We start from the raw sequence: 121,896 nt of genomic DNA on the forward strand, positions 1-121,896 counted from the left end.
GTATATTAAAATTGATTAGGGATTATAGATTCAACAAATATATAAACCTAAGGTTTAATAATTAAAAGAAACGATTTGAAATTTTAAACTCATTATTTAGTAATATTATTATAGAAGTAATTATTATAATAAATAAGAAGGTTTATAAAGAATATAAAAAGTTGAAAATGTAAAGATACCTCGATTTTGGAATGTTGTGTCGATCTGAGCAACTATAAATTTTTCTAGTGATGGAATTTGAAAGGCTCTTAGTATTAGTTCTTTCATTCCTCTTTATAATAGAATTTACATCAAATAAATCGAATACAATTTATTCTTATAGAATATATGTCTCTTGTTATAAGGAATACAACAAATCTCGGAGTAATGATGTAATAATACTTTCTATTCCAAACTAATTATAAATAAATCTTTTTATCCTTGTATCATTTTATTTTTATTATTCTTTGACAATTTTAGTCAATGATATTAAATATATTCCAAATTGTTTTTTAAGACTTGAAAATCAATTTATAAGTCTTTGACAATCTCAACTCTTAATAAATCTATATGACTTCAAAAAATCAAGAAAAAAGTAAATCTCATATCCCTATATCTCATAATTATCAAAGATACAATTAATAATAGAATCTTTATTATTAATTAATTTAAAATATTAATCAGAAGGAATACAAATTTAAAGAAGTAAATAAAATAGTGTTTATATAACTTGTTAATAACTTCATTATATTTTATTTTAAGGGAATTCTAAAAAAAAGATAGCTTATAATCTATTTCAACAATACTATTTTTTTGATCGTATTTTTCTGTATCAAAACTAAAGGTATTGTATTTATATTAATCAGATCCAACAGCCTTATTTCTATAATTCATAGGAAACTGATAAGATAGTATTCATCATAAATATATTTAAATCAGTCATATTTTATGATCCCTTTTTTTCAAAATCAATAGTTTTATTGAGATTATAGAAATCCAATAGTTATATATTTAATGGAGCTTTATCACAAGGCTTTATGATCAATAGTAATCTTTTTAATTATAATCAGAATACATTAGATTTTAGGATTTTAATTAAATGTAATTCTAAGAAATTTCTGAGTTATTGAATTTTCTTTCTTTTTTAATAATAAATAATATATAATATTAAAGGTATCATGTTATTATTCATTATTATTATTACTCTCATAGATTAGACTATTACTCTTATTTAGATCAGACTATTACTCTTATTTAGATTATTATCTATAATTTATTATTATCTTAAAAATTATGAAGATATGACAACAAATCCTTAAAACTCATTCCCTCGAATTATTTATGACTTAATAAAATTATACAACTGTTAAGATTCTGGTAGATTATTCAAACCCTAATAATAAGTATGTTTCAATCGATAGGACTTTGATTTATAAAGAAGGTAAAATATAAATTGATATTACATTAATTGATATAAATCCTCGAAATAAAAGCCTAATATGGACATTAATAAGATTATATTTTTCCTCAAATTTGTTAATCCCCCTTAGCTTTTCAATATTGAGAATAAAATCAAGATTATCAATAGAAAGATAACAATAATTCATTGACCTTCTAATCATCGGAATTATTATAATCTATTACAATTTATTAGATACTTATAATATAAAGATCAAAATCCTTGAATAAATCAGTATGAAAATCTATTTAGTATTGATTATATTAATAATCCTTATTATATTGATTACTATAATTCTTTTTCTATAAATCAAAATCATTACTTTATTATCTTTAAATATAAGAATAGTAAATATATTAAATCTATTTGTAAGGAACTTGATATCATTTATGAATATGGAATAGTCATATATAAGCTTACTTATCAAATAGTTGTTATTAAAAAGATTACTTGAATTTTACTATATGTAATTAAAAATAACCTAATTCTTTCATTAATTGAGTATTAATATAGTAAAGTTATAATTTAATATAAATAAATGAATAAAACAGTAATTAAATCAATTTCTGATATAAGATTTCTTTTAATATGAAATGAATCAGATGTAGCTATATTTAACTTTTTTATTCATAGTATTCTTAATTTAAATATAAGAAAATGTTTAACATTATTCTTCTTACATATTTTTTTTTTAAACAGGTGAAATAAATCTTTTGAATGTTTTGAATAATGTTCTAATAAATAATAAAAATATGAACAGGCTTATTATCAGTCTCATATCCTTTGCCTTGAAATAATAAAATATTATAAAAGGCATTATAGTTAGTATTATAGTAGATGAGCCCATTAGCAGGTACAAAAACTCACAGGGCAACATAATAGAAATGTACGATTTCACACTCAAATTTATTAATTTCAAAATTCAATTAAAATTTGATATATGATTTGATATCATTTAAGCCAATAAATTATATTTTTTCAATATTGAGGAATAATACATATACAAGTTATTTCAAAGATTTAAGATTTAAGTTTAAAAAATGAATAATATGTTTTTTATTATAATTTTTAATAAAAAATTCTATATTCTTTTTAAAAACATTAATATTGATTATTTCAATTCGATTTAAAAATCTTATAGTATTTATATATTTAAAATTTATATGATTGATTGTCAATAAGATTTATCGAAATTTTGAGTTTCAATTGAATTATTAATGTAGCCCTTTTTGATATGTAAAATTTTACTTTTTCTCTTAAGTATCCCGTGAGTCTATGTATTTATTAGTGACCTAATAATGTAATCTCTAAATTATTTGAATTAATATAGGTAAGGATATCTTTATTTTTATAGTATTATTTGAATCAATGTATTTGAAACAATGTGTTTGTATTGGTGTATTTGAATTTAATGAATGTTGTTTATATTTAGGATTTTGAAATAAAAACTAATAATAAAACCTACAATTACTTGAAACTCGACTATTATATACTAATCAACTTTTAGGGTTTTCTTAATATTAAGCATAGGAAGGCTGCTTATTTCTATACCGTTGTTTATATTTATAAGGATATTAGACTTTATATTTATTAACACAGATCTATTATCAATTGATATCAATAATATTATTATTTTATATATATATAAATAATTCGTCATTAATAAAGATTTAAATCATATAATATACTTTATATTCATGTATCGATGTCTAATGAAAGGCGATTCCGATATATGATATAATATGTTTGAGTTTAATATTTATATTACTTATTATAATGAAGAATGAATAGAATGATTATTAATTAATAATATAGATTATATTGGTATAATGGAAGAATCTATTTGTTTAATAGATTAAATTTTAAACTTAACCTTTTTTAATATTCTATTTATTCAAACCTCGATTGAAACGAATTTATATATTAGTTCGAATTATGAATTATAGGTATGATTATTCTAAATAAAGGTTTTGTTGTTTCTCAATAATAATACTATTAAATCCTGAAAAAAATATCAATAAGGTTTTTGAATCTTATTAAAGTTCAGATCGCTAACCATATTATTAATGTATAAAATATTTTTGATATAATAATAATCGAAATCTTTACATAGGAATGTATTACAGTCCTGAAATTAGTTCTTTGAATGATTAAGAAGTTAAAGAAGAAAAATAAATATTCTATATTTTAATGATAAACACTAATATAATAAATCTCAAGTTAATAGTATCTTAATACTTTCTATTTCAAATCAATTGTAAATCACTTTTTATATCTTTATATGATTTTACTTTTATCATTTTATAATAAGAATAATTAATAATATTAAGTATAACGTGGTTTATTAGTGAGTAGATCATATTAGTGAATAAGTCACTTTCACTTTAATTTACATTTTCAAAACTATATTATTCAATAATAATCGAATTAATTGATTGAAATTATAAAGGTTCTAATAATTTAGAATCTATTATATTATTTTAATAGGTTCTTGTATTATAATCTATCTTTTTGTATTTATTATAATATTGAATAGAAGATACTTTTTTATTGAATTTACTCTCTTTTTAATACTTATTATATTGAATCTAAATATTAATTTTTTATTAAGATAATATATCAAGAGTTTTTTATCCAATAAATATTTTTTCTTAATATAATTAGGTTTTTTTTATATATTGATATTTACTTAATATTTTATTTATTATTTAAAATGTATGATTCTTTATATTTAAAAACATGTTTTTATAAGTTAGTCTTTTTATATTTTTAACTAGAATTAATATAATCTTAAATATAAATATAAAGGAATTTACTTGATAACAAGTTATTCGAGATTTAATTAATATCGATTGAAAAAGAACTTTAATTAAGTTATAAGGGATTTAAGAGATTTATTAATTTAGATTAAAAGAGGAAGGGGTAGGTGTACAAATCCGAATATCTAATTTTGAGAACATAATTTTAGGATTAAATAGAATTAAATTTGTTCTTTAGAATTTTAATTTTATATTCTGAAAAGTAATTGATTTCTTATATATAGTTTTAAAAACTATAAAGAATTCAATTTTCAAGATATAATTAATATATATTTTAATAAATTCATTAATTTGATTATCATATAAATATTTCAGATTACTAAAACAATTAATATCAAATAATTAAATTAAATAATTTGAATATAATAATAAATATAAATATATAATAATATTCTTTTTATAATATATTTGAAAAGCTATTGATTTATAATTTTTGTATTTATTCAATATTAATATTCAATATTTCCCTTTTTTTCAATTCTTAATATATTTATTAAAATATTTCAATTATTCTAAATCTATCTCATTATTCATTTATCTATTAGATATAGATTTAATAGCTTATTCTATAAAAAGATTTGTTTTAATATATCAATTAAAAAGATAAATTTATCTTTAAATTATTAAAAATAAAGAAATAATTTTATTTTCTTTATTTCTATATATTATTATTATAATTCATTCTCGATTACCTAATTATACTATCTTACTTTTACTATTTCGTTTAGCATTAATTATTATTATTATTGTATATATAATCCTTATTATAAAGCCTATTTTATCAAGATTATCAAAATCTTTATTTAAAATGCTATATTTTGCTTATATATTTGTAATTAATTGAAATTACTTTTCAAAAAATTTAAAATCCTTATAAAAAACTTTTTGAAAATTATAAATATAATTAAAGTATATCTTTAATTCAATTTAATATTTTACAAATTAATATACTCAAAGCTTTCTAATACATTTTGTACCCTTCAATTTAAAAATATGATTTACTACATCTTTCATATTCTTGAATTTAAATAAAAACCCTTTCAAATCCATATCAATTATATATTCAGAAATAATATTCTCTTCTAATTCTAAAAGATTATAAGATTTAGATTGATATTTAAAATAAAAAGTAAAACCTTTAATTTTATATTTAAGATATTATATATCTTCATAGCTTTTCAAATACTTATTTTTTTATTTTTCTAAATAGCTTCAATAATAAGGAATATACAAGCTTCTTGATTATTCAAATTTATCATAAATTATTAATAAAATATATATTGAAAAAGAAAAGTATAAATTGAAATAAAAGTGGCTCATTCATTAATATAACCTACTCACTAATAAACTACGTTACTTCAAATTGTTCTTTTAAATCTAGAAGTCCGTTTATAAAACTTTAGAACCCTTAATTACTAATAAACCTATATAATTTTGAAAAGTAAAAAAATAAATAAAATAAATAATCTTACTTTTTCATATCTCATTTTTAATAAAGATATGTCTAATAAAGAATTCTTTATTATTGATTACTTCAAAGTATTAATAAATAAAAACAAATACAAAGTTAAAGAAATATATAATATAATATTAATATTAATATAATTTATTCATAAGTTTGTTATATTTTATTCTAAAGAATTCTCAGAGTATAAGATAATTTATAATCTATTTCAAAAGGTATTATCATTTTTTAAAATATTATTTTATATTAAAACTGAAAGCATTATATTTGTATTAATTAGATTCTATAATTTTATCTTTATAGTTATATCAAAAATTAGCAAATTAATATCCTTTATAAATATTCTTAAATCAATTAATCCTTATAACTTATTCTATTTAAAATTAACAAAATCATTAAAGTTGAAGAAATCTAATAGTTATATATTAAATATAATTTTATTACAAAGCTTTACGACAAATAGCAATTTCTTCGATTGTAACCAAAATTCATTTAATCACAAAATTCTAATTAAATATAATCGTTAATCTTTTCTAAATCACTTAGCATTTTTCCTTTTATGATAATAAATAGTATATAATATTAATCATATCATTTTATCCTTAATTATTATTCTTACTTTCATTTTTATTGATTGAATTATAAATTTTATTAATATTATAATATACAATCTATTATTTTCCCAAAAAAATTCAACTATATATAAAAAATCCTTAGAACTTGTTCCCTTAAATTATTTAAAGTCTAACTTAATTATATTATTATTAATATTTCGATAAATCATATGAATCTAAATAACAAATATATTTTAATTAATAAGGCTTTAATTTATAAAGAAACCTATATATAAACTAATATTAAATCTATTAGCTATAAACTCTTAAGATATAGGATCAATATAGAAACTAACAAAATCACCTGGATTATTTCGTTCCTCAAACCTATCCGCTTCTTTTAGCTTTTTAATATTGAAAATAAAGCTAAAATCATTAACAAAAAGATGTACTTTTTCTTCATAAATTTAAAAGAATTATTATGATTGAAAAATGTAATATAATGAATCATTCCAATAGATAAAAAAATTCAAATAATTCTGTTATTAAGCTTGTTAAAATTATAACTAAAGAATTCAACATAAACTAAGTGATTTGATTTATATCAACACGTTATTAAAAAGAAAAGCTTTATTTAATTCTTTTTTCTTTTTCTTTTTTTTTTAAAAAAAAGAAAACTTTAAAATTATATAATTATCTTTAATCCCGAGTTTCATTAGGAATATAGCTCCTAATATTTGTAGAATCTTTTATTAATTATATTTATTAAAGAATAAATTGTTAATATCATTATTGATAGAAATAAAAGTTTAATTTATGATAAAAAACACGATATTTAGGATAGTGATTAGGAAGTAATTTTTGATGATTTTTATGAGTTTTTATTAGAGAATAAAGAAAGGGGGTTCATTAAATAAAATAATCAGATTTTATTTAATAAATAATCTTTGATTTTAATATCAAATATAGATTCAATTGAAACTTCTATTTTATTTAAAATTATAAAAGAGTTTTTAGAAGAATATTATTCTCAATTTGATATAAATTACAATTCTTTTAGAATTATTTATAACATTAAACTTTACTATCTTTATAAATGTTTTAGGATTAAATTTAAATATAATACAAAAAAGGTTTGAATACAAGTACTAAATGAAGTAAATAAGATGATGATATTTACAAAGATCATTACAAATATAAAGTTAATTATAGAGCTTATAAGTTCCTTTATAACATTTATATTAAAAATATCTATATAGAATATTATAAAGGAATTCAATAAAATTATAAGTCTTATAATAATTATATATTTGTTTTTGATATTATATTCAAAAATATTCAAAAGAACTAAAAGTATTTAATATATTCGAAATCATGTTTTGTTGACTTTGATTCATAATAATTAAATTTAAAAGATAAAAATATATAGATTTTTATTTTATTTCTATATCTTTCAATTATATGTAATGTATTAATATTAGTTAAATATTGTAAATCTTTTAGATATATAAATCTAAAGTTCTGTAATTGAAAGAAACAATTCGGAATTTTAAACTTGTTATTTAATAATATCGTTATTAAAGTAATCCTCAAATTGAATAAAAAGATTTTAAAAATATAGAGTTATTTTTATATATGTAAAATCCGAAGATATCCTTGTTTTGAAATGTTGTATCAATCTGTATATAAGTAAACTATTGAAAAAAGAACAGTTTAGAATATACTCAGTATTACTAGTTAATGTTATCATAAAAATAATAAAAATAAAGTAATATACAAACATAAAGATCAATCTATAATTGATCAGAATAAAAAATATTAAAATACTATCAATTTGAAATTTGTTATGTTGTGTTTTCATAAGAGTTTAAATATATAATTAGAATATTAATAAGTATCAGTTTAAAATATATTAGATCATATATAAATAATCTACTATAAATTTAATATATTTAGGAAAGTATATTAAAGCCATCTCAATAAATGTTTCATTTTTTTGGAATATTTTCCAAACATATAATATCTATATCAAATATTTATTAGAATATTCAAATATTAAGAACAATAAGATTACTAATGTATTTATTGATGTTAATATATTAAAAAGCGCTCTTTAATTATGAATTATATTTACAATTTATTAATACTATCAGAAATCTATTCAAAATATTTTAAAATAATATTAAACAAATTTGATACCTCCAATAAAGCCTCAAATTCTTGATTGATTATTATATATAGAATATCAAATATAAACTTGAATTGATCCTTAAACTCGATTTCTTATAATATTAGTTATATAGATTAATAACTATGAAATCCGTTTATTAAAACTTTATCTTAATTCACAAGAAATTCAATTATGTAAATACTAATCTCAAACACTTTTAAAATTATGATAAGATTATATAATATATCATCTATTAGATTAAATCCTTTAAATCTCTTAGTAAATGAATATTTCAATCATTCATTCTTTTAATTATAATAATAAAAGAAACCGAACATGTTTTTTATTATTTTAAATAAATCTTTTGAATTTATAAAATTACTTATTCTTATTATATTATATTTTGATATCTATTCTCTATAAGCTCTATATTATTCTAATATACTAACTATTCAGATCAACACAACATTCTAAAATCGAGGTATCTTTGTATTTTTGACTTTGTTATACAGAATTAACTCTCTATATCCTTCATAAATTCTTTTATTCATTATAACAATTACTTCTATATTAATATGTCTAATATAGTTTTTACAAAAGAACTTATAAACTTGATGATTAATTTTATAATTATTATTATCTTTATAAATACTATAATTCCTTTTATATTTTTTAATATCTATATTTAACTTTTAATCTATATTATATTGATTATTAGCTTTAAGATTTCTATGAAAACAATTAAGTCCAGTAATATAAACAATATTAAAAATATTATGTCCTTTAAGCTTAGAAATATATAATTCAAGAAAACCTTTTATAGCTTTATATTAAAAAGAAATTCTATTTTGAATTATATTTAGTATTAGAATTATAGATTATTTGTTAAATATAAATCCTTTATTTTACTTAATCAACCCTTTATCTTTACTTTTTAATAACAACTTATAAAAATTATTAAAGATCTCTTTTTAATTAATATCCTAATAATCTAATTTATGATTATAAACTAGATTATTATTTTAATAAGTAATAATATTTATAATTTGTTTTATAATAAGTATAATTAATAAAAGATTTTATAAACATTAAATACTACATTTTTAATCATTCTTAAGATTTAGTATAATTATGTAATTACAAAAGTCCCTATCTTCTTTATAAACCTAAATAATAATGTAATTATAGTAAACAAGGTTTTTGTTTTTAATAAAGTCTTTATATAAACAAAGAAATATTTAGTTATAATTAAATCCTTTAATTATAAAATTAGTAAACATTCTAGCAGAATTATCTAAATCATTTTATTCATTAAAATAATCCGCCTTTTTACTTTTTTCAATATTAATAATTCTTCTAAGCTTATTGAAAAGAAGTACATTATGATTCAATATAATCCAGGCTATTAAGGATATTACTCCCCCTTTAGATACTATCAATTCCCCTTTTGCATTTATTACAATCATTAAATAGATATATATAAGGGATTAGTAGGGGCTAATTATATGACACCTCCTAAGTATACCAATTGTTATGGACCTTTTGAAATAGAATATAATAAATGTCCTATTACTTTTCAATATAGAAAGTGTGTTATAATACTCCTTATTAAAAACAAGCTTAAGGTTATTCAAAAGATAAACAAGGTTTAATACAAAGTGGTTAATATAGTTGTCAAAGGCTCTAAAACAGAAATACTAAATGCCTCTATAGACATAATACCCTTTAATAAATATAAATATAGAAAGGTTATCATTTAATACAAATAAGTAGAATCCTCTTTCATTATTAATTAGATCCTAGTTCAACATTAAATATAAGCTCTTATAATTATAATCTAGACATTTATCCTTCCCTAAAACAAAGACCCTAAATTATACTCAAAATTAAAAAGAGGAAGTAATAAGAATACTCTTTATAATATATATAATTTTAATAAATTAAGTATATTTAATTTTAAAAAAACGATTTATTAATATTAGTATAATATTACAAATCTTGTAGTGGAATTTATATTCGATTGATTTGATAATATAATCTTCAGGTATATTAGACTAATATTAATAGAAGTATTTTTATATATATGATAATCCTTATAGTTTTCAATATTTAATAAATTGATATTATTTATATTTAGGAATCTTAAACTATTATTAATATATACATATAAAATCATCTGAATTACAATTATTATACTCCTATGGATCCTTAGGACCTTACAAATTTCAAAAAGTTAGATTGCTCTTAAGTTATAATATATATATACAAAAATATTAGCCTTTATATATAATAATGTCGCCCTATTTATAACAAAGATCTTTTTAAATTAATATAAATAAGAATATTATACTTAATCTATATCAATAATTAGATAATAATAAGATAATAGATTATATATTCTATTTAATTTTATCATCTTGATATTTGATAGAGGGCAACTTTAATACTTAATATTATATATTTAAATTAGGGATATAATTCAAATATAAGGGCTTAGATTTAGTATATTGGTCTAGTAATAATAATATGAACTTTATTAATATCCTTAATAATTTTATATATAGGACTAATCATATTATTAACTTTACCTTCTCAAATATTCTCTTTATTAATATTATTATTAAAATAGATATATATAATAACTTAGATTATAAGGTATAGATTATTATTATTTTAAAACAAAATATAATCCTATTAGAATAATATTATTATAAAATCCTGAAAACAAAACTAAATAAACTCTTTAATCTAATATATATTAATATGATTCATTTCCCTAATACTTTCTTCCTTATGAATAAGACAATAATTAAGATATATATAGCTAATTTCACTTTAATAATAAACTTTGTTATTTATATAATTAATAAGCCTAATAGAGGAAATAATAAAGCAGTATTATTATAAATCTTTAAATATAAAGAGGTATATTAGGCTCATCTCCATAAATATAATATTTTAAAAAAAAAATCTTAAATAATATAAACCTTTTATCAAATAATTCGATATATAAAATGTAATTATTAAAAGAATATTATAAATAAAATCAAAAATGATAAGGAGCTCTATAGGATTATTAATTAATATAAATTAAGGCCTAGCCTGAAATCTCCTTCATTATGTATTGATAAAATCTTTATAAAAGATACTATAAAGAAGATTAAAGCTCTGTATAAAAAGGTCCTTGATCGCTTTAATACCTTAAATAATCTTAAATATAACCCCCTTGAAAATTAAATTGAATTAGATATTTTAAAATAATTCTAATTTATTTTAATAAAAAAAGTTGAATAAAACACCATCAAAGTTTCTAATACTTTATTAAATATAAATCGTATTATAATATGAATATTTAAGATCTATTAGCTAATAGTAGATTATTCTTTATATAGGCTCTATAGCTAATACTTAGTACTCAATTTCTTTTTATAAGCCTAAAAACTTATTAAAATGATTATATTATTTAAAATTAATAAAAAGAATTAATTCTTAATTTATTCCTAAGAATTTATTATATTTATTTTCTATATTTTAAAAGATTTAAAAAGAATTATAATCTACTATTTAGTATAAATCATATTAATTAATAATATTCTTAATTTATAATATAAAAAAACTTTTTTTAAAAGAATTATTATAAACCTAATAGTCTGTTTTACTTATAATATAGAAGCAATCTTTACTTATAAACTAAAGATTATTATAATTATTATAAATATTTAAAAAGTCTTTAATATACTCTTAAAACAAAAATTATTAAAAAGAATAACTAAATAAAACTAGCCTTTAGTTTTTCTAAGATTAATTGAATCCATCTTTATTAATTAGTTTGTTTAAGTACAATTAGAGAACTCAATTACGCCTAATTATAGAATTAACTACAGGACGCCTTAGAGCTCTTCCTTCTCCTTAGTATTATATATATTATATCTAGACAAACTTATATCATAAGATATAATATTATGCTTCAAATATACCAATAACCTTTATCTATATCAAACCTTTTAGTCCTTAAACTTTAATATTCTTACCCTAATAGATAATATAGAGAAGATTTTTGAATAAGATAATAATAATAAGACTATTTTTATTCCTAAAAAACTTAAAATAAATTATTTAATTAAAAAGAGAGAGATTTATATTTCTTTTTATATTATTAATAAAAAACTTATTATTATACTAATTATTATAATCGAAAATAAAGTTTAATTTATTCTAAAATAACTAGGAATTTAATTTAATAGAAGGCTAATTTTTAAAAAGTATATGGTTATAAGAGTTATTAAAGCCTGGATAGTAGTATATTATATTTATAATTTTACGAAAATAATTAATAATTCTTTAATTTTAACTTTATAAAAAACTATAATTATCTATAGTAATAGTAGTAGTAAATTCATAATCAATTTGATCTATATAGCTATACTAAGACTATGTGATATATTTGTATTTATATCTAATTAAATAAAGTAGATAGAAAAAAGATATAAAAATCTATTTCTTTTTAATGTTTTATTGAATTGTCTATATTATATATTTGTTCTGTTTAATATTTATAATTTGTAATATTTATACTTTCGAAAACAATATTATTGCAATTACTTTGTTTTTATTTTATAAGTTAGTAATATATAGCCTATTTCTATTCGGTATAATAATGTAGATCCTCTTTCCCCTTTTTTATAATACAACGATTTTTATTATTGTTAATATTATTGTCATTATAATAATATAACCCTATAATTACCCGCCTTTATTTTATAGCAATAATATTTCTTTGTTTACTTTTTATCTTTCTTACTCTTTTCCTTTTTGTTTATTTTACTTAATCTTTTGTTTATCATTTGTCTTATTTTTTATAATAAAATATAAATCCCCCTATCTTTCCCTAAATATTCTATAATACTTTATTTTGTATTTACCTTATCATCCCCTTATCCTTATTAACTCGAATTTTAATCTATTACTTTCGAAATAATATACTTTCAAAATATATTTTAAAAAAAGAATAGATATTTAAAAACTCCCTCCCCACTCTCATCCTATTATACATCTACTTTGTAGCTATTATATCAAATGCCTATATCAATTTACTTATAATTCTATTATGATCTATATTCGTGCTTATAGGAAATGCTTTTATTATTATATTAGGAAAAGTGTGTGCTATAATATGAATATCTCGTTTTTAGATCTTAGCTTTAAAAGTTACCAATTGATAAAACACTTATTAATATAGATTTTTCTAAATTATATAAATGTTATAATAATTACTCTATATATTGCTACTATTTATAAGGAGGATATGTAGAGGGTTATAAGTGATCCTAGTATTTATAATAACAATTAGGACCTTGATATCTTTATAATTATTTATAACCTTTATACCTATAAAAAGTTGCTTATCATTATTAATACTACTAATATCAATTAGCCCGCTAAGGTTCCTTCTAAATATCACAATCTCTTTAATACATTTGAGATTACTATATATATTATGATTAAGGGATTGCGTTATATTTTCGCGACTATTGAAACTATTACATGAATATAATAGATTAAGATTATAGAATTTATTACATCCTCTTTTATCTAGTTCGTTAATATATATTATATTATTATAAATTGTTTCTTATATCCTTTTCATTATTATTACTGATTAATATAATATAGTTTTTAAAAGGAGGATCTCGATAATAATAATAAGGCTAATGTAGAAATTATATCTTAATTCTTTAAGAATAAAGTTTAAGATCTAATAGAATCTTATTAATATTACTATATTCTTATGATTATCTCTATAATTTCAATCTATATTTTTAATATTTATATATTAATATTCCTAATGAAAATATATATTAGGAAAGTAGTTCTGTTTTAATAAATTATATAACTATTCCTTTAAATAATCTCAAGTTTTATATAAAGTTGTATATCTATTATATCTGAATTCAAAGCCTCTATTATTATAATATTATATTTATATAATAGAATATAATGTAATTAGTAGTCCAATTCCTTCATTTATATTATATATATTCTAATATGTATTCTGAAATCCTTCGTTTTATAAGGAAGCCTTTCAAATCTATCTTTTTCATTCTGATGTTTAATATTATTGAACTAATTTCTTTTTTAAAATTATTATAGATCTTAAACTGATCTCTACTAATTCAATAATCTAGAGTTATAAGTATTCTAGATCTATAATGATTCTAAAAAACGTTTCTTCATATAATTATTTAATTTATTATATTTTAAATTCGAAAATGAATTATTATATTTGTTTAATATAAAATCCGTTTATTATTCTCTTTTATTTTATATTTTTATTCATAATTCCCAATAACCTTATTATACTTTAATTTGAACAAGGCCCACTCAAACTTTATCTTTTTAAAAATGATACAAGTTTTTCCTAATCTTTCTACAAAACTATATCTCTTATACACTTTATTACATTATTCCTAAATCAGTTTTAATATACCTATCCCTTTCAATCTGAATCTTATTATAGCTTATAGCTTATCTAAATAAATATTCAAAAGTTTTGTAAGAGCTTTTATATATAATATATGAATAAGTATTACTTTATAAGTATTAAAGATTATTTAAAAATAACTATTCTGTATTCTTTAAAAATTAGGAATAATAAATTTAACTATTATTTTGGTGGTTATTAGGGTATACTATATAGATAATATATATATTATTATAAATAATACTACTACTTTATACATTTATTGAGATAAATATAAATTGATTTTTTAAATCAATACTATAGTTTTACATAAAGTAAACATTTAATTAATTAACTTTTCTTTTATTTGCTAGATATACTCTTTAAGATAGCTTGAAATCTAGATAAAGGTTTAGTATTTTGATATTTGACTTTAATACTATTATAATAAAGTTGAGCTAAAGAAAAGTTTTTATATCACAAAGTTTAGGATATTAAATAAAATAGAATAATTAGTATTTTACTAAAACGAATTATATATTATATCGTTTTGTTTATTATATACATTTCTTATAAACTTTATATAAAATACATATATTTTCTGCTGTAGTATTGCTTTATATAAGAATATTGATATTATCTATAAAACCTATTATATAAGTATATTGTTCAATCCTTATACAAATATTAATAAATTTATTATTATAAAATAAGAAAAGAATCAGACTTAATAGGAAACCCTAAAGAATATTATTTAAAATTCCCATTTGAAAATTAATATAGTTATTTATTTGAACATTATTAATTCTATTCTAAAGAAAGTTCATTATAAAATTAACTATTCAAATAGACATCCCCTTATTTATTAAAATATAAATTAGCTTAGCGTATAAAGTGTTATTAAAGATTTTAAATATATTTAGATTAAATATACTTACAATTTTCTTTTGTTTAATATTCTATATTATATAAGTTTGCTTTATAAATATCTTTAAAATAATAACAATATTTCATTTTAATTATATCCTCATTTAAAATTTAAATAGAAGGTTATAGATTTCTATAATATAAAATAATTTTTTGAATATAATTTTTTCTAGAAGTTTTTTTAAAATATTTAAAAAAGTAATTAGATAGTATAACTTGATTTATTATTTGTTCTTCTTCAATTTATAAAGAAGGATTATGTATACTTTTTTGAATATCTTTAAATGATATTTATAAGCTATATAGACCTAAAACAAATGATAATAATAAACATTTATTAGTTCAAATTTCAATATAAGTTTGATAATAAAATTTGTAATTCCTAATAGTCCTAGTGTTTTATAGGATTTCAATTTTATTACTATTCTAATAAAATATGCTTCAATTAGTTGAAACTCTATATTCATTATAAAAGGGTATTTAAAAGGATTTTCTATATATTAATCTATATTAAATAAATCTATCATTAATAATAATACAAAAAAATGATTTCTAAATACTATCACTTTATCTTCTCTCGATATCACCACCTTATTTCCCTAATAAAGATCAAAGAACTGGAATATTGTTTTAAATAAATAGTTCTTATTCTTAACCTACCTTTCCAAAATCTATATACTATTCTTTTGTTTTATCATTATTTCAATCTTTTTTTAAAAGTATTTTATTATTTTATTTTGAATTATCTTTTTCTTTAGTTTTTATATCTTATTAAGAGTTTTGTGGAGATTAGGAGAAGAATTAATAGTGTATTTCCAATAAAATGATTGGGTTCGTTTGATTAATACTATATAATATTTTATTCAATATAACTTGAAATATGGAAATATAACCATTATGGGTATATTATTATTTATAACTATTTATAAGCAGTAATATATTTTATTAATGTAATTATCAATCTTATTTGTTATTTTTAATAATATAATATTCAGTATATTGTTTATAATACTATTCCTGAACTTATCTATATTTATAACTTTTTATAAAGGTTTTGACGGTGGTTTAAAGGTATATGGCTGTATTGTAATTTTAATAAGAAATGGAATATAATTTGAATCCAAATCTAGGTATTTATAGGCAACAATAAAGTAAACTTGATTTAGAATTCTATTTAAGATTTAAACAAGATTTATTATAGATTTTTGAATTCCTTTATTTTATATTATAGTTTCTTTTAAGATAATAAATGTAAAAAGGAATTAGTTGTAGAGATTAATAAGTTTCTTGTTATATACTTTCATAAATATCACCTTTGTTTTTTTTTTAAATAAATAATAAAGATTAAAATCGTTTAGAATTATATATTCTCAATCTAGATTCTTTAGTTAATGGAAGATTGTTGGTAAAACTAATGATTTAGTAGCTCTATGTTTAGTCAATAGAATAGGGTTATAGATATTAATAAATTGCTACATAGGATAGATTCTTATTTTGTTTTTGTAATATCAAAGCTCTAACCCTGATTTAAAGATGATATTCTGGTTATTTGTGTTGTATTACTTTTTATTATTGAAATAATATTGATTGATATAAGCTAATAAATATGAATTAATTATTTAGGGTGGTACTAAATCCTCAACTTCTTTACACTAAAATATCGAATTAATTATATTTATTCTTTATTATAAAGCAATTCGAAATAAAAGATATTATTCATTTTATATATTCGAATTTCTTTACTAGTTTGTAGTAACTATATCTATTCTATACTTTATAATTTTCCTCATAATTAATGTATTTTTACTTTCATTTATTTTCAATTTTTTAATTTTTTTATTAATTTAAATAATAGATTCCTATATAATTATTATATATTATTAATTTAATATATATAGATGATTTATAATTTCCAAATTTTTGGTAGTTATAATATCAATTCGATAAATATATTATATTGTAAAAACTAATCTTTAGTTATATTTCATTATAGAATAGATTATTGAATAAAATCTAATTTATTGTTTTCGGAAAGAGTACAATAATAATGATAGATGATATTTCCTTCTTCCCAATAATTTTCTTATATAGCTAGAATAAATAATCTATATTTAGATTAATTTTGGGGTTATTTATTATAAAAACAATTTTGAATTCTCTTTATATTAAACTCTTTTTTAAACTGATTTGTTTTACCTTTATATTATATATAATAATTTGATTTATAAATCATTTTGTTTTTACATTTAAAAAAATAATATTAATTTAAATGAAATTCTTTACAAACTTGTTATACTCCTCTTAGGTTTTAATTATAATAATGAATTTGATATTTAATATCCTATTGATTCTTGTTGTATTAACTCCTTCTACTTTTTTATTAATATTCTTTAATATATCTTTATTAAATATACTCTTATATCTCTCCACATTTATAATATTAAGACTAATCCGTACATTCTGAAGAATGTATACAATAATAGGTTTCCTGATTAGATCGCTCATATCGATGTGTTGTACAAGTGCCAATCCAATTCTTAATATATTTATATATAATTGTATTTATTATCCTTTTAGTATTTCTTATATTCCTTTCTCTATATCCTCTTTTAAAACTTTTAACATTTTTTAAAACTATTCTAATGCTTTTTTATTAATATTACAATAAATAGCTTAAGCATTATAGAGTTTTCCTGTTTTTGTTTTTAATATTTTTATTAAGTTATATTAATATGTTATTAGTTTAATGATTGTTTTCAAAAGTTTAGATATTATTATATTAATTGCCTTTTGATATTTTACTTCAAAAATGTTTATTTCTTTTGTTCTGAATATTATTATAACCTTAAGGAGTTCTTATAGAAATATTTACTAAATCTTTAATAACAATAATATATTTATTTAGATTTATTTCAATTAAAGAAATCTTATAGAAGTATTATAAAGCTTTGTTTACAATTCTATAATAATTCCACAACTTTATTTCAAGTTTTCAGAATGCTCACTTTTCCGTGTTTTTTTCTAATTATCTATATTATTCTCTTTTTAATATATAAAATTGAAATATAATTTGATAATAAAATAAAATCATTCTATATTTAATATATTAGTTATAACCTTATTATTTTTCTCTAAATAGGCTAATATATTGATTTATTTGAATAAACATTTATTTTAATTCTTTAGGATATACTTTCTATATAAAAGATTACTTTAACTATTATTTTCTTTAAAAATGTAAATATTCTATTTGTTAAGGTTATATTAAATAAAATTATGCTTTATTTTATTATATATATATAATTAATAAATGTTTCTCATTTTATAATTTACTAAATCTCATCCCTATTTATTATTAAAAGTAGAAACATTAATTAATAATAAAGATCTAAAATCAAAATTCAGTATCTAAGGATAATTCTCCCTTGTATTACTCATCTCATATTATAACCCTCACATTTTTCCTTAGAATGATGAATAAATTCAATAAAGAATATAAATAAAAAAACTATAATTATTAACTTTAAGAAATAATAATTTCATTTTCCTTTTAATAAGATTTCAATCTTTTTAAATAATTTAAAATAAGTTATTAATAAAAAGAGGATTATTAAATATAAATATGTAATATATTAAAACGAAAAGTAAATAGTTATTAATTTAGACTTAATTAATAATATCTTATATATTTTCAATTCAAAAATAATTAAAATTTATATAAATCTTAAACATATCTTAAAAATCTTTTCATTTAATAAATAATATTTATAGCTTTATATTAATAATATATTAATAATCTAATATTTATATAAAAGTATGTTCAATTTTTTCTAATAAATCTTTTATATTTGTTAAGATGTTATATAAATCTTTAATATTAAGATTCGTTGATTCTCTAAGTATATAAATATAAAGGGGAACAAGATTATTAATAAGCTTATTAACCTTAATATCTATAAACCTGTATAAAATCTAAAGCCTATCCTAAAACCTATTATTGATGAAGTAAATATTATTGTTAAAAAACTTTATAATTAAATAAAATAATTTTGATAGAACAAATAACAATTTATACTTTTAAATATTTATAATAAATGAAATTTTATTTATATAATAAAGTTTTCTTTTAAATTAAATTTATTAAGAAATATATTGTATTATATTCTAACTTTATATATAAAATATAGAGATTTTGTATAATATTATAAAAAGTTTAAGTATTAAAATACTGATTTGAAATACTTCTATAATTGTTAAAAGACTCTAAAATATTTAATATTATATTAAAAATTATTAGTTTAATTTAGAAAATAATTTAAATAACTAATTCTATTTTCCTTTTCATTAATAATAAAAAACCTTAATTACCTTTTATTTTTAATATTATAATTATTAATATTAATCAGATTCCTCGAAATCATTTAGTTTTATATTAATATCTATCCCCACTAAGAATACTTATTTCTTTTAATTTTTTCTTTTCTTTTTCTTTTCTTCTTAATAGAACCTTATTTTTCTTTATATTTAATTTAAAATAATAATTAGGAATAAAGTAGAGAATCTATAATACTAAATATATTTTTCTAAATATATACTCTTATAGCTTTATACTTATTATTTCTAAAAACCATATTTAACTTTTTGAAATCTTAAATATTATTAATCTCATTTCAATTAGTAGAAAAGGAGTTACTTAAATAAATTCTAACCCTTATATATATATTGTTTTCTAAAACATTTAAATAAATCTATAATTTAATATATCCTTATACTCTTTAGAAAATTCCTAGAGTCGGTTTTATATCAACTCGATGGATATTAATAAATACTACTACTACTATTACTATATTAACTATTTAAATATTTTTTCTTTTCTTAAATATTTATATTAATAACATAAATGAATAAAATTAATAGTTTTTTAATTTCAGATCTCTTTCTATACAATTTATAATTTTTAATTAATAAAAGCTATATTTCTACTTTTTAATCTTTTAATAATATTTAAAATAGATTTTTTTAATTATACTTTTTTTTATAACAAAAACGCATTTTTTTCTGAATCAATTTATATTTATTTTGAATCAAAGAAAAGATTTCTTTTCGAACGATATTGTACCAGTTATTAGAAGATGAAATTACTTTTTATAATTACTTAATTATCTTATTCTTAAATCTTAAATTTTATATATTTTTATACTTTCTCAAAGATTATAAAACACAACTCTCATACCCATCAAATGTAAATCAATATCATTATTACTACTACTACTACTACTACTACTACTATTCTAACTCACTTTGTAATTTTTTTTCTTGACCTCTCTTTAACTTCTTTCAATAAATCTTTGTCTGATAATTTTTCTTTTTCAAAGCTTTCTCAAAGAATTTCTATAACTTATTTAAATTGATTGAATCTCTATTAAATCCTTATACCTAAATTTAGAAATCTTTAAATCTAGAAATCCATGAATCCATAAATCTATAAATTTAAGATTCGTTATTACTCCCATCACATTATCTTAATTTTTAAATCCAAATCAACACAATATTCCAAAATCAAGATATCTTTATATTTTCAACTTTGTTATATAAAATTAACTTTTTACATCCTTTATAAATCTTTTTGTTTATTACGATAATTACTTTTATAACAATATTATTAAATTATGGGTTTATAATTCTGAATTATTTCTTTCAGTTATTAAACTTTAAATTTATATATCTATTAAACTTTTAATCTTTAATTAATTTTAATATATTATTTATAATTAAAAAAAAAGAAGCAAAATGAATACTTATATATCTTCTATCAAAACTAATTACTAAAATTATATTATCATTTTGAATATATCAAATATTATTAAAAAGTAATTTGATATCTTTGAATATGATATAAAAAACAAATATATAGTTGTTATAGATTTTATAATCTTATTTGATTCCTTTGTGGTATTTTATATAAATATGTTTAGTATAACTTTTACAAAGGAATTTATAAGCTTGATGATTAATTTCGTAATTATTATTGTCTTTATAAAGATTATAGCTCTTTTTATACTTTTCAATATGTGTATTTAACCTTTAATCTATATTATATCGATTATTAGCTCTAAAACCTTTATAAAAACAGCTAAATTCGATAATACAAATGGTATTAAAAACATTATATTCTTTAAATTTAAGAATATATAATTTAAGAAAATCTTTTATAGTTTTATATTAAAAAAAAGCTTTATTTCAAATTATATTTAATATTAAGATTATAAATTACTTATTAAATATAAACTTTTTGCTTTATTTAATCAACCTTTTATTTTCACTTTTTAATAACAATTTATGAAAATTATTCAAGGTTTTACTTTAGTTGATGTTTTAATAATCTTATTTATAGTTATAAGCTAAGTTATTATTCTTATAAATAATAATATTTACAATCTGCTTTATAATGAATATAATCAATAAAAGATTTTATAAATATTAAATACTATATCCTTAATTATTCCCAAGATTTGATATAACTCTATAATTATGAAAGTCCCTATTTTCTTTATAAACCCGAATAATAATATAGTTATAATAAATAAAGCTCTTATTCTTAACAAAGTCTTTATATGAATATATAAATATTTAATTATAATCAAATCCTTTAGTTGTAAAATTAGTAAACACTTTAGCAAAATCATCTGAATTATTTTATCTATTAAAATAGTTTATTTCATATCTCTTTTGAATATTAATAATTCTTTTAGGCTTATTAAGAAAAAGCATATTATAACTCGATATAATTCAAACTGTTAAGAATATTACTCCTCTTTTAAGTACTATTGATTTCTTTTCTATACTTATTATAATTATTGAACAGATATATATAAAGAACCAATAGGGATTAATTAAATAATTTCTTTTAAATATATTAACTATTATAAATCTTTTGAAATAGAATATAATAAATGTTTTACTATTCCTTAATATAAAAATAGTGTTATAATACTTCTTATCAAAAGTAAGCTTAAAGCTATTCAAAAAGTGAATAAGGTTTAATATAAAGTGGTTAATATAATTATTAAAGATTTCAAAATGAAAATATTGAATGCCCTTATAAATATAATATCTTTTAATAAATATAAATATAAGGAGATAATTATTCAATATAAATAAATTAAATCTTTCTTTATTATTAACCAAGCTTTAATTTAAAATTAAATATAAGCTTTGATAATTATAATCCTAATAGAAAAACACGAAAAAACTAAGGAAAGATTTTCTTGGAAAAACCCATTAATCTTTATTATATTCGAATTAGAATATCAATCTTTATTTTCTTTTAAAGTTGTCGAATTAATATTTATTTAAATTGAAAAGATATTATTATTAGTATTGGAAAAAGAGGTTTAGTATATTTATATTGAAATCATTAATATTGATATTATTAATAATAAGTTTATTATATTGAATATAATTAATGAAAGAGATTAAATTATAGATTTTTATAATAATTTAGGCTTTTTAATATTTAAAGATTTAATAAAGGGGTTTTAATTATAAAGAAAAAAGTTTTTGAGTATAGGAAAATGAAGAATAAAATCTTTTTAAAAAATCTTGTTTTTTTCAAGAAATATTTTATAAGAGATATATCAATATAGTATTTGATATTCTATTAATATATTTATAATAATTTTATATAATAAAAAGAAAAGCTAAATCTTTTGAAAAACATTTATAATACTTTATATTGGTATATAATATTATTATGAAATATCGATTTTAATATTATTATGAAATATCGATTTTAATATTACTTTGTATAATAAATAATACATTATTGATTATAATTAAGGAAATAATAATTCTTTAATATAAAGTGTATATTATTAAAGCAATAATATTCTAATACTATTATATCTATTATTTCGATCTTATTTGATTATTTAGTCCTATAATACAATCCTGTCCTTTATATTAATAAAGTAGTCCGATAGATCCTAATATATTATATGTTATATTGATAGAGTAATTTGATAAAAGGAAAGAGAATAGGAGATATTAAGCTTTCAAAAGAAATTATATATTATTGATATATTATAGGAAAAGGTGGATATAAGATTTATAAATAATAAATTAAAGATTATAATAAAATTTCTAAAGGATTCGAAATATTAGAAAGTAAAAATAACTCTTCAAAAAGAATACAACATTATAATTAACTATAGTTTTTATAATATTTTGAAAGGAATTGAATAAAAAGTATAGAGTTTTTATAAGTATATTAAAGGATCTAATAAAAAGAAGATTTTTGAAAACAATAAGTCTACAATATAAGCAATTTAAAGAACTTGAAAGAATTACTTAAGAGATTGTCTATAAATCTTAATAAAAAAGTTCGAAAAAGAATGAGTTTTTATTTCTTTTTCTTATCTACCTTATTCAATTAGAACCATATATAGATATATTGAATAGTCTTAATATAGCTATATAGACCGAATTAATTATAAATCTACTACTACTACTACTACTAATCTAAATATTTATTCTTTTCTAAAATAAAAGCATTAGATTATATTCAAAATTAAACAGAGGAAATAATAAGAATACTTTTTGTAATATATATAATCTTAATAAATTGAATATATTCAATTCTAGAAAAACAATTCATTAATATTAATACAATATTATAGATTCTATAATAAAATCTATACTTGATTAATCTAATAATATAATCTTTAAATATATTAGATTAATATTAATAAAAGTATTTTTATATATAACAATTCTTATAATCTTTAATATTTAATAAATCAATATTATTTATATTTAAAAACCCTGAATTATTATTAATATATATATACAAAACCATCTGAGTTATAACTACTAGACTCCTACAGATTCTTAGGATCTCACAAATCCTTAAGAGCTAGATCGCTTTCAAATCATAATATATATATACAAGGACGCCAGCTTATATATACAATAATATTACCTTGTTTATAATAAAAACCCTTTTTAAATCGATATAGATAAAAACCTTATATTCAATTTATATTAATAATTAAATAACAATAAAGCAATAGACTATATATTCTATTTGGTTTTATTATCTTAATGCTTAATAAAGGGCAACTTTAATATTCAATATTATATATTTGAATTAGGAGTGTAATTTAAATATAGAGGCTTGAATTTAGTATATTGGTTAAGTAATAATGGTATAGACTTTATTAATATCCCTAATAACTTTACATATAAAACTAACTATATTATTAACTTTACTTTCTTAAACATTCTTTTTATTAGTATTATTATTAACGAAGATATATAACGTTATAATAATTTGAATTATAAGATATAAAAAATTATTATTTTAGAATAAAGTACAATTCTATTAGAATAATATTATTATAAAATTTCGGAAATAGAATTAAATAAATTCTCTGATTTAATATATATTAATATAATTTACATTTTTAATATTCTCTTTTTTACAAATAAAGCAGTAATTAAGATATATATAATTAATAACTTTAATAAAGGAAATAATAAAGTAGTATTATAATGAACCTTTAAATATAAGAAGATATATTAAGTTTATCTCTATGAATATAACACCTTAGAAAAAAATATTTTTTAAATAATACAAACTTTTTACAAAATAATTTGATATATAAAATATAATTATTAAAAGAATATTATAAATAAAATTAAAAATAATAAAAAGCTTTATAAGATTATTGATTGATATAAATTAAAGTTTAATCTAAAGTCCTTTTTATTATATATCAATAAAATCCTTATAGAAAATGTAATAGAGAAGGTTAAGACCCTATACAAAAAGATCCTTGATTATTTTAGTACCTCGAATGATTTTAAATATAACCTTCTCAAAAATTAAATTAATATAAATATTTAAGATCTATTGATTGATAGTAAATTGCTCTTTATACAAACTTTATAATTAATATTTAATACTCAGTATCTTTTTATAAGCCTAAAAGCTTATCGAAATAATTCTACTATTCAAGATTAACAAAAAGGATTAATTCTTAATTTATTTTTAACAATCTAGTATATTTATTTCCTATATCTCCAAAAGACTAAAGAGAATTATAACCCACTATCTAATATAAACCGTACTAACCAATAATATTCTCAGCCTATAATATAAAGGAGCTTTTCCTAAGAAAGCCATTATAAATCTAATAGTCTATTTCATTTGTAATATAGAAGCAGCTTTTGCCTATAAACTAAAGATTACTATGATTATTATAAATATTTAAAAGGTTTTCGATACATTTCTAAAATAAAGATTACTAAAAAAAATAATTAAACAAAACTAACCTTTAATTCTTCTGAGATTTATTAAATCCTTCCTTATTAATTAGTTCGTTTAAATACAATTAAAGAATTCGATGATATTCAATTACAAAGTAGATTATAGGATCTTTTAAAGTTTCTCTTTTTTCTTAATATTATATATGTTATATCTAACAAAGTTTATATTATAAAATACAGTATTATATTTCAAATATATCGATAATCTTTGTCTATATCAGGCTTTTCAATTCTTAAACTTTAATATTCTTGTTTCAATAAATAATATAAAAAAGATTCTTAAATAAAATAATAATAATAAAATTACTTTTGTTCTTGAAAAACTCGAAATAATTTATTTAACTAAAAAGAAAAAGGTTTATATTTCCTTTTATACTATCAATAAAAGGCTTATTATTATATCAATTATTACAATCAAAAATAAAGTTTAATTTATTCTAAAATAATTGAAAGTCTAATTTGATACAAGATTAATCTTTAAAAAATATATAACTATAAGGGCTATTAAAATCTAAATAATAATATATTATATATTTATAATCTTATAAAGATAATTAATAATCCCCTAACCTTAACTTTACAAAAAACTATAATTATTTATATCGTTTCTTTTTTTATATATAAAACTAAAATATAATTTGATAATAAAATAAAGTTATTCTATATTTAATATACTAACTATAACCTTATCATTTCCTTTTAAATAAATTAATATACTAATTTATTTGAATAAACATGTACTTTAATTCTTTAAAGCATACTTTCTATATAAAAGATTATTTCGATTATTATTTTCTTTAAAAATATAAATATTCTATTTACTAAAACTATACTAAATAAAACTATATTCCATTTTATTATATATATACAATTAATAAACACTTTTGATTTTGTAATCCATCAAATCTTATCCTTACTCATCATTAAAAACAAAAATGCTAATCAATGATAAAGACTTAAAATCAAAATTCAATATTTAAGAATAATTTTCCCTTATATTATTCATTTTATATTACAATCTTTATATTTCTTTTTAAAATATTAAATAAATTTAATTAAAAGTATAAATAAATAAACTACAATTATTAGCTTTAAGAAATAATAATTTTATTTTTCTTTTAATAAGATTTCAATCTTTTTGAATAACTTGAAATAGAATATTAATAAAAAAAGAGTTATTGAGTATAAATATATAATATATTAAAATGAAAAAGAAATAGCTAGTAGCTTGAACTCGATTAATAATATTTTATATATCTTCAACTTAAAGATAATTAAAGTTTATATAAATCTCAAATATATTTTAAGAATTTCTTTATTTAATAAACAATATTTATAGCTTTATATTAATAATATATCAATAATCTAACATTTATACAAAAATGTATCCAACTTTTTCTAATAGACTTTTTATATTTATTAAAATGTTATATAGATTTTTGATATTAGGATTTATTAGTTCTTTAGATATATAAATATAAAGGGAAATAAGGTTGTTAATAAGCTTGTTGACCTTAGTGTTTGTAAATTCGTATAAGATTTAAAACTCATTTTAAAACCTATTATTAATAAAATAAATATTATTATTAAAGAATTTTATAATTCAATAAAGCAATTTTAATGAAATAAATAATAATTTATACTCTTAAACATTTATAATAAATAGAATCTTGTTTATATAATAAAACTTCCTTTTAAATTGAATTTATTAAGGAATATATTATATTATATTCTAATTATATATATAGAATATAAAGATTTTACATAATATTATAAAAAGTTTAAATATTAAAATATTAATTTGAAATATTTTTATAATTATTAAATGATTTCAGAATATTTAATACTATATTAAAAATCGCTAGTTCAATATAAAAAATAATCTAAACAACTACTTCTACTTCTCTTCTTATTAATAACAAAAGCTTTTAACTATCTCTTATTTCCAATATTATAATTATTAATATCAATTAAATTCCTTAAAATCATTTGGTTTTATATTAACATTTGTTCTTACTAAAAATACGTATCTTTTTTGGTTTTTTCTTTTATTTTTATTTTATTTTTTCTAATAAAACCTTATTCCTTTTTATATTTCATATAAAATAATAATTAGAAATAAAGTAAGAGATCTATAATATTAAATATACCTTTCTAAATATATATCCTTATAGCTTTATACTTATTATTCTTAGGAATTATATTTAATTCTTTAGAATCTTGAATATTATTAATCTTACTTTAATTAATAAAAAAGGAGTTATTCAAATAGACTTCAATCCTTATATATACAAATTGCTTTTTAAGGTATTTAAATAAGTTTATAGTTTAATACATCCTTATACTCCTCAGGAGGTTTCTAGGGTTGGTCTTATGCCGGCTCGATAGACGTTAATAAATACTATTACTACTACTTAGTTTTTAAATCAATTAGAAAAATTTATTTGATCCTTCAAAAACTACAAAAGTGTTGAAATTTCAGATTAATTTTGAACTAATCAATTTTTAAAATAATTATAATTTAATATTATAAAGATTGAATTTTCAAAGGGATTTTAATTCAAATGATAATAGTATTCATCTCATTCTAATTTACAGATCCTTCATCTTCAATTCATTGATTCAATTGAATTATGGCATCCTGCTCTTCGTATTTTAACTATCCATGATTTTCTAGACAAATCAGTTTTAACTATCAAACATGTTTTGAGTTATAGATCTTGGCATCGAAAATAAAACGAATTAATTCAATCTTACTTAGACTACAATTTAAATATACAGATCAATACAACATTCCAAAATCAAAATATCTTTACGTTTTTTGACTTTATTATATAGAATTAATTCTTTATATTTTTTATAAACTCTTTTATTTATTATAATAATTATTTCTATAGTAATGTTATTAAGTAATGCGTTTGTAATTCCGAATTGTTTTTTTTAACTATTAAATCCTAGATTTATATATTCATTAAATTTATAATCCTTAATCAACCTTAATATACTATTTATGATTAAAAGATAAAGAAGTAAAACGAATACTTATATTCTTTTTATTAAAACCAATTATTATAATTATAATACTATTTTAAATATATTAAATATTATTAGAAAGTAATTTAATACCTTTAAATATAATATAAAAAACAAATATATAATTATTATAAACCTTACAACCCTACTGAACTCTTTTATAATATTTTATATAAATATATCTAATATAATCTTTATAAAGGAACTTATAAACTTAATAATTAATTTCACAATTATTATTATCTTTATAAATATTATAGTTCTTTTTATATCTTTTAATACCTATACTCAATTTTCGATCTATATTATATTAATTATTAGCTTTAAGATCTTTATAAAAATAATCAAATCTAATAGTATAAATAATATTAAAAACATTATATTCTTTAAGCTTAAAAATATATAATTTAAAAAAACCTTTTATAGTTTTATGTTAAAAAGAAGCTTTACTTTAAATTATATTTAGTATTAAAATTACAAATTACTTATTAAATATAAACCCTTTATTTTATTTAATCAATTTTCTATGTTCATTTTTTAATAATAACTTATAGAGATTATTGAAGATCTCTTTTTAACTAATATTCTAATGATTTTATTTATAATTATAAATTAGATTGTGACCTCTACAAATAATAATATTTGTAATCTATTTTATAGTAAATATAATTAATAAAAGATTCTATAAACATTAAATATTATATTCCTGATTATTCCTAAGATTTAATACAATTATATAATTATAAAAGTTCCTATTTCCTTTATAAATTTGAATAATAGTATAATTATAATAAATAAGGTTCTTATTCTTAGTAAAGTTTTTATACAAATAAAGAAGTATTCAATTATAATTAAATTCTTTAATTGGAAAGTTAGTAAGTATTTTGATAAAATTATTTAAATCATTTTATTCATTAAAATAATCCGTCTTTTTATTCTTTTCAATACTAATAATTCTTTTAGGCTTATTCAGAAGAAGTATATTATAGTTTAATACAATTTAGGCTGTTAAGGATATTACTTTTCTTCTAAATGTTATTAACTTTTTCTTTATATTCATTATGATTATTGAATGGATATATATAAGGAATTGATAAGAGCTAATTATATAATGTCTTTTAAATATATTAATTATTATAAATCTTTTGAGATGGAATATAATAAATACTCTATTATTCTTTAATATAAGAAGAGTATTATAATATTTCTTATTAAGAATAAATTTAAGATTATTTAAAAGATGAACAAAGTTTAATATAAAATGATTAATATCATTGTTAAAGACTTTAAAGTAGAAATACTAAATATCCTTATAAATATATTATTCTTTAATAAATATAAATATAAAAAGGTTATTACTTAATATAAATAAACTGGATTTCCTTTTATTGTTAATTAGATTTCAATTTGAAATTAAATATAAGTTCTTATAATTATAATTTAAATACTTATTCTTTTTTAAAACAAAAGCCTCAAATTATACACGAAATTAAAAAGAGAAAGTAATAAGAATATTCTCTATAATATATATAATCCTAATAAACTAAATATATTTAATTCTAAAAAAACAATTTATTAATATTAATATAATATTATAAATTTTAAAATAAAATCTATACTTAATTAACCTAATAATATAATCTATGAATATATTAAATTAATATTAATAAAAGTATTTCTATATATATAATAATTCTTATAATCTTTAATGTTTAATAAATCAATATTATTTATATTTAAGAATTCTAAATTGTTATTGATATATATATATAAAACTATTTAAATTAGAATTACTATATTCCTATAAATTCCTAGAACCTTATAAATCTCGAAAAGCTAGATTACTCTTAGATTATAATACATATATACAAAAGTATTAGCTTATATATATAATAACACTACTTTGTTTATAATAAAAATCTTCCCTAGATTAATATAAATGAAAACATTATATTCAATCTATATCAATAGCTAAACAATAATAAAATAATAGATTATATATTCTATTTTATTTTATTATTTTAATACTTAATAAGGGATAACTTCAACGCTTAATATTATATATTTGAATCAAAAGTGTAATTCAGATATAAGAGCTTTGATCTAATATATTAGTTTAATAATAATAATCCTATATATAAAATTGATTATATTATTAACCTTACCTTCTTAAATATTCTCTTTATTAATATTATTATTAAAGAAAATATATATAATAACTTGAATTATAAAATACAAGTAATTATTATTCTAGAACAAAATAAAATCCTATTGAAATAATATTATTATAGAATTCTAACAACAAGATTAAATAAACTCTTTAATCTAATATATATTAATATGATTTATTTCCTTAATACTCTTTCCTTTATAAATAAAATAAACATTAAAATATATATAATTGATTTTATTTTGATAATAGATTCTACTATTTATATAATCAATAAGCTTAATAAAGGAAATAATAAAGTAATATTATAATGAATCTTTGAATATAAAAAGGTATATTAGGCTTATTTTTATAAATGTGATATTTTAGGAGAGAATATTTCTTAAATAATATAAACCTTTTATAAAGTAGTTTAATATAAAAATACAATTATTAAAAGAATATTATAAATAAAGTTGGAGATAATAAAAAGTTTTATAGAACTATTAATTAATATAAATTAGAATCTAGTTTAAAATCTTCTTTATTATATATTAATAAAAACCTTATAAAAGATATTATAAAGAAGATTAAGGTTTTATATAAAAAGATCCTTAATTACCTTAATACTTTAAATAATCTTAAACATAATTTCCTTAAAAATTGAATTAAATTAGACACTCTAGAATGATTTTAATATATTTTAATAAAAAAAATCAAACGAAATATTATTAGAGTTTTTAATACTTTATTAAGTATAAATTATATCATAATACGAATATTTAAGATCTATTAGTTAATAATAGATCACTTTTATATAAACTTTATAATTAACATTTAATATTCAATTTCTTTTTATAAACCTAAAAGTTTATTAAGATAATTATATTATTTAAGATTAATAAGAAGAATAGATTCTTAGTTTACTCTTAATAATTTATTATATTTATTTTCTATATCTTAAAAGATTTAAAAAGAATTATAATTTGTTGTTTAATATAAACTATATTAATTAAAATCATTTTTAATTTATAATATAAATTTTTTTTTAAGAGAATTATGATAAATTTAATAACTTGTTTTATTTATATTATAAAAATAAGTTTTATTTATAAATTAAAGATTATTATGATTACTATAAATATTTAAAGAGCCTTTAATATATTTCTGAAATAAAGACTATTGAAAAGAATGATTAAATAAGATTGACCTTTAGTTCTTTTAAGACTAATCAAATCCTTCTTTACTAATTGATTTGTTCGAATATAATTAGAAAACTTAATTATATTTAATTATAGAATTAATTATAAGATATCCCAAAACTCTCCTCTCTTCTCAATTTTATACATATTATATTTAATAAAGCTTATATTACAAGATATAATATTATACTTCAAATATATTAATAATCTTTGTCTATATTAGACCTTTTAGTTTCTAAACTTAAATATTCTTATTCTAATAAATAATATAGGAAAGATTTTTGAATAAGATAATAATAATAAGATTGTTTTTACCCTTAAAAAACTCGAAATAATTTATCTAATTAAAAAGAAAGAGATTTATATTTCCTTTCATATTATTAATAAGGAGCTTATTATTATACTAATCATTATAATTAAAAATAAAGCTTAATCTACTTTAAAATAATTAAAAGTCTGATTTAACAAAAGGTTCATTTTCAAAAGGTATATAATTATAAAGATTATTAAAGCCTGGATAATAGTATATTATATTCATAATTTTATAAAGATAATTAACAATCCTTTAGTTTTAGTTTTATAAAAAACTATAATTATCTATATTATTCTCTTCCTTATATACAAAATTAAAGTATAATTTAGTAATAGAACGGAGTTATTTTATATTCAATATATTAGCTATAATCTTATTGTTTTCTTCTAAATAAAGTAATATATTAATCTATTTAAATATATACTTGTTTTAATTCTTTAAAATGTATTCTCTATATAGAAAACTATTCTAATTATTATTCTCTTTAGAAATATAAATATTTCATTTATTAAAATTATATTAAATAAAGTTATATTTCGTTTTGTTATATATATATAACTAATAAATACCTTTTATTCTATAATCTATTGAATTTCACCCTTACTTATTATTAAAAATAAAGATACTAATCAATAATAAAAATCTAAAACCAAAATCTAATATTTAGGGACAATCTTCCCTTATATTATTTATCTTATATTATAATCCTCATATTTCTTTTTAAAATATTGAATAGATTCAATAAGGAGTATAAATAAAGAAATTATAATTATTAACTTTAAGAAGTAATAATTCCATTTCCTTTTTAATAAGGTTTTAATCTTTTAAAATGATTTGAAATAAGTTGTTAATAAAAAGAGGATTATTAAATACAAATATATAATATATTAAAACAAAATGTAAATAATTATTAATTCAAATTTGATTAATAATACTTTATATATTTTTGATTTGAATATAATTAGAATTTATATAAATTTCAAAAATATTTTGAAAATCTTTTTATTTAATAGATAGTGTTTATATTTCTATATTAATAATATATTAATATAAAAATGTATTCAACTTTTTTTGATAAATCTTTTATATTTATTAAGATGTTATATAAATCTTTAATATTAGGTTTTATTAATTCCTTAAGTATATAGATATGAAGAAGAATAAGATTATTAATAAGCTTGTTAATCTTAATATTTATAAACCTATATAGAATCTAGAATTCATTTTAAAACTTATTATTAATGAAATAGGTATTATTATTAAAAGACTTTATAATTAAATAAAAGAATTCTAATAGAATAAATAATAATTTATGCTTTTAAATATTTATAATAAATAAAATCTTGTTTATATAACGTAACGTATGGGGAACTCGGACATATGGGGAACTCGGACACTTTTAGCCCATCACCAACTTGAAACCGCAATAACTTTTATTATGCATACCCAATCACCTTCTACATCTGCTCAAATTGAAGAGAAGCTTCAAAAGGCTATAATTTCACTTCAATTGAAAGAATTTAAATCAATTAGAAAGGCTGCAGAGCATTTTGAAGTCCCTAAGTCTACCCTAGCTGATAGGCTGGCTGGGAAGAAAACACGTTCCCAAACCCACGAAATGGCTCAAATTCTTTCAAACGCAGAAGAAAATACTCTTGTACGATGGATTTCACGACTTACCATCACTGGATTCCCTGCTACACCTATGTTGGTGAAGGAAATGGCCGACGAAATTCGTCTTCGACGCGTTCGGGTCGCGTCATCTCGAAATCCTACCTCGACAGAAATTCCACCTATAGGCCACGAATGGATCTATAGATTCCAAAAACGACATCCAGAACTTAAAACATGCTATTCACGTCAATTAGAGTCTAATCGGGCTAAAGAAGCAACTCCGGAGAATATTCAGGCTTGGTTTGACGCGTTTCGCACGCGTCTCATTGAGCGAAAGTATGAATTAGATGATATGTATAATATGGATGAAACCGGATTTGGAGTTGGAAGTACTCAAAGTACGCGCATTATAGTCGATTCTACTCAGAAATCGAATTGGAAAGTTACAGCTGGCAAGCAAGAATGGATAACTGCATTTGAATGTGTCAATGCAGCTGGAAATGCTCTATCACCTATGGTCATTTTCAAGGCTCAGAATACGAATTCTGCATGGATTCCAAAGGACACACCTCAAAGCTGGCAGTTCTCTACTAGTACAAATGGATGGACCTCAAATAGCCATGGATTAGAATGATTAAAAAGGGTTTTCGAACCAGAATCCAAGAAAGTGTCAGGTGACCGACCTCGACTTTTGATCATGGATGGCCATTCAAGCCATATTACAGGTAGCTTTATTGCTTTCTGTATAGATAATGATATTGATTTACTTATATTACCTCCTCATTGCTCTCACTTGCTTCAGCCACTTGATATTGCGGTGTATGGGCCAATGAAACGATATCATGCTTTAGAGGTCGATCGATATTCTCGAGCTGGTGTAAAGCGAATCCAAAGAGCTGAATGGGTAGAACTCTTTCAAAATATTAGAAAAAAAGCATTGAATTCTTCTAATATTAAAGCTGGCTGGAGAGGAGCTGGTTTAGTACCTTTTGCCCCACGAAAAGTACTCGATTCATTACCATTTAACTCCTCCCAGCAACCTTCTACTCCACAAATGAGAACCACCAATCAAGACCTAGACTTGTCTATACTCAGGAGTTCTCCTCCAGATGGAACAGAACTAAGGCAAGCAAATCAGATCTTTAATACAGCTCTAGCAAGCAGTGGTTCTCCTGCATCGCCAACTCGTCGATATGCCAAGAGAATGACTAGGCTTGTAGAATCTCAAAATGCTGAGATAGCCCTACTTCGGAAACAGCTCTCTGATGCTCAGGAGGTAATTGAGACTCGAAAGAAAAGAACTAAAGGCAAAAGAGTCAAATTACAAGGTCAATTTGTCTTTAGTACTAAGGAAGTATTGAAAATGGTACGTGAGGCGGAGGAAAAACCGAAGGAGAAAAAGCCACGAGGACGGCCACGCAAACGCCCAATTGAAGAATCAGAAGAAGAGATTGAAGAAGAAGAGCTAGAGAATAGTTCAAGTGATTCGGAATTGGAATTGGAGGATTGTGTGGCTCGTAGAACAAGATCGCGTGTAGAATAATTGAAAAAGTGTCCGAGTTCCCCATACGTTACGTTATATAATACCTCTCAAATATACTGAATATTATAAACCTTTTAAGATGGGATATGTATAAATAAAATCTTAATATAATATAATTAAAAACTGTATATTACTATAGGAATAGTATATTAAAGAAAATAGAGACTTATAATTATTATATTAAATACTTTCTAAAAATCTATATCAAAGTTCTTTTTAATTTAGATTTTAAATAAAATATTATTCTATTTCAAAAGTATATTTCCTTAATGTTTAAATCCCTTAAAGTTATTAATCATTAGTAGTAGTAGTAAATTCATAATCAATTCGGTCTATATAGCTATACTAAGATCATACAATGCATCTATATATGGTTCTAATTGAATAAGGTAGATAAGAAAAAGAAATAAAAACCCATCCCTCTTTAAACTTCTTTATTAAGACTTATAAATAATCTTCCAAGTAATTCTTTCAAGTTCTTCAAATTGTCTATATTATAGATCTATTATATCCAAAAACCTTCCCTCTATTAAATCCTTTAATATATTTATAAAAATCCTACGCTTTTTATTCTATTATAATAACCCTCCTCTTTCTATTTAATTCCTTTCAAAATATTATAAAAGCTATAGTTAATTATAATATCATATTCCTTTCGAAGAATTGTCTTTATCCTTTAGTACTTCAAGTCCTTTAGGAATCCTATTATAACCCTTAATTCATTACTTATAAGCCTTATATCTACCTTTGCCTATAATACATTGATAATATATAATTCCTTCTTAAAGTCTAATATCTCCTATTCCCTTTCCTCCCGTCAGATTACCCTATCGATATAGAACATAATATATTAGAGCCTACCGAACCACCCTATTAATACAAAGGGTAAGACTATATTATAGAACTAAATAATTGAATAAGATCGAAATAATAAATATAATAATATCAGAATACTATCGTTTTAATAATATATATTCTACATTAAAAAATCACTACTTCTTCAATTATAATCAATAGTATATTGTCTACTATACAAGATAATATTGAAATTAATATTTCATAATAATATTATATACTAATATGAAATATTATATATCTAAATCAATATATTATAAATATTTTTTAAAAAATCTGACTTTTTTCTCTATTATATAAAATAACTATAGATATACTAATAGAATATCAAATACTATATTAATATATTTTTTATAAAATATTTCTTGAAAAAAACAAACCCTTTTGAAAAGTTTTCATTCTTCATTTTTTTATACCCAAAAACCTTCTTGTTTATAATTGAAACCCTTCCATAAAGTCTTCGAATATTAAAAAGCCCAAATTATCATAAAAATCTATAATTTAACCTCTTCTATTAATTATATTCGATATAATAAACCTATTATTAATAATATCAATATTAATGATTTCAATATAAATACACTAAACCCCCCTCCCCAACACTAACAACAATATCTCCCTAACCCAAATAAATATTAATTCGGCAATTTCGAGAGGAAATAAAAAATGATATTCTAATTCAAATACAATAAAGATTAATGAGTTTTTCCAAGAAAATCTTTCCTTAGTTTTTTTATTCGATCTTATTATTAACCATTATATTATGTAAATTTTAATATAAATTGAAAAGATTATTAGGATTTATTTAATGATAATTTCTAATTATACCTGAGAATATAATTAGAAAAGCAATCATATTCATTTTAATTAATACGAACACTTTATAATAATATCCTCTAAATATAAAAATCTTTAAATTAAACGAATTATTAATATCTTTATATAGATTATTATCTCTATAAATCTAAAAAAGATTAATAACCAATAGCTTTAATTATAATAATCATTACTCATATTATTATAATGATTAAAATAACAATTACAATTTCTATTATCATTATTATCTTTAATACTATCTTAATTATTTTTATAATTATTATTAATTATTATTAATCAGACTTCCTAGGGTTAATGATATATGATATACTAATACTAGCGCACCAGAGTACCGAGGTACATATAAATAGCTTCTATATAGCATAATAAGAACTTCGTCCTTTTTTTATACTAAAAACCTAGTAATATAACTTTATTAGATTCCGATAAAGTTATACTATGTTTTCTTAATAATTCTAATCTAATATTTTATAGATTCTTTAATAATAATATTATAAAAAGATATATATCTTCAGAACTATATCTAATATATTCATTAAAAAGATTAATTATATTTATAATATTCTTATGTTCTTAGAGCTTACTAGCTTATAGTTTTGAATTAAGTTTAGTAGGAATAATAGTCTATTTTACGAATATACAAAATTATATCTTATTAGTTTGATATTTTAGAAAGTGATTTTCAATTTATTTACAATATTTAAAACAAGAAAGAGCTTTTATTATTATATTCTTAATTTTTATCTTTATAAAATAGTTTGTAAAAATGAAGTAATATTCTCTTTTATATATTATTTAAATGTTTTTCATTAAAATCAATAAAATTATTATAAATAAGCTCTTATAAACCTGTATTTATAAGTCTATTAACTTTATATTTAACAATCTTATATTAAATAAAAGTTTTAATATACTTTTTATAATCATTACAAGATTTGAATTTATTATATATATTCCTAACTTTTAATAAGTTCTTTAGAGATATGAATATTGGAAATCTATAAATAAATTTCATTAAAATTAAAAATCTTTTTCTAAATTTATTTTTTAAATTGTTTTTAATAAATTCTATATTATAATCGATTAAGATTATTAACTTATATATAGAGATATTTAATCTTTTTAATAGCTTGAAATTCTCTCCTTTTTCGAAAATATTAAGTTTCTTCAAAATAATTGATAAAATTAGAAAAATTCAATAATAATAAAAAGTAAAGAAAGTAAAAGGGGTTTTCAAAAAATCAATTAAATAATTTATAATATTATTAATTAGTATTAATTCGAGAAGAATATAGAAGACATAATACTTATAATATTTATAGGTTCTAAATATCTTTATTATATTCTATTTAAAGAGCTAACTAAGTATAGGAAGTTATACGCCTTACATAGACGCTATAAGAAGAGCTAATCTCTTTTACTTTCACTTAAGGCTATTATATTTCGCATTCGCTTACAACTATAATATAACAGCTAATGAATTGAAGCTATTTACTAGATTCTAATAATCAATATTCATATAATTTGAGAGTGAATTTGTACTTTACTATTATGTTGTTCTATAAGTCTATACATTTACTAGTAGTTCTATTCTTAATTATAAGAATAAGATTAAATTGTTTTATATAGCTTTTATCTTAGTTGCTAAAATGATTTCTTTTCCTTAAAATAAGTAGTTCTTATATTAATATCAAACAAAATATAGAAAAGTGAGCATTCTGAAAACTTGAAATAAAGTTGTAGAATTATTATAGAATTGTAAATAAAGTTTTGTAATATTTCTATAAGGTTTTTTTTAATTGAAATAAGTTTAAATGGATATGTTATTGTTATTAGAAATTTAGTGGATATTTTTGTAAGAATTTTTTGAGGTTATAATAATATTTAGAATAAAAGAAATAAAGATTTTTGAAATAAAATATTAAGAAGTAATTAATGTAATGATATTTAAACTTTTAAATACGTAATTATTATACAGGAATTTATTATTCGTATTAATATAAGAATAAAGGAATTGAAAACAAAGGAAAATAGAAATGTACTAATTATAAAAGAAATTATGAAGTATAGGATAAATATAGTTATTATAAGTTAGTAAAGAAATTCGAATATATAAAACAAATAATACTTTTCATTCTAGATTGTTTTATAATAAAGGATGAATATAATCAATTTAATACTTTAATATAGAGAAATCGAGAATTTAATACTATTCTAAAGAATCAATTCATATTTATCAATTTACAACAATTAATATTATTTCAATGATAGAAGGTGATATAATATAAATGATTTAGAATATTATCCTCGAATTAGGGTTAAAGCTTTAATATTATAAAAACGAGGTAAGGGTTTATTCCGAATAGTAATCTATTTAATAGTCAGAATTAATCATTAAAATCCTTATAATATTATATTAGAATATTATTATATTATAGTATAATATTAACAAATAAAAATCTGTAATAACTATACTTTTATATTATAAAAAGGTTGTACAATATCATATCATTATAAATCTAAGAACTTTAAATTAAATTATTTGATAAGTCTATTTATAATAATAATCAACAATAACATTTTATTTATTAATAAAAAAGCGAAATCAAAGTAATATTATATATAAATAAGATCTTAGATATTTATAAATAGATATTCAACATTTTTATGTATAATCTTTGTTTTATTTACCTTAAGATTTAGAATGGAAATATTAAATGATAAATACAAATCATTAATATTTACAATCTTATTCTATTAATTAGATATAGAGTTATTTAATTATTAGTTTTATTAGCAATATTTTATTAATTAAAAAATCCAAATCGAGAATATATAATTCTGAGTGATTTTAATCTTTATTATTCATTTTAAGGAGGAATGAAGATAATATTTACGAAAGTATATAGTAAGAGATTTATTAATTTTTATAATAAATTCCTTCTTATACTTATTATTTTGAAAGGAATTATAATATAAAATAGAGAAATATAAGAATCTATAATAAATCTTGTTTAAACTTCGAATAAAATCCTAAATCAAATCTATTCTACTATTATTTATAAATATTTAGATTTAGATTCGAATTATATTCTATTTCTTATTAGAATTGTAATACGATTATATACCTTTAAATTATTATCGAGACTTTTATAGAAAGTTATAAATATAAATAAGTTTAAGGATAATATTATAAATAACATACTAAATATTATATTATTAAAAAGAACAAATAAGATTAATAATTATATTAATAAGATATATTATTATTTATAAACAATTATAAACAATAATATATTTATAATAATTATATCCTTATATTTCAAGTTATATTGAACAAAACATTATATAATATTAATTAAACAAATTCGATTATTTTATTAAGAATATATTACTAATCCCTTTCCTAATCTTTATAAGACTTTTAACAAAGTATGAAAATTTAAAAAAAACAATTTAAAATGAAATGATAAAATACTTTCAAAAAAGAATCGAAATAGTAATGAAAAAGAAGAATAATATATAAACCTTAAAAAGATAAGTTAAAAACAAAAGTTATTTGTTTAAGACAATATTTTAAGTTTCTTAATCTTTGTTAGGAAAACAAAGTAATAATATTGAAGAAAGATAAAGTAATAATATTTAAGAATTACTTTTTTATATTATTAATAATAAATATATTCGATATAGATCGATATATAGAAATATTTTTTTAAATATTTTTTCATAATGGATATAAAATTTTAATTAATTAAAGTATATTTTATTAGAATAGTAATAAAATTGAAATCCTATAAAGTATTAGAATTATTAGGAATTACAAATCTTATTATCAAACTTATATTGAAATTCAAATTAATGAATGTCCATTGTTATTACTTATTCTAGGCCTATATAACCTACAAATATTATTTAAAGATATTCAAAAAAGTATACATAATCCTCCTTATAAACTAAAAAAGATAAACAATAAATTAAGTTATACCACCCAATTATCTTTCTAAATACTCTAAGGAAATTTTTTAAAAATTTTATATTTAAATAACTATCCTATATCATAAAAACCTATAACCTTTTATTCAAATTTCAAATAGAAATATAATTGAAATAAAATATTATTATTATATTGAAAATACTTATTAAACAAACTTATATAATATAAAACATTAAATTAAAAAAGATTATGAGTATACTCAATCTAAATATATTCAAAGCCTTTAATAACACTTCACACCTTAAAGTAATTTATATTTTAAGAAATAAGGAAATACCTATTTAGATAATCAATTTTATAATAAATTTTCTTTAAAATAGAATTAATGATATTCGAATAAATAATTATATTAATTCTTAAATGGAAATCTTAAATAATATCCTTTAAAACTTCTTATTAAACTTAATTCTCTTTTTATTTTATAACAATAAATTTATTGATATTTATATAAAAACCAAACAATATATTAATATAATAGATTTTGTAAATAATATTAACATTCTTGTATAAAATGATATTATAACAGAAAACATATATATTTTATATAAAATCCATACGAAATATATATAATGAATACAATAATATAATATACAATTTGCTTTAATAAAATACCAATTATTTTATTTCATTCAACATCCTAAACTTTATGATATAAAAGCTTCCCTTCAATTCGACTTTATTATAATAATATTGAAGCTAAATATTAAGATACTAAACCTTTATCTGAATTCTAAGCTATCTTGAAGAGAGTATATTCCACAAATAAAAAGAAAGCTAATTAATTAGATATTTACTTTATATAGAATTATAATATCGATTCAGAAAACTAATTTATATTTATCTCAATAAATATATAAAGTAATAATACTATTTATAATAATATATATATTATCTATATGATATACTCTAATGATTATTAAGATGATAACTAAATTCATTATTCCTAATCTTTAAAGAGAATAGAATACTTATTTTCGAATAGTTATTAGTATTTATAAAGTAATATCTATTTATATATTATATATAAAAGTCTTTACAAAACCTTTAAATATTTATTTAAATAAGCTATAAATTATAACAAGATTCAGACTAAAAGGAATAGATATATTGAAATTGATTTAGAAAGAATGTAATAGAGTATATAAAAGATGTAGATTTGTAGAAAGATTAAAAAGAATTTATATTATTCTTGAAAAAACGAAGCTTGAATAGGCTCTATTCAAACTAAAGTATAATAAAATTATTAAGAATTATAAATAAAAATATAAAACAAAAAAGGATAATAAATAGATTTTATACTAAATAAATATATTAATCTATTTCTAACTTCAAAGTATAATAAATTGAATAACTATATAAAAAAATACTTTTCAAAACTATTATGAATTTAGAACGCTTATTACTCTGAATTAACGAATTAATAGAGACTAGCTCAAAATCTACAATAGTTTTAAAAAGGAACTAATTCAATAGTGTTAGGTATTAGAATGAAAAAGATAAGCTTAAAAGACTTCCTTATAAAATAAAGTGTTTTAGAATATATATTAGAATATATATAACATAAGTAGAGGAATCAGATTACTAATCACATTATATTCTATTATACAAGTATAACATTACAATAATAAAGACTTTAAATATAAATATAATAAATATATAATCTTATATAAGATTTAAGATTATTTAAAAGAGTAGTTATATAGCTTATTAAAACAGAACTACTTTCCCAATATATATTTTCATTAGAAATATTAACATATAAATACTAAAAATATAAATCGAAATTATAAAGATAATCATAAGAATATAGTAATATTAATAAGATTCTATTAGATCTTAAACTTTATTCTTAAAGAATTAAGATATAATTTCTACATTAGCTTTATTATCATTATCAAGGTTCTCCCTTTGAAAATTATATTATATTAATCAATAATAATAATAAGAAGAATATAAGAAACGATTTATAATAATATAATATATATTAATGAATTAAATAAAAGAGGATATAATAGACTTTATAATCTTAATCTATTATATCTATATAATAACTTCAATAATAATAGAAGTATAACGCAATCTTTTGATTACAATATATATAATAACCTTAGATATATTAAAGAGATTGCAATAAGTAACTTTTTATAGGTATGAAGGTTATAGGTGATTATAAAGGCATCAAGGTTCTAATTATTATTATAAACACTAAGATTATTTACAACCTTCTACATACCCTCCTTATAGACAGTAGTAGTATATAAAACAATTATTATAATATTTATATAATCTATAAGAATTTACATTAATAAGTATTTTATTAATTAAAAACTCTTAAAATTAAGATTCGAAGATAAGATATATACATTATAATATATACCTTTCCTAATATAATAATGAGAATACTTTTTATAAATATAAATATAAATTATAACAAGATTATAAATAACGTGGTTTATCATCGAGTGGACTATATCATCGAGTGGGCCACTTCAAAATACACTAAAATTAGCCTTTTTCTAATATTTATATTTTAATAATTAATTAATATTTTTTTTAAAAAAAAAGATTTATTAATAAGAAAAGATTTCTTATATAAATATTTAGTTTTTATATGAAAATTGATATTATATTTTATAAAAATCATAAATTGTTACAATTTTCATTACAAAAATATTATTTTAATAATAACTCCTATATTAATTAGAATTTTAAAAAGCAAATTAGATTTCTATAATATTAATATAATTAGATTTCATAATTTCAAATTTTATAAAATGATATTATTAAATGAAGAAAGTGCACGTTTATACACAGACGAATTTTGTATGTATTTATAATGACCCACTCGATGATATGATCCACTCGATGATAAACTACGTTAAATTGATATAAATATTTAATACAACAACTATAAAGCAAGTATATAACAAAACGAAAGTAAAAAATAAGTTTTTAAATACTTATCCTCTTCTTAAAAGACATTTTAAAAAAAGTATTATTTCGAAAATAATAGATTAAGATTTAAGTTAATAAAGATAGAAAGATAATAGAATAGATATAGAATAAAGTATAATAAAATATTTTAAGAAATATAAAAGGATTTATATCTTCTTATAAAGAATAAAACAAATGATAAACAAAAGATTAAATGAAATAAACAAAAAGAAAAAGAATAAGAAAAATAAAATTAAAAAGCAAACAAAGAAATATAATTATTATAAAGTAAAGATAAGTAATCATAAAGTTATATCATTATAATGATAATAACATTAATAATAACAAAAATCGTTACATTACAAAAAAAAGAAAAGAGAATCTATATTACTATATTAAATAGAAATAGATTACATATCATTAACTTATAGAATAAAAACAAAACAACTATAATAACATCATTTTCGAAAATATAAATATTATAAATTATAAGTATTAGACAAGATAGGTATATAATATAGATAATTTAATAGAATATCGAAAGGAAATAGATTCTTATATCTTTTTCCTATTTATTTTATTCAATTAGATATAGATACAGGCGTATTGTATGATCTTAGTATAGCTATATAGATAGAATCGATTATGAATTTACTACTACTACTACTACTACTACTACTATATTAATATCTATATTCATTAAAGAGTAATATAACTTCATACTCTCATTTCCATACTAAAGATAATTACTTAGACCTTTATATTAATATTCTTTTCTTGTTACGGGAGCTGCCTCTAGGGTCACGTGGAAGTGTCTAGAGATCTCTCGAGGTGGTTTAGACTAGACTTCAAGTAGGAATTCAATAAGGTTGGTAACTGGTTGCAATTCTCGTAACTATAGTAATGAAACTAATGATTGTTCTTGAGCACGAAGCTCTACATGTAAAGAAACCCTTTCCCTTATATAGACCTTTGCACTCTGCGATCCCATCGATCCCACTCACTGAGAGTAGTGGGCGTAGTGGGATCCCACTGATCCCATTGATAATAATCGGTGGGACTGATGGGATGGTCCATCACGTGATACTAGTCCCGTGAGTCTTGTCGTCCTGTCTTATTTCCTGTCCTAGGGCTAATCCCTTGGGAGCTTACTAATCCTAGCAAGACCTCTCTTGCTTACTGTGTCCTGTATTGCTTATTCTTCTTAGGACCCTACTGTCCTAGGAACCATGTCCTATGATTCAGTGTATTCTATAACTAATACTATATACATGCCTGAGGCTTTCCTTGGGTGCCTAGTGTCCCCCGGTATACTGCAGCTGAATCACTGAGGCCTATAATACCATTATAGCCTATAAGTCAGTGATTCTACAGCCTGTTACTAATCCGTTGTAACATTTCTCTCTCTTGTTTTTTAATTTTATCTTTTTATTCTAAGTACTATAGCTTATCGAGGATTCCTGTTTTTTATATATATAATACTTACTCTTTTCTTTCTCTTTCTTTTAGCTTATATAAATATAAGTTCTAGTTAATTTAATTCTTAAACCTTTCTACTCATAGATATTTATAAATAATATTTTTAGCTTAAATAAACTATTAATTTTTATATCTTCATACTTAATAACAATAAAGCAAATACTTATATAAACTATTAAATTCTTTTCAAATTAGATCTAATTTTTATAACATATATTTATATATTTCAGATCCTAATTTAGTATATCCTTATATTCCTAAAAAGGTTATAGAATATAGATATCAAGTCTGAACTTCATTAAATATCAATAAAAACTATTACTACTACTATTAAAGTATTAAGGAATTTAATTTTAAACCTAAAGCTTATTCTTATGTTACGGAGGTACCCGCACCGCAACATGAATTATAAGATAAACCTAAGGCCTTGGTGTTGGAACCTACGAAAACAGCACTGTAGGGACAGTTGAATTGAAGGGTAACGAAAGATAGCGGTAACCAGATAAGTAATCAGTGATTAAAAGATAGGTACCTATCTTTTGTTGTTACCTACCCTACAGTGGGCACAGGGTAAGCAGCAGTCACAGGTCGGCTAGAGAGCACAGGTTAGATAAGCGGTGGCATCATTACCAGTCACGGGATGGACATCACGTGATCAGGAAACCGACTTGTCGAAATCGGCTTTACGGTAATCGACTTGTCGATTCATAAGGTACGAAAATCTATATAAGGGAATGGGTTTCATTATAATGTAGAGCTTCGTGCTCAAGAACAATCATTAGTTTCATTACTATAGTTACGAGAATTGCAACCAGTTACCAACCTTATTGAATTCCTACTTGAAGTCTAGTCTAAACCACCTCGAGAGAACTCTAGACACTTCCACGTGACCCTAGAGGCAGCTCCCGTAACATCTTAACTTAAAATATATATATCTTTTCTATCTTATATTATAAGTAATTGAATATTTCAGTACCTACTTAATATTATATAATAATTATGTTTAAAATATATTATAGTAAGCTATATATATATATAAAAAGAAATAGTGAATTAACTCTAGTTTTTAATTATTATAAGCGAAAGTTAATTGTTCTATCTTATATAGAGATTTTTCTTAATTATATCTTCTAAATTCATTTAAATACTCGAATTTATCATTAAATGATTGAAATTATTTCGAGTGTCATTTTCAAATCTGGATCTAATAATTAACTGAGGACTGGTGTGGCACTTCTACTCCCTCTTTCGAAGAAGCTTATATTTTCCCTCAAAGCAACGTACTCACTATCTGCATAGCCTAACAATCCATGTATCTCACTGCTTCTTACACCTTTAATCCTAGATATCTCCATTGCGCTGTAGTTTACTAACGCCCTACCCACTTCAACTCCCGACCCTGCCACAATCTTTGCATCTGGCGAGCTTGGGCGCTCAACAACTACTAGACGCACGGCTTCTTGTTGGGCAAAGCTGCCTTCTACATCCACAATCCCGGCAGGAAGCAGACCAGCTTTGGCCGCCAATGCTCGATGAGCGCCAGCATCAATATAGATCGTTCCATGTGGAGAGAGACCATGTAGAAGCCAGAAATAGCGATCCCGGATCGGCTGATGTGATGGAAGGAACCTGGTATGTAAAGGTGGCTCCACGAGCGACGATGTTACAGCAGTAAGAGATAGCGTGGAATTGGATCTTGTAAGAGTTTCTGGTATCTGTGATTGCCAAACAATATCACCGCCTTTGCCACTCAAAGCGGAATTCCTGAGGGATTGAACATAGCTCACAATACTTGCAATGTTTCCTGGGCTAGAGGACCGTGTTATGACAGTCGTTACACCTGCAGAGGTGGCGAGACGGGCAGCAACTATTTTTGTGGACATCCCTCCTGTGCCGAGGCTAGAGCCAGCACTTGATACTGAACACAGAAAGTTAGTGCATTTATTTCGAGAGGACATAAGAACTGAATGGGGAACGACTACCATCGGCCTGTAATGCGGAGATGTCCTCAACAACTTCAATTGCTTTTGCATCTGGATGTGTTCGAGGATTCCTATCATAAAGACAATCGACATCTGTCATCAGGAACAAGTAATCTGCATGGAGCATAGCTGCAGTGATTGCAGATAGAGTATCATTGTCTCCGAATTTGATTTCAGCGACAGCTAGGGTATCGTTTTCGTTAACGATAGGGATGACGCCCATCTCTAGAAGCTCGTGCAATGTATTTTGAGCATTTCGGTATTGGGTTCGCTACAAAATGTAAGTCATGTAGTGATTCATGTTTACATGGTGATCTTACATCTGCGATATCATTTCTCGTGAGTAAAATTTGTGCAACAGGTTGTTGTAAGTGAGCGAACAAGCTATCCCATAGACTTATAAGACGACATTGTCCGATCGCTGCCAAAGCCTATATCCAACGATATTAGTCCAATATTCACTGACTAGTTGCTTTGAATGAGACATACTTGTACTCGGGGAAGGTGTTTTGGCCTCTTATCCAAATCCATTCTTCGAAGTCCAACTCCAATAGCTCCGGAAGATACAATAATAACTTTGTGTCCATCTTTGTGTAGTCTCACAGCAGTTTCCACAATCAAACTCAAGATACTCAATAACGGCTCATGAGTTTTCTCATCCACGATGGAACTGGTCCCTATAATATCCCGTGACTCAGCTTCTAGTCTTCGAAAAGAAGAGGTTTGTAAGTACCTAATTTTATAACTATAGTTAAAGGTTTTGGGGGCTTCATCTTGCCCACGTTCATCTTTTAATGTAGAATACGTTTGACAAGATATCAAAAACGTCGTGTAACGTGTATGTATACCTAGCAAGGCATCAAAGAAATGAATGTTGGGTTATTTTATATCAATCCGAGGCCGGCAGAATTTTCCCACCGCCCACCAAAAGTTATTTTTGTGAACAATGGTTGTATTAACAAACAGCGCCTCACTTGGTACATCGCGAAGCGTAAGTGTTGTAGCTACTTATCCATAATGTCTTCCTCGGACGAAAATAAGCCTCCGCTTGTCCTAGACTCTGCGAAGGAATTGGAACCGCAATTTGACCCAACTGCTCGGACACGCAATTGGTTCTCTATCCTACTTGGCACAATGCCTCCATCCCACCAGATACTCTATCGCGAAGATCAATACGCTCGCCATGAGAAGCGCGACTGCGACCGATGTGAAGAATGGCGAGATTATAACTTAAAATACTCTCCAATCGTCATATTCATGCAAAAAAACATACGAGATCTCAATGGGAAGCTTGATGCAGATAATATACGTTGCAGGAGATGTCCCACGCGAGTCACAGAAGATGGGAAAACGGTGAGGCAAGGTGGAGGTTTCAGCCCCGAGCATGGAATACAATTATGTGCGAATGAGATGAGGGATAGTAAACATGTGGAGGATACGTTGGCACATGAAATGGTGCATGCTTGGGATCATTTAAGATGGAAGGTGGACTGGGGAGATCTGCGACATGCAGCTTGTTCGGAGGTTTGTCTGCCCTGGCCTAGTATAAATGCAGAAAAAAACAGCTAAATGATAACATAGATCAGAGCAGCAAGTCTTAGTGGAGAATGTAGATGGGCAAGAGAGTTCTGGACGAGAAATAACTACAGGGTAACGCAACAACATCAGGACTGCGTGCGCAGGAGAGCAGTCAAGTCGGTATTGGCTAGACCTTGGTGTAAGGATGATGTTCAAGCCGTAAAGGTAGTGAACGAAGTTTGGGATTCGTGTTACTCGGATACTCGACCTTTTGACGAGATCTACAAGTGAGATCGGTTTATGAGATATGCCCATGTGATAATAGAAAGTTTGGTTTGTTAAATAATCGTATTCAGTACTTAGGTACTCGGGTATAGAAATGTATATCAAGATAGGCGCCAGCGTAATGGAAACATGAGATGCAAATCCCAAACTCTTACTCAACTTGTTCTCCCCAAGAATCATCTCAATCATTCTACTCCTTAAACGCCAATGCTCAAACAAAACAAAAAAAATAGAATTCGTCAAATCATTCCTCACGGGTCTCTAGGGAAGTTTTGCTACTCTCCGGCGGAGACTTGGTACCAGTGGATTTTGAATCCCGCATACTAGCACGCTCACCCTTCACACAGTGCTTAATGATCCAGGGGTGCTTCTCAACCTGTTCGAGGGGAATACGTTTCTCGGGATCAAGTACCAGTAGCTATGATAATAATTAGTGTGATACGAATGTTGAAATGAATTCAAACATACCCTCTTAATCAGATCCTTTGCCTCTGAGGAAACAAAGCCTGGAATTGTCATTTCACACCTTGCTATCCTCCTGTGTGTCATGACTACAGTGTCCTCGAAAGGGGCCTCGCCAACTAGAAACTCGTACATCAACACACCCAGACTCCACAAATCGACCTTCTCGTTGTAGTAGTTGCTGTTGCTCTGCAACATCTCAGGTGGTAGATAATCTAAAGTTCCACACATTGTATTCCTTCTGCCGTTAGGGGCATGGACACTCCAACCAAAGTCTGCAATTTTGAGCTCGCCGTGGATACCGACCAGGATGTTTTCTGGTTTGATGTCCCGATGCATGACATGCTTTTTGTGGAGATACTTCAGGGCGGCAGCCATTTGCGCAATGTAGTGAGCTGCTTTCCATTCCGGAAATTTTGTTTCTCTACGAAGATGTTTGTAAAGTTCTCCTTTGCCAGCAAATTCTAGAATCAGGAAGACTCGCTTGCTGTCATGAAAGTGGCCATACAATTGCAGGATATTTGGGTGCCGTAGATTACTTTGAATTTCAATTTCCCGTCGGACCTGCTTCTCTACTTTGCCCTTTTGTATCTCATTTTTGTGTAGAACTTTTAAGGCACAAACAAATCCAGTACTACGTTCCCTTGCCAGATATACACGGCCGAATTTGCCTTTACCAAGAGGGCGACCAATTTCGAACATGCCGAGATGAAATTGTTTAACTGGAGCTGGCTCCTGGTACATAGGGTTCGATTTGCGCTCGATTCTGGCAACCTGCTCAGAATCTCGGTATGATGCAGTTGGTTTTCTTGAAGGGGAAGCTGGCTCCTGTGATGAAGCTGTGACGGTTGTGATTGTGTTTACTGTATTCTTATTTTGCAAGGCCATCTTCAGAAGGTTTGCTCGATTGCCATTTTGTGATAATTGTGTGTTGGAAGATGTGGTAGTTGCGATCTGCTCGGTATCCATTAGCTACGACGCATTTAATCTTTGGTATTGAAGCCATTCACCTTGGAAATGTATTTTTTTCCTTCCCCTGGATCGTTCTCATCATTTACAGACATCCGCTCAAAGCGCGATTCAAGGCCATGGGCAGCCATTGCGAGATATCCGAGATAAAGGGCAAGAATTGATGAAATTGTTGAAGGGGTCTTGGTTGTTTGAAGGTGATTGACTGCTAGGTTAGTAAAATAGTTGATGATAACGAAAGTATTATTGATATATTCAAGAGATCATTGGAAATCCAAGGTGATGGACGAGACGAGAGTTTACTATTTAGAAAAGCTGGAAAAGGTAGCGGCTAAAAAGTCTATGCTTGTTGACACAGCAACACACGAAACCGATCCGAGAGTTGCCCCGTGTGGAGTAAGATTTCGGAAGAGGTTTGAGAGGAGAGAGAGGCTCGAGAGAGGCTTCCCCCACTCACCACGTGCCCACCAAAACAACTAAAGCAGCCTTGTCTCGTCTCACCCCACCAAACAGGCATAGAAAGCATAGGTAGCATACAATCACAATTGTGCATCTTCTGCGCCATACCTAGGTTGTCATACTCCCTACAGATTGAATCATCGTCACATCACTCTCGCAATCGAATAAGGAGCAATCTTGAACTGGAACTGGAACTGGAACTCGAACTCAAAGTGGAACCGGAAGTGGAAGTGAATCTCGAGGTCGAACCTAAGCAGATACTAAACCGAGCTTGAATTAGAGCTCTTCCTCTACCTCGTCTCGCATTTCATATCCGCCAAAGACGAAATCGAAAAGAGTCATCTTGAACTTGATCACTGCTTGTATCGGACTCAGACCAGACTGATCATTCATTATCTCCCACATCGTTCATATCAAATCTACAATCTACGATCATGGCATTCAACGGTCCCATCAATGAGACTTACCCAATGCCCAGTGCGGCAGATACCGCTACTGTGTCGCATATTCAGAAAGGCTTCAAAATTAGTGCACGTAAACTCCCAATCTCGAAATCAGGGCCAATAGATCAGATGTCAGAGAAGCTTGGCATACCGGTTCCAGAGATGATCTTTGGTGATAATATGGTTGCAATCGAGCACGTAGCGAGTGGATGGCGCATGGAATTCAATGCATACGATGCCCTGGATCGCGTGGACAAGACGGACAAAAATATGTTAAAAGTAGCCTATTCAAAAGAGTGGTCAAGTAGCAGGTAAAGAATCGGAATTTATGGGTTTCAACATGTCAAATCTAACATGATATAGGGAGAAAACCCATGAAGGCATCAAAGAAGTCGTTAAGCCATTCGACTGGTCGTATACAACAGATTACAAAGGAACTATAACCAACGGTAAATCGTTCACGTTGGATAACTCCGGTCCGATACCTATTGCCCTTCTTAAGCGTCAAGATCCTATTCTGTTTTTCGAAGAAGTTGTCTTATACGAGAGCGAGCTAGACGACAACGGAATATCTGTGTTTTCTTGCAAACTGCGGGTTATGCCTGATCGAATGCTTCTCTTGTGCAGATTGTTCATGAGACTCGATAATGTTCTCGTTAGGATCCGAGATACTAGGATCTATGTCGATTTCAACACAAGCAAGGTAATTCGCGACTATACCGAGAAAGAAGATACATTTGACACTGTCAAAAAGGTAAGTAAAATCACAAACTTCTCAAAAGAAATCACTAATTTGTAGTAGAACCTTCTTTACTCTGGTAAACTCCCGGACGATCTTACTATAGCCATGCGTGATCCAAATCAGATTGCACACCTAGTACCTGAAGTCACTCATACGATCGAGAATCTGACGCTTCCTTAAGCTCTACCCCAAATATAGATTCGAATACTATTTGAAAATAAGATAGATAAATTGAGGAGCCAATGTCGCAACTCATTGTCGTCATAGTGCAAAAGATGAACTAATATGATACCAAAAATACAACACTATCTTGCTGGGGAAGACCGCAGTCTATTGCCAATCATAGGTGTAACTCACAGTCACCGTAAGTGGACAAAACCGAAGACTTTGGAAATTGGAGGCCATCCAAGAATACCTAGCTGTCAATGATTTGGTCATAAATTTTGGCAACAGGCGTATAACTAATGATTTCTGTTGCGCTAGATAATTGGGCATAAAGTTTCTAAGAATGGAGTGTACAGCTTCCGGGACCTAGAGTGGTCAATTGCATAAGGCAGAGTTCAATCTGAATGAACGCAATACGTACACTTATCAAAGTTTATGTTTCTTAACTCTTCAATCTTCACCTTAAACTTGATATCAATGAGGTATTAACCTAACATTTAAATTCTATTTCCAGGCGAATTGAACTTCGAGAATCCCAGGCATGGCAGCATGATAGCGTCACATCATGATTATCCAGCTCTGTGCAATGACAGACAAAGGTATCGAATGCGTTCAACAATTTCCATGTATTGTTGTTAGTAGATCCAACTATATGCTATCATGCCCATTAGCAACACTTCAGCACCAGTGTGCTTTACATTCAAGTTTTTTTTTTCCATACTTGTGAGAATAATTTTACCTCTTTACACGCTCCGCATCTACTCTATCTGTACCTACAAGGTATTTCTACACAATAAAAGAGATTTGACTATGAATACGGAGCGGATATAAAATTGCTGCACCGAAGATCCAGAAACTCTATGATATCGAGAGCACAAGGGCCATCACTGGATTCCAGGATGAATATAAGCATAGGGGTTCACCGGTTGTGAGCGTCATGGGCTCGACACGAAGAGAGCATCTTGTTTTCTTTATCGAAAGCAACTACAATTCCTAAGAAAACATTCATCAATTTACCGATACTTGGTATTTACTTGCTCAAATCTCTCATTGTTCATGGTCAAAGTATTTTCTCGAAGTCATTCTGTCGCCAAGAATGATGATATAGTTGAAATATCTGGCGGAGCTAATTCCATGGCACACGGCACACAAGCAGGAGGCCATTGCTGAATTCAAATGTTTCGCCCTGTAACAATTTTTTTCAATCAAGGGCTAGAACAAATTTCTTGCATATCGAATTCTATCCAACGTGACCATTATTGTACTACGCACTTTATAGTGATGATTCAAGAGGCTGTACTTGACAAGTAAAGCTTTTCAATTTTCAGATTTGGGCTTATTTAACATTGCTTTGGAGGCGGAAGCAGGTTTTGTTGTAGATCGCTTTTCATCAGTAGTTATTTATGAACATGCACACTTCTATTAGTGAGCCGTTTTTTGTATTCTATCGAATTCAGGTTTCCCTATTCCTGGGGAAGGCAGAATGTAGAAAGCTACCTCAAACCAACGGTATCAACGGTATCACCGGTATCGCAGGAAGCGAAATCTAGAGAGCAAATTCGTGTCATAGCAATGTAACAGATTGCTGACTATAGTCAGCTCTAATTCGCATCTCGTATAGTCAGGAAAAGAGCATTTGGTGGTAAGGCATGGCCAAACTCAGTGAGACTTCACTTGGGCCTAGTCACTTTCATTGGCACGTATGTAGATGCTCGTATTGATCGGCAATAGTCGTCAGGACTAAAGGGGAAAAGTTTGGACCAAAGCACTAAGTCGTGAACCCCACTTTCTAGCCACTCCTCTTTTGTACTACCTTTCACCATCAAAATTAACAAAAAAAACTTCTTTATTTATAAATAGAATTTATTGAGATGTATATATACAATTTAGATCTTTTTGTACTTATTCTGAAATTTTTAGATCTTTAGGATTTTTCTGAGTAGAGATTTGAAGCTTTAAAATATCGATTTTATAGTTTATATAAGAATTATTTATTAATTTTTTTTTCAAAAAATCTTTAATAATAACTTATCAATAAAAATTATTAAAAATAAACTATAAATTTTTATTATAAATTTTCATTATTTATAATAGAGAAGATTTAAATTTTTTAGAAAAACTTTAATTAATAAGTATTTATAAGATACTTTCGAAATTATAGAGATTATTTTTCTTCATTCAAGTTATATTTTAATAATGATTAATTTTTTATTCTATTTTATATAGATTCAAGATTAATTTCTTTTTATCAATTGTAGTTAAAAAGTTATTGAAGATTTAAAATGAGGTTTCAATTTGTATATTATTTTTATGTAAATTTAAAAATCGATATTTTGAAGCTTTGGATTTTCTATTCAGAAAAATCTTAAAAATCTAAAACTTTAAGAATAAATTTAAAATGATTGAAATTATATAAATATAAGTTTTCAATAAATTATATTATACTTTGAAAGAGATATTAGTAAACTAAAAAAGTAATTTTTGATGTAAATGGGTGGTTCAAAAGAGGAGTGGTTGTCCAGATCTAGTCAGGCGTTTCATTGTATATTCTTCAACGACTCGATAATGGATATTTGCTTGTTAGAGATTTCTATATTTCAGTACATATTGCTTGACGACTTGACAAATTGCCTGGCCGCTATCGCCTCCCATTATGTATTTATCATGTATCAATACCCCTGTTTCCATCCCGTTATTCTTGGGGAAGCAAGCTCTCCGAGGCCGCTAGCCTTTTTCGTCCTGCCTCAATCTGCATGATTAGAATCAAATGACTCCCCACATCCATATATGTATATGGAGGTGGACACCAATGGACGACCATACAATGGACAAACTTGCGTGATAGCTTCCTAGAATAGATTCATTTTTGTCCTAGTGTTCGACCGAATCGGACGCTGTTTCTATTTCAGGTACCCGGCAGTGGCTTCTCAGATGATCAACCATAATATGACTTTTTACGAAGAGGGACTGCTACGATCCTAGCGTTGTATATGTCCGGCACATATCCAGCAGCCTTCTATGCATTCTTTTGTATACAAGAACATTCTCCTTCATGTCCAGTTCTTTATTCTTTGCTAAAGTTATTCTATTCACCGTTGAACAGACTTGTATCGTGGCAGAGTCCTTCCTGGTTCTAATGTGACTTTAGCCAGTTACCACCAATATTATATTGTCTGCAAGCCATATGTACCGAATTCCTTACTTTAGATCTCTATGTTCCTCAAAATGAGGTTTGGCAGAGCAATTGCACCACTTCGCCCGACCATATCGCTTCTTGTCCGTGTTGATAGCGTCGGGGCGTCATGCAATACGATTGGTGTTAGAACCAGCATTGAAGTATAGACTGGAGCTGCACCTGCGCGAAGAGATGTCTTGGACCTTCAAAACGACGTCCCAATTTGGTATGCTTGTATCTTTACATTTTGTTTAGTTTCGATCAAGGAAGTCAATACCAATCACCGCAAAGTTATCAAGAAATTGAAAGTGCATGGAATAAAAAGTCCTAGTTGACATCTGAATGTTCATATATGACTCGAGTATTTAAATAGCTTACCAAGACCCTAGTCTATTTAATGATTTTTTGAATTGTGGAGATGCATCATAGGATTCGAATAAGCCTGGCTCTCAACTGTGGTTGTAAAATAAACAACGCCAAAGGCCGTTTCTTGACTAGGTGACTAATATATCTCAGGTCTCTGTACATCCAAGCACTTATTTCTTTATAGCTGGCCAAAAGATGACCCATTATCCTGATTTCAGATAACTGGTATTCATGGTCGTCCATACTATTCATGAGATAGTGTGAGCTGGAATCCAGCAGCTCCGCAAATGGGCTATTGTACTCATGACGACGTGTAATTTCCCACCTGGCATCGTTTATATTGAGCCTCATAAAAGGGCGATTTCCAGCTACTCATGTTCAAATTATTGCCGCCGCATGCAACGAGGCCAATTACACCGATGTGGCTGCGAGTTTCCGTATTCTGTTTTGAGACTTGGTTGCCGTTCCAGCTCTCCCTCCGGTTGTTGGTGATGTCACAGTCCAGATCGATACACCCCCTAGCACTCAGACTGTTGCCCATTTTCTTCTTTTTAATAAAGTTCAGCAGTTCCTGTTGAACACAACTGGGTGTCCTACTACCGGTGCAGACACTGCGGGTGAAGACTTGACTCAAGATTCCACTTCTTTCAGTTTCCTTAATGCAGCGATTCTGGGGACATCTCGACCAAAGATAGTCAATGAAGTCATGGCCGCCGAAAAGTTTGATAAGTGTGATCTATTCCATGATCTCAAAGACAACATCATTTTAAAATATGGCCACCCAAATCCCTCCTGACTCCTCTCTTGAATTTCCTCATGGCGTTGCACACATTGCCAGTGGAGACCCATACGGTTGTATAAGTCAGCTGAGTTACTCTGCCTTCAATCCAATGTTTTGGCTCCATCATGCCAATGTGAGTCGTCATTTATCATCTAGCAAGCAATCTATCCCGATTTCTGGATGCTTTCCGGGTCTGAGTTGATCGATACTTTTACAATCGCCCCGGGTGATAGCGGAACTTCTGCATCACCTTTGACCCCATTCTGTCAATCTATTGGGGAGACCACCCTGGACATCGGATGCTGCTCGCTACATCAGTACCTTTGGATGTTTATATCCTTCAGTTCCCGATACGATTATTACAAACGCAACAGAGCTTTTTGCTAATGTTACTGCAAATATGAATGTATTGTACAGTCCCGGGGGAGTCTTCAGCGGCTCTAAGAGAAAGAGGGACGAGAACAGAGAATGCCCAGTAACTATTCAGGCTTTATCTACGGCATTTGGTGAGGGGTTCACAGTCAGGTTGTATACTGGAGTTAGCACTCCCCTAACTTCCTAATATGTGTTCCCCCCTCTTGTTGCCGATAGAGGAGATTCTATAGAGTGGGCTTACCACAATAAATTCACATCGGTAAACGCCGTCACGGCCTTGGTCACTTCTAGTATTGACGAAGTGGTGGATCATTTGAAACCCAATCTACGATGGGCTGTTAACTGCTGGATGGATAAAAATCTCGTCTTGTAGGGTGATAAAGAGGCTTGAACCCTGCTCCGTTGGTACCACTGTTTCATCATATTTCTTGAGATAGAACTAACTGGTGGGATGTGATACCCTAAATCATTTGCTGATCTTATACTCACCAGCAATTGCATACTTTATGGGACTAAACTCCTCACCCTGAGATTAAGAGCGGAAAGACAGGTGGTGCAAATTCCTCCATAAAACATAAACCCCCGCTAAAGTTTCAACGTACCTAAGCACCCATTTCAAAATATCGCACCCCGCCAGTTCCTTACTCCCCATTATCATGCGTGACTATAACCCTAATACCCTTACTTCCTGCCGCTGGAGCCGCAACAAAATGATCTCTCTTGATTTCCACATCTCTCTTCGTAGTCCCATAAAGCTCAACATCAAAGCGTTTGAGTATATACGCTGTTGTGAGAAATAGTTCCGCATACGCTAGGCTGTTTTTCAGATTACTCTGTTAGTTAAAACACTAGAGAGGTAGGAAAGTAGGGAATTTCATACTTCATGCCAAGACATATTCTGGTCCCCTTGCAGAAAGGTACAAAATACTTTTCTAGCCTATGTTTGCGCACGGTATCTGTATCTCCTGTAGTCGAATCGCTTGAGACTGATTCTGTAAGCCAACGGCTCGGGTTGAATTCATTAGGAGAGGGGAAAATTTCGGGGGAGTAGTGGATCAAATAGTAAGACATGCTTGTTGGAGTCTAGATCTCGTTAGAATGGTAAACATAGTCAAGGGGGAGAGAATGGTAAACAGGTCCTTAGATGTCGATGAAAATAAATCCAAAGGGCTATAAAAAATAGTTATACATACACCAGCAGGAATTGTCCATTTCTGAAACTTCATGTCTTCATTGGGTGCGATTCTAGGGAGACGCGAGGTTATCACGCTTGAGAGACGTAATGCTTCGGTTACGGCCGCCGACTGTTAGAGCGTTCGTTAGTAGCGATTTGCATCTTCAATGTTTCGAATTGGCTCACCAGGAATGGCAGGGTTTCCAACCGCGCCCATGTAATGTCTTCACCCAAGGTGCTAATTTCATCCTTGACCCTCGACAAATTTTTTGGATTATCTAGTAGATGATAAAATAATACTGCTAAAGTTTGAGCTGTGGTCTCACCTCCAGCTCCAATCATGATATTTCCATCATCAGCCAGTCGCCTAAGAGTCTTTTCTTCGGGGGGGAGAAGACTACTATCGCGAAGTTCGTGGAATATTGTATCTTGACGATTCCCAACGTCTTCATGATTCAAAACACGCGCCACTTGTTTTCTTGAATTCTAGTATCTATAGTCAGGTGTCGATTTGTGATTACGGAAGGGAGTATTTTCAACTGACTCTGTGATGTCCCAACACCGGCCCAGCTAGGCTATCAGGTAGCCATGATAGAATCGTATACACTATAGGGAAATGCATAACAATAGTCGTTATAGACATGATTTGAGAAAGGGTGTTGCTCCACAATTCAGCCAGATTCTCATCAGTCAGAGCACCGAAGGCTTCCCCGTAACAATAATCGGAAATCACATCCAAAGTAAGGGATGAGAACACTACCCGAAGATTGATTGGGGTTGCTTTGGCAAAATGCGACTGAAAAATATTAGATAGTAGAGAGATTTTTGATTTGATGAGTGGCTCCATAGCTACGATAGATCGCTTGGAGAAGAAAGGGTTGACGGCGTTTCTTCGGAGACGATGGAGGTGATGTCTTATAGTTTCAAAAGAACTTCCTGGAGAACCACCAGCACTGACAAACCATGGATATCTGTCATTTACATTAATATAAACGTCCTACAAGATCTAATGAATGTTTGGAATGGGGAAATGAGAAGTTCAAGTGCATTCTCAGACACGTCAATCGACCTTGTCGTTCCGGCCATTCTCCGTGCCTCAAAAATACGCGAGTGAGGGGTAAGAAGTCAACAACTCAATGACTGGTAGGAGATGGCATGAGTGGAAATGAATTGACTCAAGGAGTTCATATAAGATACCGGAGCACCCAAATTTCTGAAATGGTGGTAATTTTGTCCATGACCTACTTTTCACGTTTTCTCGTATTGCCCGCGTATAATTCATCATAGTAGTCCACATCATTGATATGCAATTCATAAGGATTAATGCGCACGATTGGGCCTGCAATTTTCAGTCACAATGAAACGTCGAAGAGGGAATCAAACATACCGTATTCTTCGTGCATTCGTTTGATTTCCCAAAGCCATTGTCCATCACGCACGATGTTGAAGTAGATCTCATACCACGATGTCAAAGCTGCAAGCTTTGGGCCCGGAAACTTGGCAATGGGACTTAAGTATAGACGATATATAGCGCCATAGATGGTCCATAGGGATAAGAAGAGAAAAAGTATGATTCCTAGATAGGTAAAGGTAATGGTCGTCATGTTGAAAAAGCAAAACGGCTTGACATGTAGCTCGTGCATCAAGCTTCACCTTAATTTCAAATATTCGTGCAGTGTTTGTATAATCATTGAGCGATGGAAGTAGCATATCTCATTATCTCGAGATAATAGAGATGTTATATGGGCCGGCACAAGTTTCCAATGAATTGCGATGTCATTGCCGAGCCCGCGGAGGTTTAGGAACTCACGTAACGCAACGTAACAGGTACTGCATCGGGATGCCGTAAACAAAATCAGCAATGATATTGAACACTGCAGAATGATGACTAGTGCCAATGCAAGGAAATATGATACATCATTGGAGATCGATTTACATGGCCCGCAATTCTGCGAATAAGCACGAAACATTCTATTATTATTGGAGGAGAAAGTATTAGCTTGTTGAAACAAGGCGACGAATAATAACACACCATCCTTACATTAAAAACCAGGGGAGAAACTGACAGCTTCCGCCTTTTTTTAAAATAAAAAGAGGTTTTAGTTGCACATATCACACGTGGTTAGTATTACTTATCGCTGACATGGCTATCTGCATGCGTGTGATTAATCTTTCCCAATGACAGCAGATTCAAGTCTATGATATATCATCTAGAGATCATATAGATCTGCTGTGTAATCTCGATAACTTTTCATTACACTTTTCCTATTATATAAGAATTTCTGGCTTATGATCATTAAAGTAGATCGAAATCCATAAATTTGACTGAGTTTCTCACCCAGGAATAGGGAATATGAGATGAGCTCACTTTACAGAATCTAGTGCGATATGAAGTTGTCGAGTATAATACGATACCCAACAGACATAACACTTCTGCTGTTGTGCCAAACGTGCATAGACAAAAGTCTGCAAGAAGCTTAGATAATAAAGGATCACTCCTAGGCTTGTCAATGCCAATTTCGATGCCCAGAAAAATGAAACAATAAGCCATGGGTAGTTTTTGATGAGTATCATTGAGCTTGGAAGTTGATCCGGTGTCTTTTTAAGAAAGGTTTCGCTACTTGAAATCCCCCGCTCAGATGGCGATACCTGCCGCCATCGCCTCTAATTTCTCCTCATCACACTTGCGACATGCACAATCCATGCCAAACCAAGGCATAAGTTTCCCTTGTCTTTCCTTGAGACTCTTGCCTTTGCCGATATACGAAATAAACATTTCCTCCCCTTTCTTGATATCTCTCTCGGCAAACATGGTAACTGTGCTGTTTTCATCATCGTGTCTCCAATCGATGTTTGCATCGCAGCTGTGATTGAACATCGAATATAAAGGATTTACGGCGGTTCCGCATATATTGTCAAAGGTTTGTCCATGTTTATTGTTCTGCAAGCGACAATAGATAGTGTGCATAACCCATGTATCATATGCACTGTTCGCAAATACATCGACACCAAGCCCACGAAGAATGCGGATTGGTGTTATGATGTGATCCTTGAAATTTAACGCAATGAGTTGAGGGTTATTTGGATTGTACGCGGGCGTGAGACGTGAGATGAGAGAAGTTTTCAGAGGATTGGCGGCATTTTCTTTCAAAGAAAGAGCGAGAACGCGGAGAAATAAATTAGATCCTATAGACGATTCTGTGGGGTCTAACAAAGATTCTGATTCGGTCTCGAGTAAGAAATCTAGATCTTTACCACAAACGATGGTATGATAACTATCCAGCGCAGCTTGAAAGCAGGAAGAGCTACAGTACAAAGTTTTACAACATGAATTTTCGATTTTATCCAAAATTGGCCCACAGCAAGCTGGGCAGCGGTCGACACTGTCAACTACAGCAGCAAGCGTAGGGTCAACAAGAACTGATTCTTTTGCTAGAATATCTCTTGTTGCCACAACCCCAAGTACATCTATCTCTGATACTTCTTCAGGCGAAATAGCCAATCTAATTGTGCTCTTTGCGACTGCGCAACTGGATGATGCAGAGGTAAATTCGGCCGTTACCTTTTCTATTACTTCGTCGGATCTTGCCACAACATCTTCGGTCATCCATGGATATGCTGTTGGGCAGACGCCTCCGTTGTAAAGAGTAGTTTTCATGGCCTCGGCTGTCATTTCTCCATCGTCAACATATCCTTGAAGGATATTTTGCCGTTGCTCGAACCATGATTCCGCATTTGTTACTTCCGAAGGGAAAACCTGATCATCTGGGAACTTGGCCACCGCATCTTTACTTACCTCGAGATAATCTGAGCAGCAATTGGAAGCCATTAATCCTTCCATCAGCTCCGACCAAATCTGAAGTTCCAGTCTTTTTAATAGAACTGTGACTAAAGCTCGAAGAGATTCTGGTGTAGCAACCTGTGCTTTCCTAGGCACCCATGCTGGGTGAGTTTGATGAAGTTCCCGTATCTTTTGGCTATATGCTTTGCAAGCATCAGTACCTAAGGTCGAATCGTTCTCTAAAGCTGCTTCGACTAGAAGCCTAGCCTTTTGAACATCGCCAAGAGCAAGTTCCGGGTACCCTAATCGACGGAGGCAGTTACCTCGATTAAGCCAGTTTTCCGGGTCGTATGGGCTTCCTGTAATATCTTTTGTGAATTGAGCAAAGTCTTGAATTTCGGAGTCCAAAGGCTAAGAAGAGAGGAAATTGATCAGTGAAAACTTCGAGTAACTTACCCACGACTACAGGGAAAGAGAATTTGGAGACGCACTTCGGCCTCTAAAATTTGATGAGGAGCAATTTCACAAGCTGAGGATGGCTTATATAACTCTGGTCTCCATGGTGAATCCATCTCGACCGGGTTTGAAAAAAGGGTTGGCAAGGAAAGTTGTTGCTAGGTTGAATCTCAGATAGTTCTTTTACACAGTGCTAGGCGATGTCATATACTAGAATGGATGATCGTATTTCGAGTGTGATTAAAGATTAAAGATTAAAGATTAAACACCAAAGAGATCAAAGAGCATGGATGCAGGAGCGATGCACAGTGGTGGCAACTTTGTGCGCGCTTTTCGCTAAAAGTCTGGCTAGTGACATAGTATGTGGTGGACTCAACCCACTAAGGTTCAGCCAATCTAGCCCTAAAAGACTTTGAGCCGTAATTAAAATCACTGGATTTCGTGTATGGCATCCTCTAATGAATTATCGTGGGAGCTTGTGGTTATCATCGCCGTCGTGATGCAAGTGAAGGTAGTTATGTTCCACGTTGCAGGTGATTGAAGTGAATGTATTGTACAAGTTTAGAGCGGAAAAGCACTAACCCTATTGCAGTATAGACCCTGCTACCCTGCAGCACCTACTTTATTACTACCACTTGTCTACCACCTTTACAATCAACTGATATGGAATAATCGATGCCTGGATCCCCAGCTACATCGTCTAGATGGTTATGGCTACTATGCTGTATCTAACTCGAGAGATTATCACTAGGACCAAGTTAATTTTAAAAGTATTTGATTTGTGTAGTATTCATCATAAATATCATAAATACTGCTACTAATATCGTTCATTATCGTAAAGCTAACCCAGTCTTGTCCCTCAAGATTCCTTTTCTCCTCGGTATGCCACTGTAGTTCTATTGATAGATTCAGAATCATCGCTGATCGCTGTTACCGCGTCTGCATTAATTGCGATTTGTGTACCGTCTTCAGCGATTACAATGTCACCGTATTGTGATTCCCATCCAAGACCCATTTCCTTGATCAATTTCTGGTTCGGAGTCGGCCATACCTTGCAAAGAGCAAAGTACACGACGAAACTGACAGAAAACGATAACAACCATCCGAGACGTCCTAGGTTCGTAGCACTTTGGGATACGGATGCGCCTAGAGTTCCAACAAATCCTGGAAAGGGGAGCGCAACACCGCAAATGTATGCAATAATCGCTTGCACATTCCAGCCATGGAAATAATAGTAATGCTTGTTTGCCTTTGTGCCATTGTAGAGATGCCCAATGAAAACATTACCCTTAGTGAGCGCATAATCTTAGAAAAAAGTTAGCACCAGTTTTACGAAATGAAATAAACTACTTCCAAACATCTCCAAGTTTGATAGCCCAGGAATTATCCACATAGGATGTGTGTTGCGGGTAGAGAACTTACAATCGCAGACCATTATTGCAACCACACTTGCCATGAATATACCATAGCCCGAAAGGAATGTGGTAAAAACCGACGCAGAAGCGAGAATCTTCCATGGACAGATGGCAAAAGCCAAGAATTCGACAACATATTGCCCGCGGGGAATTGTGAGAAATCGAGGAAACAACATGGTACTATCCGCACCAAATGGAATCATGTTTGCCGCAATGTTTGTACCAAGAATGGATACCATCCAGCAAAATGCCAAGAGAAAGACAGCAAAACGTGTGCTGCCAGACCAATATCTATCCAAAATGGCGCTTAACAAATCCCAGGGATTCCATATTTCTAAACCCCAATTGTTGTTGATCGCAGCCGTGGCCAAGATTCCAAAAGTGGCAGATAGCGTCACGGATAGAGGTTGAGTAAAAAGTTGCGACCATTGTGCGCCCGATCTCGTCGCACTCCATCTCGCAATATCTGGTTGATTTGTGATCACTACATGAGTGAAAAGTTAGCAGATTTTCGTTGCACATTGTGTATATAGACTCTCAAACCGCTTTCGAAAAAATTGGGCAAATGAGTCGCACAGCGAAATGTCAATCCAGGGAACATATTGAATCGAAACTTACAAGTTGCAGTATTACCCATGCCACTGTTGATACCATGCATAATGAACCATCCATAGGCAGCCCCTTCCCCAAGCGTGCTCTGGTATACTGATCCAACTTTTCCCTTTGTATTGGCCATACAGAAAATGAAAAGACCAAACACGGCTGGCAAAACAACAATCGATTTGAACCAAAAGAAGGCTCGCAGTTGATATGGTCGGAAAGCGCAGAATGGAAAGTGAACTAGCCAAAACAGAAAGAAGGCGAGCATATTGGCGGATGTAATACCAATCGATTCAGGAATGTGATTTGGGATGTTAGTGAAGTTGTGTCCGAAAATGCATCGCAAGATATTGCTCATGAAACTTGCACCAGAAAACACTGTTATCATCGGCGCATTAGTAAGATGTCGCACGAGAAAGAACCGATTGTAGGATGTGATGGAATTTCGCTCGCCCAGTCTTTGCGGGAAGACGCAGAATGTTTCAATGCGCCAGAGAGTCATGAACTAGACCACTTACATTGTACACCATACCAGATAATAGCCAAGGCAGCGCGAGCTCCAACAAAGTAGTATGAGCCATACATTCCGAAGACACTCCTGGCTACGACAGGATATCCAATATGATAAACTGAGGCGCATCGACTGTTGAAAAACATGGCGACTGAGCTGATCAATTGAGAGACAAAGATCACGATGATAGCTTGCCACCAATTCAGACCAATTCCTACCATGGTCGAGCCCAGAGTCCAATTGCCGAAGGAGAGTCCCAGGTAGAAGGAAACGAAGTTCCACCAACGCCATGTCCGTTTTTCAGGAGGTGTTGGATCACTACAGTAACGAATTTAGTAGCTGAATTGTTCGCCGTGCGCCAATCCATCGACCAGAATCCAAATGAGCAACAATTAATGTTGAAACTTACAGATCTTCATTGGACCAGACCTTATTGGAGCCCGAGTGGCGATCGAGAGCAGTATCTTGAACTGTCACATAGTCCATGAAATTCTGTCGACTCTTGAAAGCATTCTTGAAAGCTCCAACCTTTTCGGCCGATTGAGCTTTGAGAGTCGCGACGTTCATGGCGGGGGACATCTCGGGATAAATTTTTCAATTGACACACACAACACAAGGACTTTTTCTTGCGAGGAGGTACGGGTACCTATATCAACCGGTGACAATCACAACCACGTAAACCAAGAGTTGATAATCTTCACAAGAAACAAATGTCAAGAGAAGATAGGTGTCATGCTCCGAGGAATTGGGCTCTCTTTTGGGGAGGGAGGGAGAGAGAGAGAGAGAGGGAAGGGAAGGAAAAGGGGAGGAAGAGGAGAGAAGAGCTTGACAGATTTTGATTGAGGAAAGAAAAGAGAAACTCCACTTTGATAGTTACTACAACCGTATGACTACCAATCAACTCACTGACAATTTTTTTCATGTCCCACTTACCCTGTTCTTCTGATAGATCATAGATAATAGCCTTGATAGTCCTGATAGCTTCAATGCTGGTGGGTGAAGGTGATCAACTACCCGGCAAATTTTACTGGACTGGATCGTGTTGGTGGACACGGACTTGATCCGATTTATTAAATTTACATGGCTACCTACTCGTAGGTAGGTACTGATGGCATTGGACGTCTCTCGAATGGACGCTTGTTATCAACGGCAGTCCCAAACTTATCGGACGATACACTTAACCCAGTTAGACCAAGATGGACAATCATCGGCGTGTCGGTTGTATGGGGTATTGGCACGGCACAAGTGACAAAAACACACGATCAACTTCCTGCTTCGTATTGGGTTTATGGGGTTATCTTGGCCTGCAACGATCAGACTCTGGGATGCCTTATCAGGTTGATCGGTCGGACATGCCCGAATCTGACTGGATTGGGATTGGGATTGAGATTGGGATTGGGTGTGGGATTGAGAAGTGACAGTGACACGAACGCGTTGTGAGTGCGGGCGGGTGGGTACCGGTACAGTTGCCACATTAATTATGGTGATCGCGTGGAGGACGGATATCAGAACATCTACACCTCACCTCACGTCAACCTCACAATAACCCGGTAGGACTTCAGCCACCAACTGATGGAAAACACAGACTTCTCGAGATAAATAACGATATCTACCTATCAAGTCGATCATGTAAGGTTACTATGTACGAATGAGGAAGTTACACAAATGCCCTACGCATGAGCGAAACTATAGTCGATGAGCTACCAGGTCACTCACTGACTTTAGAATACCTCAAACTTGCATACCTCAAAACTGATAAGCCACCCTCGAAAGCCTTACACCCTTATGGATGTGTGCTTCAAATCATGTGTGCAGAGATTCGCAAGTCTAAGTTATCATACTCAAAACCCGATCTGGAATTTCATGACCCACAATTACCCTTTTGAACTTCAGACTCATTGTCTATCACAACCGCTTCACACAAATACGACCACTCGTGTCACTCGTGTTCCTCCACCTTTTTCCCGCCCAAAGTCTAATATGTAAAGACTCATATCTTTAGTACCAAAGGCTATCATTCAAACAATACACTTCATTCCAAACCAGCTCGTAGTCGAGAAAGGGTTTCTGTGAGGAATGAATATCAACCTGCCGAAGTGAAGTGAGAGAGAGCAAGTCGTGTTTCTGATCATTCGGATTTTGGGAATGAAGTATTATTCTATTACTGATTGAAGAACTTTGTAAGTCACGACGGTCTGCTCAGAAATATTGAGGATACAAGCTTTCGTCAGTGATCGTATTGGGAAAGTCCTCAAAAATTAGCATAATTCAGCGTAACTTGTTCTTGTCGTTTCTAATAGCGGACGCACGACATGGTAAGTGGAGGCGGATTATTCACATCCATCATGATCTACCTCTTTGCTTCGATTTTTTTTCGTACCCCGCTCAAGGTTTTCCTTGAAAAGGTTACTCAAAGATTTGTTCATCCACGATTGAGTTTGATAGAGAGGCTCTGAGCTGCAAGTGTCGATTAAGGTTTGCAACGGCCTTACCACTAATGACGCACCCAAGAGCTTCGACCATGATGTTATCATAACTGGTAGATGTGTAGCTCACATTTAGAAGATTGCTACTTGTTACAATAATGATTCGCGATTTTCGTCTCTTCCTTTATCGCCCTTGAGACACATCACAACCTCAAAAAACCATCGCCATCCACCATCATGGTCCAGAAAACTACTGTCGACCCCGAGGAGTCTTCTACAAACACATTCAAGACACAGAATTCGGTAATTGACTCTCAAGCTCGAGCAGGAGCAAATTCCCCAGGCCCAAATGAGAAAGACATTGAAAATGCCACCCAAGCTGGTGTACAAAATATCGAGGCCGTGTCAATGACTTGGACAACATGGTCTTTGATCATAGCATACATCGGGTACATTTCTTGAGATGATATTGGTGAACCATCAGCGTTCTAACAAGGATCCCAGTGTATTCCTCATCTCCTTCACTACTTCACTCGAATCACAAGTGGTCATGTCACTTTCTATTTTTGCGACAAGCTCATTCAACAACCATTCTTTGATTTCAACAGTATTGGTCGTTCAAAGCGTGGTCATGGGTAAGTGAGATCCGTAATTGCTCACCTTTTGTGTATATGTATTGATTCAGGATAGCTGTCATTAAAGCGCCCATGGCCAAAACCGCTGATGTATTTGGTCGACTCGAAGCTTTCACCATTTCAATCATTCTCGCCATAATCGGTGGCGCTACCATGGCCATGTCCAACGACGTCCAAACTTATGCCGCAGCTCAGATATTCTACGCAGCTGGCTCCACCGGTCTTCAAATTCTCCAGCAAGTTTTCATTGCGGATACAACTAATCTCCTCAATCGTGCTTTATGGTCTAGTTTACCGCAGATTCCATTCTTGATCACTGTTTGGATTGGTGCACCAATTGGAGATAAAATTCTTAAAACTACAACATGGAGATGGGGTTATGGCATATGGTGTATAATCCTCCCAGTTGTATTCTTACCATTGGCTTTGTCTCTGTTCCTCAACAATAGAAAGGCGAAGAAGGCTGGCCTTACTGCTGCGTCGCCTTTGAAGAAATTGGGTCTGATTGCAACCATAACAACTCTCTGGAATGATTTGGATATTGGAGGCATGATTTTATTGAGTGCGGCATTTGCGCTCATCTTGATTCCGCTCACCATTGCGTCTAAAGCCTCGAATGGATGGGCTAGCCCAGATATTATCGCAATGATCGTTCTAGGTGTTACTTGCCTTATCAGCTTCCCTGTTTGGGAATCCGTCAAAAAGCTGGCACCGCATCCACTCATTCCCCTCGGTCTCTTAAAATCCCGTACATTCTGCGCAGGATGTGGCATTGGATTTTTCTACTTCAGTAAGTTTCACTTTGGTCTTCCAGCCATCTCTCGTATTGATATTTCCCAGTGGCATTCTTTCTCTCGGTTCAACCATACTTCTACTCCTATCTTCTTGTCGTTCAAGATCTTTCTATTCCCGCTGCAGGCCACGTAACACAGGTCTTTTCTTTCACGGCAACCATTTCTTCTGTCATCATATCTTTCTTCATCAAGTACACCAAATACTACAAACCGTACATTACAGCTGGAGCGCTCATCTACCTGACGGGCATCGGACTCATGTTTCATTACCGCAGAGAGAATTCATCTATCGCACAGATTATTGGCACGCAAATTGCTGTTGGTATCGGCGGAGGAATGCTCAACGTCCCAGCTCAACTTGCTGTTCAAGCTTCTGTCCCTAGTCATCAGAATGTCGCTGTCGCTACAGCTGTCTACTTGACTTGTGTAGAGATGGGCGGCGCTGTTGGAAGTGCCATTGCTGGCGTTATCTGGGGTCAAGATATTCCCAAGAAATTGGCCAAATACTCCTCCACTATCGATAGCAAGGCCGTATACAATAGTATTACTAACGCTCTCGCGTATCCCGTGGGAACACCCGAGAGAGCTGCAATCAACAGGGCCTATCAAGAGACTATGCAAAAATTGCTCATCGTGGCGCTCTGTGTGAGTGCACCGGTCGTGGTTTTGTCCCTAGTGATTAAGAATGCCAAGTTAGATGCAGGAGGAGGTAAGGTGAAGGGGAGAGTTATCGGAGGTACAGCGGAGAAGAAAGAAGAACCAGTCTTAGTTTGATGTGCTCAAGAGACGAGGAAACGATATCATGAATAACAAGATCAAACAAATTCTGAAATTGGAGTTATATCAGATGGATAGACGTGGAATTAGATGAATAGAATTCGTCAATAATAGTAGAATAATAAAAGCCTAATGATTAATCTCCATGGTTGAAGAAGCTTGAATGTATAAATTGTAATTGAAATATGAGGGTACAAATTATGTATTGTGGGTGGCGGTGGCGATGGCGGCGATAGTTGCTATACCGGTGTTGCGAATGAAGAGGAGGTAAAGGACATTGAGTGACTCTGTTTCGACTGATCTTCCCCTTTCACCTAGGTTTGGTTCTGATGATTCAGCATACGAATATAGCGGCCTCATGCTTCTTCTACTTCTTGTCCACTTAACCAGGCTTTTCGTTCATTTGAAGGATAGTCTGACGATGAAAAGCTTACAGGTTTCGAACTCGATTAAAATGTTCCAACCAATGAAAGCTCACATGCGGTCTACTATATTAATGGACGAGAACATATCCGTTTAGGGTAAACCCTATTCGTAGCCATCACTTTCTTCATAAAGACTGCATCAAAACCCCCTCAGGCCAAATCGTCTACTCACAACACCAGCCAAGACACCAAATGCCGACCCCCCAAGATGTCCCGCATGGCCGACCCCCGGCTGCCACCCGTTATTAAGGGCCAGAATACTATAGACCGCTCCTCCTCCCACCAAAAACCAAGCCGGGATTCCTATGGGTACGAACATGAACTGCCAAGACACGTTGGGATGTTTTACCGCCAACATGGTAATTAGGCCAGATAAACTGCCAGATGCACCGCAACCCCGATCTATAGAATTTATAGAGCTTGGGTTCTGGTTGAATGAAAGACCATGCTTCCATATGTAGAGAGAGGCAAGCGAACATGTAACACCGGCGCCAGCCCAGATAGTCACGAAAGTGAGTGGGTTGACCAGAGGAGCCATGGCTAGCATACAATACATGTTCGCGAAAAGATGGTAATATGTCTGATGCATGAAGCTATGGGTGATGAGTGTATAGATTCGTCCCTCATCTATATTCTGCTGAGAAAGGACGAAATTTCTATCGAAATATTCTGGTGTGAGTTTGGGAATGAGACTGGGGAGGGGAAAATCAACGAATGGAGAACGGTTGTAGCTGAGGGTTACGAATGTACATCCTACAGCAATGACAATGGCAAGTGGGTAGCTAGAGCGGGGCCTGCGGTATCTGATTGTCGGGGTGGGATCGATGGGTTGGTGTTCATTTTGAGTGTGTTGCGAATGTTTGTTTTGATGTTTGCTTTTGGCATGTTGCTCCCGTTGTGCCCACTTGGAAGCACGTGCTAATGGGGTAGATGAGCAGAAAGGGCGAGAGCCACTTGATGGGATGTTCTCCAGTAGAGGTGATTTGCGAACCAGTGAGTTTGGACTAAAGGAGCTGAAGAATGAAGAGTGGAAATCTCGAGTGTGCGTGCAGCCCAAAGGAATTCGACGAAACTATCGGTGGGTAGACATTAGCCTGCTTAGAATCATGGGTGGACAAGGTTTAACATACTAAAGTTTGTGTAGCTGGTTGTAATGTTGATTTCTGCAGATGGAGACCCAATGATCGAGATCCCACGAGAAAGACCATGGTGGAATAAGCAGGTTGATTGTCCTGGCCTCTTAGATATCGTCTCAAGATGAAGTTGTTATGGTCAAATCGGAAAATGTTAGCCAATATCGAATAATTCCCACCGCCTGCAAGAACAAGCATTCACATTCGGCAGAAAGGATGTGATTGATGAGTGTAGAAGTTTAGTCTTCCACGTGACATATTTTATGGCTTACCGGTACTAAGATTACTTGTCGTCTGTGGCTTGACGCCGTATACGGTATAATCAAAATGTAGGTCTTCCATCCCGTCACTTTTTCTGTATGATAGAAAAATTCTTCCGTTGTACATTTAAATTGATTGAGCTAAAGAGAAATCAACCTGTACGACACACCGCTTATTGCAATTTTTATTTTAAAGTTTCCGTAAATTGGATGCTGTTGAGCATTTCTACTATACAATCAAGAATTTGATCTCGACCTAGTCTAGCTATGGACTCTCCCGAGGGGTGGTTAGACTAGGGATGGGCGGATTATATAATCCAGGGGTTGAATATATATTTCTCTATTATTACACTTTTTGAATGTGATTAAATATTACGTTAAGATTATTCACGTGTTTTTTAAACCAATTAAATCAATAGAATGAATGAAAGTGAATCTATTTCTGAAAAACTTTTAAATAAATAATAAAAAAGTTTAATATAAAGAATTCATTCTAGAATTTTAAACTATTAAGAAATCAACGAATTAATTTAATCAATCAAATTAATTTATTTCATTTCTTATACTCAAAATATTCTTTATATCACGGTGTAAGAGATAGGTACTAGGTAAGATGTATGATATTCTACAAAGAGTGAAGAAGGAGGCGGAGAGGTTCCGACTATATAGAGGTTGGATGCCTTAGGCATCCATATAACTACGTATTGAACCCGTGTCACTTTAAAATTTTAATTATAATCTTCTTTTATATATTTTTTCAATAATAATCTTCAAATCATATTAAAAGATTTTAAATTCTAATATTTTTTAAGAAATTATAATAAATTAAAACTTTCTTTTTAAATCTTAAAAATTTCAATCTTTATAAAATTCTTTATTAATATTTAATCATTTATATATGAAAATATAAAATACCTCTTTTTTCAAAATTAATTCTTGATTTGTTAGCTATGATTATTATTAATATATTATTTAAAAGAATATTCTTTTACACAAATTTCATTTAAATCGAATTAAAAATTGACTTTTTATTAAAACAATAAATAAATAAATATTTATTTGTATAAATTTATGAATATTATAAATTATCAAAAAAGAATAACTCATCCTTTTATATTTATAAAGAATTACAAAAAGATCTAAATTTTAATTTAAAAAACGATATTATATTTAATATTAATTTAGAATCTAAAGTTAATAATATTATTAAAACTTTCGAAAATTTAAATCTTTTCAAGAGTAATTTTTGAATAAAATTAATAAATCTTTAATAATTTAATTTAAAACTTTTCCTTTAAAATATCTTCAATCTTATATAATTCAATTAAATTCAAGAGTTCCTCTCAAAATCTCTTTAATAAATCTCTTCAATCTTTACTTTCTATACTAAGAATAATAGATTTTGATTAATATTATATACTATATTTTAGTGACGAATATGCGAGATTATATATTATGAAAATGCTCAACCCTAGACATTGATGATGCGGGGATATTCTGTAGGATTCCCATTTTTTACGCCACTATCAACCGTCTAAATCAAAGTCTGACTGTGCTTATATGTGGAAAAACTGCCGGCTAAGTAGTGTGATGACTTAGATGCGTGACACTTGGTGCGATGTAGCCACTGAGATATTTCAACTCCATCAGAAATGACTTTGGCGAGATCAATACCTAAGATACCACTAATATCGCCAAAAGTAAGATCTCTGCCAAATAAGACAATCGCAAAGCCAGCTTCACTTATTCGAAGGCGGGCTTCATATCTTTATGTTCGAAAGTCATACTACAAGGATAGGATCGTCAGATGAAACGCCATTCATTGCGGTGAAAGAAGGTCGTGGATGTGTCTGTCGGCTTATAACTGTATAATGCTGTTGTATGGAGTAAGCAATGCAAGTGCTTAGCTTTCGCCAATTAATTCAGGGGATAAATATTACGCCTCAACAAGTATCATTCGATATCACTCATCAGACTTCAGATGCTTGTATCTGCATAATTGCATTTGCTCATGTCAAAACGCCATGTAATGTTCTAGCTAGCTTTGCCAAGGATGTCTAAAGCTTTCAACTGTCCGAAAGCATCCCATTCTTGGTCCGGAAGCCGAAGAATCGGCTACTCGCCGGAGTGTTTCGAGGTAATTACACTCATAACCGTGTTAGACGAGAAAGGAGAATACAAGTATCTGAAGTATTAATAGTGTTCAATGGCACTTATGATTAGTCTTGCTATCAAACCCGCTAGGTCTACTCTTTTTCAATATGCGTTTTCTTTCAACCTTTCTTGTTCTTCAGTCATATGTTGATGTCGCTGAAGCAGCTTCGTATCCTCCATATCCCCCCGATGCAGTAGATCAACTAGCAGCAAAAGGTCTTGCGAAACTAGCGGCATATCAAGCTATACATTATCCAAACAACACTTGCACGACCAAAAATGCCATAAAGCGTCGTGAATGGTAAGGTGACAATGATGTCCCGTTACTCCAAGACCTAATATCTTGCAGGAGCGACCTCTCAGGAGCGGATAGAATTGCGTACACGGATGCCGTTCTTTGTTTACAGTCCAAAAAGCCCATCACGCCTTCTGAAGTTGTTCCGGGTGTTCGAAGTCGCTTTGATGACTTCGTTGCCACGCATATGAATCAGAGCTTAACCATTCATGCTACAGTAGGTAAATGCTATATCTGAGCATCCTGTGGTCCGAACTGATGATATAGGGTAACTTTCTGGGCTGGCATAGATACTATGTTCATACGTACGAAAAAGCACTCCGTGAAGAATGTGGATATAAAGGATATCAGCCTGTGAGCCTTGAATTCATCTGACTCCCATCACCTATAATTGGTGTTTCACACGTCAAATATTTCAAACTTTCCTCAGTCTATGTTTCAAACTTTCTCGCTGCCAACCACTGACGAACGTCAGTATTGGAACTGGGGCAGATACGCCGATGATCCGATACACTCCCCGCTCTTTGACGGGAGTCCCACTAGCATGAGCGGCAATGGTTTGTATTACAACCATACTGGTGTTCCAATCAACCTCGCGCCGGCGCCATTCGACATTATTCCACCGGGTGTCGGTGGTGGATGTGTTACCACAGGCCCGTTCAAGAAGTATAACTCTTTGGTTATATTATGATATCAATATGCTAAATATTCTTGTAGTATGACTGCTCACCTTGGCCCAGTTTCTGGAACAATATCCGGCACGCCAGTGAATCCTCAAGCCGACGGCTTCGGCTACAATCCCCGATGCCTACGCCGCGATGTTAACGTCCATAGTGCTGCTGTCACGAAAACCAACTATACTTACGACCTCATAACAAAACCTTCAAATGCAGATATATATTGGTTCCAGACTGTCATGCAAGGCTTATTCAGTATAGGAGAATGGGGCGTTCATACTGGAGGACATTTCACAGTGGGTGGTGACCCGGGCGGTGTAAGTGGATTTCGTCTCTGGACCCCTCCCTGAAGATATAAAGTACTAACAATACATATTTGTAGGACTTCTTTACATCTCCAGGCGACCCGGCGTTCTATCTTCATCACGGGATGATAGATAGAGTCTGGTGGATATGGCAACTTCAGGATTTAGCGAAGAGACAGAATGCCGTCTCAGGAACGATCACTATGAGTAATGTCCCTCCTAGTAGAAACACCACGTTGGAGGATCTACAAGATATTGGATATAACGCGGGCCCTGTTCCGTTGAAAGATTTGATGAACACACTAGGAGGGCTGAATGGAGAATTGTGTTATATTTATGTGTGATTCGAGACAATCATCGTGGGCAAAGAAATACCATCAATATTATGATCATTGAATCGAGATCACATCTCAAGTACATAGATTGATATTGCAAAACAGATATGTCGAAATGGACATTCCGTACAGGTAGAGGAATTGCATTCATTGAGATGAGATCGTTGAGTTCATCACTTTGGCCGAGTACTGGAGGTACCTGATCTTTCTTTGTGTACAACTCAGTGATGGTGAAACATTCAGGGGCACATGAACTAATCTACAGGGGCTTATCGACGAATTATCTTATCACATGCCATGCCCAAATGCTTATCAGTCCCTTAGCACGCTTATTAATTTAGCACTTTACGTAGCTCACCTGCGTGTTATGTGAGCTCGAGGAATCCGCAGCAGCATGCTTCCTTTTCTTTTGTTCCATTAGAGTATAATAAGTTATATGTATATAATATAAATACAATCCATATTCACTTCATATTCACTTCATAATTGATTCTTGCCAATTACATTTTCACCCACAACCCTTTCCCTCTCTTTCAATCGATCAACGTACCACCGTTGGTCACTCGGTCCATAATGGCATCCAACACAACTTCCGTCTCTTCCCTTCGTAAAGTCTTCTCCTTTGCAGGCGGTCTCCTATCACAAATACCATTAATCAATAATCCATCTTCTTCTTCATCGGCCGTCACAACAACTCCTAGACCCTATATCCCCTTTGGAAATGCACCATCATGTCCATCAACCTCTCCTCTCTCCTGCCACAACAGCACCGCCGCTCCCGATTCTTGCTGCTTCGTCTATCCCGGAGGCCAACTTCTCCAGACTCAGTTCTGGGATTACAGTCCTGCAATAGGGCCAGCTGATAGTTGGACTCTTCATGGTCTTTGGTTTGTTCACCTGCGACCAATTCTTACATGTTTAAAAGCTTACCAAGTCTCATAGGCCGGATCTATGCGATGGCTCCTATCCCACATATTGTCACAGCACTCCTCAATACTACAATATAACCTCTATACTTACCGCCGCATCCCAAACCGATCTTCTCGCATATATGCATGAATATTGGCTCCCCAATCGAGGATCTGCCGAAACCTTTTGGGAACATGAGATGAACAAACATGGAACATGTGTAAATACTCTCGCACCATCTTGTTACGGCGACAAATACGAAGCTGGTGATGAAGTCGTCGATTTCTTTACAAGGGCCGTAGGATTATTCAAAGAGTTGGATACTTATAAAGCACTTGAGAAGGCCGGAATTGTGCCAAGTTATTCGGCTACTTACACCGAGGATCAGATCCAGACGGCATTGACTGCGGTTACTGGAAGTGAAGTTGTGTTGGGTTGTTCGAACGGTAGATTGAACCAGGCATGGTATAGCTTTAATGTCAAAGGAAGTTTGCAGTTAGGGGAATTTGTGGCTACAGCTCCAGCTGGAAAAGGTGGGAGAGGAACTTGTCCCAGAAAGGGCATTAAATACTTGCCCAAGAAGAAATAATCGCGTTTCTTTATGATCGTTTTATGCGGGCTAAATTGCTGCATTTATACATCTAGGAAACCCCCAGGACTCGGTTGGACTTTTGGAATTATAAGACGGTTTCTTTGGATAGGTAATCGTATGGCATTGCATTGGATGGTATATCCTTTTAGGGGTTTAGATGTGGAATAGAAGGTATTATACGGAAGTCTCAACGACCTTCTCCCAAATCACCTGCTTTGTCTGATGATCTGATGACCCGACGGTGAATAATACTTTTTATTTTTTGCACTCTGATACGTTCACTCGGAACGAAATAGTCTCGGTATTGATCAATTCAGATATCATACAAGCGTTATTGATTGGTTCCCGGGTATCTTCAAAGAGACCAAGCCAATACTTTTATGCTGGCTTCGTCATTTGCATATGCATGGGTTGTTTCGTTGTCACACACATGCAGGGAGTTTCTCAATGGTCCAATAGTATCGGACGTATTTATTAGTTGAAGATTTTATCACCCTGGTCTCCGCAACGGTCTGTCAATCATGGTGATTATGTGATTTTATCCCAAGCCTTGGGTCCTCCACTTTCCCAATGGGAACAAAAATTGGTATCTGACAGCCCGAGTGGGTGGGTATCTGCAGATTCCCATCTGCTTGGTCCTTATATTTATTTCTTTATGGACTCCTCTGTTTTGGTGAAGCATTGTGTTTGTGTATATCCTCAAGGGAGTCGATCTTGAAATTTGTGGATATGATGTTGGTTCCAATCATTGCTGTTTTGTTATCCTACATTGTATATGGAATAATATGGCGTCTATACTTCAGTCCAATCGCCAAATTCCCCGGACCAAAGTTGGCTGCTATTTCCATCCTCTATGAAATATATCATGAGATTGTCTTGGGAGGAAAGTATACCTTCAAAATTAAGGAGTTGCATGAGAGATATGGTATGTCCTTTCTTCCTATTGTCCAACATGAGCTTGATACTCTTCAAATAGGACCTATAATCCGGATTAATCCCTGGGAGCTTCATATCAATGATCCAGACTATTACGATGAATTGTATGTCGCTGGTGGGAAGAGACGTGATAAATATCCCTACTACACCAAGCAATTTGGTAATTCCGAATCGATGATTGGCACTGTCTCACACAATCATCATCGTCTTCGTCGAGGAGCCATGAATCGTTATTTTTCCAAAGCCAGTGTTTTCCGCCTCGAACCCATGATTCAGAAATATGTAGATTCACTTGTTCGTCGGCTCTGCTCGTATAAAGACACTAAGAAGCCGGTTAATCTCTCGTGGGCCTTTTCGTGTTTTACTTTCGATGTCATTTCAGAATACGCGTTGGGAAGAACAGATAGTTCCATTAAGACTTCTGACGATTTTCATACGGATTTTCACGATGCGATTGAGAATTTTGGTAACATATCACATGTTACAAAGGTGTTCCCGTGGATCTTCACGTTGATGCAGTATATGCCGTTGTCGTTGATTAGGTTTCTTGATCCGAAAACTGTTAGTGTTGTGGAATTTCAGATGGTGAGCATGCAATCGATGACTTTTCTGACGTTGAAGGAATTGACTGGATCCTAGGGGATGAAAGCTCAAATAGGTGCTATCATCAATGGAAAAAACACCAATCATGAACGTTCCTCCCAACTGACAATCTTCCACGAAATTCTCTCCAGTGATCTTCCCCCAAACGAGAAATCAGTAGCTCGTCTCTGGCAAGAAGGACAAACTGTCATAGGAGCCGGTACTGAAACAACAGCTTGGACTTTATCTGTGATTGCCTACCATGTCCTCGCTAACCCTGATATTCTATCGAAGCTTCTTACCGAGATGGAGGGAAAAAATGGATTAAAGGACTTAGAACAGTTGCCTTATTTGACAGCTGTTATACAAGAGGGGCTGAGGTTGAGTTTTGGAGTTGTGGCACATTTGCAAAGGATTTCTCCGGATCAAGTATTGAAGTTTCATGAGTGGGAAATTCCCTCAGGTGTATGTTTTTCTCCTGAATCATTTTTTCCCTTCTTTTCTCTCCCAAGAGTTTTTGGCTCAAATTGCATTTCGACATTGAAATGCTTTTCGTTTCTCGAGTACAATTGAAACGTTCAAATCATTCGAAATATCGTGAAAGTTCACATACATCCCATCAATCCAAATTATCATCCCTACCTTCCTTCCCCTCTATCACCCCGCAAAAGCTAACACCACTCCAGACCCCCGTATCCATGTCCTCCTACCTCCAACATCTCGACCACCGCATATTCCCCTCCCCCAACACATTCTCACCAGACCGCTTTCTCGAAAACCCATCTCTATCAAAATACATTGTAAGTTTTAGCAAAGGATCGCGTCAATGTTTAGGTATCAATTTGGCATGGGCAGAGTTGTATTTATGTGTTAAGGGTGTTATTGGAGAGTTGAATTGTGGAGATGAGAATTTGGCGTTGCATGATACGAATGGAGGGGATGTGGAGTGTACGAGTGATTATTTTGTGCCGGCGAGTAGTGGGAGGGGAGTGAGGGTCTTGGTTGGGTAGGTAGGTAGGTTATTGTGTAATACCTTCGAACAGATGGTATTTTATACATAGTCTAGCAAACGAGCCCTTTGCGATATATTAAAAATCTTCCTTAAAAACCTTGGCACCATGATTTTCTGCAGGCTCTGAAACACACTCCTACTGTTCGACATTGACTGGATCGTGGGCAGGAGTAAAGAAAGATACTTTTGTCTATCTAACTGTACTGGTGGGAATATTTTGCAACTATTCAACACGATGAAAATCAAATAGAAATTGAACTGGTGACCAAACAGATGGCATCTATCTCATTCTCCCCGCTCTCATTCACTCCCCTCAATGACCGCTTACTCCTCACTCCTCTCCAATTTTTCAATACCTAAGCTCTTCTCTTAAACTCGAGCTGCGCCGCCGGATGCGGATGAATAAAAATACCAACAACAATGTTTACTGGTCTCTCAACTCCCTTTATTTTGACATCCCTAATATTTCTAAAGTCCCAATGTCTCAATAATTCGACCATTACTACTTTGAGTTCCACCCCTGTAAAGAATCGACCTGGACATGCGTGGTGACTTGTTTGGACATAAGTTGTGTTATTAGTACTTAGGGAGATTCTCTGTTTTCAAGACTGGATGATGTAGGGGAAGTTGACTGGAGATGTAAAGCATATAAGAGAAATTGGGAGATAGAGAGCATATACCATAACCAAAATTCAAAGAGTTCTTATTTGTTGTTATATATTAATATTTGGACTTATTTCCTGGAATTTTATATAGTAAGGAAAAGCGGAAGGGAAACAAAATATTGGGAGGATTGAGTTTGAGTATTATAGAAGGATTGTAGGGAAGCGAAGAGAGATTAAGGCCTGCTAAGTTGATTATATGGGAATCGTATAATACACTGGTTCCCTTGGGGATAGTATGGCTGATGGAAAGATAAAGGGGAGCGGTTGTTATGCGGAGAATTACAGCTGGTTTCTGTTAGTTAGTTTTCTTTTATATATTATTTCATATTTTAATGAAGATTGAAAGAAATAATCAATATGCTTATACTAGAGGAACTCAGCCTCTAACTCCCTTTTAAAAGACTATCTAATTTCTTTAATTATATTAATAACTGTTTTTTAAAGCATTCCTTTTTGTTAGTATCAAATTCAAATCCTTTTTTTACAATCACCTGTTCGATTTCTTTACGAAAAGGTGTAATAAATTCCGAATAAGCAATGAGATCTAATAAGATATAGCAAATAGCTGAACTTGTAGTATAAATTGAAGCAAATGATAGAGTCAACTGGTTTACAATCTAATTATAAGTATTCTCTTTAAACTTCAAACTTATATACTTCATTATTTAAATAACAAATGCTCCCTAACCAACTTCAAATTCATTCTTTAGTTCTCTATTTATTCCTTTTTCTTTTTTAAATCTTTAAATATATTAGTTAATAAATAGTTTTAATAACTTTACTGCCTTGTTCGTATATAATTAAATCTTTTTAATTTCTAGTAGAAATAATACTCCAAAATGTCTTATTCATATTAGTTATTGAATCATAGCATTCTTCGCTTTTGTACAATTTGTTATATCATTAATACTAATTTGAAGTCACTCTTTATTTCGACTAAGAGGTCTTCCTGTAAAGACTCTCTTATTAATTAGTATCACAATCTGTAATACTTTTCAAAGACCACTTTATTCCAAGACTCGCATTTATTAAATTCTATATCTAATATATAATATAATTCATCTTATAAAGAATTTATAGTTAATATAATTTAATAGATTAAATTAGTTTTGATAGTCTTGATAACAATAAGTACATCTCTGTCGAATTTGATGTAAACTATAAAAAAAAACGTGTTTGATTTCCTTTTAAAAGAATATTTTGTTTTCAAAAAGAAAACAAACTTTGTCATTAATACAATGTAATAGAAAAACTATAGGAAGTTTGCTTAGAAGCATAAATAAAATGGTAGAGTACTACTTTGTGAATTAGAATATTAGAATACCAAAGAAGGATTAGCTGATAGAGATATTCCTACTTGAATCGATCCTTCAAGTAATGCCTTGTGCTAATTAGTAGAACCTGGTTTTCTCGTGATTAGAAAATCTAACTTTTGGAATCGAGAAAGTATAATTTCAATAAATAAACTAAAATAACTAACAACAAAGCATCTAAGAATTATAATGATATAGTCATATATTTGCTTCTATCGAAGAGTGCTGGTGATATCTTGAAATATATTCATCTAGTTCAACTCTGAATTCTGATCGATAAGAAAGTGTGAAGATAGTTCTAATCAAACGAGATGAAAGTAACGATTATATGTCCAGAAGTCGATGTAAAATGTGGATGTATATCCTTAACTCCAATAACTCGTATATCTTCAGTAGTTGTAAACCCCAAGACAGAAACCCAAGACAGAAACCAAATAACTGAAGCTCACCCAAAGCTTTCTATTCACCAAACGAAGACCATGGAAACAAGGATATATAAAGGTTGACGGATCCAAAATTGATATCTTTTATGAGAGCACAGAAGACTTGTATACTCGAGTATATTCGTCCCATCTCAACCCTTTCCTGCCCTCTTCCTAGCTCCCTCCATTGAAAAATCAATCAAACTCAGCGTTCCACGAGCAAGAGGTAATACCCACCTGCTATGCATATCCCCAGTAAGTCTGTCATCTAACTCACACAGACGGAAAAAAACAACCACGTCCATTCCAACCCACAACTCCTACTCTAGTACTCAAGCTTTATCTCCTCTCTTTCCCTGAAACTCGCGACCTACAAAATCGTCATCATCAAACAAACCTCTCTCATTCGCTGATAACAAGCAGACAAATCTGCAAATACCAGTTTGAGTGGGTGTGTATGCGCATGCAGTAGATAAGGACAAAAGCTTCTTCATTCGACATTTGAATCTTCATCGGAATGCCGAGTAATTCTTGCAGATTATACATCGTTCGAGTATGACTCCTCGCGTCCCTTGTAACTGTCTTTCGGCATTGAACTTACCCAGTCACTGCCAGACTCCAGTATCCTTATAGCTTTCAAGGTCCATGAATTCACTCACTGTCGTGTCTGATCTTGTCATGTCAAGAGTTGACTTTACGGACAATCTTGGAGAATATAAATGTTCAGCCGGAGAATTTGTTGCAATGTCCAGTTTACAAGTGTGTCGTGGTACACAACACAGGCCTCTTCCAAAAAGTGAATTTGGAAACTTTTTGGGATGTTTCGAATTACTGATCAAGTATGAAAGTTGTTCAAAAAAGTGCTGAGATTATATTGAAGAAAAGGGGGCGTATAACTTCCCCCCTCCCCCTCTAAAACCTAATAATGCTTATCTAATGATATCTCTTCGTACTTCGGAAGAGGCACTGGTACGTCGGAGAAGACATTTTCCATCTAAGATATGACGAACTAAATCATCTAATATGTGCAGCACACATGCCGTTGATATACCGTTGATATGCCGTTGATCCAACGTCAATATATCTTCGATGCACCGTTAATGTACACGATAGCGAGGGGCATTGGAACCATGGGATCGCGATTGATTCTTCATCGCAACGATGTCTAAGAATAAGGTTTGGATCGTTGTACAGCGGAGGGTTTACACCTATGTCCCCTGGTTCATCAATGATACCTTCCTGTGGTGATCTGAAATACGGAGCATTGGATCTCACAAAGATTTTGTGTGAGCGCTTTCCATGCATAGTTTGCCTGTTCACTAGATGGGCTTTGCTCTTATGACGACCATGAAATTGTAAGCAGAGTATACTTTCATGTAAGTATACTGTAGACTATTCTAATCCTTGTTCGGACATTGGAGCAAAGAAACGATTCCGTATCCGATATATGTTCTCTTCCATGCCTCCCATGAAATTATAGAATAAGGTTCAAGCTTGTTTCATGTGACACAAATATGAAGGTCTTAAAGCTGTATCATGCAACGCAAATACATATATGTAGCTATCCATTCACTGAGGTGATACTCGAAATGTAAATTAACGAATCGAAATAACCCACATTGACTCAGAATAACTAAGGTTTGCGCAAGACCACAAAGCAACCTCGTTTAATGATATCTAACCCCCTACAACCCACAACCTCAACTTCCACCCTCGGATCCCCTCGTCCCGAGTATCCGCTTCATAAAAACTCGCTGCAAGTGCAAATCTGACTACAGAGTGCACCTTCCCCTCTCTCCCCCCGTCCTCCAAGACACCTCCTCTTCCCGCCCTCAACAAAGTTCAAACTACCGGAACTCTAGAGCCCAAAGTAGGTCTTAAATTAACATCAATTCATCTGTTGTAGAATTTCATGAACCCTCTTCCTCGACATCATATCGTCTCATGTCATCTCATGTCATACCATAACCACATCGCTCTCCCATTCACCCTTCCATCTCATACCTCACGCGCGAGCTCGCTACTCGTGCGGCCAGAAAGGATGCAACACTCCATCTAAATATGGGCCACTAAGGTTAATCACCTTGTATTTTACCACCTCATGGAATGTGCCTGTGAGTGGAGTGTGGCATACTTTCTGGCAGCACGAGTAGAGAACGAAGAAGTTCAAGACCCTCCCCAAATGACAGGTATATCTCTTCATTCCATCTATCCATCTACTAATCCCTCGTATTCACATATCTAACACACCTCACACCCCATACACCAGGTCGCTCGCACTGATACAAGAAAATCACCTCACCTCACTCCACCTCATCTCATCTCACCTACAAACTAACGACTATACATATCCCTCAAATCCCTTGAACCAACCAACCATCCAACCAATACCTACTCACGCCCTTCCACTTACGCCCTTTCACTGACACCCATCCGCCTACACCCACTCATCTCCCACCTCCTTCCCTCTTCCCTCTTACCCCTCCCTCCTCCCTTCAACCAACACCAAAATCCACACACTACCCCTCAAACAAAACACCAAAACCTTCAACAAACACACAAAGAGGAGTGTCTACCTACCTACCTACCTACCTACCTACCCACCCACCCATTCAGCTGCCTTGCCCGGTCATGTATAACCACCCACCCACCCACCAAGCTACCGAGCCACTCCCCACGCAGGAATAATTTTCCTTTCATTACATTACCCCGCATATCTACATAGGTACAACGGTACAATGGTACGAAGATACCCAACCAAAAAAAATCAAGATACACATATAAATTTATGACTATATACTCTCCACCGAGGTAGGTTTGCAGATAGGCAGGCAAGACAATGCAATCGCATCTCTCGCAAACAGAAATACGAATACAGATACAAACACCCGCGCACCAACAAACACATACAATGTAATTTTGATCTCCTCATGATCTACCTACCTACCTACCCAAGCTCTACTCACAACTTCCACCCTCCTGCGATTAAATCCCGGTATACAAACCATATCACATCAGATCATTTGACCATCTCAACAACACACATTAGACAGATGTCTTCGAAGACAAAGATCTTTCGTATAGCATTGACGAGTATGTATTGTATTGCAATGCACGTCTTGTATATGGTGAAAGGGTTCGTACCAAAAATGTAGATAAATAAGTGCAAGCAAGCATACCTATCTACCCGATACATACCCAGTGCGAGATATACAATTCATGATCTACTGCCTATTTGAAATCAATCAATCGATCCATGCCACGCGACGCCACGCTACTCCACTCCACACCACACCACACCAAACATACTCCCCTATAAATCTCATGCGTGAAATATAGACTATGCTCCAGCCTCCAACTCTCCGCTCAATCATGAAACCGAGCCGAACCAAAGCTCAGAGCACCCCTCACAAAAAACAGAAAAACAAACAGACAATGCCGCCCCATTTCCCATACCATGCTTATGATCATCTATCCTCATCCGTCATATGACAATGACGTAGAAATCGATGATCCATCCGTAAAACGCCAAAAGATATGCAATTGTAAAGAGTACACACATAAATACACCACGAGTCTCATTTCCCTACGTTGTATGCCCCCATCGCCCAATATGCTTGTTTCCCGGTTCTTGTATCAAGTTCTCGAGCTTCCCTAAATGGCTAACTCTTTTGATTTTCTCCCTCTGCTTCCATCAAATCATCCATCATCATCCTTTCACTCATACTCCTTGGGGTTCCGGAAAAACTACCCACTCCTCCACTTGTTCTATAACTCAAGACATCGCTTGCGTCAAGTCCACTGCGACCGTTGACACTTCCAACAAATGAATTCATAGCACCCATTGATGCGGCACTGGCATGTACTGCATCAGTGACAACTGGCATACTGAATGGACGACCTTTGTAAGCACCTACGATTCCATGTGCAGGAGCAGGGGCTGTTGTTACTTTCTTGTTACCGAAATTATTAGGAATTGGACGAGCAGGAGATTTAGAAAGTTCGACGTTGTCAGGGCTTTCTTCGATACTTGGCGAAGTAGGTTCTTCTGTATCCGATTCATCTTCTTCATCTTGAGGACGGCTTCCGAGACTTGGATTTTCATCAAAGGAGAATAAATCCTCTTGTTCATCATCCTGAAAGGTCAGGCTGGTTGATTTCTCATCACCCTTTCCTCTAGGTTCCAAAGGCTCGAGTGTAAGTGGTTTGCTTGGCATTTTCATCTGCAAAGGGGAAGTTGCTGGTTCTGGATTCTCATTATTTTTCGGGGATAGAATGCTCGCAGGTTGTTTGTTATGACTTCTCACTTGTTGCAAAGATGGCATATCCAACATATCATCATCCGATAGATCATCTGCATCCTCCTCCAGTAGAGCCTCTATATGCTTCACTTGAGCTTGTGGTTCGGGTTGTGGTATTTTCGTTGGTATGGAGATGGGTGGGATATTTTCGTCTCGAGGTGTAATAGGAGTTGGTCTAGAATCGAAGTAATTGGTAGTATAAACATCATCTTCCAAAGTATCAACCGAAGCCGATCCATCTGGTGGAGCAACGACGGTGGTCCATTGTGTTCCATCATCCTCTAGAGGACCTCTCGATAAGGCTCGCAATGCCTGCGAGGAAGATATTCTTTTGGGTGGTGGCGCATCGATATCCTCGACCATTTCCGAACCAGCCTCATCATCTGAATCATCTGAGAAGGAAGGTAGAAGCATTGGCTCCAATTCTTTGGGCGATGCTGTTGGTAAAACCTCTTCTCCTTCCACATCAAAACGAACCCTCCGAGGACTTGTATTCTTTGAACTGGTAGATGTTCTTCGTAAAGCGCTTCTGCGACGTGGTCCATCACTACTACTATTGGATGCGATCGAGATTTCATCGGTATTTTTTCGTTTGGGCATCGAAGGACTTCTGAGATCTGGAGAAGCGTTCAAAGATCTAGTATCTGTACTTGCGTCAACAAGCGACTGTGACTGTGACTGTGATTGCGATTGCGATGAGGTATCCATTTGTGTATTTTTTGACTTGTTATTGAGTTCGGTATTGGAATTCGACTTTCGATCGTATCGACTGTTGGAATCTAACAATGGCAGATAACTTGGTGTAAAGACTCCTGTGAATTCCTTCTCTCGCGCATGTGGACTTCTCGGACGCTCTTCCTCTTCTTCTTCTGCCACTACCTTTTTCGTATTATCAGGAAGTATTGGCGCCGAGGTACCGAAAGCTAATTGTGACTCCATTGCCGTGGAAAATCCGTTGGTCATCACATTTGAGTTCTCATGCGGCGAGCTTGTGATTGCGATTGTGTTGTTACCATTGGGAATGGAAGTATGACTGGAACTGGAACTGGGACTGGGACTGGAGCTGGGATTGTTGTTGCCTGTGCCTATATCTGTATCTGTATCCGTATCTGTACCTGTACCTGTACCTGTACCTGTACCTGTGCCTGTGTTTATAATTTTGGCGCATGAGTCCAGGCTATCGATATCGAGATTTTCGGCGAATGGATAAAGAGCCTTATAATTCTTTAATTCTTCGGCAATCATTCTGGACACTTTCTGAGAAACGTTTGGAGAGACATTCTTTAGTAAATCCTCTTCATACTTAACATATTCCTTATTCATGTCCTTTCGATATAAATCGACCTTATGATCAAGCTCGGTAAGCTTGTTAGACAGCTCCTTTACGAGCTTGCTTGCTTCGTCCATGATCGGCAGGAGTCTTGTTGCTTATTTCAAACGTCTAGGAGGCGAAAAAAACCGAGTTGAGTTTTTGGGGTGAGATTTGCGATGACGGGTGGCTGTGGGAAGAATGGAAGAGAATTGGTGAGAATTGAGGAAGATGAGATAGAATTGATAGGCCAATTGATCTCCTCAATACATTCTCGTCAACCGTAGGATTGCTTGGAAGGAGGAGGTGGTGGGAGAAGAAGAGGAGGAGGTATGAAGGTGATGATGAAAAGGAAGGATAGATATGAGACCTAAAATAATAGATAGGTAGTAGAAGGTTGGATTATGGTCGATGGTATAATCCAATTGATATAAAAAGTAATTTGTGTAAGTTAATCGGTTGTAATATTGTGGAGTATTACTTTAAATTACTACTTGATTGCTTTATTGTGTTCTTCTTCTCGTTCTTCTTCTTCTTCTTCTTCCTCTTTCTCTTTCTCTTCTTCTCTTTCTTTCAGTCTCTCTCGCCCGCTCGCTCTCTCTCCCTTTCTGATGCCGGACTATTGAAACGAATGTATGTATGATATGTATCTATCTATGTACATGCATATCACACACATATCACTGACGATTATGAAAGGTTTTTTTTTTTCTTATTAAGGCGCGGCTTGAAGTCGGTGAAAAAGGATAGTTAGCAACGGACTAGAGAGTCTAGCTTGAATAGTTTCAAAAATTTACTCCAAAACCAGGAACAGACATCAAACCATTGGTAGGTATTGACAGGTGTTACCAATTGAATTGTGCTTTTGGAATGCTTTCACTCAGACCATATTATATTACTCTACACTTGGGCATTCATCTTGTTGTCGAATATTGATCTCGAATATGAATATGTCCTCCTCAGTTGTGAACTCATAAACTCTTGAACTTTCGATCAGTCGATTTTCATTGATCTTCAAATTTCATACTTTATCTATCACTTGGTGAAGGGTTCGAAAATATATGGGTTTCTCACATCAGTCTAGACAATTATTGCGCGTCAAATGGTTCTAGATCAACAAGATATTCATAGATACAATGGGCTTTATGGGTCTAATACTCGTATAAGAGTTCCTCAGGAATCAAAAAAGAGTGAGCCAGTCTTTTTCGACCCCCGGGACGTGAGCTCGAGGGAATAAGTTCTGTGAAATCTCTGATACACTGTGTAGTTTTCTCAACATGAATTCTCTCCATACAGTATCTACCGGATATACAATACAATAGGAGACTCGTCAATGAGTTGGTTGGAAGCATCATGACGAAAGTAGAAAGTATAAAGCTTCGAGTTGAAGAGAGTCTAGTTGATGTGTATCCTATTCCTTTGTAGCCGATTACCTTCGATCGAACAAGGCTCAATTGATATTGTTCTTCCAGACAGCTACCAGGCAGGCCCAATCTCTATCACATGTTGACCATCTATCGGTGTTGTACTTTTCCTTCAATATCTAATAATTCCTCCAATATTCGATTCAGCTTTCTTCTTCATCCTATCATATACATCTTTTGTATGGTTACTGTGAAATAGCTCATGCTGTCCTACATATTTTCCAATATCTCCTCAACCCAGCCGACACCGGCATGAAGTCTGATATTGATCGATCAACTGCAGTGTTCATCACACCGACGTTACACCAGCCAGTAATCCGACACTCTGTTCGCTCTGAGAGTCAGATTTCCACCAACCTCAGCAATTAAGAATTTGATCTTGAAAGTAAACCATGGATTTGCATTGATACATGGGGTCAACATTTCTTGGAATCTTCTGTTAGCCATCACGTGTTGGGGTACACTTTTCTTATCGCGATGGATCTTGACTGTTTACTACATACAGTACGATAGTACCCAGGTACTGCTGTACATCTTACATAGGCATACAATCTACAATCTACAATCTATTCACGAATTTCATATCAGGCTCCTTCATATCTATACACATATAGTGCTAATCGAACAAATTCACGGTGAGGCGGAGGGTTCTTTTTACCTTCCTCCCTGATCAAAACTTCATCTATATTTTGAAGTCACTCATCAAGTAGCACTACCTACGTGGCCCAAGTACCGAAATATTGATTGTTTGGCCCCCAAATACTATGGGCACGAGACTTGCAATGATACCCTTTCGCCGAGATCAACAGTTGTATCCTTGAAGAATAGTCCATTGGTTCACCAATTATTGTGGCAAAAGAGTGCATTATTTGACATTACATTCTCCTCGGAATCCTGTTAATCTTTGGTAGATTGAAATTCTCCTTTTGATAGTTGCCTCGGCTCCATCAATGTTTTTCAATGTTTCATTAACTCTTTCACCCTCCGGAAACTTACGGACAATGACCCTTTGTACCACAATTCTTTTCATTGTACATTCCTTCTGCCCTATCGAATCCTAAATCAGTCGTATTGATATCGTCAGATGAACATCTGAGATGCTGTACCTGATCGTGTATTTGCGTATACCTGCAGCCAATACTCAAGCGGGCATGGCAATAAATTCCCGTTTGATATTTGATATACCAATCGTTTTTTTCTTGATGGATGTAACTGTATGCACGTTGAGCTTGCATGCCGGTGATACATGAACTCGTTTCTTGGAAAGTTGGAAGTTCAGCTCAGGCTTTCTTGGTACATTGATACCTTCTAGGCAATAACTGGCCATGCTCTCTCCTGAATTAGGTACTCATGAATCTTAACCCTCTTCAAAACTGGGGAAAGAGACCTTTATGATTTTGTTTTCAAATTTGATCTTAATTTTATGAGCTGAAAGCTTTTTTTTTAAACTTGGTTGATTTAGTTTGAACATTTGTTTCATGCTACTCATATGACAACCAAGTGGTCACGCAAGAGTGAAATGATTCAAGCACCTTATGGCATAGCTCTCGGACTAGAACTTTGATCCCAATATCCATCATTTCATTTCTATAGGTGAGATAGATGTTGCAGTGCAATAAAGATGGATGTGAAGTTGAGGAGGCCGAAAGATGTGAAGAAGGACAGCCAATTCAACCATATTGGCTTGGTATAATGTCAAATTCAACCATGCCTGTCATATACGACCATAGACTGAGGAGAATTGGGCATCCCGTCCGCTCTGCCATACACAAGCCTCAGATCGGTAGATTAGTAGTTGGGTGGGTGACCACCAGCGAATCCCTACTGTTGTATGTTTTGTCTTTTTGCCAGTTTGTGGAGAGGGATGCTAAATGGGATGGAGGGGGACGAAAAGGCGACTTCGGACGAATGCCGGGTATCCCGATACATGTTGAGGAGTTTTGCTCCTATTATACCCACTAACAACCGTGTGCCATTATTACATTTTGGCATTCATTGATCAATAGCTGAATCTATGGTCTGGACTTGCCACGATCGGGTAGCAGCGGAGGGTCACAAGGTTTCAATCAAAGCACATATTGTCAAATACTCACTAGATCCATAGAAATTATGGATCTTTTGCTGTCTACCCTTCTCTTCACTGTTAGTCACTGCCTGAATGACCCATTCGTTTTGTTCTATGGTATACGAAACTAGTAATACTCCAATGTCATTCTCCACCACCTCCACAATGATTCTTCAATATTGCAATATATATTGAATTCCATCATTGTTCAACATCAAATAGGCCGGATGGTGTAGTTGGTTATCACGTGTCCTTAACAATTAACACCTGTTAAATACGGACAAGGTCCTGGGATCGTGCCCCAGTCTGGTCATACATACGTTTTGTCTTTTTGGTGGTGTAGGTGCAGCTTCATACTTTTTGAGCTGGTTTCGAAAATGCTTTGGAGATTGATGACCCTACGTCCCATTACCTTCAGGGAAAACGCAGTACTATATTATTCATTGTAAGTTTTGAGACGATGTTGATGGAGGGAGAAAGTGTGTTTTGGATAAACACTCCTGTTCCGTCTTTTACCTCCTCTTATCAGCAGGTGGGCATGAGCAGAGGGAGAGAATGCTTTAGAGGTTGGTAAGTGTGTATGTCATGAAGACGTTGGCCCAGAAGGACAATATGGTAATGATTTTTGGAACTTCTGATAGAAGATGGAGAAGAGGGAAGTGGGAAATGTGAGGAGGGTTGAGTCCGCTTCTTCTATTGAATTAAATCTTGAACCACAACAAATGTAACTGTTTCAGGGCTGAACGTTTTATGTAAAGTATCAGGAATACTAAGGAGAAAACGTCTGAGAGAATAGGGAGTCGTTATGTTGTTTGTATGTAGAGTGATGAGGAAAATATTGAAGTTTGTCTGTCATGAATATACCATCGCCATCTACATATCTCTCTGTAGAAAGCTTCAAACTTCAAGCCTTAGAAGAGCAAAATCAAAATAAATCATACAGTCAAGAGCTCACTCACATCTACTTCCTTCCCATCTATCCATCCTCCCGTGAAAATTTCTACATCCCTAACTTAACCCCTCCTCCCTCTTGCTCCCCCCCCCTACCCCGCAAAAAGAATTCAAAAAATTCGCCCATACTCCCAAACCACCACCTAACACCACAAAACAAACGGCAAAATGATATTGGAGCGGCAGGGAGTCGAACCCTGGACTTCATCGATACATCAGAATCACATCTATGGAAAGAGAGACCTGAAAATGCAAACGAGGCACTCTACCACTGAGTTACAGCCCCGAGATTGGTGGTTTAGACGAGGAGGTGAGGGATTGAAGAGGAATATATTGGAGTAAAAGGATATGGGGAGGGAGGAGGAGGGAGGAGAGAAAATGGTTGGATGGATGGGGTTGGTGTGGGTTGTTTGTGGTGGTGATTGGGGTTCGAGGGATTACAAATCAGGTTTTGGGGAAAAATGTGAGGTTGTCAATATCAAATGGATTATAGATCTTCTAGTATATTATTTTCTTTACCTTGACAATTCTCTACGATATATGATGGTATGTAATATGCATTTTCTTCTTGACATTCATTTATTCTTTGATTTACTCACATGTGTAGTATACCCCTCCGATAAGATTCAACATCGATAAGCCCCAAAAAAATTCAGTAGTCCCACCCCTCTCTCTCCACTTTTCTGAAAATTTCTTCCCTCCTCGAATTTTTTCTTCCGCTGCTTTCGAACCAAGCCATCCCAATTGATAATCTTGGTTTTGTTTTCTCGCTTCCTGTCATATTTGCTATATATTTCCTAATTTGAGGTCTCTCTGTATCCAATCCAGCAAGCGTTTGTGGTTTAGTGGTAAAATCCATCGTTGCCATCAATCTCTCCCTTCAAAAGAAGAGCGCGAAACAACCTCGATGGGCCCCGGGTTCGATTCCCGGCGAACGCATCTCTTTTGCTTTTTGAGGATTGGAATGGATGGGGATGGAGAGGATGGATATGGTGAAGCTTGAATTTTTGGGGGATTTTGCTTTGAGCGTTGAAGGTGGGGTAGGAAGGGATCAATCAGTGCAGAGGCATGTACTCGTCGTATGTGTATATATATACATGGTTTGGACACTTTATTAGGTAGTCTTTTGGGGGTAAAAGGTTACTAACAAGGAGAGGAAGGCCAGACTTTTACCTTATGGCTTTTTTGATAACTTTTTGATATCCATTTCCTTAAATGTGGGGTTTCTCACTCACTTCTTCACGGAAATCACTCATTAATTACAGCCACCGAATCACCATCAATCATCAGCCCCTCCTCGCTTCATCATCTTTTGCCCCCCCTCGGACCCCTCTTCACCTAAGGAAAACTCTTCCACCTCCACCTCCACCTCCACCTCCACCTCCACATGCATCTTCTGCTTTCGCTTTTCTCCTCGTTCGTCTATGATTCATTGATTCATTCATACACTCAAACGTGAACAGGTCCTTCATAATAAGTATTCCGAATTAGTGTAGGGGTTAACATAACTCGCTTTCATTTCTCTTCTTCTTCAATCGATTAAGGAGTATCTTGACCCGAGTAGCCCCGGGTTCGATTCCCGGATTCGGAAATACTCTTTTGCTTCAGTCGGGCCTTGAGGAGGTGAAGGAGGAGGTGAAGGAGGAGGGAGATGGATGTTTTTTTCCCTTTTTTTGTATCGAGCAGTGAGATACCCGATGGGATATAATCTGAGAATAGACATGGGATGAGGAGATATGGAATTGGAGAAGTTCTTTGGAACATATCTCGCGTGTAAACGAATTTTCCCATCTATTTTGGTCGTTTTGGAGGCTAGTATTCTGGAATTACTTTATTCACTTCATCGTTTTCATATCTCACTCTTAATCGATCGTGCTTGGATCAGGATTTAAATAGGAAAAAGCTATTTCGCATTGAAAATCACATGTTCCAGCCTCTTCAAGTGAATATTGCTTATAGTTCTGATTTTGTTGATGATTAATATCTCGAGTTTTATTTTTCCATGCATGTGTGACAATCTAGGTATCATTTTTGGGTTTGGGGGACTCTTTAGCATGTCAAGTAAGGATTCTCTTGTGTATGATTTCCAAGGACCGGAATTAGGTTTAATATCTTGATAAATTGGTACACTAAACTTGATTTCAGTTCTTGGGAATGAATCAAGAATTTCGAGCGCTTGAAACTTATGGGTGTAGTAAAAGAAGTTGTTCATTCTCTGTTTGTCTCTTGGCTGCGTTATAAATTGAGGTTCTATCCTTCTCGAATTCCTTTCCTTCTCCGTCCCAATATCCAATCCACATGTTGTATTAGTATCATTCCACGCGTCTGTAGCTTGCATTCTTCCCACATGTCAAAAAGATAGTTCTTGGATATATCGGTGATCTAGGAGGGAAATCCAAGAGTACGTGTGATGGTTTCGAGGAACGACATTCTCATCATGGGGGTGCATACGAATTTAACAGTATTCCGGTATACTGGAAAATAGTTGAGAGATATTGCAGAATTTTCGGTTTACTGATGACTTTCTCAGTGAGATGCATCGATGAGCACACCAGACATAAGTTGGTTCTAGAAATGTAAACAGTCAAATGCCAGATGAAGAGAGACTGAATTTCCGACCCGAGGTTCCATTTTAGTGCTCAGCATACTAAATTTTTAGAAAGCTAAAAAAAATCAACACTGCCTTATGATTAGAGTGTAGCCCAGGTGGTTACAAATGTTGTATTAATTGGAAACAATGCTTTAGCAATACATCCGTCCTTGCCATCTTTGAGATGCGACGGAGTAAGCTCTCCGAGGGTTGTGATTAGATGATAATGAATATGAAGGGAAGTAGAGGCAGGCTCATGTAAATATGAAGCTTTCATTGCTTCGTCCATACATAATCATGCTCACCCAGAGCCAGAAGAAGGGGAATGAACATTAGGGTTGTTAAAAGACGGTCTTTTCAAGTTGACCTGTCATTTCATGCAACGTTAGTATAGTACCCCCATGTTGATGGGTTTTCCAAGAATCCAAATGCAAATATTGATGATAACGTTCGACATATCTTTTGCACACGTAATTTTTAGTTGAGATCATGCTTTGACATTACACAATAGAAATGAATGTAGAGCTAATTATAAAGCTTTATTGGTTACCTAGAATCAGATATATCCTTTTATGTCGTCTTCGAAAGTACAGGTATCGCGGGCTATAAGAGTGGACAGGAAAGGACCTCATCACAGCAGACTCGGAGTCATCCGGGGCGGGGGTGAGGAGTGCGTTTTTATTTATTTTCCCCAGTTACTCCATTCATTTAGACACGCATAGATGCATCGCATAATCAGTGTAGCATTAGCTATAGTTAAAATGAATCCATCGAGGATTTACTGCTACCACCTTATTTATGCATTTTTATGTCTTTCACGTCTTTTCAACCAGCCTGACTGCCATGTTAAACTTGTGTCCCTAAGGAATATACATTTCCAAGTCAAATATACAAGATTCACTACGGATCGAGGTTATTACTCGATTCCATCGATCTTTATAAGTATGAGATAAACTCGATGCTTATTTCCAACAAAAAATCTCGCAGCAATTTCACTATCTATTTCTGGACTTCAGAAATCGTTGTAAAAAAAATTACTCAGTTACAGTTGACATGAAAACATGGTGCACCTGTTCTTCTTTCATGGATGAGATTCTAAAGGGAAAATTAGATGAGTAAGAACTCGTATGTGTTATGCAACTCTAAAAGATACATGACATGAAGTAAATGATAGCCAGGAAAAAATCAATGAGAGTGAATCTGATCAATCTGATGATAGTCCATTCATCGGCAAAAGAGCTCTCACTTTCACATGTCGGTGATATTGGGAATAAGAAGAGTAGATTACCTTTCCCTACACTTTTGACAAAGTGAGACAGTCATGTGGCGCTTTGTATATTCGGGTAAGGGGAGTTCTAGGAGTAGGGAAAAGCTATGTGTAAATTTCAGAAAAGCACGGCTCTTACATTACCGGAAGATTCCATACAATTTTGCATCGTGGAATCCGCGGGTAACATGTGAAAACTGAATGAACCAGTCATGTTTTTGAATAAGATGATGGAAATTTCAACCTGAAACAATACTATGGATACACCGCAATCAATGGCGGGATGATTCCCGAGACTGGCTCCAGGGTATCAACAAACAGCGTGTTAGTATTTGCGAAACCGGGTCGAAGAAATATTTCGTACATAGGTGAAATTCTCGGGATATGGATACAAGGGACAATCAGATAAGGTTACTTCTTTTTACAGCACCCTGTGATTCTTCACGTACATAGAGTGATAGACTTCATAGTTTACAACAGATGACACATGCATAATATTGAAAGTTACATATGCTTAAGCTGTGCGGTGAAAGAAAGAGTACCTGAATCTCGAAGTCAAATCTGGTCCGTATTGTGCTAATTCGTCGTACTCATGTTGCTTTGACTGTTGTTAAGAAGGAACTTACATGTGATTGACCCATGACATGAAGTAAGGTACCACGCTTAAAACTTAACTGGATGCCTGCTTAGAGACATCGCATTGGGATAATCGGAGTCACTACCTCGGTTATCTGAGCATTTCGTAAAGAAACTACAGATCAGATCTTTGAGCAGTTGTAGAAGGCTTAGCTGCTTGTTCAGCAAATATGAATCGAAAGATGGCTAGTCCGCGCTAGAACAACAGTTGCTGGACATGCAAAGGTTGCTGCGGCAAAAACTCAAAGCATTCACTATTTTTCGACGTAGAAAGATATCCTTCCGCAAAGCTTGCAGTATACCAGCTCAGACATGTAGATACGTGCGGGACCCCTTGTTTGTGCATCTTGGATGCCTATTCGATTCACCGTTCCGTTGTACTCTGTGCTTGTAAACACTCCCAGAGAAATGGGTGTCTCTCCAAAAGAATTGGATTACTTGAGAACAATGGCAAGCATTTAGCAATTGCCTTTGGGCTAAGCTATTGTAATTTGCCGATCCAGATTACATTACTTCAAGCATTTGACCTTTATATCATGTAATCACAACTTTGGACTCTGCTGCTCTACTACTCCAATTGATCGAGAACGATCTGCACAGAAATGCATATCTTAGCCGTACAAGTAAATCATTAATCTTAGTTCTCATTTCCAGGAGGCTAGAAGACAAAATATATTCCATGATAGAACATTTCCAGGAACAGGACTGCCAAATAGGCAAAGGAGTGTATCAGGTTGTTGACAAGCCCAACACTATTCTCTAAATTCAGTGTTGAATTCTGACATTCGCAAAAATCTATGATGCGATGAAGAGGATGGTAATCTTATGGCTTTCATGGGGCTGGAAACTACTGAAAATTTGACACGCCAATAGTGTTCTGAATGAAACGATGAAGATTAATCAGCAGAATACACCACTGGGAATATCACTGCTGATTCAGACGACGCAGTGACCATGAGAACGTCCACACTGGTTAACTTTGAGACATTCTGGTGCGGTTATCGTGATAATGTTTGCTCCGTATGCTCCACCGACACAATTCGAAAACCCGGTATCCATATTTCCATGTCCATGGCGAATCACTTGATCCTTCAACCTGACAATCAGTGAATCAATCGTTGGCAATTCACGAGAGTGTTCAGCAGAGCAAGCATCGTGCAGATTTCGAGGTCACTAGAAGGAGGTTCCTGAAAGACGGTGACCCGAAAATTCGGGATCACAGGGTTTGCCAGGTATACTTCCTTTGACTTCAAAGAATATTACACAATGTGTATGTGGCTATGATCTTCTATTTCACCATCTCATCACAGTATAGCACTGACTATACTTTTCAGATCTCAACCTGTCTACTTGTAATCTGATCATAATGTCATTTCCCACCATCGATAGCATGAACGGAGGCAAGGGGCGACCCCATTCCCCAGCCCTTAGTCTTTTGACTAGAATCTTACTTTAAAGTTTAGAACTTTCGGTATTCCTCAATAAACCATAATTACTGGGTGCAGAGATGCATGAGAATGTGTGACATGTAGATCTCTCCAGGAGTAGCGAAGCTGACCGCCACTTCTCCACATTCAAGAGATCGACATCAGAGACCACTTAGATCATCAATTTAAAGTTTGTTAAGTCGTTGCTCTTGATTGTTGATGTTTCTGTTTATCGTGAAGCGTTGGTCATGTTTGTATTTGAAATCAACGGAGATACTGACATCAAATATTCGTATGGCGCCTCGCGCTTGTTTAGCTCACAGTAGTGACCTGGCTAAGCCTCCAGAGTATCTGGTTGCACTTCTTGAAGATCATCATTCCACTTTAGAATCGACGAAGAATGAGAAAATGTCTAGCTACTTTAAAAGATAATAGCTAAGCGTGGCCTAAGTTATTCAAAGAAGGGACCAATGGGACCATAAAAAGTCGTTCTGCCGTTAAGCCAGCACGGCTCGGAGATTCCCGAACAAATCCGGTACTCGTGGATTTCTTATATTGTTTTTTCTCAGCCGTTTCATTTGACACTTAACTGAAAGATACATATACTCTGTGCCGTTCATAATAGCCAGAATTATATGAGGGTTCAAAAGTGGGGGACCGCAAACACTGGCATTCACCGAAAACGTGGGAAACTCCTGTACAGGGGAATCACGACACGGGTAGATCGTTATTTCTGAACGCCCTGTCTAAATTGCCGCGCTAATTGTATGTTTTTAATGACTCGTAAGTTCATGACGAAATGAAATCGTGCCGTGTAATCTATGAACTGACAGTCTCGGGCCCACTGTTCCTAGCTCTCAAGACTAGACAAACTTGAGCACATCCAGCCCTAAAATTAATGGACACTTTGGAAGTCTATCATGTTACGGTGAAAGTTACTTGATGAAGAAAGTAATCCGTTGTCAAATACTGGTAGTGTCTGATCTCGGATATGTCCTCCGAGCTATGCATAAATTCAGAAGCTAAGAAAACTAAAGGTCACTAATTAAGAGCCATGAAGTGATAGTAAACAAGCGGACGGCACTGAGATTTAATAACGAATTTTGGCAGTTTGACATAAATCTTGGCTTTGCCGGCAAAGGTTTATAATGTGAAATTGGAAATTCGGCTCGAATGGCAAGGAAATATTCAGCGATTAGAACGAAGCGATAATAACAAGTGATGCTATACGAGATTATACGAAAAGCTTGAATGCGTAGATACTGTAATCCCCACTATTTGTTGATTGATGGAGGCTTTCCGTTTGCACAGATCTGTCGAAGAGTCCAGAAGGAGCGCTGACAGGAGCTAATGAAGGGGGGGTGAGAGCTTGCACGTACTTATTTTGCTTGTGGATACCTCGAGGCTCAGAATCAGGTGAAAAATTTATGTAAGAAGCAGGACAAACTTTCAATCTTTGTGTAGATCAAGACTAGATCTTTGTTTGTCACGAAAGCATAACGCGCCGGAAGGGCGTTGTAAAAGACTATCCGAGCCGAATAATTCTCCAAGAGCAATAGTCTTTCTCAGGCTCGTCGAAAGTGATGTTATAGCCGGTGAATATCGCTACTTAAAGGTCATTGAAACTAGACAATATAGAGGGCCCAGAGCATGCATGCAAGTTGTCGGAGATGAGGATTAAGATCCTAGAATATTCTCATGTAAAGTGTGCTAAAACCTAGAATACAACTCCAGCGTGGGGTATAAACCCTGCCTGGCATTTGTTTCGTCGTCATGAAAATGGCAAGGACCAGACAGAATACTACAGCAACATTGATATTCGTCGTATACTAGAGATCCTCTGCATACTGCTCTCGAGGGGTTGCAGGTTCCATGCCAGTCTGATATATGCAGTAAGGTGATGGCGAAGTTGACCAGTCGTAGCAAAGGTAAGAAAGCAATGAAGTTCAGGGAGGTAATATAAGATATATCCCTGGTTAAAGTTGAGATAGGGAACCAATAATGATGATGATCATATGACGGTGGCAATATTGTCTTCGCATAGCGAGAGAGCTCGCTGCGCATCAATGAAACCCCATTGAAAATCGAGTTTTGGCATGCTATACTATGCAAAAGACCCTGAATGATGTAACACCATACAGTAATGATGGCGGTGCTTGAAGAGATCTAATATGCCTGGGCTTTTTTTTTCCCAGGATATTCTGGCTTTTTATTGGAATGTATCGAGATTGTCCTCGCAGCTCACACCTTAATGGGCCGAATGAAACCGGCCCCCTCATTCGGATCATCGTGCGATTCTAATCCTGGGACCGGTCTCGACTCGGATTTGAGAGAATATTTGGTTTTGATAGTATCGGGTAAATTTGCCATATACATGTTAGTATACTGAGGCTCATTGGCGCTGCGATCAGATCGTAGCCCTCAGGGTCTTATCCTCTAGAAGGGACACAGCTTTCTTTCAAATAGGATATAATTAACTTTCCAAAATAAACTTCTGATCTTGGTTAGGAAAATTAGATGAGAACCATGTCGAAGGATTATGATCGCGTGGGGACCATGGAAATCATGATTGATGACTGCAGTAACTCTTACTGAAACTCATACAGTATTGAAAAAGATGAAAAGGTTAAGATATCGCGCTGGTGTTCATTGGGTGGCACCCCTTGATTTTGCAACGTTCCTGGATATGGCATCCACGAGGCGAAGCAAACCACTACATCTTCGTAGCTATCTTGCAGGAAGTGGAAATCGACGTGTGCAGTAAGCTTTGAATGGTTGTTTATCAAAGTGAGACACTAGCTATCGGAGAGAATTTCTAGCAATCAGCTATATACCCGTTCCGAGGTATGATTTCAAAAGTCGGAACCACAAGAGCATGAGATCCCGATGAACTGGTTTTGGAACGGCGAGCTGCGTGCAAGACTGGCAGTATCTGTACCACTTACCCTAAAGGCTAGCGACAGGTAGCGAGATGTGCTGCGCCGTCTACTCGGTTTTTAGGTCCCCGAGCCGGTAACGATGTGGACTCGATGGGCCAATTCTGTTGCACATTAGATATGTAAATAGCCGGATGTTCCCAATACTGCTGGCTTCCGCTCGCTTTAGATTGGCGAAGGTGCGATAGTCTCGAGGACATCAGCTCGTGGGTAAAGTCCTGTGATTTGGTGGAACATTCTTAGGGTTACTCTGTACCGAATGTGTGATAATGCCTGATGGTGCTTTGTGCATGGCACTGAACAGGAGCGGTATTGTAAAGTTGAGGATCTTGGAACTGACCGTTGGTGAGGTTGTGGGCGATTACACAACGTAATCACAGCAGTACAAACGAAGATTACGTCCTACAGTCAATTGGGGATTGCGTACTCTGTACTGTTGTGACTTTCAGGCTTTCTTTTCCGGCTGCAAGTTCCAGGAATCCCGGAATTTCCACACGGCCATACCCGCACACCATACTGCACATACTACACTTGATCAATTGCACCTGCGCCCTCCGGATTGAATGTTGTATAGATATCATTTCCGTATGCTGGCTGAACTTGGCTGTTGGTGTATTTGTATCATAAAATTATACTCTCGTAGAAGTACAGCACAGGCAGCTTTCCGGGTAAGGGCATAGTAGATTACATAATAAGCGTCAGCATTTCCTTTTCCAGATATTCTTGCGAATTTCTGCACACAACAATTTGGTGGCGAGCTTATACAACCATGACACCAGAGCAACCAATGTTGTTGCTAGTACATACCAGGGTCCTAATTCCCTGTCAGTGGAAAGGTGCCGCTGCTGATGTGAATTAACTTCATGACTGACAGATGGAGGGGTTGCACATAGCAGTTGTGCATACAGTTGCAGATATGACATCCAATCGCAAAGCTTTGAAGCTTTCGATTGGATGGTCTAGGATGAATTAGTTAAGGGTTCTCTGATCTTGAACGTGTGAGCATATCACAATTAGCATGAAGAGACAGGTATTTTTCAGTTCTGAAGGCCGTCAGGTCTTAGAACCCGTCCGTGTAAGATAATTCCCCGATGAACCATTTGGCATGCTTTAGTTTGCATATATATGTTTCCTTTGCCAACATGCAACCATTCGAAGTTTCGTTGGATATTCCTATTCTGGAAACACCAGCGATTTCCTTGACACCCGTTGCAAAATTTGAAGTGATGACACTTTGCACTATGGAACCCATGAATCCCGCTGCCATTTGGGTAGCATCCTCGAATATCCTTGGATGTTTTTTCTTGCCGTGACACTGAGGGTTGCTTGGATCTAGGTTGTTTGAGATCTCTGGTTGTTTCACGGGTTCGAGGGGCGGCTCATGGCCCCTCCACGTTAAATTGTGGCTTAGATGCTTCGAACCAAATAAAGCACAAGATGCTGCAAGTAAGGAAATCCGGAGGACAGAAAGCATGACAAACTAACCTAAAGCACGAGAAGTCGGTTATTGTTCCATGGCAATTTGCACTTCACTGCGTTGACTTCTACTTTCCGAAAATACTGAGAGGGATCAGTACGAATTTCCAGAAACATGGTGTCTCGGAAAGACGACATTCGCAAGATTGTACAAATATTGCAATTATGGTATATTTCATCTGAACTTGCCATGACATCTCCAGCCGTAGCTAAGTATCTCTGGTATACTAGAATCATGATAAGGATGGCTGCAGTATGTTATGATCACATGTCTTACCTCCTGTAGTTCACTGTATTGATAGCAAACAGAAGAAGATTTCCAGGAAATGACTTGCCTAGTACTTTGTGTACATTCTCCAAAAATGCAAGTTATACGGCCAGGTGCAGGTACATCAAGCATGGGTATATAAATTGATAACTGCATTATAACAAACCCCACAGATCATCACGATTGAAGGGACTTTGTGTGGTATAGCCCAACACGACCATAGAAACCTCTGTAATATCATATTAATAAATCTCACAAATTAAGTGACTAGGCGAAGCGTTTGACTATGCATGCTACCCAACCATAACGACATCTATCTCGATTCGTAACGTCGATGACAATGCCGTAAGAAGGTCTTCGTATAAGTCCAGCCAGTCGTCTGGGCTGCACATCTGCTGTAGCATCAAACCTGCCAACCGGTATGTGAAAGAACTAAAGTATCCGGGCCTTACTATCTGTCGTGTCAATGCCCCAAGCCATAACCGAGCCCCACGATCTCGGAGAGCTCGGGGGTTATGTTTGAAATTTGGTGGCTAAATTTTACTACACCCTATACCCAAGAATCCCATTGAGAATTGAAAAATGCCATATTGAGATTTCCTTGCGAGAATTGTGTCACTTGTCAGATAGTTTCAAGATTGACGTTTCTCTTACATGGAGAAGAACGGATGAATCACAAACGAACTCTTACACCCAGATCCGTTTGACCTTGAGAAATTTAGACAGCGTGCCATCGAGGGTGCTTATCGGCTTCCAGCTGTTCAAGTATTTCATTTTTCATTTCAATTAGAAAAATCGTTATGGTTGGTCCCAAGCAGACGGGTCACTCGGGTCAGAGAGGAAAAACCTGCAAGATCCCATCGTTCTGCATCCTGCAAGCGTAAGCAGTAGCAATAGTGATAGGTCGCAGTACCTTATCCCAAATCCAAAGGTATATTAACTGGTGGGTATTCGGCGATTTGAATTTCCCCAAATAAATCTTTGACAATGATCTAGGCAGTTTATTTGTCAATCGCCAAAGCTTTCTCGGCTCATCAAAATGTCCCTGTTCCGTACAGCTGTCATTCTTCTCTTCGCCATTCATGCCCTAGGATCTCTTGGAAAATCATCAACTCCCGGTGTCGATCATGTCACTGGTAGAAATAAGCCAGTCAGTTTTGCCTGAACGTCGTGGCTTGCGAGGGGGGGTCGGTAGTAGTTGAAACGAATGGTGAGCTAATCAAACATCTCAAAGTTACTCCCTAGAACCCGGCAGATTACCCTTGGATGTCTTGCCCTATGTATTGCCATTTTCACAGATTCGCTCGGAAGGGGGATTTGATCTCCATGAATTCAGCTTTTAGGTCATCCACATTATGAATTCATTCTGCTGAAGCTAGTGCTGTGTCACCGCAAATTGTAGCCTCGGTCCAATCGGTCAATATATCGTAGTAGCACGATCAGAAGCAAGACATGCGTTCTCAACGAGGCATTATAGGGAATCATGGGCAAGTTTTGTATTTCGAACTTTATTGTACTTCAAATGATTTCCAGCTAAGCTTCATCGGTTTCTGGTTTGATATCTGAACATTTCTCGGTCTGCGAGATGGTTAGATAGCTCATTATCGTAACCTAAGGAAGTAGAAATCCAGGAGTAACTGAGCCCCAATATCTTCTAGACGCTGTACTAGATGTTCTGTTTCAACGTCAATGATGCTGTATGATGCGTCGGGATATCTCTGGTTTACCATTCCCTATATATAACAACAAACTTAAAGTTTTATCAAAATTCATTTATGTGAGATATCGAATTATAGTATCTTTTCTCGTAAACTTTCTAATTGTGGATTTCATAGATTAATGACTTTAGAGACGTGTTACCAGCCCTGCTAGTTACAGTGCGGAATGGCTACCTAACCCCAAATCATAAATTAACCTCCCCATTAGAGGGCCTGGTAGGTATTCCCGTAACTATAACTCATTATGGTCTAGAACCGCGTGCTTTTAATTTTAGCCATCAAAATTTTCAGCAAATCATTCACCGTTCACCGTGATTCAAGTAGTAATGCCTAGCTGTATGTGAAAATTCTAATGTCTTTTTTGGTAATGATCTCTCCCCTCCTTCCATCCATGCAGAGTCGAAGTTTCCGTTCGGGGTAGGGCAAACTAGACTAGACGGATTCTCCAAAAGACTTTCGAAAGGTTGACAACAGATACATTAATCAGAGAAAAAAGTGGTGAAAAAAGTGGTCAGCCACAGAGGGATCCTTACAGATATTACATTTTTAAAGTCGTATTCTGATATGTGGGCAGACAGGAGGGGAAACACACAAGACAAGGCTGATCCCAGAAAGCATGAATAGATTGTTCAAGAATCAATGCACATACCAACAATCGACAGAGAGAAAGAGGAGCACGGTGAGCACCTACCAGCAGACTGACCAGGAAGGAACTCCACCTATGACCATCGACCATCAAACCTGCCAAATTGAACATCATCTCGATACAAGTCTCCATCCATCAGCTATCACCGAATGTCCCTTAACCTTTGCGGCTAAGCAATAATGGGTAAGAAATCTATCTGACCCATAAACCTTCTTACTCAACTAGGACACAATATCAACGGATGCTGGGACATCTAAAAACTAAAACAAAAACTCCTCATGAGTTTGTTTGTGTATGATACTAACTAATAAACACTCGATCAAATGGCAAGTCTTCCTTCAATTGTCAATTGTCACCTTGACCTTCATCATTCGTTCGGTAAGGTGCAGCAAAGTTGCAGGTTTGGAACATTCCCCTGCTCGGTATTGAATAACATGGAATGTTTCCACCGGGAAATATAGCGGCTGCAGAGCTGCACGGTTGAAGAGCGTAAGTGTAAAAAAGACCCCGGCATCGTGACGCTGGCACTTGACTTAGAACCTAGCTCGTGGGATGCAGCTCCTCCATTGCAGCGAACACGATCTCTGTATCTCACCCTTCTTCTTCTTCTTCAAAAGTACATACCAGATAGAGTCTACCACACAAAACTTCAGTCCTACATGATGTCAAGGGTTCCTTAGCTCTCATTCCATTACTCGCAACTCATACACCTGGAACCTTTTTGGAACTATCCAGGGGAAACGCCACACTAGACACCTACTGAGTTATAACCGTTCTTATTCTTTCTTTTGGATTGACGCAAGCAGATTCCATGTAGCATCATCGACGAGGCTATCCTAACCTCACCTACCCCCTTCTTTACCAAAGCACAAACCTCGGACGGACATTAGCTCCACCTCTGACACTGCGGTATTCTCTTGTGGGAAACACCCCTGACACTTTGATCCTGTCCTCCCATCCTCTTAGCCTTCTATGGAAATCCCATTTCGGCAGCTGTGCAGCGGCCCGTTGATCTACCTTCCTTCTTCAACTAATCTATTATACTTAAGAGTCTTCAGTCCTCACTCCATTTTTTTCAAAAGTCAAAATATGTTTTATATCAACTCGAGCTAAAGTGGGATTACTATTTATCACAACGCACACACCAAATCTACATACGGTTCATTGCAAGAACTCTATTTCGGTTCTTTCCCTTTTTCACCAATATCGCCATCAAATATTCCTAGTTGAATCTCAGAATTGCAAGAGTAACGTCACCAGTCGTTATAGTCTAATCCGAGGCCAGCTTTCGGGAACCATTCGAGTTACCATTAGAACATAATAGATTTGCATCTAAGGAAAATACCCATAAAACTTATCGTTCTGGAAGCACTATTGTTTACGAAACTGTTATTTGGGTTTGATTCTGCCACTTACAGTAGTCGATCTAGTCTTGGTCCTTGTCTTGGTAAGTCATCAAACTAGGCAGTTGCAGCTTTCGAATTCTTTAGTTTGAACTTTGAGAGTTTGGACATCTTGGTATAAATCTTGGAATCGGCAATTATTTACAATTAAATCATCCTTCACACTTTTATTTCATACTTCAACCATTAATGTCATCGGGTTATACTCTCACTAATATCATATAAGAATAACCAATACCGCTCTCTATATATCTTTCTTCTTTCCACAGAGCCATATCGGGCAACCACTTTGAAATGAACTTTCACACACCAGAACAATCTTACACGCAAGATACCAACCCACGGGATACACATTCCACCATGGCTTTACTACAGAGGCCTCATGTATTTTCTGGCTCGGATTGGCGTGGCCTTGAACCTGTAGAGATGAGGTCAAAACCACGCATGGCCAATGGTGGGGAATCACTTCCATCTATTCGAACAGTAAGTGAATCTTCTCGCTTGCCTTTCAGGACAGTACTGACCTCCAACTAGATGTTTGCTGGATTTGAGAGCCAGGAAAGACCTATTGAATCCGAGTACAGACATGCTACATCATTTTCTCCCATCAAAACAGAAAGAAACACATCTCCTGGGTCAAACAAGAGAATGAGATTATCAGACGATTACTACGACGAGGAAAGCCAACAGCAACGGGAGAGATATCAGTCAGTCAGCAGTGGGCGAAGCCCAATGACAGCGACCTACGGTTACCACAGTGCAAACTCTTCGCCAGTTTCCTCGAATGCTCGTCGGGAGTCCAGAGTTCATTCTAGTCATGGGAGTCCTTATATTTCAAGGTCTGGACGAGAGCCACCCATTCTCTCAATTCCAGAACGCAGAGCCCAAAATCAAGATCACCACACTTCGAGACCACCATTCCATTCTCCCATCTCTGAGCCATCGAGTACGATATACCGCCCAAGCCTTCCAAGCATTACCACACCCGACCGATCCTACGAACGAACGTACTCTCAAAATCCCGCAGAACGATCACATGGCGAATACCCTCCCATAAATGAGTACCCGAGAAACGAGTATGCATTGGAGGCTTCCCGCTCATACCATCAACAAAAATACGCTCCTTCACGATCCGACTACGGTTACCACCAACCCCGAGACCAAGGTTATCCCCAACCTGCAAATTTCCCTCACCACCCAAGCCAAACCCCATTCACCAACAGACACCACGCAGGAAGCTACAATCAATCTCCCTACCAAGCCCAAGAAATGGGCGACTCAAAACCCCGCAAGCGTCGCGGAAACCTCCCAAAATCCACCACAGACATCCTCACAACCTGGTTCATCAACCACCTCGAACATCCATACCCAAACGAAGAAGAAAAGCAATTATTGATGAGACAAACGGGCCTACAATTGAGTGAGTAGCCATCTAACCCCCAATCCTTCTCCTACACATCATACTAACAAAGCACCCAGACCAAATCTCCAACTGGTTCATCAACGCCCGTCGTCGTAAATTGCCCGCTCTTCAAAACAGCGCTCGTGCAGAAAACGCTGCCCGGTCGCATCACAACCGAATGCACTCTGCAGATGGGGGACAGAGTCCCATGAGTCTCTGCAACAGCGAGCCAGGACTAAGTCCCAGAGCCGCATCTGCTTTTAACGAAGGATGGCCTTCGCGCCAGGAAGAGCGTCACAGCCAAGAACATTATTAATAATTTTCTCTTCGTTTCTTAACTTTATTCTATTTTGCAGCATTGAAGGCGCACTTTTTTTTTCTGTAACGACCATGACTTTTCAAGCGAAGGACCTACCTAGCAAGGCAGAAGTTGTGTTCGGTTTTTGTTCTTAATTTCAGTTTTTTATTTATTTTATGTTTGCACTTGTATAGCATTAATTCTACGACTTCTCTTGTTAAATTAGATTTTGGATTTGGGGGGGTTTTCATGCTTCTCACAAGTGAAAGGGAAGACAACCACACTGAGCATCACATGGATATGTATGACAACATGGGTATATTGGATTTGGGATGGACAGCAACAGATACCATATTTGTACATTTGGGTTATTCGATGAAACCGAATTCGCATGAGCACAGCGGAGTCGGATCACAGACTATCAGTCTGGTGTAGAATCACACGCAAGCATCATTGTTAATGTTTTTTTAATTCTTACTATATTTTCGCTTCTTATAATGAATATCTATCTACATATCACACTTATTAAATCAAGTATTTGTATTGTACATTGTACTGAAAGCACGCACGCACGCACACACACACATTGAGCCCCCAGGAAATTTGCCTTGGGGTGAAAATCTCTCGTGCCGTGCGTCCACTTTCAATCACGCATGCATACCCACATTGATCGCTCACTTGTTCGCTCAATCTATTCCTTGTTAGATTTTTCTTAGTAATCTATTCGGGTAAACATTCACGTTCGCATATATTTATATCCGTATTCCGCTTTTCAACGTTGCACAACTTTATGCCCACTTTCCACGTTTCCGCTTTCAAAGTCAATCACTTCGTCGCACTTAGGCAACCTTCAAACATTCCTCTACTCACCGGTATTCGTGGTATTCGTCCTCTCCGCTGTTAATTCCTAAGGATCAGGGGGTAGTAGAATGTCCTATGTACTGTTGCGTGGTTGTGGTATAGTACATGTTGTGTTGTCTCAGATTCAAATCTGCAACACCCCACCCGCATGGAAGCCACATAGAAGAGGAAGAATCAGAAAAAAAAATACAATACGTCATTGAAGTCTTGCAGTCAGACATCAATACATTTGGATCATTGTCATTTGAGTTTTCTATACGAGCCCTTCGCTAACATGTGATGTCTAGGCCTCAAATGTGGGTACTTTGCTAATTGTTCGCTCACGGCATATAAGTACAATTATACATTACTAGCACCGAGCATCAAGATGCGAAAGCCAGGAAATTCTCCGACTGCAAGGGCTGGCTGAGCTTATTTTTTATATATAGATACCATTCATATCATTGCAAAAGCCCTCGCTGCATGAGGATTTTCATATGGCAGTGCTTTGTTGAAATGTGCAAAAAATGGGGCCTAACTCTGAAGAAGATTGTCCTAAAGAATTAACCAAAACCTGACTTGACATGACATGACAAAAAAGAAAAGTTAACAAACGCCATTTTCATCATCGTACCAACCACTAGGAAAAGAAAAGGCGCCATTAAAAGCGCTTGGCAGACTGACAGACATCACTATTTGTCATTGAGTAGCTACTCAGTTACAAAATCACAGTACCTGAAAAGCCACTGTCAGAATTTTTTAGTACAGGATAGCGTATACTTATTGTGCGCAAATCCACTGAAATGCTATTCGACAATCTTCTCTTAACCTTCTATCAATCGATAGTCTCTGTTTTGAGTTTGAGATGGATGTCGTAGAATGACTAGAGTTATCTAGATGCAGAGAGGGTCAAAGCCCACACGCATTTCATGAGCTAGACACCGTGATTTATTTCCGCGTAGGGTTAGGAAAAGGACAAGCTTCGGTACTGAGGGTCAAAATGATTGGCAACCTGTCATTTGGTGACTTTAATTAACTACCGGTGTGTCGAGTGTGTCAGTCAATTTCCGATGGCAAAAAATCAGACCACATTGGTCGTAGTAAATTGTCAAAGTGTTCGGTAAGTTGGATGCATGGCGAGATATAGTGTAAGTAGAATTTCTGGGGTCAAGAATGAGTCACATGAAATAGTCATTGGCAGATGAGTAGAATTGAAAAGCAATAAGATCATGAGACAACAATGAGTTAACGATAATCAACGTGAGGTACTGTAATTGCGAAAACCATGTTTATTAATTGAGAAGTTGTGATTCGGTTGAGAAGATGCTGGGACTATTTTAGTTCGTGATATAAGCGAATACTATTTTCAACTATTTTCACTAGTGCTATATCAACAATGGCGGAGCGGAATAATCCCATGGGGGAGAGAGGGTCTCCTCGCCGAACGTTTACGATCAACTTGAGCTTTCCCTTAAATTTCCCAGATTATGCGGCCAAGAAACGTTCGATACGATACCCCTAAAGAAACATATATCGAGATTCAAGATGAAGAATATCTCGCACTGTCTGATTCCATGCCGCCTTGAACTGCTTTGACATGTTAAGGAAAACATTTGGCAGATCCCAACTCTATTTTCTGATATCTCCGGCAACATCTCCGGTGACAGTTGGTACGATGCATGCCACGGACAGTCACTTGACATTTCTACTCCACGAACATTTTCTTTTTTGCCTATTTTCACCAACCAAGCCTTAGTTGAGAACCCGGAGCTTAATACTGTCGAGAGTCGGGACTTGATGTAGATCACTCGACTAAGTACTAATTAGGATATTCCATATCCGCTAGTGTGTACTATTTTTTGTTTCAAAACCAGCATGACCATGACACTACATGGTGAACTTGCTACTGATTTTAGTCAAAAAAAAAAAGGTTACGTCCTCTTAGTAAATAGCGAAGCCCGAACATGCCAAGGATACAGACCGCCGCCATTGATGTCAATGGTACTCAATTGAATCATCCACGGTCAATAAACAATGATGTTGCAACGCTGATGAAAAAAAATTCTTAGTGCCTGCCCCTTACTAGGTATTAGCTAATGGCATCTATTTTGCCATAGTAGTAGCACGGTGAAATATCGAGATTCGCCCTGTCCGCAAGAGCACTAGCAAATGGGGGTGCAGTAGACAAGTATGCACGCTACTGGCACACGGCCAGAATCTAAGACGGGGATTCAAAGCCTAAGTATCAAGACCCCGATTGAGGATTCGATTCAATGGGTACATGCTGGTGAGTTGTTGTTTGTCCATCAATGTGCAGAACAAAAAGAGAAGAAGAAAGGAAGAGAATTGTTTTTTGGAGCGAACGAAATAAGCTTTTTCTCAAATTGTAAGTCCCCTGCGCACATCAATCTTGTCAAAATCGTATCAATCCCGATTTCCGACCAACCAATCAACCAAAGTGGAAGATCGCCCGAAGACCCACTGGGATAATCAAGGGTCACCCGTCAAACAACGCCCTATCTCGTCTCGAATATCACTTGTTCAGTGGCCATCACACAGACACGCAAGTGCACACGCCGCCTTTGTCCGTTACAACATGCAACTCGTATGATTTTGGTGGGAGAAAAAAGGTAATTTGGATCTGTGTCCGCCTCACAAGGCCCCAACAAGGGCTGGCAATTATGAGATGATCCTTTTGGGATATGGCTGCCACCACACGGGTCAAATTGGTCGGATCCACGAAGTGAAGTCCTGTGCCGCAATCCGGATCGTCTCTTAACACTATGTTGATCGTGTTTGTACGTCGGGCACCGATGAATGTGATGGTGGTGTTCATTTGCATGATAATGAATGCCCTCTTACCGACTTGAAGGTCCGGGTGTCTTTCTCCACCCACCGGCGGGAGCTGTGCTCCAATGAAATCAGGATTTTCAGGATCTTCCATAGATGATCTACTGTGGTTAAGAAATTCTTGTCAAAGGTGTTCACAGTGTTCACATTCACTGATGTGAATATTGAAGGGGATGATGTTTCAAATCATGGAGTGAACTTGCGCTTATCGCCGATTGGCTGAAGGGCAAACCTCGGACAGTATCAGCATTATGCTGGGGAAAAGGGATAGCCTTGTTTGTATGCAAGTAATGAAAACACATGAGAAATGATCTAGAACGAGAAAAAGCAATTGTTTTTGGTTTCTGTGAGTGTTTTGTTTTTGGAGGGGAGAGGGGGGGGAGGGGGCAATGGACATTGGGCAATTGGACGAGTAAAGAAGTATTCCCTCATCAGATCCGCTATCCACGTGTGAACGAAAAAGCAACAATAAATCATGATATAATTGTGTAACATTCCCGCCCGAACGCACTGATGAAGTGCATGAAGATATATATTACGCTTTTCGGGATGATAGTGCCAAAATATGTCCGCCTCAAGTGAAGAATTCCACTCGGCGCGACGGCTCAAGTGGACATCGAATGAACTTGGAAGTCCCAAGTCAAGACGTGCGGCAGTGCACATCGTGGTAATTTGCAGCAATCCTAGGTGTCTGGACCAGGTATATCAGAATCATCAATTCGAGTGAAACTAGGTCTTCATGGAATATAAAACTAGAGAGACCGCGTTCAAGAGCTGGTATAAGTGAAAGATGCTGTACTTTGTTTGAAACATGTGTTTGCGAAAAGGCGAGAAATGGAATGCTTGGAAGAAACTGGGCAACAGTCAGTAATACTCATGAAGCGTACACTTTTTATGAAACGACCATTGAATCCATAAGGGGGAGATAATGAATAAAGGTTCATCCTACCAAGTAGCAGCAGGGAACATAGATTTCTTCCAAACAAAACATCCATTAACTGGAGTGTTTATGCCGTTCGCAGGGTTGGGGAAGTGGCAATTAATTCGACATGAGTCGAACAAGCTTATACTGTCATGGTTATGGCCGGCTTTGTAGGAAGGAGTTTGCTGGTTGAGTTTTATGTCAGTTGAGAGTGGAAAGAGCAGAAATACTTTGTATGAGTGGACGGGTGTCATTGGATACAAGCGATCAAAATACTGCACTGATTTTTGGAACCCACTAATAATTCTTCCAGTGAAGGTTATACGTGCGGATGTAAAAGATGTTTCGTAAAAAGAGCTTGGGAAGACCTCAACATGTATCCGTTCAAAATTCGGCCTCTAATCCCCAGATTCTCAACCTGGAAACCCATCATATACAATTCCTTCCTCTTTTGATGAAACGATAAGTTCTCGTCTTATTATCTACCTAATGAATGCAAACCCTCAAGAAAGTGCAAAAGAATAGCTGTAGAAACTACATACAAACTTCACTTCACTTCACTCCCATTAAACCTTATTTTCACACCCTTAAACTTTATTTACATCATCCACTCGACGATCCTCCTCTATCGTCCTCACCATAGTCCCCCCTCCTCCTGGCATCCCTAAACAGACCCTCTCGTTACACATCCAATCCACCGCAAGTTGCCCATCCACAATACTTATTCTCTCTCTCTCTCCCTCTCTCTCTCGTCTCGACCCCCCACCTTTTTGAGGGCGTTACTCGTGATATAATCCTGCAGTCCATGGCCCTCAGCATACAAGAAAACGATTAACAGGAGCACGAAAATGAGATTCGAGAACAGAGAAAGAGATACTGTTTCAGTATCTGGATATAACTGAAGGGTGATACCACTCACTGCTCCCCAACAAAACCTACACCCATCCAGAGGAAATAGTGTCTCGTAGCTCGAGACTCAAGTGGAGAATTCTCAAACGAGGGTTCCTCAACAAATTGCGCTCCCAACATCCGTTCAATTATCACTTCAACAATACTATATTCGGAAACGCTCGCCTCATCATATTACATACATTACCCTCCTCAACAGAATCAACAAACCCAATCAACAAATCCAGAATTTCTTCCCTCTCCCTCACCACTCTAATCCTCAAGCAAACCAACCCTCTTATTGCACATCTAATCCACCCCGATATCATAAATCTAATAATACTATATTCGGAACCTCTCATCCCATCACATCACACCCTCAAACCTCAGCTCCCCAACAATATCAATAAATCACAAATCTAACAAGTCCAACAAGTCCATCCAACAAACCCAACAAATCAAGAATTCCTCCCCTCTTCCCTCTCACTTTCCCCCCTCTCATTCACTCTCCTCCCTAGTATCTCACCCCTTTCAACCCCCAGCCCCCACCCATTTTGCTCCCCTCCCCTCCCTTTCGATCCTCTTCCCCACCAACACCGAGGAACCCCTCAGCTCACCCTTCTCACCCTTCTTATCCACTCCATTCATCCACCCCCAACAATACTCACCCCCCTCTCACTCCCCTCCCCATCCTCACAATCTCCTTCTCTCCTCACATATCTTCCATCTAATCTCCCTCCCAATCACAGCCTACTTCTCATTCACTCTTTCCCTTCCCCCGTACCTTCCCTCTCCATCACACACATACATACCACACACCTCCTTTATCCCTTTCATTTACTTCATTCGCCATTCACCATTCACCATTCACCTCATTTCCCTTATCCTCCCCATCATTTTCCCCCTCCCTCCCCCGTCCTACATTCTATCTCCCCTCCCCTCCCTCAACACCACACTCACCATCAAACTAAACCAAATCAACAAATCAACCACACCCCTCCATTTACACTTCCCTCCTCGGCCCCACTTACCCACTCTCTCTAATCCCATCTCTCCCTCCCAAGAAACTGCAAACCCAACACTCAGACACCCCTCCTCCCCAATATCCTATGCCGCCTCGAGCCCTACTCTCACTCCGGGAACTAGTCCGCTCCCTAAATTGTAACGATAGAGTTGATTAACGGAGTAATATTGTATCTTCATAAGATCAAATCCACATTCACCACCTTAAACCTCCACTCTATTCCTAGTTATATAGCAAAGCTCCAATCAACTTCAATTCAAGAAGTTATTCAGTCACATTTTAAGTCTCTCAATATCGCCATCGCTAGTGAGAAAACAATCAGTTATAATCATGGTATATCTTCATTCATTCTAGTCTATCCATGTCACAATCTTCTTTCCTGAATATGTGCAGATTTAAAGGACAAACTACCTCCACCACCTCTAACTTATCAACCCATTCATCCCTTCATTCATCCAATCCATCCATCCAAACACCAAAGAACTATACAACTCAGAAGGAAGAAGATCCGAATTCTTTCTATCCATCGTAAGACTTTACAAAACACCCTACTCCATCATCCAGACTAACGCCATCCCCTAATTCCGCTCAAAATCAATTGAAATTGAGCACTTGTCCCATATTTCCTAGTAGTGATCCTATATTAAGGATTCGACAATGAAACGCCATAAAAACACAAACGCAAACATTAATGGTATCTTTTGCAATCATAATGTCTTCACGCTAAACATTTACTAATCTCGGACTTTTGTCGACTTCTTCGCTGTGCCAATATGTGTGTTGTGAACCTAGTATTGTTGTTAGTATTGAGTGATGTTGTTATAATCTGTAGAAGCTTACCTTTGTTGCGAACTTCAAACTCGTCAATGTTTCCCCCAAATGAGCTTCCAATGGACTAGCCATGACGAACATGAGAGTCTTCGAATTTCCTCCGAGGGAATATTGTAGAAGATAAGTCAATTTGGAATTGCGGTAGGGAATATGGGCACCCTCCTTTCCAGATCCCAATGCCCCGATAACGTCACCAAGACAGCTCAGACTCTTGTTAATATTTTGAGTTTCCTTCATTCGGTCTCCTTCGGCACCAGACACCTTCAATCTTTCGGAACCGGCCAAATCAACCAAGTTGAGGGTACCTTCGCAAGTCTCATTTGTAGAACTGTTTCGCCCAACAAGCTTCAAGATAAAGACAGAGTGTGATCTTGATGATCGTTCGTTGGATTTGGTGGCAGCAACACTACGATTCTTGTCCGCCTTCTTAAGAATTGCTTCTACCGCGTTGGGTGAATCCAAAAGCACAGTCTCCAATCCAGTAACAGTGGTTTGCTTCTTCTTGTCGTCATGTCGAACCTCGTGCTTCTTCTTGTCAAGGTCTCTAGAGTTTCCCAGTAGATCATGAATTTCTTCGTTGTAGACTTCAACAAAGCTACCTTCCATCGTATAAGTCCATCCTTTCTCCTTGAGAGCTTCGGCGGACTCATAGATTTGATGAGTGGCACGAGGAATCATACCATCAGCAGATGACATGGTATGTGTCTTTCCAGCACCTGTTTGTCCATAAGCAAAGATGCAAACGTTGTATCCATCCAAAGCACTTTGAACTAGTTGCGAAATCTCCTCGAAAACCTCTTGATTTTGACTTGATGGTCCAAAAACCCTGTCGAAGGAGAATGCGTGAGTTTCAATCGAGACTTTTCCAAAGTTGCTCCTCTTCTCCTTTCCAATGATTGATAGCTCCTTTGACTCCTTGTCGGTGTCAGGAAATAGGATCTTTGCGCATTCACCCTCTGCACCTTCTTTGAAAGTTGGTCGAACTCTGCACATGACCCGAATATTTCCTTTCAACTCTTGAACTTGGTTGAAGAGAATGCGACGAAGAGTCTCCTCCTTAATCAACTTCTGTTTGGATTCCTCTGCGGAATTAAGAGCTTCCTGGAGTCGGCCTTCCATCTCAACAAAACTATCAGATTGGGCTTTGCTTCCAGACTCCAAGAAATGAATTCTTGCGCGAAGGCTGGCGACTGTACTTTCGAGTGTTCCAATCGTTGCTGATGTCTCAACACCTGTCTTTTGCATGGTTTGCTGAACTTCCTTGATGGTGTTTAGAGCATTCTCCTTCAACTCTTTCTCTCGATCGATACTAATCTTCAATTCTTCAAGCTCTGTTTTCAAGATTTGAAGTTCTTGCTCCTTCATCTGCAACGCAAGGTTCAAACCCTGGTGACCCGTAGTGACTTGGCTTTCAAGCTCCTGGACCTCACGTAATCTTCGGCTTCTCTCTTCCTCCAATTTCGCATCGCTTTGTCGTTCGAGACTTCGGATTCGGTCTTCAAGTTCGACAGCTGATTTTCGTTCGAGCTCGAGCATATCGTTTCTGTGAGTACGAAGAACTCGGTCAAGCTCATCTATGTTGTCACGTCTCATTTTATCTGTCTCGTTGCGATGGTTTCGATTTACGTCGTCCATCTCAAGACGGTGCGCTCGAATGTTGTCATCCAAGGCATTTGTGGCTTCAATCAGTTTCTGCTGAATCACACTTAGTCTCTGGGTCGTATCATCTAAGTTAGTTTGCAAGGTCTGGTTGGAAGACGAAAGATGTGTCTTGAGGCCTTCAAGTTCATCGACTACATTGGAACGGATTAGTCATAATTCAGTGAGAGAGCTCCAAAATGCTACTTACGTTTAGTTTTGTATTCACTGACTGCATTTCTAAGTGCGTCGTGGTCCTTGCCTGTGCCGTCGACTGTTGATGCGAGCCTGGCATACATTGCTTCCATGGATTCGAGGCGACTACGTACATCAAAGGCTACTCCGGAAACATTAGAATCTTTTGTTAAACATGGTTTTTTTGCAGGGGAAAATTTGGAAGATTTGCAAGGAGTCATGGGTGTAGAATTGAAATATTCCGACTTAGCAAGGACAGGAATATGAGAGGGCGTCTTCGGAGCTACTGAGCTATGAACCGGTGCCTGATATAGAACAAGTGCGGCTTCTTCATTGTCTACTCTCAAATTCCGGGATCCTACGCTTTGGGAAAACTTGTGTCGAAGACGGGGGTCCTTCCTTGGAGTTGAATTCAAGTTGTGTCCCGTGGTTGGATCAGTCTGCTCATCATTGATCTGGAGCCTACTTAATGCCGTACTAACGGATAGATCTCTTAGGCTGTCCTGGGAGTGAGATCTCAATGAGTTGGATGAACGATGACCGCGGACTTTCATAACTTCCAACTCGGTATTCCCATTCAATTGTTGGGAAGGTGTAAAAGCAGGTACTGGGATCATGGGCTTTCGTCTTCCTCCAGGGGGTGGCATACCGTCATCATCTGAAGAGGTGCTTGATGCATTGGTTCGACCTTTAGATTGGGATGTATTGGGCCTTGAAGTTGTGGATTGACTGTAGGATGGTGGGCGTGAGCCATAAGCAGACTTTGGTCGTCCGGGTCCAACACTTTGAGAGAAGCTGCTGCTTGATGTGTGACGCGAAGATACTGATGGTGTCCGGGATGACATTGATGAAGCTGAGGTTGTTCGTGGTTGAGTGAAATTATTCTTTATCTATGATCTGTCAACGAACAAATCCGATGGGCGCAGAAAATGCGACTTACATCAACAATGGAAGTTCCTCTGACAGATGGCTTGCGGACAGAAGGTGTTCGAGCCATTGTAGTAACAGGTTCTCCTGCTCTTTCAGCAAGAGTCTTGCGTTTGGGTGCTGGTTCGTTGCTCGACTTATCATTTTGGCGCTTCAAGGTTGTAGGTTGTGGCATCTTTGATGGGAGTCGTGATCGAACGTTGCCATGAGAGTCTGACATTTCTGCAAGAGGCTTTCCAAGAGAAGGAATGGCACTGATTGTAGGTTTGGATTGTGATATGTGCGAGTACTATTGAATAAGAAAGGTTTCCTTGTTAGTATTTGATGGCACTTTTATTTGTTTACTCACTCGGAAGAGACATTGTACAGTACCTGATTTTCTTCTTGATATTCCATTATAAGAAGTAGCAAATGCTACACAATATTAGACTAAATAGAACATGCAAAGATAAAAAGAATTGAAATGGTTAACAACGCGTCCAGGTTGAGGAGCAAATGGTTGTTCTTGACGGGTGGTAAAGGTAAATTGAATACTTGAACGTTTTTGATGTATTTTCGAGTTTGATTCTGTTTACCTCAGGATCCCAGTCTCGAGTGTATCCATTTAATTTTGGTTGCTGGGGAGAACTCGGATGACTAAGAGATAACAGGTGTGGTGGTAAGGTGACGAATTTATGCACGTTTATGTTTTTTATTCCATCTGTCAATTCTTTGTGTGTAAATTTGTGCAAATTCATGTAAATCCGTGCAAAATTCACGTAAATCTATGCAAATTCATGTAAATCCATGCAAATCTAGATTAGATCATCATCCCGATATCCCTCCAGCTGTCATCCATTCATCTTCACGTGTCAAATAACCTTATTATCGTTAGTGGGCGTTTGAATTTGGATGTACCTACTACTCCATATGTGTGATGCGGAAAAAGATGTTAATTTTGCCCACCAAAGAAAGTATTTAATCCTATTGTGTTCAAACTGCTCACAACATTCTTCATATACTGAACAGTATACGGTCTGTTGTAGTAGGAATATCAACAAAGTCATGATATTATAGTATTTCGAATAGTTTTCCTTCATACAACCATCCAGCACAACCCTAGGTCTACACTGTCTCTGCCATGGAGAAATATTCACAGTTTCGCGACAGAGGTACGTACTACACCCACACAAAATCTGCTAGAAGAAGAAGGTCCCAACTAATTCACACCATCATCCAGGATCTGGTATCGCTCCGTTCTTGCCCGTTCAGACTCCAAGTGCCGGCATCTATGCCCCCGTTCATCTTTTTCTCTTCCTCTTCAAATTACCAATCTTCCTCACAGTATCCACGACTTATTTTCTCTTTCTACAATGGTTTCCCTTGGGATCGCTACTCAAGAAGGCAATATTATGGATGATACTTGGAATACCGGGAGTGTGGTGGATAGATTTGCAGATTGATGGAGTCAAGAAAGGTTCACTGGCAAAGAAACATGAAGGACGAGTACCAGAACCTTCAGATATTATCGCATCTTCCTTTACATCACCTATCGATTCTTTATATTTGGCTGCCATCTTCGATCCCATCTTCACAGTATCCTACCCACATACCCGCCAAGTTCATCAAATCTCTCTTCTCGGCGCAATCTTTCGAGCACTCCAAAGTCCCAAGGAATACCCTCCTAAGGGTTCAAAAATGACTGATTTGTCCGCCCTACTCTCTCGATATCCTGGACGTGCTATTGTAGTTTTCCCGGAATGTACAACTACAAATGGAAAAGGAATCCTCCCCGTGAGCCAAAGTCTTTTGACTGCTCCTTCAGGAACCAAAATCTTCCCAATCAGTCTCCGCTATTCGCCCTCAGATATTACGACACCTGTTCCAGGGAAATACTGGTCATTCTTCTGGAATCTTCTTTCAAAACCTACACATTGCATTAAAGTTCGAATCGCTGAGGTCGTACACAATACATCCACGTCTGAACCAGAAAAGGCCACTAAATACTTGAAGAATCAATTCGATAGCGTTAACGGGGATGCGGCGTATACAAGCAGCTTTGATACTGTCACATCTAAGAATGATCAACCAGCAGAAACAACATCAGAAGAACAACGTGTCTTGGATAAGGTTGGGGAAGCATTGGCACGATTGGGGAGAGTCAAACGTGTTGGATTGACTGTGAAGGATAAGATTGCATTTGTGGATGCATGGAATAAGAAAAGATAGTAGGCATATGAGATTGTGTTCGAGAAATATCTATGGAACAATATCATATGAAAGTTATGACTCCATGTATTGGGAGGGCAGTTTGATATTTAATGAATGTTTACAACTAATTCGCTCACTCTCTACAAATTGTTCACTTCTATTAACAATGGAGTCTTCAATCATATATAGCCACAGGTCTCGGGTATTCCATTTGTGAGGGGTGGGCAACTCACCAATTTCAATGGCATGGGACATGATGAATGCCACCTCGCATAAACCATAATGATAAATAAATCCTCAATACTGTATGGAAAATATTCGCTTATTTCTTGTCTACTTGCATCAGTCGTTTCACCTTCATTCTTCGAACCGTTCCTATCATCCATCCGCCCCCCTCCTCTCTCAAATTAACCTACCCTGACCCTATTCAATCTTCCTTCTCTTTATTCCCTTTCATCCTTTCCCTTTCTCTCTCCCCCTCAACTACTTATTTCCCCATTTCCTTTGAGCCTCTTCTCTAATTTTCAACCCACTCTCGAAAGATCAAAATCCATACTGAACTCCTAACAAAGTTTCAGAAAGTAAAATCGCCCGTCTAGCTAACCCATTATCCTACTACATACCTCCACGAAAGATATGTTATCTCCTAGGCTACCTATAACATAGCTTTCTTCCTAGCTGCTGTTATTTAGATATCGAAGTATCGAAGTGGGATATCCATGCTGGTAGCTGTCGTCGTGTATTGAGAATACTACTAGGTACATGTAAATCATAAACACCATTTTATGGTGGAATTTGTCAATGAGTAGGTTGTAGGGTGTGAGATTTGAGACGTGAGGTGTGATACTATACCTCAAACCCACATGTGCGTTCAGAGGAAATAAGCTCTGTAAATGAGGAGAGGAGAGTAGAAATTGATGGATGTTGATATAATATGACTGATGAGTGAAGTAACGAATCTCTACCCCCTACTCTCTACACTCGAATGTCTGTCCCTATCCCTCGCAAAAGCAAGCACGAACCTCAGAGCTCAAGTTGTATGTCTTTATTGAT

At 33.0% G+C, this 121,896-nt stretch overlaps 22 protein-coding genes across 22 annotated transcripts; 11 read left to right on the forward strand and 11 right to left on the reverse strand.

Moving 5' to 3' along the window:
* Nucleotides 1-47,326: 47,326 nt before the first annotated feature.
* On the reverse strand, nucleotides 47,327-48,885 carry EAF01_008624 (uncharacterized protein; the record flags this gene model as incomplete). Its single annotated transcript, XM_038916880.1, has 5 exons — nucleotides 47,327-48,033; nucleotides 48,098-48,368; nucleotides 48,418-48,528; nucleotides 48,587-48,774; nucleotides 48,831-48,885. The coding sequence occupies 5 exons, from the start codon at nucleotides 48,883-48,885 to the stop codon at nucleotides 47,327-47,329; spliced, it is 1,332 nt and encodes a 443-aa protein (XP_038767274.1).
* A 229-nt stretch (nucleotides 48,886-49,114) lies between these two features.
* On the forward strand, nucleotides 49,115-49,906 carry EAF01_008625 (uncharacterized protein; the record flags this gene model as incomplete). The annotated part of the gene is made up of 2 exons (XM_038916881.1): nucleotides 49,115-49,621; nucleotides 49,679-49,906. The coding sequence occupies 2 exons, from the start codon at nucleotides 49,115-49,117 to the stop codon at nucleotides 49,904-49,906; spliced, it is 735 nt and encodes a 244-aa protein (XP_038767275.1).
* Nucleotides 49,907-50,144: 238 nt separating this feature from the next.
* Nucleotides 50,145-51,462, reverse strand: EAF01_008626 (uncharacterized protein; the record flags this gene model as incomplete). The annotated part of the gene is made up of 3 exons (XM_038916882.1): nucleotides 50,145-50,318; nucleotides 50,369-51,316; nucleotides 51,373-51,462. 3 exons carry the CDS (start codon nucleotides 51,460-51,462, stop codon nucleotides 50,145-50,147), a joined length of 1,212 nt encoding a protein of 403 aa, XP_038767276.1.
* A 762-nt stretch (nucleotides 51,463-52,224) lies between these two features.
* EAF01_008627 (uncharacterized protein) lies at nucleotides 52,225-53,155 on the forward strand (the record flags this gene model as incomplete). The annotated part of the gene is made up of 3 exons (XM_038916883.1): nucleotides 52,225-52,544; nucleotides 52,597-52,987; nucleotides 53,036-53,155. The coding sequence occupies 3 exons, from the start codon at nucleotides 52,225-52,227 to the stop codon at nucleotides 53,153-53,155; spliced, it is 831 nt and encodes a 276-aa protein (XP_038767277.1).
* A 4,707-nt stretch (nucleotides 53,156-57,862) lies between these two features.
* On the forward strand, nucleotides 57,863-58,210 carry EAF01_008628 (uncharacterized protein; the record flags this gene model as incomplete). Its single annotated transcript, XM_038916884.1, has 2 exons — nucleotides 57,863-57,990; nucleotides 58,054-58,210. 2 exons carry the CDS (start codon nucleotides 57,863-57,865, stop codon nucleotides 58,208-58,210), a joined length of 285 nt encoding a protein of 94 aa, XP_038767278.1.
* Nucleotides 58,211-58,478: 268 nt separating this feature from the next.
* Nucleotides 58,479-60,615, reverse strand: EAF01_008629 (uncharacterized protein; the record flags this gene model as incomplete). Its single annotated transcript, XM_038916885.1, has 7 exons — nucleotides 58,479-58,653; nucleotides 58,718-58,920; nucleotides 59,031-59,141; nucleotides 59,198-59,497; nucleotides 59,556-59,982; nucleotides 60,257-60,350; nucleotides 60,399-60,615. The coding sequence occupies 7 exons, from the start codon at nucleotides 60,613-60,615 to the stop codon at nucleotides 58,479-58,481; spliced, it is 1,527 nt and encodes a 508-aa protein (XP_038767279.1).
* Nucleotides 60,616-61,646: 1,031 nt separating this feature from the next.
* On the reverse strand, nucleotides 61,647-63,364 carry EAF01_008630 (uncharacterized protein; the record flags this gene model as incomplete). The annotated part of the gene is made up of 2 exons (XM_038916886.1): nucleotides 61,647-63,203; nucleotides 63,284-63,364. 2 exons carry the CDS (start codon nucleotides 63,362-63,364, stop codon nucleotides 61,647-61,649), a joined length of 1,638 nt encoding a protein of 545 aa, XP_038767280.1.
* Nucleotides 63,365-64,009: 645 nt separating this feature from the next.
* EAF01_008631 (uncharacterized protein) lies at nucleotides 64,010-66,691 on the reverse strand. Its single transcript, XM_038916887.1, has 5 exons — nucleotides 66,184-66,691; nucleotides 65,782-66,092; nucleotides 65,282-65,641; nucleotides 64,671-65,147; nucleotides 64,010-64,553 (listed from the first exon to the last, which is right to left on the reverse strand). The coding sequence occupies exons 1-5, from the start codon at nucleotides 66,351-66,353 to the stop codon at nucleotides 64,108-64,110; spliced, it is 1,764 nt and encodes a 587-aa protein (XP_038767281.1). The 5' UTR covers nucleotides 66,354-66,691; the 3' UTR covers nucleotides 64,010-64,107.
* A 1,746-nt stretch (nucleotides 66,692-68,437) lies between these two features.
* EAF01_008632 (uncharacterized protein) lies at nucleotides 68,438-70,403 on the forward strand (the record flags this gene model as incomplete). The annotated part of the gene is made up of 4 exons (XM_038916888.1): nucleotides 68,438-68,649; nucleotides 68,705-68,835; nucleotides 68,891-69,625; nucleotides 69,676-70,403. 4 exons carry the CDS (start codon nucleotides 68,438-68,440, stop codon nucleotides 70,401-70,403), a joined length of 1,806 nt encoding a protein of 601 aa, XP_038767282.1.
* A 567-nt stretch (nucleotides 70,404-70,970) lies between these two features.
* EAF01_008633 (uncharacterized protein) lies at nucleotides 70,971-72,039 on the reverse strand (the record flags this gene model as incomplete). The annotated part of the gene is made up of 2 exons (XM_038916889.1): nucleotides 70,971-71,903; nucleotides 71,962-72,039. 2 exons carry the CDS (start codon nucleotides 72,037-72,039, stop codon nucleotides 70,971-70,973), a joined length of 1,011 nt encoding a protein of 336 aa, XP_038767283.1.
* A 2,446-nt stretch (nucleotides 72,040-74,485) lies between these two features.
* On the forward strand, nucleotides 74,486-76,159 carry EAF01_008634 (uncharacterized protein; the record flags this gene model as incomplete). Its single annotated transcript, XM_038916890.1, has 6 exons — nucleotides 74,486-74,679; nucleotides 74,728-74,890; nucleotides 74,941-75,027; nucleotides 75,149-75,339; nucleotides 75,391-75,667; nucleotides 75,733-76,159. 6 exons carry the CDS (start codon nucleotides 74,486-74,488, stop codon nucleotides 75,997-75,999), a joined length of 1,179 nt encoding a protein of 392 aa, XP_038767284.1. The 3' UTR covers nucleotides 76,000-76,159.
* A 404-nt stretch (nucleotides 76,160-76,563) lies between these two features.
* On the forward strand, nucleotides 76,564-77,488 carry EAF01_008635 (uncharacterized protein; the record flags this gene model as incomplete). The annotated part of the gene is made up of 2 exons (XM_038916891.1): nucleotides 76,564-76,877; nucleotides 76,933-77,488. The coding sequence occupies 2 exons, from the start codon at nucleotides 76,564-76,566 to the stop codon at nucleotides 77,486-77,488; spliced, it is 870 nt and encodes a 289-aa protein (XP_038767285.1).
* Nucleotides 77,489-78,223: 735 nt separating this feature from the next.
* Nucleotides 78,224-80,019, forward strand: EAF01_008636 (uncharacterized protein; the record flags this gene model as incomplete). The annotated part of the gene is made up of 4 exons (XM_038916892.1): nucleotides 78,224-78,416; nucleotides 78,468-79,012; nucleotides 79,067-79,474; nucleotides 79,696-80,019. The coding sequence occupies 4 exons, from the start codon at nucleotides 78,224-78,226 to the stop codon at nucleotides 80,017-80,019; spliced, it is 1,470 nt and encodes a 489-aa protein (XP_038767286.1).
* Nucleotides 80,020-80,377: 358 nt separating this feature from the next.
* Nucleotides 80,378-81,389, reverse strand: EAF01_008637 (uncharacterized protein; the record flags this gene model as incomplete). The annotated part of the gene is made up of 4 exons (XM_038916893.1): nucleotides 80,378-80,573; nucleotides 80,755-80,978; nucleotides 81,178-81,303; nucleotides 81,375-81,389. 4 exons carry the CDS (start codon nucleotides 81,387-81,389, stop codon nucleotides 80,378-80,380), a joined length of 561 nt encoding a protein of 186 aa, XP_038767287.1.
* A 4,694-nt stretch (nucleotides 81,390-86,083) lies between these two features.
* EAF01_008638 (uncharacterized protein) lies at nucleotides 86,084-88,129 on the reverse strand (the record flags this gene model as incomplete). The annotated part of the gene is made up of 1 exon (XM_038916894.1): nucleotides 86,084-88,129. The coding sequence occupies one exon, from the start codon at nucleotides 88,127-88,129 to the stop codon at nucleotides 86,084-86,086; it is 2,046 nt and encodes a 681-aa protein (XP_038767288.1).
* A 14,258-nt stretch (nucleotides 88,130-102,387) lies between these two features.
* Nucleotides 102,388-102,801, reverse strand: EAF01_008639 (uncharacterized protein; the record flags this gene model as incomplete). The annotated part of the gene is made up of 1 exon (XM_038916895.1): nucleotides 102,388-102,801. The coding sequence occupies one exon, from the start codon at nucleotides 102,799-102,801 to the stop codon at nucleotides 102,388-102,390; it is 414 nt and encodes a 137-aa protein (XP_038767289.1).
* A 55-nt stretch (nucleotides 102,802-102,856) lies between these two features.
* EAF01_008640 (uncharacterized protein) lies at nucleotides 102,857-103,232 on the forward strand. The gene is made up of 2 exons (XM_038916896.1): nucleotides 102,857-103,056; nucleotides 103,113-103,232. Exons 1-2 carry the CDS (start codon nucleotides 102,919-102,921, stop codon nucleotides 103,131-103,133), a joined length of 159 nt encoding a protein of 52 aa, XP_038767290.1. The 5' UTR covers nucleotides 102,857-102,918; the 3' UTR covers nucleotides 103,134-103,232.
* Nucleotides 103,233-103,871: 639 nt separating this feature from the next.
* Nucleotides 103,872-104,236, forward strand: EAF01_008641 (uncharacterized protein; the record flags this gene model as incomplete). The annotated part of the gene is made up of 2 exons (XM_038916897.1): nucleotides 103,872-103,951; nucleotides 104,068-104,236. The coding sequence occupies 2 exons, from the start codon at nucleotides 103,872-103,874 to the stop codon at nucleotides 104,234-104,236; spliced, it is 249 nt and encodes an 82-aa protein (XP_038767291.1).
* A 2,896-nt stretch (nucleotides 104,237-107,132) lies between these two features.
* EAF01_008642 (uncharacterized protein) lies at nucleotides 107,133-108,556 on the forward strand (the record flags this gene model as incomplete). Its single annotated transcript, XM_038916898.1, has 3 exons — nucleotides 107,133-107,321; nucleotides 107,373-108,258; nucleotides 108,318-108,556. The coding sequence occupies 3 exons, from the start codon at nucleotides 107,133-107,135 to the stop codon at nucleotides 108,554-108,556; spliced, it is 1,314 nt and encodes a 437-aa protein (XP_038767292.1).
* A 3,373-nt stretch (nucleotides 108,557-111,929) lies between these two features.
* Nucleotides 111,930-112,891, reverse strand: EAF01_008643 (uncharacterized protein; the record flags this gene model as incomplete). Its single annotated transcript, XM_038916899.1, has 2 exons — nucleotides 111,930-112,329; nucleotides 112,740-112,891. The coding sequence occupies 2 exons, from the start codon at nucleotides 112,889-112,891 to the stop codon at nucleotides 111,930-111,932; spliced, it is 552 nt and encodes a 183-aa protein (XP_038767293.1).
* Nucleotides 112,892-115,796: 2,905 nt separating this feature from the next.
* EAF01_008644 (uncharacterized protein) lies at nucleotides 115,797-119,049 on the reverse strand (the record flags this gene model as incomplete). The annotated part of the gene is made up of 5 exons (XM_038916900.1): nucleotides 115,797-115,850; nucleotides 115,903-117,686; nucleotides 117,743-118,616; nucleotides 118,667-118,942; nucleotides 119,026-119,049. 5 exons carry the CDS (start codon nucleotides 119,047-119,049, stop codon nucleotides 115,797-115,799), a joined length of 3,012 nt encoding a protein of 1,003 aa, XP_038767294.1.
* Nucleotides 119,050-119,560: 511 nt separating this feature from the next.
* On the forward strand, nucleotides 119,561-121,136 carry EAF01_008645 (uncharacterized protein). Its single transcript, XM_038916901.1, has 2 exons — nucleotides 119,561-119,804; nucleotides 119,873-121,136. Exons 1-2 carry the CDS (start codon nucleotides 119,774-119,776, stop codon nucleotides 120,859-120,861), a joined length of 1,020 nt encoding a protein of 339 aa, XP_038767295.1. The 5' UTR covers nucleotides 119,561-119,773; the 3' UTR covers nucleotides 120,862-121,136.
* The last annotated feature ends 760 nt before the right edge of the window (nucleotides 121,137-121,896 follow it).

Source organism: Botrytis porri (assembly GCF_014898465.1).
Source record: "Botrytis porri strain MUCL 3234 chromosome Unknown BPOR_012, whole genome shotgun sequence".
Taxonomy (NCBI): Eukaryota; Fungi; Ascomycota; class Leotiomycetes; order Helotiales; family Sclerotiniaceae; genus Botrytis; species Botrytis porri.

What these genes read in the sequence shown, in the direction of transcription:
- EAF01_008631 (XM_038916887.1), bottom strand. Translation starts at nt 66,353, where the DNA reads ATGTCCCCCGCCATGAACGTCGCGACTCTCAAAGCTCAATCGGCCGAA. An exon ending in GTCTGGTCCAATGAAGATCT is followed by an intron (nt 66,093 to 66,183) that starts GTAAGTTTCAAC and finishes TCGTTACTGTAG; the next exon opens with TGATCCAACACCTCCTGAAA. An exon ending in CATGGGTAATACTGCAACTT is followed by an intron (nt 65,148 to 65,281) that starts GTAAGTTTCGAT and finishes TCACTCATGTAG; the next exon opens with TGATCACAAATCAACCAGAT.
- EAF01_008645 (XM_038916901.1), top strand. Translation starts at nt 119,774, where the DNA reads ATGGAGAAATATTCACAGTTTCGCGACAGAG. An exon ending in TTCACAGTTTCGCGACAGAG is followed by an intron (nt 119,805 to 119,872) that starts GTACGTACTACA and finishes ACCATCATCCAG; the next exon opens with GATCTGGTATCGCTCCGTTC.
- EAF01_008640 (XM_038916896.1), top strand. Translation starts at nt 102,919, where the DNA reads ATGGTGTCTCGGAAAGACGACATTCGCAAGATTGTACAAATATTGCAA. An exon ending in TCATGATAAGGATGGCTGCA is followed by an intron (nt 103,057 to 103,112) that starts GTATGTTATGAT and finishes GATAGCAAACAG; the next exon opens with AAGAAGATTTCCAGGAAATG.